The sequence below is a fragment of the Hyperoodon ampullatus genome (assembly GCF_949752795.1).
Source record: "Hyperoodon ampullatus genome assembly, chromosome: 3".
Lineage (NCBI taxonomy): Eukaryota > Metazoa > Chordata > Mammalia > Artiodactyla > Ziphiidae > Hyperoodon > Hyperoodon ampullatus.
In genome coordinates, this window is record NC_136916.1 from 147,220,624 (window position 1) to 147,364,802 (window position 144,179).

General features: G+C 41.1%; 1 protein-coding gene across 3 annotated transcripts; it reads right to left on the reverse strand.

Annotated features, from left to right (window-relative positions):
• Window positions 1-2,178: 2,178 nt before the first annotated feature.
• On the reverse strand, window positions 2,179-109,174 carry DCAF5 (DDB1 and CUL4 associated factor 5; the record flags this gene model as incomplete). Of its 3 annotated transcripts, none has more annotated exons than XM_079699675.1 (9): window positions 2,179-4,061; window positions 10,841-10,968; window positions 26,856-26,922; window positions 48,205-48,418; window positions 71,997-72,126; window positions 73,900-74,036; window positions 74,962-74,998; window positions 77,317-77,460; window positions 108,961-109,174. In XM_079699675.1, the coding sequence occupies 9 exons, from the start codon at window positions 109,172-109,174 to the stop codon at window positions 2,289-2,291; spliced, it is 2,844 nt and encodes a 947-aa protein (XP_079555801.1). The 3 variants fall into 3 exon arrangements, with proteins under 3 accessions (XP_079555801.1, XP_079555800.1, XP_079555802.1); XM_079699674.1 differs by having other exon boundaries at window positions 73,900-74,039; XM_079699676.1 differs by lacking the exons at window positions 2,179-4,061; window positions 10,841-10,968; window positions 26,856-26,922 and adding an exon at window positions 47,674-47,706 and having other exon boundaries at window positions 73,900-74,039.
• Between the last annotated feature and the right edge of the window lie 35,005 nt (window positions 109,175-144,179).

Below are 144,179 nucleotides of genomic sequence, written 5' to 3' on the forward strand. Positions count from 1 at the left end.
ACCTGGGATGTCTCCCAAGGATGGAAGCCATCCTTGCTAAAAATGTCTTTCTTGGATACTAAAGTTGAACCAGAATGAACTTGGACTTCTCTTTTGAGTACCCAAATGAGATAACGGCTCTTAACATGAAAAGACCAAGTTCTGCATTTGGGAACAGTAACTACCAAGTGGCTAGTTCCCAGCGGAACTTTACTTCTTCCTCTCCAGAAAGATATGCGGATTGTCCTTAGAGAAGTCAGAAGTGGCTAGCTACTGACTAGATTAAATAATACAAAACAAAGATTGGGAAGGGGAATGCTGACTAGGAAGGGGAAGAGAAACACACACTGAGTGATTATATCTTTTTTTTTTTTTGTATATAAAGGATTAAAAAATTCCAATTTAATAAATTTTGGAAAAGCAAATGTAAAATGACTTGGGCTTATAAAACCAGAATTTACAATTATCCGTGAATAGTCAAAGACAAATCATAGAACCGTTTTGATTACAGATTAAAGTAATTCTAATGGTTACACAATCACTTTCCCACTCCCCGGTGAGATTACAGTTGTTAACTTGTAAGCATCCCCACTGCTACTCACACTCCTTTGTCTCCTTCTCCTAAGACAATGTTTTTACACCCAAGTCACATCACACACACCAGGCACATCTTTCTTTTCACAAAGCTTAGCAAGGTGATATCTCCTTTTGGCTTAGATCAACAACCTTCCTTTATAAATAACCCCCCTTCCCCCGTGACTAAATTCACCCAAGTCGTCATCCTCCACAGGCTGTCTCCCCTTGGTCCCAGTTCCAGTAGGACAGGTCCTTCCTTAAAAAGAACGCTGGATCAGCGAGGCCACACCAGTCACATGCTAGGTCCTCTCTAAGCCAGTGCGGCTGGTCTCCTAAAGGTCTAGCACCTTTGTGCTCAAGAAAGTTGTAGTGTTCTCTCTCTCCCTCATTTCTTCCCAGTATTCTCCTGCCTTTTCATGACATCCACGCCAACAAGGTATCTGTCATCCTAGGTCTGTCTTCCCGTCTTGTACAGGCCTTCATTAATAACCAAGTGAGTGTGACCACCACTGCAATGCTGAAAAGCTCCTGGTCTTTCCCTCAATCTTTATCTACCTTAATGAAACAGAGCCAGTGACTCCTCTCTCCATACTCTCTGCCTCCTAAAAGACCTACTCAATAAGAATCTGTTACTTCGCGATGCCTCCTGCTCTGCAAGATCCAGTCAGAACACCACAGTCTCTGTGGACAGCAAGCCTGAGGGAAGATGCCAGTCCCACCAATTCTGACCATTTTGGGTTGAATTAAATGAAGGCAGTACCATACTCTGCTCCTTCCTATACTTCTTCATTAACACACCTATAACATTCACTTTAGTAGTCTGAGCACAAATCTCTTGAGAACCGTCTTTCCCCTCTTTCAATACGCCTAGATGCTACCACATGGGGCCAGGAAGAGCCTGCTGGCTTTCTGAGTGCCTCGTAGGAACTAGCACCTAACTTGTTAAAGTGTTACCCACAACTAGTTATATTTTATGGCCTCCCTACAGCATGGTATTGTGCCATTGCTCAATTTGCAACCAGTGAAATCAGGGATCTATCTATGTTCTCTCAAATCTGATCTTAAGTGCTAACCTCTCATTAGCATTAAAAACGCTCCACTTTTAGTACATCTACATTAAATGCTCAATGAAGAAGTGCTACTGAGAAAACATGGAAGATTTCTTTAAGAAAGGAACCATGCTTTCCTTTCCAGCACAGCCAGTGGGCTGAAGGCCTATTTCCATTCCCGTCTCCATTCTTTCAGCATAAATCCACTACTCACTGGCAACACAACCTGATTTAGCAGGCACTCATTATTAAGACCAGAACACCTATGGCATGTAAATGGGGTGAGATGGCAAAAAATACAGATCCATAGAGCCTTTCTGATGGAGAATAGAAAGAAAAGTCTGAGACAATGAGCTCACACGTGCCAGCACACACACACAAGAACAAGTCAAACATCTCAACAAGGATTTACTTTAACAGAATCTGCACAGGTACACTATGCTCAAGTCTTACTAGAAAGGAGTCACTTGGATTTTTTTCCCTTTCTTAACACAGCACAGCCAATGGCCAGCTAAACATCAGACCCATTGTTGAATAGAAGGGAGCAGCATCAGACACAAAACTTCAGGCCCTGGTTTTATGTGCCTTTAATACTATTTTTCCTTTCCTCTGTGTTCACTAAACAGGATTTAAACATTTTTATAAAGCTACTTTTCATAGCTTTTTGCTTTCCCTTTGTATTTATCATGTTTTTAGTTTCTTCTCTGAGGAGGAATTCTCCGAATCTGTGTCTTCCAATTCGATTCGGTGCCTTTTGAGGCCACTATGGCCATGAACAGCCCTGCTGCTGTCTGTGTCTGGGGGGTCAGTGGGGTCCTCTCTCGTTCCAGCACTGGGGGTCTCACAGGCCATTTCAGACCCACAACAATCTTTGTGTAGGAGCATCCCCGTCAGGGACAAGTTATCACGATCAGTGTCTGAACGTCCTGGGGACGAGCAGGCCACCGCCTCTAGCTCCCCAAAGCTCTGCCCGTTGCTGTGGGGATGAGGGGGCCGGGGGTGTAAGCGCCCATTGTTGTGGTTGGCACAGATGGTTTCGAGGCTCCTCTCCTCACTGTCATCAGACTGGGTCCTCAGACAGTTGCCAGACCCACTGCTGAGAGCGGAGCCAGATGCCTTGGGGACAGGAGGGGAGGGTGGCTCCTCAGCCCGGCTGCTCAGGGCCTTGCTTAGGGCCTTTCCATTGAGCTTCTTGGTCTCAAAAGAGTGTTCTACAGAGCCACCAGTGTTACTCGTGTCCTGAGAGGTGTCCTCTGGTGCCTCGGCCCAAGGGTGACCGCTGGGCTCATGGCCTGGGCCATTGCCGGGATTTATGGCAGAAGTCCCTTCTTTAAAAGCGTCCTTGCTGTGGCCTGCGGGGGGCAGGTCCTGGCTCCTCTGAGCCATGGTCGTGTTTAGACAGGCTTCCTTACTGGAAGAAGGGGCTGGGTTGTCCTTGTGGCTGGTTCCTGCTCTCCCTTCATCTGCCTCCCCAGACACAAGCGAGCTCTCTCCCTCTTTGTTATTTGAGTAGGAGATATAGGAGTAGCGGAGCCACTTGTAAGCTTTATAAATCTTGCGCTCAACTGACTCTATGTCGGAAGTTGGCGATGCTCGGCTTGGCTGAATCTCCAGAGTGGACGTGTTCCGCTCAGGAGAGGAGGTGGGGGTAGAAGAGAGGTCATCTACTTTGATCTGGGGGTAATCATAGTTGTCTTCTCCAATGCAGGTGTCGGTGGGCTTGGTCGGGGCACCAGGCCTCTCCTCTCGAGGCATCTTCTGCCGGCGCCGCATGGCGTTCCGCTGCCGGGTGGATGCTCGCCGTTCATTCAGCTCCTCCTCGTCCTCGGAGCTGCTGGGGCTGCCGGAGCTGCTGGACTCGTCTTCAGGGCTGGGAGACCGTGGCCGGGGGAAGAGATCTGTGTCCAGTTCAACCTCACAGGCGTTCTCTTCTGAATCGGACTCGTTGGAAAGGGCCAGGAGGCGTTTGTCCTGGTAGCGCCGCAGGGCAGACAGGCGCTGCTGGCGAGCGGTGGCATCCTCGCACGTGGGCGGTGGTGGAGTTGAAGCCACCACATTTGTGGCAGTGACCCGCAGGGGCCCCAGGTGGAAGGCGCTGTCAGCAGACTCATCCACTGTGGGCGGAGGGGAGCGGGGCAGCGAGGCTGAGGACTCAGAGTCGGTGTAGCCCGAACGCTCACTGACCCCTGCATGCAGCTGGAGGATGGTGCTTTCGCTGAGGTCGCTGTCTGAGTCGGAGCTCCAGCCCTCGATCTCGCGACGCACCAGGGAGTCAAAGAAGGCCATCATCCGGGGGTCTTCCTGCACAGACTGGTTGGCGTAGTCATGGGACAGGCCACTCCCACTGTTCAGCACAAGGCTGATGTACTCTTCGTGGGTATAGAGACAGCGAGAATCATCCTCAATCCGACCGTCCAGATCTCCGGTACATCCTGGCTGCTTGTATGGGCTCCAGATCTGCACAGAAGGCGAAAACAAAACCAGTGAGGGCTGATTAGAATGTATTCTAAAGCTGTCGGCCATAAAGAACACTAAGGCAGAGCTTCCCCAGACTCTCCCTGTCACTGAGCCAGGATTTGCTAACCAACTTTAAAAATTTAATCCAGACTGGATTATGTGGGCCACATATGAAAATGGAAGCTTCCAGATTCAAATGTGGGACAAAGCATGGTCTAGGACACAGCATTAGCCTAGTTTCAGGAGACCCAAGTCCTGTCTCTAGGCCCAGGATAAACACACACCCTGTCTGCCACTACCCCTCTTCCCTTTAGCTTCCTCTATTAGTAGCTTGGAAATTACAATAACCCCCTTCATAATCTCAGAGGTCAGAGGATGACTTGAAGATTGGTCAATGTGTTCAAAACTCTCAGAAGACTGGAGAGGTACCACTTTTCCAAAGTGAAAAGAGACCCAGCAGTCAGTCCTCTGAGACAGTTAATATTTCAGCCTATAACTCTACTTCTCCCCAACTGCAACATTTCTATTTTTAACTAATGGGAATTGCTTACTGGAGCTTGATAAGAATAGCCAGCTGCCTACACTGCAGTTCCCTCTTGGACGTGCAGGCATCAGTTACCCAGGAATCTGGGTTCTCTTAACCAGGGAACTGCTGGCTTGCTCCCCAACTCTTCTGTTAGCTGCAGGAATAGGTAGGACACACCTTCCAAGACCACAGACCCATCCCTTAATACCCTTCCACTCCATGGTCAGAGACATGGGCGCATAGCTGAAAGGTGGCAGAACTAGGATTCAAACGAAGGTCTGTCTGAACGCAAAAGCCCAACTTTACAAGTTGAATAAGTTATGCAAAAACGATGTTCAAGGTAATTAAGCTGTCACTGCAAATGAGAACGATGAGCTTCCCCTGACTGCCAGACTGGTCCAGAGAAGCACAGAGAAGCTCAGTTACATCAGCTGGTAGTCATGGCAACTCAGATGAAATTCCAGATGATTTTCTTGCCTTGACAGGCTGGTGTCTATATTTAGATGGCACCCAACCCAGAAAACAGTGGCTCCTCATTCCCTATCCTCTGTCAAGACAATGGCTTTGTTTCGGCAAAGTTGTCCAAGGACAAATTCGCCTTCTTGTAAGCCCTGTTCCTGAGGCCCTTTCCCTCCGTGATTTACTTTGATCTCCTGGGAGACAAGTGTTTCTCTGTTCAATCCCCAGTTCAAGAGGGACTGAAGAAATCTTCTAGGCTAAGTGTCTTCACCAGTTCCCAACTCAGATTCATTCCTCCTTCAACTTTGTTCCCTGCCCACAACTCCTCAGGTGTTCTCCCATCTCCAGCTTCATAATCTTACCCAGGGGAGTTTTAAGGCAGTGGCTCTCAAACTTTGGCTTGCACGTGAATTACCTCAAGAATAATTAAAATGATGACTCCTGGGACTTGCCTGGTGGCACAGTGGTTAAGAATCTGCCTGCCAGTGCAGGGGACATGGGTTTGATCTCTGGTCTGGGAAGATCCCACATACCATGGAGCAACTAAGCCCGTGTGCCACAAGTACTGAGCCTGTGCTCTAGAGCCTGCGATCCACAACTACTGAAGCCCGCGCGCCTAGAGCCCGTGCTCCACACAAAGAGAAGCTACCGCAATGAGAAGCCCGAGCACTACAACAAACAGTAGCTCTTGCTCGCCTCAACTAGAGAAAGCCTGCACGCAGCAATGAAGACCCAACGCAGCCAAAAACTAATTAATTAATTAATTAAAAAAAAAAATCAGGTGTTTGTCTTAAAAAAAAAATGCTGACTCCTGAGCCCCACCCTTAGAGATTCTGATTCAGTAAGTCATGGGTAGGTTACCAGGGCTCTGTACTTTTAATTAGCACTCAAGGGATGAGTAAGTGGGGGGACCAACTTTTAAGAAACACTGGAACATAGTTAGCATAAAATAAGTAGCAGAAAATAAAGGCTTAGTCTGAAGCAATTCTCAAATTCTTTGTGAGACTCAATTTTCGGGAAACATTTAGACCTGGCCTTCAGCAACGGCCCAAGCTGTAGATGACTATCTCTGCAAACAGGTGTCTCTGGGAATAAAAGTTTGGTGGCTTAGAAAAAAACCGAGGGGGGCGACTTCCCTGGTGGTCCAGTGGCTAAAACTCCATGCTCCCAATGCAGGGGGCCCGGGTTTGGTCCCTGGTCAGGGACCTAGATCCCACATGCTGCAACTAAGAGTTTGCATGGGGCTTCCCTGGTGGCGCAGTGGTTGAGAGTCCGCCTGCCGATGCAGGGGATACGGGTTCGTGCCCCGGTCTGGGAAGATCCCACATGCCGCGGAGCAGCTGGGCCCGTGAGCCATGGCCGCTGGGCCTGCGCGTCCGGAGCCTGTGCTCTGCAGCGGGAGTGGCCACAACAGTGAGAGGCCCGCGTACTGCAAAAAAAAAAAAAAAAAAAAAAAAAAAAAAAAAAAAAAAAGAGTTTGCATGCCACAACTAAAGATCCCGCATGTGGCAACAAAGATCCTGCCTGCTGCAACTAAGACTCAGCACAGCCAAATAAATAAATAAATAAATAAATAAATTAATAAATTAAAAAAGAGAGAGACTGAGGGGTCCAATAGGCAAAGCTTTTAGGGTGTTTTGGGGTCTTAGTCTATATTCTGGGCTAAGTTTCTCACTCCCCCAGTTTAAAAATGGAAAATGTTACTAACCATGTTGCATAATATGAAATCTATATGTACTTCCCGGAAACTCAGAATTTAACAGAATTACAAAATATTAATGGTGAGATGCTTGCTGGCCCAACTATCCAACAAGCCTAGATTTTAATCTACTACCCAGCCTCCTATATCTTCACTTCAGGAATGAAAGTGAATGAAAATCGAAATACTGAAAGTTGGCATTTATATGCGCTCTGGAATGTATTAAGCTGAGGTAGACTTTCATTCCTGAAGCTTGGAGTAATGGAACAAAACGCTGGATCAGGAGTCAAGAGTCTTGAATGTGGGTTCCCACACAGCTCTAGTTCGCTGGTGACCGTGGGTGAAGCTCAGCTTCCTTATCTAAACAGTGAAATTAGATGGGTCTCATGCAATCCTAAGATTCAGAGCAAAACAAAACCCCTATCCCAGACGGCCAGTCTTCAGTCCTCAAGGGACTTGCAGCACAGAGCTGTGGGAGCTAGCAGAACAGGTAGGAACCCGAGCCTCAACACTTCACATGGCCCAGAGCAAATGACTTCATCCTTGAAACCTCTTTTCTCAACTGCAGAAATGAGAATGATAAAATGATATAACGTATACCAAAGCACCAATAACTGTGGTGCTTCCTCCTTCGTTTGGCAACTGAATACCTCAACTAGAAGGTCTTAGACTCATCCTCAAAGAGACTTTTGTACAGCAGAAGCACTGACCATCCCGATTATGTTAGTCCTTCCTCATCCCTAAAATATCAATTTCAAACATTTGTGAAATTGTTTGTTATTTTTCTTACACTGAAAGTCAACAACTCAGAAGTGAAGCAATGAAAACACAACTTCCTGTTTCATGTTAAGTGTGGCTAGACGTTCCTCTTCATGGGGCAAAGTTCATGAGAAAAGTAGGAGGGATGAGCAGCCTTCTCTTCAAGCCCAGTGAAAAGTTTAGCACAAGAGGCTCCTGAGGAAAAGGATGCAGTTCAATTCTTATTCAAAACATCATCGAGGGCTTCCCTGGTGGCACAGTGGTTGAGAGTCCGCCTGCCGATGCAGGGGACACGGGTTCGTGCCCCGGTCCGGGAAGATCCCACATGCCGCGGAGCGGCTGGGCCCGTGAGCCATGGCCGCTGAGCCTGCACGTCCGGAGCCTGTGCTCCACAACGGGAGAGGCCACAGCAGTGAGGGGCCCGCGTACCGCAAAAAAAAAAAAAAAAAAAAAAAAAAAAATCATCGAAATGGAAAGCAATTTAAGTAACAAGTGTTCTGATCTACACAGGTGACCATGACATGCTTGATGTAGCATCTCTAAGCCCTCTTCTCTCTTTGCGCTATTACACTAAATTTAGACATTTGCCCACCTACCAAGAAAAACTACACAGATAGAGACTTAAGCTGTTATTCAGGGATGCTCCACACTCTCTAATCCAGATTCCAAGACTTCCTGGGCCCACCTCTGGCCTACCATCCCAGCCTTACATCTTAGCCCTCCCTTTCTGTGCTCTTTACTTTGGCCAAATGATCATTTTCTAAACTGGTCCTACACTTTGCTGCTTCTGAGCATTTATTCATGAACACACTGCCTGGAATGCAGTAGGTGATCAATAAATATTTATTGATTCAGTGAAATAATTAAATGTCCATTCTCTCTCCTTAGAATGGTCTTCCCACCTTACTCCTTTCTTTTCTTTTGCAGGCTTTTTCCTTCAAAATCTAGTTCAAATATTACCTACACTGAGATTACCCCAGATGGGGGAAAAAATTTCTCCCTCCCCACACAGCACTGTTTCTATCTCGTATGTACTTATTGCATTTTTCATTACCTTTATTTCTTGTCTTTTCTACTGGGTCACCAATTCCCATGGGGACCTGCATTACCTTTCTTTCTTTGTGTTCCTCACAGGGCCTAGCACAAACTGCACACAGTAGGTATGGTTCACAAACACAGGGCGGGTAAATGAATATTGGTTTTTGAGGGGAAAAATGCTAGCATTTGCTCCATCTTGCTCTCTCTTATGTTTAAGTACAAAATGAACCCCCTTTTTTGCTAAGTGTGAGCATTCAAGGGGATAGAAGACCTGTTATGGGTGAGAAGAGGCTGGCCCTGACAACAGGAACTCTTCTCCTCCAGGCCAGAAAGGCATCAGTAAAGGACAAGTCAGGGGGAAGGTGGAGTGAGTGAGTAGAGAGAGAGGTGGAGAGAGAAAAGGAGGCTGGACTAGAATATGGTGGAATGATGCGCTCGGAGCCATGGATCCTCTCAGAAACAGCAAATAAGAAAGCGACTTCTATTAAAATAGTCAGAAATTGTCAGGCACAGGTAACCTACAAGGCACTTAACTTAGGTGTCAAGTCACTGTTAGCGTCCTCACTTGACAGATGGGAGACAGACTCGAAGGGCTGCCCAAGGGTACTAACTGTACTGACTTAAGGTTTCGAATGGCTAAACATGCCTCCTGGTGAGGCGATGTTCAGACCTCACTGGAACCTGGAAACAGTGAGCTCCATAGTTTAGTCTGAATATTTTCACAGAGGAAATATTTTCTTCTCCTTCTTCTCTGAGAACTTGGCTAGTTTCCAACCTATGATCTTTCGGGTAAGGACTCCAGTTGACTAAACAATAATTGGGGAGACTTAGCACAGAAGCATCCCAGAGTGTACAGCCAAGCAGGAATCTCTGTTCTAAAGGAGATGCTCAAGCAGAGCTCCCTGAGAGAATGATGTCAACGGGCCTAGAGAGGACATGCTACTGTGCCAACTCATGAGTCACAGGCTAAAGGAGAAGGGAAAACAATGCAAGGGACAGGGGCAATTCAATGACTGCCCAAGTGAAGGACTACTGAGATGATCAAACCCAGCAGGGGCACCAGGCTGCCTGCTGCCTTCCCACTAGCATGGTAAATGTGGCAGTATACTAGGAAGAACAAAGAACAGGGCTCTATGCTAGCCTTACCACTAATTAGCTGTATAATTAACCCCAGACAGTAAATTTATAATTTAAACCTCATCATCTACAAAAGGAAAAGTCAGAAAAATGATCTAGAAGTCCTGTTCTAGCCCTGTTTATTTATGGGTACATAAATGTATGCAATCATGAAAGTCAGCCCTGATCCACAGGACCAATAAAACCTAAATAAAGGAAGTTGGAATAAGGACAAATAAACATATTGACCCCTACTCCAACATTACATTTTTGATAGCTTCCTCTGCCTCAGATACAAGTTGTATAGTTTTTTGGTTTTTTTTAAAGAATGAAAGAAAATGAAAACTATCAATGTGTTACAAATCAATTTTTACTTTTCCCCTGAAACCTCTCTCAGGTTTTCAATGTCATTTGGGGGGGAAAAAAAAAAGAGGAGTTTTATGTTTTGCTGGGGAGGGGGGGGATATCATCTATCCTTATTTAATAGTCAAGTTATCACAGGGTCCTCAAGAATTCATCATTTGCCCTGAACCCTCATTTTCTCAGATGTGGAAAAGGGTTACTAGCGACTGGAATGTGAGTGATGGGCAGCGGGCCATCCGTCCGTGGACACAGGCCAGGCTGGGTCTCTCAGTTGCAAGCTCTAAAAATATTCCTTGGCAGGGTTAAGTTCATTCAGTCAATGTGCAGTTGATGCAAGTGTTTAGCCTCAATCACAACCACATGCAGTGGTTGATATGCATGTGGTTGTGATATTTTGATATGTCCTGAGACAAGTTAGCTATGGTTCCGGTAGTCACTTAGTTATGAGGACAGCAGTTAAGGAAAAGTGCACACAGAGTAACTTTGGGGATGATAGCTTCTTTACCTCCAGATGGGGTTTGGAAAGCAGAATTCATCAGACTCCAGACCAGAGGCCATGGAAATGTAGTGGCATACAGGTAGTATCTAGTTTCAAAGCCTACTGATTATTTTTTAAAATGGCCCTGAAAGGAGGGTTTTAAAACCACCCTCTTTAACATCAATTTTTCCATATTTTATAATTAATATGTCAAAATAATTGAGAATTCTGATAGACCTTCGGTATGTTTAGCTATGAGGTCCTACATACATTGTTTTAGTTTCTTCCATTTACGAATTGCAATGATTTCTCTAAAAGGACAAGAGGGGAAGGTGCCTCACCTTGATGATCTTTTCTACACCAGAAGAGCAGATCATGTAGGTGTGGGGGTTAAATCGGACCTGGTTCACAATAGACCGATGCCCTTTCAGCACCATGAAGGCTCCGTTGACCACCCTACCAATGCCACCTGGGAAGACAGAAGGAAACAAAAATCAAATGACGAAACAGATGGAAGTCAATAGGTTCCAGTAATGGCAAACAAACAGCTCTGAACCAGAGATATTTTATTAACTATACCACCAGCAGAATGCTTAATCTTACAGATAAAGTTGCTATGGAAAGAAGGAAGATGAAATATCTCTCGGCATATGTGCTCTTACCAAGAGCCTTTATTTAGTCTTTAAGCATTGCCCACGCCCACCCACTGCAATTCCATTGTCAATGAAGCCACAGCCACTTAAAACATTTCTCAAGGTTTTGATCCCCAAGATAGAATCCAAGTGTTACCTTAAAAAAGGCCAGTCATAAGCAAAATGAGACTGAACTGCTTGAGAACAGTTGGCAGCTGAGCCAGGGACATGCAGAACCAGAAACATGTAATTACTTAAACGTGCAAAAAAATCTCTGATCCAGTTGCCCTCAATTTCTATAATGAAAATAGCAAACAAAACAAACAAACAAAAACCTCTGGGAAAATAATGGAGAAAATCCCTTATTCACTCTGATAGCAGGGAGAACTAAGGATTAGATTTAGCCCACCAAAAAAAAAAAGAAAGGAGATATGGGTCACTTTCATAATAAGCAGAGCCCAGGTATTGAGAATTAGAGAGTGTTGGCCTTAAATACACCATGTATAGAGGCCACTGATAGAAAGCTGTATCTTAAAGACCATCCTGTAGGCTTTCTTCTTCAATGATGGCGAAAAGTACCAGAGGCCTAGAACTTATAGATGAAAATGTCATCATTTATGAACTCGGGACAATCTCAAAGGTTCAACTTCACTGGTAAGGGCATCACACTCACACAGAACAGACGCACCCAAGTTCTGAATAAGGTCACTTCTGAGCAGCCATCAACAGCTCAGTACACATCAACTGGCAAAATGTGGTGCATACAGACACAAACAAAAGAGTGTTCATTTATTTAAGCAATGAGTGCCTTCTTAGACCCTACCAGAAGCATGGCACCACTAGGGCACAAAGTAGCACCACACACTATCTCAGCTTCACACGCCTCCATCCCAGTCCCAACTCCACCTTGTTCAAACATTTATTCCAAACGTTTCTCATCTCAGTATCTGGAGGGAAAATGGCCAGAACAACATCCCTTTACCAGAAATAATCTGGTGCTGCAGAAGGTGCCTTCTGCTTTTGGCCTCCTGACACAATTCCTCCTTCACCTCTTCTGCCTCATGAAAGATATCCCTCTTTATTGACATGTACATATCTGTTTTTAATGACAGCAAGAGGTTTCAGACTGTACTGATTTGCTCCTTGATGGTGCCAACTTGGCTAGCACCAGGTGCTTACTCTACTTTGTGAGTGACAAAAATATCCTTTGCCTAAATTTTCCCCCATGTTTGACATTATTAATATTTGAATTATTCAGGATGGATAATGTATTTAGAGCCGTTCATATTTCAGCCCAACATCATCATGTTTGCTAATAAACTGTAAAGGAGAAGAAAGTAACTAGGACATAGGTGTGTTTTTATGGAGACAAAGGATCAGGAAAGGTTTAAGCACCAAAGGTAGGCTGCCTTGATGGGAACCCCTAGGCAGCCTGAGTGCACTAGGTTCCTAGGGTGGAGTGGGAGGAGGGGAAGGTAACCTGAGCCTAGTCAAAGTAAAAAGAAACGTGAGAGAATTAAGGAAAAGGGATCCATGGGAATCTAAAACAGTTGTCTCAATACAGTGATCTCACCACCCCAAGGAGTTCCTTTGGGTGAGTTTCTTTTCTATATATGGTTGATTCAACAAGTAGCAGTCCTGCTCACGGATCTCTTCTGAATTCTACGTTTCCAACATCCTACTCCTATTCATACCCCCACTGGGAAAGAAATTTACGGTTGAACCTAGTACCAATCTCTTGTTTAATCCTTCTGCCTCTAAGAAAAAGAATTTAAGTGACTCAGAGAATTTCAGTGGCTTCTTCCAAGGAGCTAGTAAATGGCAGAGCCAGTATTTCAACCAGAGTCTGGTTATAACGCCTAATATTGTCCCCTCTGTAACAGTGGCGTTTAAGAGATGAAAAGGTTTGAATAGGGGTGGAGTCAAAAGGTCATAACTGATTTCTAAATCCTTCTGGCAGTCATTATACAAGTTCATTTTCTTTTTAAGTCCTAAATTTAAAAGAGGGGAAGAAGAAGATTCTATCCAATGGTATCGTGAATGCAAGCTCTACAGTATCAGCACAGGACATTTCATCACATTGCCAACACTGAATAGTCTATGAGAGTAGAACTGGATCTCTTGCACACCTAGAACCTGGGGTGCAATGCCTGAACTAAAGCAGGAACTTAGTAAAACTAAAGTGTCCACTGTTAAATGGATAGTGTTTCAGGAGAGGGCAGTTCTAGAATAAGTACCACCAAAGGAGGACAGATAGAAGGTCTCATGTCTTAAAGAATCGGCTACCAGAGAACTAAAGTTTATCAACTAAACCAATCTTTCTGTCAAAGATGACTTAGAATACAATTACGATAACTTTCAGATCCAAGGAATAACTGAATGGTATCAATGCTTCAAAATTCAAACCATGGAAAAACTGTTTCTATTGCTATTTCAAGCACTGTGACTTCATCTGGTTTCTCTCCTTGGCAGCAATTTTTTTTTTAAATAAATCTATTTATTTTATTTTATTTATTTTTGGCTGTGTTGGGTTTTCGTTGTTGCACGCGAGCTCCCTCTAGTTGCGGTGAGCGGGGGCTACTCTTCATTGCGGTGCGCGGGCTTCTCATTGTGGTGGCTTCTCTTGTTGCGGAGCACAGGCTCTAGGCACACAGGCTTTAGTAGTTGTGGCACGCGGGCTCAGTAGTTGTGGCTCGTGGGCTCTAGAGCACAGGGTCAGTAGTTGTGGCACACAGGCTTAGTTGCTCTGCGGCATGTGGGATCTTCCCAGACCAGGGCTCGAACCTGTGTCCCCTGCACTGGCAGGCGGATTCTTAACCACTGTGCCACCAGGAAGTCCCTTGGCAACAATTTTAATAAGAGATTATTTCTCCTTCTTCCTACCCAAATGTGTACCCAGAAAATCTGAAAATGAAGAGGAAGTCAATAGAGCCAAGAGACAGAAGGTGAAAACAGGTACAGGAAGAATTATTGCTGCCATCTGTATAAGGTAACCCAGACTGCGTACACAGAATCATAGCAATGAATGGGCTTCAGAGAGGTTCTCTATAGTCCCTCTCCTGGTTTCCAGGTTTCAAGTAATTGAATACAGCTGCTACTGTACAGTTTGCATACAATGATTTTTAGAGAATAGATTTTTTATCAGTTCTGGAGATTTGTATATATCAGATAAATTTCTTTAGTCTGAAATGGCTAATGTCAAGATGCCAATACCAGTAAGACCTTGGGGCCTCCTCTCCTCCATTATCTAACCAGAGCCTGCTCATCAATAGGAGAATCGAGTTGGAAAAATTTAGGTGGGGAATATTTTTGCCAAGAACTATATAACCTACATAATCTCCCTTCGGGGTCATTCCTCATCTGTGGGTGAGGGGCCTGGTGAGGATTAACCTCACCCATGGTTACTGAGCTGAGTCACGACCTAATCAGTAATAATGGTACCAGTGAATAAAATCGTACATATCCAAGAATAAGCACCTTACTCATCCTTGAGCTGTCATTTGTTTATAGAGTTCTGTACAAACCAATGGTCATTTCTCTGGACAACTGCTCTGGCTGGCTCAGCCAAAATGTTGGCACCACTTTGTAGGTTTCTTTTCTAAGTCGAGGTCAAAGTTCCCATATTTCCATCTTTCCTTTGATTCAGAAGGGATGCTAGGGAGGTGGGGAAATGTTATATCTTATCTGTTCTACTTATCTATTCTACTGCAAGACCTCAGAAAAGAAAATGAGTGGGTCATCACATAAGATTTCAGCATCAGTAACTCACTCACTATCTTGGGATCCCAGGAAACACAAGGGACCCAGAGAAAACACCTTGCTCAGAACCCTGATAAAGACCTTTCTAAAATGCCACAGCCAGGGGCTTCCCTGGTGGCGCAGTGGTTGAGAATCCGCCGGCCGATGCAGGGGACGCGGGTTCGTGCCTCGGCCCGTGAGCCATGGCCGCTGAGCCTGCGCGTCTGGAGCCTGTGCCTCGCGGCGGGAGAGGCCACAACAGTGAGAGGCCCGCGTACCGCAAAAAAAAAAAAAAAAAAAAAAAAAAAAGCCACAGTCAGATGTTCCCCCAGAGAAGACAAAGGGCTAAGCCTATAAGTCCTCATTCCCCTCTCTTCTTAACTATGTTCCTTTTCATAACATTCAGCCAGAGATCTGTCCGCTGAAGCCTCTCAAGAGGGTCAGGACACCACTCCCATTTCTTGCCAACTTCAGTTACTTCTGTTTCTTGTCAATTTCATTCATTTTTAACAAAGTCCTCCAAGAATGAGGATGTTTTCAACTCAAAAGCTAAAAGCAACCTGGGCAGGATTTCTAGATGCCTTGGTTTAACAGGCATCAATCATGCCTGGGAAGTGATCCTCAATGGCACTTGGGACTATAGAACAGGACACTTAAATACTTTTTTTCTGAAATGAACCCCAAATCAACCTGGATAAAATGGCAGTATTGATTTTCTTGTCAGAGTCTTTGGATTTCTACCCCTTCCCTAATAATCCATTAATTAACAGGTAGGACAAACAGCTTTGTGAGAATGCCAAGGAGAAACAATGAATGACACAGAGATTAAGGAGGGGGAAGTCTGAAAGCAGTAGTGAGGAACCAGGAACAGGGACTATATGACTGGAAGGGTCTGCTGGAAGATAAGAAATTCTGACGGCAGGAGATAAATTTGTGTTTCCAAGAAATAGAGCACTGGCCCTCATGAAGAGGGTAAATATCCCTGATCTTTCAAGATTTATATGCTGATACATCCAAGATAATATGAGTTGGGCATACAAGGACTTAACAAATGATTGTTAAATTGAAATCAGTGGAGAACACTGTTAAGAGTGGTATTTTAAAAAACTCAATACTCAGGTAAAAACACAGATATTGGTATAGGAAATGCTGGAAGCATGGGAAAACTTCATCTGGTAGCTCTAGACTCGAGTAGCAAACAAAAGTCTGCAGAACACACTGATAGGGCAAGATGAGAAGCAAGGACATAAAGGAGTGGTACTACTTTGCAGGGAAAGAAGTCAAAAAATCAGGTAACAACGGTTATTGCAAGGATGCCATGGACTTCAGATCTCTGTCATTACCTAGTCCTTCCCTAAGCAATAAGACTTGGGCTTGGTGATATTCATCAAAGAATCCAATGGTTAATTCAGTTCCCATCCTAACTCGTCGTATTTGACGTATTAGCAAGTTTCAACAGAATTGACTCCCCTTCGGCACACTTTTTTCACTGCCTTCCTAGGATCACCCTCTTTTGGTTTTCCTGCTGCCTCACTGGTGACTCCTTGTTGATTTCCTTTTTTGGCTCTTCTCCCTGGGTTTTTTTGGGGGGGCTACTCAGCACAGCATGCAGGATCTTAGTTCCCCGACCAGGGATCGAACCCATGTCCCCTGCAGTGGAAGTGCAGAGTCTCAACCACTGGACCACCAGGGAAGTCCCCTCCCTGGCTTCTTAACATGAGAATGCCTTAGGGCTCAGCTTTTGGTCCTCTTCTCTTAAACTAGCTATACTTACTTCACTCACTGCTGATCTCAGTCCCTGGTGTTCTCACACAGTCTGTGGCTTTAGATACTACCTATATATGATATCAAAAAATTTTTTATCTCTAGTCCAGGTCTTTCTTGAACTCTAGACCTCCATACCTCTACATCCAAACTGTTCATTCAACAACTCTACCTGGTTTTTTAAGAGATATCTCAAACTCTACCTGCTCTCCCTTTTTCCCCCAATCTAATCTATCAGGAAATCCTGATAGCTTTACTTTTTTAAAAAAAAATTTATTTATTTATTTAGGCTGTGCCAGGTTTTAGTTGCGGCACGTGGTACCTTCGCTGCAGCATGCGGGCTTCTTAGTTGCGGCATGCATGCGGCATCTAGTTCCCCAACCAGGGATCGAACCCGGGCCCCTTGCAGTGGGAGTGTGGAGCCTTAGCCACTGGACCATCAGGGAAGTACCCCCCACCCCGCCCTTTTTGGCTTTACTTTCAAAATGTATCTAGACTTCAACCCCTATTACCCTGGTTCAAGCCACCACCACAGCTCACCTGTATGAGAGAATCCTACTAGTTCTCCTCATTTCTACCCTTGGCAGCCCCACTCCCACTATGTACCCTCAACTCAGTAGTCAGAGTGATGCTGTTAAAATAAGTCAGATCATGTCACTCCTCTGCTCAAAATTCTCTAATGGCTCCCCACATCACTCACAATAGGAGCCTACATGATTGGACACCCCTATACCCCAGTTATCTCTATGACTAAGCCCTACTACTCTCCCCTCAGGCACATTCTCACTTCAAAACCTTCATACTGGTTCTACCTGAAATGCACTTATCCCAGATTTCTGCAAGGCTCTCTCACCACTTTGAGGTTTTGTTCAAATATGACCTTCTCAATGAGGACTATACTGAATATCCTATCTAAAATTACATTTCCCTGACTCTGTTCCCATACCACTTCCTATCCCCCTTATTCTGCTCTACTTTTTCTTTTTCCAAAGCACTTCTAACCTTTTAAACATACTATATAATTTACTGTATCTATTGTTAATTGTCTGTTTCCCCTGCTAGAATGTAAGCTCCATGATGGCAGGGCTCTTTTGTTCTTCTGCTGTATCCTAAGCCTCTAGAACAGTCTCTACCTAGCACATGGTAAATTTTCAACAAGTATCTGACGAATGAATGAAAAGGTGTGAGTGTATTAGACTGTGGAATATAAGCATGCAGGAAAGAACCCAATCTCCATTAGTGGGCTTCACCATCCAACATGTGAATTATCGAAGTGTCTCTCCATCTTCCTGCTGTCAATTCTGTATGTTTCTTTTATAGTGTTTTGACTACAGTTAAGAGCAGAGAAATAAAGTAGCTAAGATCCTACTTATCCTTCACAGTCCTCTGAAATGCTAATTCCATGAAAACTTTACTGATCCCCAAAATCTCTTCAAGCCCTCCTTAATTATCTTTTTTTATAGGCTTTGGAGTCCATTTTTAAATTTAGTGTGCACATACACACATACCCTTTTCTCATTCCTCTTAGATTGGGAGTTCTTGGAAGGCAAGAAAGTATTCATTTTTCAATCACCCATAGGATTTGCATAATGTTTTATCTAAGGATACTCAGTAAGTGAACAAATTAAAGTAAATCTCATTATTTCCTCTGGAACAAGGCTTGAAGCAGAAGGCTAAAGCTGTTATCTACCAAAATGAGGTTTGGTAAGTACCTGTCCAGGCAATTAATCTATTTCATTCCTGACTCCACTGGTAGAATTAATGAGGAGCCATGAGGGGCAAGGGACTCTTTCTTTTCCTCATGTATCTAAAAGAGTTGTCCAAACAACCTCTTAGTAATTCCAAAAGGCCCGAGTGAACACTCCCAGGGCTCCAAGTTTCAAACCATAAAGAGAAATACAATCAGGGTACTGACAATACAGAGAGAGCAGTGGCTGCCTCCTGGGGATCCTGTAACCACTTAAGAGTTAAGAAAAGCCAGATGGGGACAGCCAGTGCTGTCAGTAAAGCTCAAAGAGTTCCACAGACAGCAACGCTTAATTGTACAAAAAAAGTCAATTACACTAAGTTCTTCTTTCATCTGTACTTCACATGTGTTTGCAACCAACTACTTGTGGCCAATTAAAAACAGCTGTTCTTCCTATTATATGGGAGGAAAAAGCAGATGCCCAGGCCTAACGCACTGAGAGTAAATGCATGTCTAGAAAAAGGAGGAGAGACAGAGTAGGCACCCATATGCAGGCCCATGGAAATGCATTTACAGCTGTTTCCAGCCGACTTCATCAGCCTACTGGCAGTGGGGGGTGGCTGCAGTGACCTGGCAGTGAAGCTGCACGTTTTCCCCTCTATTCAGGGAAAAATCTGTCATATAACTTCCCCCCTCTTAAACTACCAATGAGTCAAGAGCAGCCTTCATGCAAGAAAAACTCAACTGACCATTCAGGAGGGCACCACATGAGCACCATGGCTTGGTCTCTAAGGAGTTTTTCAGAGGGAAGTTAAAAGGGAGAAAGCTTTTAAAATGAGGAATAGCAACATTTAGTAGCTACTGAGCACCCTCACAATATCCCTAAGAAAGCAGATAGTATTACTACTGTTGTTATTGTTTGCATTAATATTCTTATTTTATAGATGAAGAAAGTTTGGCAAGATTAAACAATTTTTCCAAAGCCTCCAACTAAGAGACGAATGCATCAGGAATTTAAGCCCAGGCCTACCAACTCTATTACATTATGCTTCTTTCCATAAATAGTAAGGTCTTAGTGTAGAGGCGTTATCTCAGGGGAAGCAACAGTGAAAATCCTAAAGTCCTTTCCAACAAGAATTAGGGAAAAGGGAAGGAGAAGGCCATATGAATATTTTCCAGAGACACCAACCTCTACCAAATGTAAATCCATTACTTCTATTACCTAGGTTACTAGGCAGCAATGCTCTGGAAATTACGGATCTACGGACATTGATCTTACACACAGCAATAACAATGTCTTTCATTTGAAAGCACCTAGTTTTCAGAAAGCCTCCAAGGCTGTTAAATCATCCACGATATGAGGTGGTAGGGCAGGGGGTGGAGGTAGCAATTTTACAGAAGAAACTGAGACTCAGACAACTGCTGTTATATAACCTGCCTAGAATCACTCAATCATTTGGTTACTGGAAGTACTGCGGACTTGAATCCAGGTATGATCTTAAGCCTAATGCTCCTTCCCATACACCATACTGGCTCTATACATAACGGCCAGCCTGTTTATTTTATCTTCAGAATTATCACATAGAAACAGATGCTCTTCCTACATACTTCATAGGTGTAAAACCTATTCTGATGGGCTTTTTCTTTGCTACAGCAAAATCCCCAGTTCCTTCCTCTGATTTTTAAAGAGGTTTTGAGAAATGAGTTATTATTTGACATCAACTAAAAAAATTGAGCCTAATCCTCCAGGTAGGAAGTTTGACAGTGGGTATTAGGTCTTACATCTTGAAATGATTTCCTCAGCCCACTAGGAAGCCCTATGTGAATTACTCAGCCAATTGGCTAATTCTGTGTTGTTTATATAATAAATAAACTTCATCTCTTTGGAGTTTGTGTAGCAAAAAAATTTCTCCAGTGATTGTCAGTCTTTCTGAACAGAAGAATGGAGAAGAAAAAGATGCTCTTGCTTTTGGCTCACACTGAGAAGCACACAGCAGGTATTCAATAAATGCAGATGGCGTGTCATCTGATTATGCCATTAAGGCATATAACAACAAGCCAGCTTCCTCCCATAGCCTGCCTCAGTATCTTACTTTCAACTGGCATGAACAGAGAGAGCGAGCGCAGCCTTATTCCAGATTTGTTTAAGTCAAAATGGCAGTAGATTAGATGAGGAATTTCCTGACAGACTTTTCGTTATCTAAGCATTCAGAGCTAGAACTCAAGGCCACATTTAGCACTTTTATGTTATGTTTGGCTTGCTGAACCTTCCTAAATGTTTTTAAAAACTATGAATTGCCAACGTTTAAAAATAGAGAGCTTACATATAAGAATTTTCTAATCACTGGAGTTGCCCTGGGGCAACAAGCACCCTATCATGGGGGGCAACCTAGCAGAGGGTTTAAGTTATTCCTAAATAAAAGTGTACTTTAATATATGTAAGTTATAACTCAAAAAAAATTATTGTGGGGATATGTATGTGAACAGAAAATTCTACAGACCACTGATCTGGGCTAAATACAGGCAGTATGTGAATGCCTCTGCTGGGATATCATGTTTTCATTTTTATTCATTTAAGAAAATTTTATTTCTTTTGTGATTTGTTCTTTGACCAATGTTTATTCACTCATTTTTTTCTTTTTCTTTTTTCATCAGGAGTATAAAAAGGATACAGAAAACAGCATAAAAAGTATAGCTTAATGAAGTTTTTTAAGGTGAACACCTCTATAACCAACACCTAGGTCTCAAGAAATGGAATTTTTCCTGGCCATTCAGAGGCCTCTATGTGCGCTTCATTCCTATTACAACCCCTTCTCTCCCCTAAAGAAATCATTATCCTGACTTGTACATTAATCGCTTCCCTGCTTTTAAAAATAATTTTGTTCATCCAAGTATGCATTCCTAAATACTTTATTTATTTATTCATCCTTGGGACACACCGTGCAGCTTGTGGGATCTTAGTTCCCTGACCAGGGATCGAACCTGGGCCTTCGGCAGTGAAAACTCGGAGTCCTAACCACTGGACTGCCAGGGAATTCCCTTCTAAATACTTTAGTTTTGCCTGTTTTTTGTTTTAATATATCTTTTGGGTTTCTTATACAATAGATTTTCTCCTGTCCATTCTTCCTTTTCTCATCAAAATGTAAATACTTGTTGAAGAACACAGATCATTTGACCTATAGTTCCCGACAGTCTGGACTTTATGGATTGTATCCTCACAACGTAGTACAGGACACTCCTCTGTCCTCTGTGCTACCTGCAAATTGAAAGCTGGATCCTGAGGTCTGATTAGATTCAGGGTTGTTTTATTTTGCAAGACCTTAGGCACCATTGTGTTTCTTCATCAGGAGACTCTTAATGTCTTGTTGCCTTTCTTTTTGTGATGTGAACGGCTGTACATGCTCAATGTTTAGAGGCGTTAACTCACTGAGGGCTGCTAAGTGATTATATTAAAATTCTATAATTTCTTTTTTCTAAAATGTCTTTTATTTTACCTATAATTTTGAAAGATATTTTCCCTGGATTCTAGGTTCCCTAGAATTCTAGGTTGGCAGGTTTTAATTCTTTAAGCACTTTAGAGATACCATTCTATTGTATTCTGGCTTCCATAATTTGACCATCCATCTTATTGTTGCTTATTTACAGGTAATTTGTCCATTTTCTCAGACTGCTTTTGGGCTTTTTCTCATTATCTTTCATTTTCAATAGTTTGACATGATATGCCTAGGTGTGTTGTATTTATTTATTCTGCTTGTGGTTACTGAGTTTCTTGAAGCTGAGAATTGGCATATTTCACTTGTTCTGGAAACTTTCAGCCGTTATCTCTTCATATATTGCTCTGCTTCACTTTCTCTCTCTTATCCTTCTGGGATTTCAATTGCATATGTTAGATCACCTGTGTCCCACTTGTCTCTTACACTCTCTGTTTTGCTTTTTCCATCCTCCATTCTCATCGTCCTTCAGTTTGAATGTCTTTTATTGACCTGTCTTCTATTCACCAAGCCTGTCCTCTCGAGGTTAAACAAATCCAAAAAATTCTTAGTTTTAGACATATTTTTCAGTTCTACATGATTTTTTTTCTAGGTAGATTCCAATTCTCTGTTGAAATTCTCCATCTTTTTATCCATTTTGTCCATCCATCATTTCTATTTTCTTTATCACATTTACAATATTTCAAGTTCCTGACTGTTTGACTTCAATATTTAGATAATATTGTGCGTTGGCTTCTTCTTTTTTGTTTTTTTTGCGGTACATGGGCCTGTCACTGTTGTGGCCTCTCCCATTGCGGAGCACGGGCTCCGGACGCGCAGGCTCAGTGGCCATGGCTCACGGGCCCAGCCGCTCCGCGGCATGTGGGATCTTCCCGGACCGGGGCACGAACCCGTGTCCCCTGCATCGGCAGGCGGACTCTCAACCACTGCGCCACCAGGGAAGCCCCCTCGTTGGCTTCTTTTGATTACTGACCACGTTTTCATGTCTCATAATTTTTTTACCGTATGCTGGACATTGAGGATAAAGAACCATGGAGATTGCTATGGACTGAACTGTGTCTCTTGCAAATTCATATGTTGAAACCCCAAACCCCAATGTGCCTATTTGGAGAGAGGGGCTTTAAGGAGATAATTAAGGTTAAACAAAGTCATAAGGGAAGGACTCTAATCCAATAAGACTGATGTCCTCATAAGAAGAGGAAGGGACACCAGTGATGTGTGTACACAGAGAAAAGGCCATGTGAGAACACATGAGGAGGCAATCATCTGCAAGCCAAAGGAGAGAGACCTCAGGAGAAATCAAACTTGTCAGAACCTTGATCTTGGACATCTAGCCTCCAGAACTGTGAGAAAATATGTCTCTGATATTTACAGTCTGTGGGATTTTGTTACGGCAGCCCTAGCAAACTAATACAGAGACGAAAGCGGTTTCCTCCATATGCATTTACCCATTCCACTCTTGAGAAAAGAAGGGGCTGATCACCCTCAATCCAATCAGAAGGAACCAGGTCAGCACTGGGTTGAATAAGTCTACTTCTTCTTTTTTAAAAAATATTTATTTGGCTGCATTGGTTCTTAGCTGTGGCATGCGTGATCATCGCTGCGGCATGAGGGATCTTTCGTTGTGGTGCGAGGGCTTCTCTCTAGTTGTGGCACGGTGGCTCTTTAGTTGTGGCGTGTGGGCTTAGTTGCCCCTTAGTTGCCCAGGGATCTTAGTTCCCTGACCAGGGACTGAACCCACGTCCCCTGCACTGGAAGGCAGATTCTCAGCCACTGGACCACAAGGGAAGTCCCAAGTCTATTTCTGGTTTCAAATGTCTCAAAGGCAAGACCTGTAGGGTGCTTGCTGCAGATCTCTTCCACTAATGGAAGTTCGTGTCCTACTTACGTACGAGGAGACTGTAGGATATTACACTCGGCCTTTCTGGCCCAGCTCCATCTTCAAGTGTAGCCCCTGAGGGCTTTTGATGGAGAGCCTATCAAACCTCTGTTCTTTGCTCTGAACATTCTGTTCTTTGGAGGTTTTAATCTTACCTCTTTATCATCCTTTCCCAAGTAGGTTCAAATTGCCCTGTGGGGCTTCCCTGGTGGCACAGTGGTTGAGAGTCTGCCTGCCGATGCAGGGGACACGGGTTCGTGCCCCGGTCTGGGAGGATCCCACATGCCGCGGAGCAACTAAGCCCGTGAGCCATGGCCGCTGAGCCTGCATGTCTGGAGCCTGTGCTCCGCAACGGGAGAGGCCACAACAGTGAGAGGCCCTCGTATCACAAAAAAAAAAAAAAAAAAAAAAATGCCCTGTTGGAGCAGGACCCTCCCACTAGGGGAACTTTGTCTCCTAAGCACTGTATACTGTGGGCATTTCATTCTGCTTTCCAGCCTAGCCCCCTAGCTCCCAGGGCAACCCCAGCACCCGGCAAATGTCCTATAGGGAAGACTGGTCATGTGTTTGGGGTTCCTCTAGAATCCAGTCTATCCTATCAACACATGTGGCCATCGAAAACTCTGATTTCTTTTGACCCTGGTAGAGTCTGTCCATGGCAGCCCAAACTATAGCCTGTGCACAGATGCCCTCAGGAAAGAACATGGCCAGCACCTTCTGCTCAGTTAGGAAGGGCTCTTCCTTCTTCTGAACTTTAGTTCTCCTCGCAGACTTTGTAACCACAGCTCTCTGACATCTTTAAAAATATGGCTTTTGTAATTTGATTTTTGTACTTATTACAATGGGAGCTACCTACTGCATCCTACGTGGAATCTGACGTCTAACAATTTATTTTTTAATAGAAATTTTACATCGTTCCCTTTTCCTCCTTGAAATAATATTTCTACTTTACCTACCTCCCCCCAAATTTCAACCTAATATATTTTAATGAAAATCTATCATAGTTTCACCAATAAAAATATAATTACAAATTAAAAATTTTCTTTATTTACTGTGACTGTAAGGCTCTAAGTGTTAACATTTCTGTATTGGATTTGAGTTACCATTACAATACTTACTGGAACACAATTGATCAAAACTGATATACTTTTAATGTTTTATAAAAACCAATTATTATAAAAAGGAGAAATTTATTGTAAGTGCATAAGAAGATAAGGTAGAAGATGGTGGAGGGTTGGGTTATAGCCCTATGATTAAAGGATACTTCAGCTTTTTTGGCACCTTAGAAGTTTTTACACCTTAAGGGCAATGCACCATGCCAAGGTTCAAGTGGCCAGAAATTTCTGGAGTACTTCCGATTTTCTGGTGTTTTTTGTTTGTCTGCTTGTTTGTTTGTTTTTCTGTAAAGTGGGGGAAGGACAAAGGGAAAAGGGGAGGTGGGAAAGGACAATACATATGGAATTTGAGAATCTAGAAATGGATTCCTTTAAACCAGCTGTGCCTATACAATCTTTGGAAGGTCCAGGCACCCATTTCCCAGTTTTGATATTGGAATCCTAAATCAGCTATAAGGGTCCCTGCCAACCCAGAGATTGCATACCCATCTACATATAAAGACAGCCTAAGAGTGGCCCGAACCCTAAGTCAGTACAGAAATCAGCAGGAGGTGAAAAAATCTACAATACTACTGTTAATTCTTCCCCCTTCTCTCAATACAAACATGAAAAAGATTCCAGAGAACAGTCCTGGGGGAGGGGATGATCCACTTTCTGTTTTAAAAGCCACACTGACTTAATAATGAAAAGCTTTTCAAGATCAGGTAAAAGATACAATTAAGCCCAAAGATTATTTCTCAGCTAATCAATCTAGGACTTACAGAGGTGGGAGACTTAACACAGAACTATCTCTAGTGCTGGAACATCACTTTTTGTTCAGATAGACTGTTGCTGTCCCATCTGGTTGTGCTTCAAAGGTAAGATGCTTCACTCGTGCTTTCCAAATTCCAGAAGGGGAAAAAGGTCTTTTGTAACTTGTTTGGTAACCAGACCACAGCAACAGGATAGTTTCCAGAAGTAAGCCTCAACAAGTTTTGAAAGGCAGATGTTTGGTAACAATATTGTTAATTCAGCAATAGGCAAGCCAACAACTTTCCTAAACTCTGAGCACTAGACACATTTTGTGTAATATAATCAGCACAGTCCTCTATTACTTTCCAATGGCCATTTTCCAGTTTGATGCCATGTATCACCTGGAGCAGATGGCTGTATTGAGCTGTCCTGAGAACAAAAAATAGACATTTTTCTACCAGTAGGAAGCAACCAGTGTAACACTCATCTGAGCACGTGAGGACACTATTATCAACAATGAAGAGGGCTTCCCTGGTGGTGCAGTGGTTGAGAGTTCGCCTGCCGATGCAGGGGACACGGGTTCGTGCCCCGGTCCGGGAAGATCCCACATGTCGCGGAGCGGCTAGGCCCGTGAGCCATGGCTGCTGAGCCTGCACGTCCAGAGCCTGTGCTCCGCAACAGGAGAGGCCACAACAGTGAGAGGCCCGCGTACAGCAAAAAAAAAAAAAAAGAATGAAGAATGGTCCGCGCTGCCTGATCCAAATTTATGGAAAGCAGCAGGCTCTTTTTCAGAGCAAAAGCAGAAATATTTCTTCCTAATTTCTCTCATGTCTGGGGTTAGCCAAACTCCAGGGAGTACATCTGTCCATCAACAAAGAAAGTTTCCCTTTACCTAACATCACCAGGGAGGCTAAAAGAAACGCAGAGGCCCTAATAACTGTTTGTAGAGTCATAAGCAGGAATGTGCACATGAATAATAAAGGAAAAGCATGTAAAAAGCAAGGTAATAATACTCCAAGTGTGAAATAGGAGAGAGGAAAATGGACATAAAGGAGATCTATGAAGTCTAAAGAAAAGTTCTTAGGAGGAAAAAAATCTGAGCATGATTATGTCAGATAAGGGTATGCATGAAGGTTATAGCTAAATCTGGCTTCTAATTTTTACTTTAAAATTTACTTTGGTCACTTTCCAAAAAATTTTTTGTATTAAAAGAGAAATATCTTCCTCTACTGCTAAAGGTCTGCCCTTTCAGGGCACAGCATGCAGGAGGTCAATAGAGCCAACATTAGCAGCAGGTTCATACTTGGGATACACTCACCTGCTTCTGGATCTGCAGGAATTCTCCACATGTACAGGTTGAAGTCATCAGAACCTGAAAGGATATACTGTTGGGACAAAAAAAAATCGATTTATTACTTATGTGTTGATTGATAATCTATCTACCTATCTATCTATACAGAAAAAGGTTTTTAAAAATAAACAAGATAAATGAACATATATTCATAAGGCACCACAGAGCAAACACTCTCTTAAAAGTATTTGCAAATCCAAAGGCTAATTGGCTAAAACTTGGCAACAACCAACCAACCTGATTTAAAAATGGGCAAAGGACTTGAACAGACATTTCTCCAAAGAAAATATACAAATGGCCAATAATGTGAAAAGATGCTTAACATCACTGATTATTATGGCAATGAAAATGAAAACCACAAAGAGGTACCACTTCACACCCATTAGGATGGCGATTACCAAAAGCAAACAAACAGAAAACAAGTGTTGGTGAGGAGGTGGAGAAGTTGGCACCCACTGCGCATTGCTGGTGGGACTATATAATGGTGCAGACACTGTGGAACACAGTATGGAGGTTCTTCAAAAAGTTAAACATAGAACTACCATATAACCCAGAAATTCTACTCCTAGGTATATATCAAAGAATTGAAAGCAGGGACTAGAGATATCTGTACACCAATGTTCAGAGCAGAAGGCTCACAACAGGCAAACAACCTAAACGTCCATCAATGGATGAACAGATAAACAAAATGTTGTATATATCCATACAATGGAATACTATTTAGCCTTAAAAAGGAAATTCAGACACATGCTACAACGTGGGTAAAACTTGAAGACATTATGCTAAGTGAAATAAGCCATATACAAAAAGACAAACGTTGTATGATTCAACTTACATGAGGAACCAAGAGTAGTCAAATTCATAGAGACAGAAAGCAGAATGGTAGTTGCCAAGGACTGGGGGGAAGGGAGAAATGGGCAGCTACTCTTCAACGAGTACAGAGTTTCACTTTGGGAAGATGAAAAAGTTCTGGAGATGGACAGTTGTGATAGTTACACAACAATGTGAATGTACTTAATGCCACAAAGTTGTACACTTTAAAATGGTTTTAGTGGTAAGTTCCATGCTATGTATATTTTACCACAATTTTTCAAAAAAAATTTTTTTGAAGTTTTGCATTTTATTTTATTTTTTTATACAGCAGGTTCTTATTATCCATTTTATACATATTAGTGTATATATGTCAATCCCAGTCTCCCAATTCATCACACCACCCCCCTCCCCCCAGCCCGCCACTTTCTCCCCTTGGTGTCCATACGTTTGTTCTCTACATCTGTGTCTCAATTTCTGCCCTGCAAACCGGTTCAACTGTATCATTTTTCTAGGTTCCACACATATGTGTTAATATACGATATCTTTCTGCCTTACTTCACTCTGTATGACAGTCTCTAGATCCATCCACGCCTCTACAAATGACCCAATTTCCTTCCTTTTTATGGCTGAGTAATATTCCACTGTATATATGTACCACATCTTCTTTATCCATTCATCTGTCGATGGACATTTAGGTTGCTCCCGTGACCTGGCTACTGTAAATAGTGCTGCAATGAACACTGGGGTGCATGTGTCTTTTTGAATTATGGTTTTCTCTGGGTATATGCCCAGTAGTGGGATTGCTGGGTCATATGGTAATTCTATTTTTAGTTCCTTAAGGAACCTCCATACTGTTCTCCATAGTGGCTGTAACAATTTACATTCCCACCAACAGTGGAAGACGGTTCCCTTTTCTCCACACCCTCTCCAGCATTTGTTGTTTGTAGCATTTCTAATGATGCCCATTCAAACTGATGTGAGGTGATACCTCATTGTAGTTTTGATTTCCATTTCTGTAATAATTAGTGATGTTGAGCAGCTTTTCATGTGCTTCTTGGCCATCTGTATGTCTTCTTTGGAGAAATGTCTATTTAGGTCTTCTGCCCATTTTTCGATTGGGTTGTTTGTTTTTTTAATATTGAGCTACACGAGCTGTTTATACATTTTGGAGATTAATCCTTTGTCCATTGATTCTTTTGCAAATATTTTCTCCCATTCTAAGGGTAGTCTTTTCATCTTGTTGTAGTTTCCTTCGCTGTACAAAAGCTTTGAAGTTTCATTAGGTCCCATTTGTTTACTTTTGTTTTTATTTCCATTACTCTAGGAGATGGATCAAAAAAAGATCTGGCTGTGATTTATGTCAAAGAGTGTTCTTCCTATGTTTTTCTCTAAGAGTTTTATTCCAGTCTTATATTTAGGTCTCTAATCCATTTTGAGTTTATTTTTGTGTACAGTGTTAGGGAGTGTTCTAATTTCATTCTTTTACATGTAGCTGTCCAGTTTTCCCAGCACCACTTATTGAAGGGACTGTCTTTTCTCCAGTGTATATCCTTGCCTCCTCTGTGATAGATTAGTTGACCACAGGTGCATGGGTTTATCTCTGGGCTTTCTATCCTGTTCCACTGATCTGTATTTCTGTTTTTGTGCCAGTACCATATTGTCTTGATTACTGTAGCTTTGTAGTATAGTCTGAAGTCAGGGAGTCCGATTCCTCCAGCTCCACTGTTTTCACTCAAGACTGCTTTGGCCATTCGGGGTCTTTTGTGTCTCCAAACAAATTTTAAGGTTTTTTTTTCTGTAAACAAATGCCATTTTCAAGTTCTGTAAAAAATGCCATTGGTAATTTGACAGGGATTGCATTGAATTTGTAGATTGCTATGGATAGCATAGTCATTTTCACAATACTGATTCTTCCAATCCAGTAACATAGTATATCTCCCCATCTGTTTGTATCATCTTTCATTTTTTTCATCAGTGTCTTACAGTTTTCTGCATACAGGTCTTTTGTCTCCCCAGGTAGGTTTATTCCTGGGTATTTTATTCTTTTTGTTGCAATGATAAATGGGACTGTTTCCTTAATTTCTCTTTCAGATTTTTCACCATTCGTGTATAGGAATGCAAGAGATTTCTGTGCATTAATTTTGTATCCTGCCACTTTACCAAATTCATTGATTAGCTCTAGTAGTTTCCTGGTGGCATCTTTAGGATTCTCTATGTATAGTATCATGTCATCTGCAAACAGTGACAGCTTTACTTCTTCTTTTCCAATTTGTATTCCTTTTATTTCTTTTTCTTCTCTGATTGCCGTGCCTAGGACTTCCAAAACTATGTTGAATAATACTGGTGAGAGTGGACATCCTTGTCTTGTTCCTGATCTTAGAGGAAATGCTTTCAGTTTTTCACCACTGAGAATGATGTTTGCTGTGGGTTTGTCATATATGGCCTTTATTATGTTGAGGTAGGTTCCCTCTACGCCCACTTTCTGGAGAGTTTTTTCCTAACTGGGTGTTGAATTTTGTCAAACGCTTTTTCTGCATCTATTGAGATGATCATATGGTTTTTCTTCTTCAATTTGTTAATATGGTGTATCACATCGATTGATTTGCTTATACAGAAGAATCCTTGTATCCCTGGGATAAATCCCACTTGACCATGGTATATGATCCTTTTAATGTGTTGTTGGATTCCGTTTCCTAGTATTTTGTTGAGGATTTTTGCATTTATATTCATCAGTGATATTGGTCTGTAATTGTCTTTTTTTGTAGTATCTTTTTCTGGTTTTGATATCAGGCTGTTGGTGGCCTCATAGAATGAGTTTGGGAGTGTTCCTTCCTCTGCAATGTTTTGGAAGAGTTTGAGAAGGATGGGTGTTAGCTCTTCTCTAAATGTTTGACAGAATTCACCTGTGAAGCCATCTGGTCCTGGACTTCTGTTTGTTCGAAGATTTTAAATCACAGTTTCAATTTCATTACTTGTGATTGGTCTGTTCATATTTTCTACTTCCTGGTTCAGTCTTAGAAGGTTATACCTTTCCAAGAATTTGTCCATTTCTTCCAGGTTGTCCATTTCATTGGCATAGAGTTGCCTGTAGTAGTCTCTTAGGATGCTTTGTATTTCTGTGGTGTCTGTTGTAACTTCTCCTTTTTCATTTCTAATTTTATTGATTTGAGTACTCTCCCTCTTTTTCTTGAGGAGTCTGGCTAATGGTTTATCAATTTTATCTTCTCTGAGAAACAGCTTTTAGTTTTATTGATCTTTGCCATTGTTTTCTTTGTTTCTATTTCATTTATTTCTGCTCTGATCTTTATGATTTCTTTCCTTCTACTAACTTTGGGTTTTGTTTGTTCTTCTTTCTCTAGTTCCTTTAGGTGTAAGGTTAGATTGTTTATTTGAGATTTTTCTTGTTTCTTTAGGTAGGTTTGTATTGCTATAAACTTCCCGCTTAGAACTGCTTTTGCTGCATCCCATAGGTTTCGGATCGTTTTTTTGTTTGTTTGTTTTGTTTTTTTTTGCGGTATGCAGGTCTCTCACTGTTGTGGCCTCTCCCGTTGCGGAGCACAGGTTCCAGACGTGCAGGCTCAGTGGCCATGGCTCACGGGCCTAGCTGCTCTGCGTCATGTGGGATCTTCCCGGACCGGAGCACGAACCCATGTCCCCTGCATCGGCAGGTGGACTCTCAACCACTGCACCACCAGGGAAGCCCCCTGTCTTGTTTTCTTTGTCATTTGTCCCTAGGCATTTTTTGATTTCCTCTTTGATTTCTTCAGTGATCTCTTGGTTATTTAGTAATGTGTTGTTTAGCCTCTATGTGTTTGTGTTATTTACATTATTTTTACCTGTAACTGATTTCTAATCTCATAGCGTTGTGGTCAGAAAAGATGCTTGATATGATTTCAATTTTGTTAAATTTACTGAGGCTTGATTTGTGACCCAAGATGTGATCTATCCTGGAGGATGTTCTGTGCGCACTCAAGAAGAAATGTAATCTGCTGTTTTTGGATGGAATGTACTATAAATATCAATGAAATCTATCTGGTCTATTGTGTCATTTAAAGCTTGTGTTTCCTTATTAATTTTCTGTATGGATGATCTGTCCGTTGGTGTAAGTGAGGTGTCAATCTCCCCCACTATTACTGTGTTACTGTCGATTTCCTCTTTTATAGCTGTTAGCAGTTGCCTTATGTATTGAGGTGCTCGTATGTTGGGTGCATATAGATTTATAATTGTTATATCTTCTTCTTGGATTGATCCCTTGATCATTATGTAGTGTCCTTCCTTGTCTCTTGTAACCAGGAAGTCTTTATTTTAAAGTCTGTTTTACCTGATATGAGTATTGCTACTCCAGCTTTCTTTTGATTTCCATTTGCATGGAATATCTTTTTCCATCTCCTCACTTTCAGTCTATATGTGTTCCTAGGTCTGAAGTGGGTCTCTTGTGGACAGCATACAGATGGGTCTTGTTTTTGTATCCATTCAGCGAGCCTGTGTCTTTTGGTTGGAGCATTTAATCCATTCACTTTTAAGGTAATTATCGATATTATGTTCCTATTACCGTTTTCTTAATTGTTATGGGTTGGTTTTTGTAGGTCCTTTTCTTCTCTTGTGTTTCCCACTTAGAGAAGTTCCTTTAGCATTTGTTGTAGAGCTGGTTTGGTGGTGCTGGACTCTCTTAGCTTTTGCTTGTCTGTGAAGCTTTTGATTTCTCTGTCATATCTGAATGAGATCCTTGCTGGGTAGAGTAATCTTGGTTGTAGGTTCTTTCCTTTCATCACTTTAAATATGTCATGCCTCTCCCTTCTGGCTTGTAGAGTTTCTGCTGAGAAATCACCTGTTAACCTTATGAGCATTCCCTTGTATGTTATTTGTCGTTTTTCCCTTGTTGCTTTCAATACTTTTTCTGTGCCTTTAATTTTTGCCAATTTGATTACTATGTGTCTCGGCATGTTTCTCCTTGGGTTTACCTTGCCTGGGACTCTCTGCACTTCCTGGACTTGGGTGGCTATTACCTTTCCTATGTTAGGGAAGTTTTCGACTATAATCTCTTCATATATTTTCTCAGGTACTTTCTCTCTCTCTTCTCCTTCTGGGACCCTATAATGCGAATGTTGTTGCGTTTAATGTTGTCCCAGAGGTCTCTTAAGGCTGTCTTCATTTCTTTTCAATCCGTTTTTCTTTATTCTGTTTCGTAGCAGTGAATTCCACCATTGTGTCTTCCAGGTCACTTATCCGGTCTTCTGCCTCAGTTATTCTGCTATTGATTCCTTCTAGTGTAGTTTTCATTTCAGTTATTGTATTGTTCATCTCTGTTTGTGTGTTCTTTAATTCTTCTAGGTCTTTGTTAAACATTTCTTGCATCTTCTCAATCTTTGCCTCCATTCTTCTTCTGAGGTCCTGGATTATCTTCACTATCATTATTCTGAATTCTTTTTCTGGAGGGTTGCCTACCTCCACTTCATTTAGTCATTTTCCTGGGGTTTTATCTTGTTCCTTCATCTGGTACATAGCCCTCTGCCTTTTCATCTTGTCTATCTTTCTGTGAATGTGATTTTTGTTCCACAGGCTGCAGGATTGTAGTTCTTCTTGCTTCTGCTGTCTGCCCTCTGGTGGATGAGGCTATCTAAGAGGCTTGTGCAAGTTCCCTGATGGGAGGGCCTGGTGGTGGGTAGAGCTGGGTGTTGCTCTGGTGGGCAGAGCTCAGTAAGACTTTAATCCGCTTGTCTGCTGATGGTGGGGCTGGATTCCCTCCTTGTTGATTGTTTGGCCTGAGGCGACCCAACTCTGGAGCCTACCCGGGCTTTTTGGTGAGGCTAATGGTGAACTCTGGGAGGGCTCACACCAAGGAGTACTTCCCAGAACTTCTGCTGTCAGTGTCCCTGTTCTCATGGTGAGACACAGCCACATTCTGCCTCTGCAGGAGACCCTCCAACACTAGCAGGTAGGTCTGGCTCAGTCTCCTATGGGGTCACTGCTCCTTTCCCTGGGTCCCAATGTGCACACTACTTTGTGTGTGCCCTCCAAGAGTGGTGTGTCTGTTTCCCCCAGTCCTGTCGAAGTCATGCAATCAAATCCCGCTAGCCTTCAAAGTATGATTCTCTAGGAATTCCTCCTGTTTCCGGACCCCCAGGTTGGGAAGCCTGACGTGGGGCTCAGAACCTTCACTCCAGTGGGTCGACTTCTGTGGTATAAGTGTTCTCAAGTTTGTGAGTCACCCATCCAGCAGTTATGGGATTTGAGTTTATTGTGATTGCGCCCCTCCTACCGTCTCATTGTGGCTTCTCCTTTGTCCTTGGATGTGGGGTATCTGTTTTGGTGAGTTCCAGTGTCTTCCTGTCAATGACTGTTCAGCAGTTCGTTGTGATTCTGTTGTTCTCGCAAGAGGGAGTGAGAGCACGTCTTTCTGCTCTGCCATCTTGAACCAATCTCTCAAAAAATTTTTTTAGATTTAGGAGCTTCCCAGAGATCTTTTATGCAAGCCCAAGCATCCTGAACTTCCCTGTTGTCATCTACATCTTTGAGCAGGAAGCCATTGCCAACCCAGCTATGAGTTAATGACAGAGACATAAGCAATCCCCTTTTATGAGGCAGCTTCAAACTGCCTGATCTCAGAAAGAGAGGACACTAAGCCAGATTAGGACTCATAAGAGCACTGTCTAATAGCAACCAGTGAGCAATTCTGAGAGTTCATTTATTTCCAAAGATTAACAAAAGCACTTTGCTTTAAGCTTAGGTCACCATTACTTCCTGCTTTTTGGTCCCATCTGCTTATTCCCCTAGAAAATTAAAGGCCTACAGTCTTCTAAAGAAAATTTCTGGGCTTCCCTGGTGGCGCAGTGGTTGAGAATCTGCCTGCTGATGCAGAGAACACGGGTTCGAGCCCTGGTCTGGGAAGATCCCACATGCCGCGGAGCAACTAGGCCCGTGATTCACAACTACTGAGCCTGCGCGTCTGAAGCCTGTGCTCTGCAACAAGAGATGCTGCGATAGTGAGAGGCCCGCGCACCGCGATGAAGAGTGGCCCCCGCTTGCCACAACTAGAGAAAGCCCTCGCACAGAAACGAAGACCCAACACAGCCAAAAGTAAGATAAATAAATAAATAAATAAATAAATAAATAAATAAATAAAAGAAATGCATTTCCATTTAGGAAAAGAAAAAGAAAATTTCTGACTTAAAAATGACACTGTGAACATCCAAAAAGTGTAAGTCCAACATATACACAACCTCATGCCTAATGAATACATTACTAAATACTTTGTAATCATTGAAAATCAATTTACCAGTCTTCAAAACACTAGTAATAACATGAGAAAGGATGGAAAGAAACTCATGTTCAAAGATGAAGAAAATGCTATCCACAGGGGCTAGGTGATTTGGCTCAGGGCACAGTGGAAAAAGAAGTAGGTTCAGTTTCCTCATCTGGTTGCTCATTGCTATGGTCTGAATGTTTGTGTTCCCCCAAATTCACATGTTCAAATCCTAATGCCTAATGTGATACGAGGAGGTGGGGCCTTTGGGAGGTGATTGGGCCTTAAGGGTGGAGCCCTCATAAATGGGATTAGCACTCTTGTAAAAGAGACCTGGCAGAGCTCCCTAGCCCCTTCCACCATGTGAGGAAACAGTGAGAAGTCAGCAGGCTGCAACCAGGAAGACAGCCTTCACCAGAACCCAATCAGGTTGGCACCCTGATCTTGGACTGCCAGCCTCCAGAACTGTGAGAAAGTAATAACTGAAACTATAAGCCACCCAGTCCATGGTATTTTGTTATGGCAGCCATAACAGTCTAAGATACCCTCTGAGGCTCATTTAGTTCTAAGATTCTATGATTACTCTGTGAAGGAACGGTGGAAGCCAGATCAGAGCTGAAAGTCCCTAAACTGCTGGCTCATGGTTGCTTGACAAGTCACTACATAAGTATGTTGAAAATAAGGAAACTCAAAGTCTAATCATGTTACACTTCAATTTAAAAGTTTCCTCAACAAGAGAAACCAAAGACCTCAGGATTTTAAAAATGGGCAAAGTACTTGAACAGACATTTTCCAAAGAAGAAATGTACAACGGCCATATACAAATGGCCAATAAGCACACAAAACGATGCTCAACATCACTAATCATGAGGGAAATGAATATCAAAACCACAAGGAGATACCACCTCACACTCATTAGGATGGTTACTATCAAAAAAACAGAAAATAGTTCCTCAAAAAATTAAAAATAAAATCACTATATGATTCATCAACTCCACCTCTGGGTATATAGCTAAAAGAACTGAATGCAGGATCTCTTAGAGATATTTATATAACAATGTTCACAGCAGCTTTATTCACAACAGCCAAAGAGGGAAGCAACCCAAGTGTCCATCAAGAGATGAATGTATAAACAAAATGTGGTGCATACACATGATGGAATATTATTCAGATTTTAAAAGGAAGGAAATTCTGACAGAAGCTACAACATGGATGAATCTTGAACATTATACGAAGTGAAATAAGCCAGTTACAAAAAGACAAATACTGTATGATTCCACTTATGAGGTTCCTAGAGTAAGTGAGTAGTCAAATGCATAAAGACAAAGTGGAATGGTGGTTACCAAGAGCTGGGGGCAGGGGAGGGAGGGGAGTTAGTGTTTAATGGGTACAGAGTTTCACTTGTGTAAGATGAAAAACTTTTGGAGATAGATGCTCATGATGGTTACACAACAATTTAATGTACTTATCACTACAATATACTTAAATATTTTCCCCTTAAAAATAGAAGAAAAAAAGAAAAGATGAACCCTCATTGTCTTGACTTAGGGTCCATCCAGTAACTCCCTGCAGTTTATGACACTATCTTGTTTGAAGTTAGGAAGTTGGAATTCAGGAGCCCAAAGGCTTTTCTGTCACAGCCTGTTTGGCAAAACTACCTACTGTCAATAGTTAGGGGGAAAAATTCATTAATTACACACGAACCAAGCACTTATATGCCAGGCACTCTGGTGTTTACAAAGATATATAAGGTAATACCTGGGTTCTCAAGGAGCTTAAACCAAGTAGAAAATATACATGTAGGTACACAGCTACCCTGCCATGAAGTCGAGATCACTAGGTGCCATTATGAGAAACAAGGTGCCTGCTGATTCACAAAAGTCAAGGCAAGATAGATTTGAGCCCTGAGCCACCTACAGGTAAAGATGTGGTAGAAAAAGGCAAAGGAAAGAGGAAAGTTAAAGCTATGGGGCTCATGTTGTCTACTGTTTTAATAGAAACAGGAAGCACGGGTAACTCACTCCTTCATACCCTGCTCATGTCCCTCAGGCCTTAGGGTACTCTAGGGAATGAACACTCCCTGAGAGCAGGCTCCAGCAATGACTCATATCCCAGCTGCCTAGATCCCAGGTAGAATCACCCTGAAGTGTGTGTTCTATACCCTTTCCCCTCAGAATCAAACTCCAATTGCCCACAGTTGTAGTTGGCTCACTAAATCATCCTTCTTTTCCCTATCTCACTTTTCCACTCCTCTGATATTTATTGCATTTCCAAATAAATTACTTGCACCTGAAACTTGAACCCAAATTAAGATACGTGGGGAAGGGAACACAAAAGAACTGTGCACTAATAATTTATATATAAAACATATTTATTACTCAACAGCTCATCATTTCATGCTCTGTGTTTAAAAGAGGCTATAATACTTCATATAGAGAATTCCTGTTACCCTGTGCACTCCCCTCCCCAATATCTTCCCCAAACTAAACAAACAAAAAATAAATATTAAAAAAAGAGTGAACCAAGGCTGGGCTTATCAGAGGTTTTACTATTTCATTGCAAAGGATCAGTGCTTTCCCATTAGCTCAACTATTCACCAGGGAAAGCCATGAAAAGGTAAAAGGGGACTCCCAGACAGAAAGCTGACGCGCAAGGCTGCCTTAGAAGGAAGAAAACTCCCACAGAGTTGAGGCCTGTTGGATTTAGTGTGACAGCTCCAGAAATAGGTGGAAAATGAGTACCATGTACAGGCTTCCTCTCAGGGACAAGGGCAACTCCTGACCCTTTCTTCCTCTTGCAGCCACCACAAGGGAACAGCTCAGGATAATTTCCAAGGAGGGGGTCTCGACCCACTGCTGGCTAGTCAGACTGTTTAACTGTTCACACACACCAGAATCACAAAACTGCCCTGAGGAATTCATTTATGGCATTTCTTGGTTGTCTGCTGGGCCCCTTCCAACATTAAAAGTTGGCTGCCTAGGATACCGCTGAGAGAGTGAAATAAAAATGAGTTCATCCATTTATTCATTTAGCAAGTATTTACTGAATGTCTACTATGTCTACAGTGTTGGGCACTGTCCCAGAGAAAGGACTGATCAGAAAGAACCTGTCCCTACCTTCATGTGACTTACATTTTATTGGGTGGGGAGAGGAAAAGAATTTTATGTGTATATACTGTGAGTGAAGAGTAAGTAGGGGAAAAAAAGTTAAAAAGAATATATGTATGTAATGTGTCCAGTGGCGGTGTTACAGAGAAAAATTAAACAGCAGGTTAGGGCATGTAGGGAGTGCTGGGGGTGGTTAGTTTCATTTGATACAGGGTAGTCACAGAAGGCCTCTCTGATAATATGGCATTTTGAGTACAGCCCTGAAGGAAATGAGGGAGCAAGTTACACGGCTATCTGGGAGAAGAACAGAAGAATATTCTAGGAGAAGGGACAGAGCTCTGGGCTATTTTAAAATACACGGCAGGGGCGGTCCATTGGCTAAGACTCCGTGCTTCCACTGCAGGGCGCATGGCTTTGATCCCTGGTTGGGGAACTGAGGATCCTGCATGTGCATGGCAGCAGCAAACAAACAAACAAATAACACCACCAACAAAAAAACCACAAGGTAGCCAAAGGAGCTCTTTTTCTTTTCTTTTTTCTTTTCTCTTTTCCCTCCCTCCATCCCTCCCTTCTTCTCTTTCCTTCTTCATCTCTTTATCTCTTTCTTTCTCTCCCTCCTCCCCTCCCTTTCCTTTCTCTCTTTTTAAACCTTTGCAGAAATAAACATCATTTCAAGTGGACTGAGTCCAGAGATACATTTTTTTTTTTTTGCGGTACGCGGGCCTCTCACTGTTGTGGCCTCTCCCGTTGTGGAGCACAGGCTCCGGACGCGCAAGATCAGCGGCCATGGCTCACCGGCCCAGCTGCTCCGCGGCATGTGGGATCTTCCCGGATCGGGGCACAAACCCGTGTCCCCTGCATCGGCAGGTGGACTCTCAACCACTGCGCCACCAGGGAAAAGTTGGTGCCACTTTTCCAACCAATGCACCACCAGGGAAGCCCACAGAGATACATTTAACATCATCAGAGCAGCTGGAAAGATTCCTCTGCTCCCAGGTTGAAGGAGGCTGAAGCCTCTGACTGAGGGGTGAGTGACAAATTAAAAACTCACTTCAGGGGGCTTCCCTGGTGGTGCAGTGGTTAAGAATCCGCCTGCCAATGTAGGGGACAAGGGTTCAAGTCCTGGTCCGGGAAGATCCCACATGCCACGGAGCAACGAAGCCCATGCGCCACAACTACTGAGCCTGCGCTCTAGAGCCCACGAGCCACAACTACTGAAGCCGGCACGACTAGAGCCTGTGCTCTGCAACAAGAGAAGCCACCGCAATGAGAAGCCCGCGCACCGCAACGAAGAGTAGCCCCCGCTCGCCGCAACCAGAGAAAGACCACGTGCAGCAACGAAGACTCAACGCAGCCAAAAGTAAAATATAAATAAATAAATTAAAAAAAAAACCAACTCACTTCACATGAGTGTTTCACCTTGTATCCTAACAGAGATAGATAGAGCAGGGCTCCGAATGAGAAAGAATGTTTTAGGGAGTCCATTATCTAGGCAATAGAAGCCCCATTTCCCCAAATACTTTGAGGTATGGGGGATAGGAGGAGGTAGGAGACCCACAGCCTACTTCAGATCAGAGAGTGGAAGACATACTTAATTTTAACTTCGCTTTGTGGGTAATATGGGTGATACCAATGCAAAAATGAGCATTAAGTTGTTGTGAGGAAATCCTTCCCAGCTGGCCACAAAGGTTAAAGGTTGGCTACATTCTAACCCCATCTCTCACTGTTCATTCATTCCGTAGCCCAAGAGGGCAGCCTGTTTACTGATCTTGATGCAGCCCAGTCATCTTAAGTAGAGCTAACCTGAGGCCAGTGCATTTTATCTAATCCACTGTCAGTATGGAGATATTAACTTGTTCAAGCACAGGGACAGAGCAACAACTGCCCCTCTTAATAGATTTCAAGGAACCACCACCATGATCACCACCAACAACAACCAAAAAGAAAAAAAAAAAAAAAACCCATATTAGCACCCTGTCACTATCTTATTTGCCCACATGTCCTCTGTCAATCTATTAACCTTTAGGGAAAACAGTCACTCCCATAATACTCCCTACTCTGGTAGACTGCTATAATGCCCAGCGTCCCCTCCAAGAACTCCTGAAACCAAAAAAGTGCCTCCCACTTCTCACCCACCCAAAATCCACGTTAAAAAGAGGAAAAAGTTCTAGCATGCAGGAGGAACAGGCCATCTACTGATATGCTCCAAAAATAACCCAGAATATGTCTTAGGTTCTTTGCTAACAGAGAAATCTCTTTCTGCTCAATTTCTCCACTCCACTTCTCTAAGTAAAATATATGTATATGATACGTGTGTGTAAGTATGAAGTGTGTGTATGTGTGTGTGCACAGCAGTTAATATTCCCCAGTATCTGCTGATGGAGAAAGAGGTATATCAATCAGCTATTATTCACTGAGTACCGATCAATTTACACAGTTCTCTCTAAGGTTCCTCCCATAGTAATTGATTAATTATTCTCCAGTAAATGGCACGCCTGTCTAATTAACTGTATTGAATAGGATAGAAAAACCAGATGGCTCTCTAGCCTGGATCAGCAACAGCAGAGAAACTGCTATTTAACATTTAAATCAAACACAGCTCTCATTTCTCCCTGACCTTTGTCAGAAGGGGGAAAAAAAAATGTGACTGAAACATTTTGTGATGTGACCTCTATAAGATTATTTTCAGTAAAAGGTTTGCCAATTGGTATATAATATACCTTTGATCATATCACTTATACCCAGAGCCTGTCACAAATACTATCCAAAGCAAACAGGAAAAGTTTTCTTTGGAAATGGCCAAAGCCATAGGTTTATTTGATTTTATTTGTGGTAAGAGAAAATACAATTCCATTGGCTACCAATAAAAGCACACAAATATGCATACCCATAAGATTAACGCTATTTTTTGCACATGAAGTTACATGCTTTTTGCTTCTTTGGATCATTTGCCATTTCAGCTCCACTAGGCCCCTGGATTCTTTGGTTTATTAAAATAGCTAACTTTTATGGGGTCTGAGTAGGAAAAATTCTATTAATAATAATAAAAAAGTTCCATAAAGACAGCCAATAACTGTTGAATAATCAGTAGGGAAGAAATTTAAAAATGCTCTAAATCTCTAACAGCTGCTTGTAACAAAGGAGGCTGCATTACTTAAAGATGAATCTCTGTTTGGCAAAACTCTTTTGGAAACCTGGGCAAGATGAGGGGTCATCAACCAAACGGTCTTCAACAATCAATTTCTCCTCTGTGGGCCTTAGTTTTTATACTTGGGGACTGGGAAGTGGGGAGACGGCACCACTCATTTCAGTCTGCAAATGTGTATTTATATTCTTTATTCAAGCAAAGGTCTCCAGTCTTTCAGAGGAAGGAATATTATTTCCCTTTTCCCTTTTCTTAAGATACCCAAAAAAGAGGTAAAGCTACTTAAACTCTACAAGGAGAATGGGGCAGGTAGAGCAGGTTATACTCTGTTCCCATCATTAATATCTACCAGGGATTTCCTAGTGGAGCCCAAACTCCTTGTCAGGAACTATATATTAAAGGAGCACTGCCATGTTGTATCACCAGATCACATCAATTCCATTTGTTCCTAAGAGGAAATCAGGTCACCTAGTGGTCCTTTTCAGCTTAACAATTAAAAACCAGACTATATCTAGCAGGTCTGCATATACTCCAAAACCTTGTAAGCTTTCTAAGTTCTACATCAGTAAATGAACTAAAAGATGGTTTAATCCTTGAGTAAAATCTTAATCCAGGATTGCTAATACCTGAAACCCCTAGTTTTCAGGAATTCCATAAACTCCTTAATATTACATGCAAAACGATGTGCATATGTACATTTTTCTGAAATGGTGTTCAAAGCTTTTAGACTTTCAAAGAGGTTCAGGAGTCAAAAAGATTTACAAATAGCTGATTTAATAAACAAGTTATCTTCATGCTACCTTCTCTTTATAAAGTAAAGAGTCTCCTAAAATATTCACCTAAAGGGCTTCCCTGGTGGCGCAGTGGTTGAGTCCGCCTGCCGATGCAGGGGACGCGGGTTCGTGCCCCGGTCCGGGAAGATCCCACATGCCGCAGAGCGGCTGGACCCGTGAGCCATGGCCGCTGAGCCTGCACGTCCAGAGCCTGTGCTCCGCAACGGGAGAGGCCACAACAGTGAGAGGCCCGTGTACCGCAAAAAAAAAAAAAAAAAAAAAAAAATTCACCTAAAAAATACATACAACAAGGAACTACTCTGCCATAACATTCTGTGTTCAGCTCTTCCTCATCAGACCATGGAAGAGGCTATCGCCACTTGATCTGAAAACACAGGTGACAGCAGGCCTATGAGGAAGAGGGTACAATCATAGGCAATGGACTGAGTCTAGTCCTGGTTCAGCTACTGATTAGATTTGCAGTTTCAAACTACTCTAGACCTTAGTTTCACATGGGGATGAAACCTGTTCAACTATACCCAAAGGTTGCTGGGAGGATTAGTATGACATGAAAGTGCTTTAGAAGCTAAAGGGAAAAAAATATATGATATAAAAGAAAGGCAAGGAGAAGAAGAAAAAGTTAGCTTAAAGACACAAAGCAAGTCAAAGGATAGAATCTGAGAGTTGAATCTCCCCTATTGAAGGTGTGTCTTTATTTCAGGAGAACATATGGCATGCCAGGCCCCCACGTGAGCTTACTCAGGGCTGCATGGAGTTATTAGGCAAAAAAAAAATCGGGGTTATAACTTTCTAGGTTCCTTTACTGGCCTGGAGTGCACTTCCTGGTGAATTCCTACACCTCTATTATACCCGTATAATGTCAACACAGAAAGGTTGAGTGGTGACGTAATGTCTGAGGCCAAGCCATGTATTCAAGGCCGTTTTGTTGGATTCACAGTGTACAAGTCAGCTCTTTTCTCCAGGGGATGAGATGTGATGATTTAATTATCATGATTTTAGGGGTCTGCCATCTGTCAAGTTCAAAAGAAAGACCTCTGTAAGTGATCCCCATGTTCAGACACTCCAGGGCTCAGCCCTTTCAAGAAAACTTTATTATTCTTTCTCCTTCCTTCCCTATCCCACTTTCGGCAAGATGTAGGGATTACCAGGCCAGGTGTTAGATGAGACTAACGAAAGAGAAGACTTAAATTACCACACTGTCCATTTCCAGGCCACAAAAACCAGTTAGCCTGAAAGACTTATTTCCCAGAAGCCTGAGGTGCTCTGCTGGACTCTCGCAATCTAGGGCAAGAGCCATTTAAGGAATTGTGAAAGAAAGGGAACAAAAGCTGGGTGCTGTCTTACAAGTGTGTTCCAGAAAAGCTAGCAGGTGGAAAATTGGCCTTCTTTTTTAACCCTGTTAAGAGATTGGCTCACTAAGTATACAGAGGGGAGTGTGAAGCTTGGGAGACAGAATGTACCTAGTCAGGCTTCAGGGAGAAAATGAAAAACAAAAAAATCCAAGTATGATACAAAAGCAAGGAGGAGAACCTTTGGGTTCAGGCAGCCTCCAGAGGAAGGAATGCTGTTTGCTGTTTTACTAAAAAATTCCTCATTATATTGCAAGATTAGAAGGTGGGCTGCCTTTAAAAAAAAAAAAGTTAAGGCTTTATTTGGGACTAATTGTTCCTGTTGATGCCCAACCAATCTGATGTCACTCATGTCACCTTATCTGATGATAGAAGTTATCGAACTTGAATAAGATTATACTAGCAATAAACAAACCATGTATTTTTAGCCAAAAGTGGGGATGACAGAGTGTATATACAGGGGTTTGAATGAAAATCTCAAAGAGGGTACGAACTGGCAGTCACGCGAATGTGTCTACCACAGCATCTGGCACACAGTAGATGCTCAGTAAATATCTGCTTTCTTATTTTATAAGATGGAGGGGATGAAAATGCATGAAGTTAGGAAAGGTTCAGTAGGAAACAGCAAAAAGGAATGTGTCTCCACTCACCCATGAATTAGTGACAGACCATGAAACTAAACATGATAGAAAAACATCCTGCTGAAGCACAGAGGTTTGAAACTGGTGGCTCTAGAAAAGAATAGGTGTTATGGTACACAGGTTTGTTTAATTCATACAATGAAGTATGAATTTGCTGCAATACTTAAAAATCAGGAAACTTCACGTAACAAATCTTTACTTTTGGCTTCCCTTGAAAAACCCAAAGGCCCTTCTGGCAACAATGGGCTGAAGCTGAGTCAAAGCTTCATTTATATGGCATTCACTTAGATTTAGGATGGGGTGGGCTCTCCAGCTGGCCACAGTCCCCACTACTCACTACTGTTTACTTCTAGCCCAACTCACTCATTTTTGCTGCTTGCCTTGCTGAAAGCATTATGTTGTGACCTTTTGTATAGTGAAAAGGAGTCTCTACTGAGAGCTCAAAAATCTGGGTTCTAGTCCTACTCAAACTTGTACATGTCTTAACTTGTATACCTACCCTCTCTAAGCCTGCTTTCTCATCTGTAAAAGGAGGGATTGTACAAAATGATCTCTAATAGCTCTACAATTAGAATTGATATACAATCGTGGCAGCGAGCATGGGGAAGATACAAAGTAGGCTCAGTTGGTTTTATGCTTTATTCTGATCTTGAAATGTTAGTTTCATTTTGGGGCTAATGAATTACCTAGTGAACCTAGGACAGTCTTATAAGAAGTACAGGCTCTCTGGCATAATGGTTTGATTTGTGTGGACTGAGTAATACTGTAAAAGCCAGAAGACTGTCTCAGATAGATAGGTCGCTTACTGCCTTTCTTGACCATGTTCATTCCTATTATGGAAATTTTCAGATTCCTCTCTGGGATGGTTACTTACCCAGCCTATGACTAAATGAAGAGTTCCAGAGCACAGAGCCTCGGGCTGTGGGCGTACTCAAAGCATACAAGAAAAAGACCAAATATAAAGACCAATATAAGGAAAGGGTAGGCTTTGGAATTTGAAAGCAGCTAAAAAGATCCTGTCTGAACCAGTCAAAGAATATATATATCAGTCCTGCAGATCATACTATAACTGTGGCAGCTGTTGCTTTAGCCCTGAGTGTGGAAAGTCAGAGCCCATAAATCACCTTTGAGAGACATGTTTCAGGAATGAGACAATAATTTTGGCCTCCTGTGCTACACTTAGAAAGTACAAGCTCAGTAGATTAGTTTCACTGAAAATCCATTATTTAATTCATCCTCCTAAAGCTCCTGGAAGTTGAGCAGGAAAACAGGTACTTATCAATCCTGACTTACAGTTATACAAGGCTTAGGCCTGGAAAGCTAAAAACCACACATTGATCACTTCAACAAATATTTATTGTGCTCTCAGTGTGCCAGGCATTGGAGACAAGATAATGATGAATTAGCTACATTTCTTAGTCCCTAAGGAGTGAAGAAAACAGCCAAACATAAATCTCTGTACTTCCTATTCCCTAGGTTATATACTTCTGATAATCTATATAGGGAATATAAACAGACTTTAACTCTGAAATGGATTTGAAGTTAGACTCAATGACTTCCCATACTCCTCTATCCATGGCAAACCACTTATCCCAACCAAAAAGCAGTCTAGTTTGTCAGAAAGGATATATTACCCACAAACTCTTCCCATAGGACAAAAATCATACATAATAGTCAAATCTGAATAGAGAAAATCAGAAGCCATTCAATGTTTTTATCATTATATATAACCTGAAAGGCCAAAACAACTACATCTTGTCAATGTACATAACCAGGACCACCACAAAACACCTTGTGTGGCTCTGCCTATGGCAGTATCTGTACCTGTCCCCCTGTATCTCAAAGTGGGTAATTATAACCTAGGTCAAAAGTTCTCAATCAGGGGCAATGTCTGGGGACATTTTTGGTTGTCTGGGTGACAGCTGGGGGAGATGATACTGGCATCTAGTGGGGAGAGGCCAGGGATGCTGCTAATTATCCTACAATGCAGAGGAAAGCCCCACAAAATAAAGAATTATCTGACCAAAATGTTGACAGTGCCAAGGTGGAGAAACCATGGCCTATGTGCTCTTACATATTGGTTAGAGGCCTTTGTTCTGGGTCTTTTAAGGACTCTATGCAGGCAGGTTCTGGCTGCTAACATAGGAACTAAGAGAAAACACAACATCCATTCTCCTTCACCTCTTTCTCCTTTCTCTCAGAGCCTGTGTCTCCGGTAATAAAACCTAATAAACCACTACATTTCTACATTTAGTGCCTGCTCTTTATTGTTCAATGAAATAAAACCACATGCATAAGAGGTTGACAGAAGATGGAAAATCAACAAAATCAAGGAAGAAAGGTAGAGAGGGAGGCAGGGGCTTGGCTGTAATTTCCATAGCTAAATGAAACTAAATCAACCATTCTGCAGAGCAAAAAACTACCTATTGTATTGTGAGTCAGATCATCTCTAGAAACTGCGTCTTTCCACCCAAGAAACAAATTGTCTATAAAAAACTAAGTCTGGGGCTTCCCTGGTGGCACAGTGGTTAAGAGTCCGCCTGCCGATGCAGGGGACACGGGTTCGTGCCCCAGTCCAGGAAGATCCCACATGCCGCGGAGCGGCTGGGCCTGTGAGCCATGGCCGCTGAGCCTGCGCAGCCTGTGCTCCACAACGGGAGAGGCCACAACAGTGAGAGGCCCGCATACCGCAAAAAAAAAGAAACAAAAAACAAAACTAAGTCTGTCAGACATTGTGGCCTCTCCAAGGAGATATCGCTTATATAACTGAGGCCACCTAGTGGTTTTAAGTGTAGGTTGCAGCTAAGTAGGCCCTAGGACTCTGACAAATATAAATTCTGAATTTAGACATATATTCTCTATTTATAAAAGGGGAAATTCCTAGCCTGGACAACTTAAAATATTTTCTCAGTTTCTTTAACATGCAACTCAATTAAAAAAGCATTTATTGGGCTTCCCTGGTGGCGCAGTGGTTAAGAGTCCGCCTGCCGATGCAGGGGACACGGGTTCATGCCCCGGTCCGGGAAGATCCCACATGCCGCGGAGCGGCTGGGCCCGTGAGCCATGGCCGCTGAGCCTGCACATCCGGAGCCTGTGCTCCGCAACGGGAAAGGGCCCACGTACCGCAAAAAAAAAAAAAAAAAAAAAAAGGCATTTATTGTGCTCCTACTACATATGCTAATCTTTAAGCTATGATGTCGGTCGGGGAGCCTCTACCTCAGCTAAGGAGAAAAACCCTAGCTACAGCCTTCAAAAAGCAGGGTCTTCACAAGTTCTCAAAGAACTGTTTCTTTTATGCCCCTTGCCCACAAATAACTTTAAAGCAGTGGAGTACAGCATGTGAGAATTATATGTCAAAGTTTAACACAGCTGATGGATCCAAAGAGAACAGTAAGAATTAGCAAGACTAAGGTTTCTATTTTTCCAATCTAGATGTGAAACGGCAATAAGATTTGTTGTGTTTGAGAAGAAAAAAAATCTATCCATTTATCTGATCAATCTTTCTTTATATTTGTCTTTACTCAGCTTGATTACTCAGACCAGTCCAACTGATCCATTCACTGACATCCACTTCAGAACTTCTATGGCCAAGAGAGACAGGTATAGCAAAGGTATAGGTACGTTTCTAAACTGCCAGCTCTAAGTCAACATCAGTATCTCGATTCCCAGTAAGACTGTGAAAAGGCTGGAAACTCACAGCTTGGGTTCTCCTTCCCAGTTGTGATACTGGCAATAAAAAGGAAAAAACGTCAGCATCTGGCTTCCTCTCAAACAAAGCTGCTCAGCCCATTTCATCCAAGAAAAAGGTGCCATTCAAAGGGGCTATTCAGGACGTATGTCTCTTGGAGGGTACTTACAGTGTTTCATACATCATTGTGTTTCACTGATACAAAAAAATAGGTGTCTTTTTTTGGCAGGCTAATTTTCCATGGACTTCCTCCTTTCTTTTGAAATGACACACTCTTAGAATCTTAAAATCTGTTCACAAACTTGGCAGAGCTAGGTTGTTCAGAACCATATTGTGGTTTATGGTGTGTGCTTCATATTACCCAAAGGCAGCTCTGATGGTAAAATTCATTATTAAGCCAGAATGTCTCGAGACACTTACTGTTTCCCCTCAACTGTTTCTACCTGACATGGCTAAAGAGAAATAAAGACCAGTACAGAAAGAACGACCTGAGAGGAAAGCATGAGTGTGGGACGCAGGCGGCAGAAGGCACTTACTTGGTCACGATCTCCTGCAAAACAGCAGCTTTTCATGGTACATGAGTTGAAGTAACCCTGATTGTCAAACTGGAACACAGGCAGGCGGGAGTGGATGTCATAGAGCACTGGGGGCAGGCGACGTCTCAGGGCCAGGAGCTGGGTCCCGTTGCTGTTGAATCGCACACTCATGGCACTTTGGAGGGATAGGTTGCCCCCATAGCGCAGGAGAGAACTGGAAGGCAGAAAGCACAGGGATCAGGCATGAGGCAGGCTGGACAAGAGTCTGCAAAACACACTGCATTCTGTACCAGGACCTCCTGTCAGGCTTGCACATCTGAATTTTGGCAGAAAGTTATTTTTATGCAGTGGGCTAGAAGGTAATAAAGAGGACAGGGATGACTCCTTGATTACATTAAAGCAAGTTATTTAAACTGGTGGTTCCCCTCTTCAATCTCTGAAAGGCAAATTACCAGTAAATTTATAGGAAAAGGATAATACAAGCATCTTGAAAGAAGAGACATATTAAAATGATTAGTTCTTTTATTTACCTGAGCTACATAAGCAAATAGATACTTGTCAAGACCCTGGGAAGTCAGTGGTGTCCACACTAACTGGCTAATCATGGATGGTATTTAAGGAATATATTTGTCCTTTGAATTAGAGATACAAGAACCATCAGCCAAAAAAAGATACTCTAGTTTATTCTGGATTTTTTAAAAATAATAATCACTTTATTGCTTACACATTTGTTTTTGAATTTTCAATCTGTTTACAGAGAATTTTTATATTCCATATGGCACGACTCAAGGATAAATATTAAAGAAAAATTTTAAATTAAACACAGAGCAAGCAGTTACAACAATTAGAAAAGCAAGATGACTTGTTTCCCTTTACATTTCCCAAAGAGTTTATATTTAGCTTTAAAATATACTTTGGCTAATATATATAATTCCATTTATCCACCTTCTACTAGAGAGTGGTATGATCTGGTTTACCCAGTATTCTTCTGTAGTTTCATAATGTTCGTAACATTTTTTAAAAGTCACACAGTATGGTTCCAAATAATTTATTTTGATGACTCAGAAGATACTTACAATGTGTTAACTAGGATGGCAGTGAACATTAACAATTATACAGTACTAAGTAACAAAGGGTGTGTGTTTTAACTTTCTAGTAGTCAGTCTCCTTGATTATGATTACCCGGACACTATTTTATTATAGAGGGATGACTATTCATTGTCCATGTCAACCAACTTTTCTTTCTTTAATTCTTGGAACACCAAATTACTGGTAAGAAAGTGAGATTAAGTATATGCACTGGAGGGACTTCCCTGGTGGCGCTAGTGGTTAAGAATCCACCTGCCAATGCAGGGGACATGGGTTCGAGCCCTGGTTCGGAAAGATCCCACATGTCGCGGAGCAACTAGGCCCATGTGCCACAACTACTGAGCCTGCGTGTCTGGAGCCTGCAAGCCACAACTACTGAGCCCGCGTGCCACAACTACTGAAGCCTGTGTGCCTAGAGCCCATGCCCTTCAACAAGAGAAGCCATTGCAATGAGAAGCTCATGCACCACAATGAAGAGTAGCTCCTGCTCACCACAACTAGAGAAAGCCCACGGGCATCAGCGAAGACCCAACGCAGCCAAAAATAAATAAATTTATTTTTTTTAAAAAGTATATGCATTGGAGAATGCTATAGAAATGAGGGCCACATCAGTGCTGTTAACTCACTCTGCTTCACAAGACACTGTGGTCATGTAAAGAGATTCTAGTAGTTTAAGAAAAAAAAGTTTATAAATTTAGGGAATCAGAGCTGGAAAGGGCCTTGAGATACATAAATTAGAGCCTGCCAGACTTATTTGAAACATTTTTAAGGAAGAAGTTTTAATAGCATTTTACCAGGTGAAAACTTAAAGAGCTATATGTTACCAGAAGAGATTTAACACTGAATGAATATAACACATTTTCTTTTATTTCTTTTCTGGCAAGAGAGTAATGGAGAAGTTTAAGGGGACAAGAAAGGAGATATCTCAAAAACAAAACTAAACTGAACTAAAAAAAAACCTGCAAACAACCAAAAGAGAAAAAAAAAAGTTTATAAATGTGAAAAAAAGGAATTAAAAGTAATTTACAATTATAATAGTGTCTATAGGTTTTATAGAGAATAAATTACTCCTGCTATTAGTGTTAGCATGTTTGACCATTTGACATAATTGAATTCACAACTTTAGTTTTTTCAACATGCTGTTGTATTAACCATAAATCCAAGAAGTCATCTTTTCTCTGAAACTCTGATATTAATTTTGGTTCTGAAGACTCTTTAATATATTCTTTATATACAGTTAAATTTATATCATTATACAGATATAATGAAATGGTATGTGGTGTAAATCTTTGTAACTGGCAAAGCGCTATACAAATTAAAGAGATTATTACTATAATGTTTTTTAAATAAGAAAGCAGATATCCCATGGGAAAAGGAGGCCCTGGACCACAGTGCAAAGGAAGCTGCCAACCTGGCCTAACCATAAAAACATTCTGCACCACCACTAGCCACAGTGAGTCCTGTGTCCCCCAAAGCAGTCTTCTCACCAGAGGGAAGAACACTCTAGTACCACAGGTATGTGTGGAAACAAGGCTTAGGCAAAACAGACTTTAATCCTCTTATGTTTGGAAGTGAAGTAAAGAGACAAGTGACTTAGAAAACGGTCCCTAGACCTCTAAACATCAAGGAGAAGCCTGGTACTCCTGCAGTCCCCAAGTAATAATCCCTGCAGAGCAATGTTCTTATAATGTCCTAAACACGGGCCACAGTCATTCACATACAGGGAATGAATGATGGGGCTGTTAGAGTCCAGGCATTTCCCTTACAGGGTGTCCTAGCTGCCACAGGCATGTGGTGTTATCTAAACACTGATCTCAAAAACAATGAAAGCCTTTCAATTCAAGATCAGCATGGAGCGTGCAAATAAACCAGTATCTGTAGGACTGAAGAGGAGCTGGGGGTGGGAACAAGACTCAACAAAAAGAAACTTGGTCAGCCACAGCAGCAGGGGATTGCATCAGCTCAGGCATCCTTGACAGGAAAGCTGGGGCCTCTGGCAACACCCTTTCCATTTGTTAACAGGAACTTCCTCTGCAGATTCTAGTCAGGCCTGCAGGAGTCTTCCCAGGACAAGCATCTGGGCCCATCCCATTCCCACCCAAGCTCCTATGTCTGCAATCTGGCCACTCTACAGGGGTCTGTTTGTGGGCTCCACAAGAGTCACTAACTTTTCTCTTAGTTTCTGGGCAGGGAACTCCTATCTCTCACACAGGGAGCGTAGGTACATAGGAATCTCGCTCCTAGAGTGTTTAGGGGTGCAGCTACCAAAAAACTGTAGCAGCAGCTACTGAAACTGAATACTTCATGTTTGGGTGCAAAAATCCTTTCAGAGGGATAGACTGACACCTGAAATTCAGAAAGTGAGCTACATTAACTGTAATTTCTCAGCAGGGGTTCTGCAGCTGGCTCCTCCTGTTGAGAATGGTAAGAATGATCTAGTTCATCAGGAAGAAAAGGCTTAGAAGAGGTTTCCCCTCACAGTCAAGATATGAAGATAATGTCAAAGATCCTGTTGTTTATGATTCCATGGGTAAGATGCATGATAAATCATCTGGGACTTTAAAAAAATGCAGACTGGGACTTCCCCGGAGGTCCAATCCTTAAGTCTCCGCACTTCCACGGTAGGGGGCATGGTTCAATCCCTGGTCGGGGAAACTAAGACCCCACAAGCCACATGGGCAAAAAAAAAAAACAAACCAAAAAACAAGGCAGGGTCTCAGGATCCATCCCCAGATATTCTAATTCAGTCTGAGAAGTGGGCCCAGGAATCTGACTTTAACAAGCAACCTTAATTAATTATGATGCATGTGACTTTCAAACCACACTTTGAAAAATATGGTTCCATTTTGGAACGTGGGGCGGCGGGTGTAGAGGGGAAGATAAGGTGGAGAGAAAGCAGATTACTAGAGGCTCAGCGAAAAGTCAACTACACAATATGGCACTTTTTACAGCCCCATGTCTAACAGAAGAAAGGACTCTAATTCCTTTTAAGATCAGACTTCCACTCTACCAACAATGCCTGAAATGTTTTTTTTCCTGCCCTCAACACATTCCCTGAAGCAGAAGTTTCTTACTTCCTCTTGGAGAACTGATGGTACCTGTACATAAGAATGCCTCAATCTTAACAGCGGAGGTGCCACCATCTCCACTCCTCCAGAGAAATGGTCACTATTACACACCCAAATGAGATGAGCAGTATCTTGAAAGGACTAGCAACAAGTTAAAATAAGTTCAAATCAAAATATCCCTAGTGGGAAGCAGCTGCATAGCACAGGGAGATCAGCTTGGTGCTTTGTGACCACCTAGAGGGGTGGGATAGGGAGGGTGGGAGGGAGACACAAGAGGGAGGAGATACGGGGATATATGTATATGTATAGCTGATTCACTTTGTTATAAAGCAGAAACTAACACACCATTGTAAAGTAATTATACTCCAATAAAGATGTTAAAAAAATTAAAAAATAAATAAGATAAAAGCAAGTAAAATAAAGTGATTGTTAATAGATTAAAAAAACAAACAAAATATCCTTATAAGAAAAATAAAAGCAATAAATCTATTCCCAGCCCATCTTCAACCAAGAATTTGTCATAAAATGCAACAAGAATGGGGTAGGAGGTGATCCAAGGGTCAGCATGCAAAAGACACAAGAGAACCTCAGAACATCAGGAAAATATTCCTCACTAGCGTGTTCCCCTGGTTTTTTGCTTTTTGGTTTTTGGCCCCTCAAAAATATTCAATTGGACTTCTTTATTGCTTTGGTGGGATAAAAAGAAAAATTTAAAAAGTCTTTGGCCAAGGCTAAAGTTTTGGAACAGAAGAGAAACAAGCCAAGGCTGTTTCCAGAAAAAGTGACTAGGAGTATCAAGTCCTGCACAAGACAGAGCATCGGTAAACGTTCCAAGATCTGGCTTCATGAACCTAGATTTACGTAAATCGATGATTAAGTAATTCATCGACGGTGCCAACAAGATTTTCCAAAGCCCACTGGCATGAATTTCCTCAGAGTTTCTATGTGAAAGTTTCCTAACACCTGTGAAACACTTGGAGTCAAGGCACTGCTACTCCAAATCACAGGCATCAGAGCTGGTATCAGACAACCACAGAGGCAAATTCAATGTCCCACGGGTAGGGGAAAATCTCTCCCCTCCAGTTTCTGCTTTAGGACAGGATGACCTATACGGAATACAGGGGCATTTTGTACTTCCTATAACACAACCCAGAAAACATGACAAATTCTAGAAGATACTAGAATTAAGTAAAAAGTGAAAAAGTTCAAAAAGTCACAGCCCACATCAGTTCCGTTCAAGGGTGTTCAAGATCTTGGTGATCACTTAAGCTTTTCCTTCCTTTTTTTTTTTTTAATTGAAATATAGTTGATTTACAACATTGTGTAAGTTTCTGGTGTACAGCAAAGTGATTCAGTTTTATATATATATATATATATATATTTTTTTTTTTTTTCATATTCTTTTCCATTATGGTTTATGACAGGATATTGAATATAGTCCCCTGTGCTATACAGTAGGACCTTGTTGTTTATCTATTTTATATAAAATAGTTTGTATCTGCTAATCCCAAACTCCTAATTTATCCCTCCTCCACCCCCTTTCTCCTTTGGTAACCATAAGTTTGTTTTCTATGTCTGTGAGTGTGTTTCTGTTTTGTAAATAAGTTCATTTGTATCCTATTTTAGATTCCACGTATAAGTGATATCATAGGGTATGTCTTTCTCTTTCTGACTTACTTCACTTAGTATGACAATCTCTAGGTCTATCCATGTTGCTGCAAATGGCATTATTTCATTCTTTCTTATGGCTATGTAGTATTCCATTGCATATATATACCACATCTTCCTTTGTTTTCAAATGGTTGTGCTGTGCGTGCACTTGTGGGATTTTACTTCCTCGACCAGGGATTGAACCGATGGCCACGGCAGGGAAAGCACCGAGTCCTAACCATGGGACCACCAGGGAAGTCCCTACCACATTTTCCTTAACCATTTCTTTTATGTGAGTTGGAAGGAGAAGAACCTGGGTTTTCTCTTTTGTTTTTTCTAACACAGTCCTCAGTTCCAAGATTGAGACTTCTTTAGAGGAAACCAGAACTATTGGACAATAAGCCCGAGAAAGACACACTGTCATTTGTGACTAAACAAACTTATCTTCTTCAGAACATGATCCACTGCCAAGCCTCTCTGGGTTGAAATATAGATACAGGTTCAGTGTCCATGGTAAAATTTCCTTCCCTTTTTGAACATCCAGAAATTTAAGTTTGAATGAGGTCAGCAGAAGTGCTAGACTAAATTTCTGATAAAAAGATCTTCAGGTAATCAAACGGCCTATCTAGTCCCTCCATGAAGCAAACATGGATGGTAGGTATTGCAGTGCCTCTAATCTTCACCTTCCAGAACAGGGACATACCCAGAGTTGAAGTGACATACAGTCCACATTTTTGCCTTTGGCTCAGAGGATCCCAAAAGCCACATAAAACCAACCAAGATCTCAACCCTATGCAAGATCTCAAAATGAATTAAGAGGCAGTGCCATAACAGTTTTGTTCTAGGACACTCATGACTTTTCTACAGAATTAGGGACTCAGCATTTAGTCATCTCGGTTCATCAGATGACCTGCTTATTCAAAACCCCCCTTTATTCTAAGCTGTGGAAAACAGAGAGGGGTTTTGTAAGCAGCCATTTAATCTTTATCTTAAGCTATTCTTGGCCCTACCGTCTGACAGATGTTACATAGCATCAGCCCTGACCTCACAGTGTAGAAAACTGGAGAGGAAGAGTTTAATGAATAGTGGTTGGCAGGAGGAAGAAAAAAGCCAGGGGAAGGGGGAGACTGAGATGGCAGTTGCTACAGCAACAGTAACAGTGCAGAAGGAGTGGGTGGGAATACAGGCAGACAAACAGGCAGTCCCTGACGGCAGGAGGAGGAACTGGGCGCGTGTGCTGACTGTCAGGGTACAAGGCCACAAAGCTAGAGGAATGCTAAAGGGGAAAGAGGCAAAGTCTAGAAAAAATCCTAAGCAGAAGAGGACCTGAAAACAAAAATTACAATTTGGTATCTTCTACAAGAACACTTATGCAAACAGTTGAAAACAAGAGAAGAGAGGAATGCAAAGGAAAGGGGAGAGAAGGCCAAAGTTCTGACCGATGAGACACGATTATAGGAAGATGGCTTATTTCATACAGGAGCCACTTACTGAGAATGTGTCCAAAAACCAAAGTCACCTCTAGTTGGCAATAATATAAATGTCTTAGGATAATGGCTTTCAAACTTGTTTACAGTAAACCTTTGTAGTAAGTACATCTTATACTGCATTCCAGTACACTCACATTTATTTAGCATAAATTCATTAAACAACTTACTGTCTGCTGTGTGCAATGCACTGATTTTCTATTTTCCATTTTCTATCTAATAAATACTGTGACCATCTAAATTAATTTCATGGCCCAATGGATTACTGAAAGAGCTTCCTATCTTACCTCCTTGCTTCAACTCTTGGCCCATGCTTCATTTCATCCTGACCAAGACAGCCAGAGGCATGCTGATCCATGAGTCAAGATCACATCATTCCTTTGCTGAAAATCTGCCAGTGGCTTCTCAGTTCAACCAGGTTAAAACCCAAATTCTTTTTTTTCTTTTTAAGGTTTTAAATTTTATTTATTTATTTATTTACTCACTTACTTACTCATTTAACTTTCTGGCCACGCCACATGGCATGTGGCTTCTTAGTTCCCTGACCAGGGATGGAACCCGCACCCCCTGCATTGGAAGCGCGGAGTCTTAACCACTGGACCGCCAGGAAGTCCCCCAAACCCAAATTCTTTATAATGCCAACAATGCCCTCGACAGCCCCTCAATCCCTATGTCTCTGACTCTGCCCCCTAGCACTCTTCTTACCTTACTCTGCTTCAACCACATGATGCCTCCTTCCTGCTCCTAGAATGTCAGACATGTTTCTGCTTTAGGGCTTTTGAGCTTGCAAATCCTGAGGGAACGTTCCTCCCCAGATATGAGCATGGTTCGTTCACTTACCTCTTTATTCAAATATCCTTCTCAATTAGCCTTTCCTGATATACCCTATGCAAAAATGCAACTTCCCCAATGCTCCCTCTCTCCCTTGCCTGCTTACTTTTCTCTACTACATGAATCACCATCTTAAGTACCATATATTTTTACCTACTTATTTTCTTATTTATCTTTTTCCACTAGACTATTACCTTTTATATCTTTTCCTGTGCATCCCAAGTGCTTAAACAGTGCTAGACACATAATAGGCATTCAATAAGTAGATGCTGCATGATCTAATGGATCATGAGTAGCAATCTGGAAAACCTGACTTAGAATATTAAACAAAACAGGCTCCACAAAGGTTCAGCTGGCTCCTGACATTTGTCTGCCCACAAAGTCTAATCTTGAGAGGCAAGCAGAAGAGCAATGTAAAAATCAGAGAAATAGCAGGAGGCTTGGAGATCATCTGAGTCAAAGTTTTCTTTCACAGGCAAAGGACTGTGGCCCAGAAAGTAAAATGATTTGCCAATGACCACTTAGGTCTTCTCCTCCTCACTGACACCACCACATGTCCTTCAAATGAGTTAAATTTATCTACCTGCTAATAAGCAGCCAACAAGAAGAAAGACTTTAACAGGTAAACAGGTATCATAATTTTATCTTGTATTTTAAAGCAAGTTTCTGATATTTGTAAAATAAAAGTTCAAAAGGAAAATTAATAGTTAAACTTTAGGAAGTCAATTACAAGCTAAAAAAAGAAAATTTATCTATCAGGTTTCAGAAAGTGGACAGTGAATTCTATAGGCTTTGAATACATGCCCTATCCAATTATATCTAAGAATAGATAGTGATAAACATTTGGACTGATGGATGTACAGAGACCAACAAGATATGTTAATTAGACTATAGCATTTAGGTAATTTTTTTTATACCTTTTTTTTCTTTTTTTTTTTTGCGGTATGCGGGCCTCTCACTGTTATGGCCTCTCCCGTTGCGGAGCAAGGCTCTGGACGCGCAGGCTCAGGGGCCATGGCTCACGGGCCCAGCCGCTCCGTGGCACGTGTGATCTTCCCGGACCGGGGCACGAACCCATGTCCCCTGCATTGGCAGGCGGACTCTCAACCACTGCGCCACCAGGGAAGCCCTATACCTTTCATTATATTTTCCAAGTTTTCCTACAATGAACATGAACTTCTGTAATCAGAAGAAAATACATCATTCTAAAATGTCATCTCAAACATACTCCCTCTTTAATTAAGGGTCCACAGAAGATAGTTTTGAGAAAAGTATGACAGTGGGGAATTTAAAGAGCTTCTTAACTGAAACTTCAAATAATATGCTGCCCCACAGGATTCTGGTGTAGATGCAAATCTGAAATTAAATCATTGTTTTAAATTCATATAATGATAGTTAAACAAAAATTTTCAAAGGACTCTGAAAATTTCAGTGTCCCTCACCATCTTTCTCAATGAAGGCAAATAATATCCCTCCTTTGAAAGGTTTTTAAGTACTAACAGGCCTCCCTTGGTTAGCACTGGACATAGTACCAGGCTAGATCTGAAACTACACCTAGTTTGATTTCCTTCTGCAGATCCACCATTCCACTTCCCAAGTACCCATACATAAATGGCAAAGTTGTATTACTGGAATAAAAAACTGATTCAAAACACAAAGTTTTTAATGTAGAATTCAGAAACATTAGCAATGTTCTTGGAAAGTGTTCCATACGTGGGCAAATTCATGGATAAATGAAGCCAAGATTATTAAGAGTGTATGAAGACATCCCCATCTAAAACACGTGACTCGGGGCTTCCCTGGTGGCGCAGTGGTGGAGAGTCCGCCTGCCGATGCAGGGGACACGGGCTCGTGCCCCCATCCGGGAGGATCCCACATGCCGCGGAGCGGCTGGGCCCGTGAGCCATGGCCGCTGAGCCTGCGTGTCCGGAGCCTGTGCTCCGCAACGGGAGAGGCCACAACAGTGAGAGGCCCGCATACAGCAAAAAAATAAATAAATAAAAAAATAAAATAAAATAAAAATAAAACACGTGACTCACACCAGATAAAATACAAGGGGTCAAACCTAAGGTCACAAAATAAAAAGTTCATACTATGAAGAATTCACTGAAGGAATCAAATCACAATAGATATCCCTGAAGAAGCAACAAGTTCTTCATTAAATTTAATTTCCAAGTATTACTCAGCCATAAAATGGAACAAAATTGAGTTACTTGCAGTGAGGTGGATGGACCTAGATTCTGTCATACAGAGTGAAGTCAGAAACAGAAAAACAAATACAGTATGCTAAATGCATATATATGGAATCTAGAAAAATGGTACTGATGAACCTAGTGGTAAGGCAGGAATAAAGATGCAGACATTGAGAACATACTTGAGGGGGATGGGGAGGCTGGGACGTAGTGAGAAAGTAGCATTGACATATATACACTGCCAAATGTAAAACAGATAGCTAGTGGGAAGCTGCTGTATAGCACAGGGAGATCAGCCCAGTGCTTTGTGACCACCTAGAGGGGTGAGATAGGGAGGGTGGGAGGGAGACGCAAGAGGGAGGGGATATGGGGATATATGTATACATATAGCTGATTTACTTTGTTATACAGCAGAAACGAACACAACATTGTAAAGCAATTCTACTTCAATAAAGATGTATAGGGACTTCCCTGGTGGCGCAGTGGATAAGAATCTGCCTGCCAATGCAAGGGACGTGGGTTCGAGCCCTGGTCCGGGAAGATCCCACATGCCACAGAACAACTAAGCCTGTGTGCCACAACTATTGAGCCTGCACTCTAGAGCCCACAAGCCACAAGTACTGAAGCCCACATGCCTAGAGCCTGTGCTCCACAACAAGAGAAGCCACTGCAATGAGAAGCCCGCACACCACAACGAAGAGTAGCCCATGCTCGCTGCAACTAGAGAAAGCCTGTGCGCAGCAATGAAGACCCAATGCAGCCAAAAATAAATATATTAATAAATAAAAAATTAAAAATAAAGATGTATAAAAAAATTAATTTCCAAGATGTTTGTGTGTAAATTGTATCATCTAATCCTTACATTAATCCTATAAGGTGGACAGTGAAGGTAACATTATTCTCATCTCAGATTGGAGGAGACCTAGGTCCTGAATGCTTATGTGACTTGGCTTTAACCATACAACAAATAAGCAGCAGAAATAGGGCCAACAAGTTGTATTCTGCTTCTTGGTTCAACAAGATTTCACAGAATACATTGTGGAGATGTATTATTCCACCCAGCAAAAAAAAAATAGCATCATATAACAATGCATCAGGGCCAGAAGGATTCATCTAAGTAATTCACTTCATACCCTTCCCTGTAGTTCAGTAACTCATATATTCAGGCATGCCTTTACTAAATAAACATTTATTGAATACCTGCTAACTATTCTAGACAATATGCTAGGCACATGAATTTAAAGATGAAACAAGATGAAAAGACACTTTCAAGAACTAATCAGGGACAAGAAAACCAACAGTTTCCTTCTATAACATGAATAGTGTTCTAATAAGGGGAATATGTGCTGTGAGAGACATAGGAAGAATATCTACCCTCCACTGGGTACACAGGAGGGGAAGCACTCACAAAAGACTTCCTAGAAGAAAAATCTAAGCTGACTCTTAACAGAGACAGTCAGAGAGTTGACTCAAGTTCTTAACTGGCAAAAGAAACGAGATAAATCTGGGTATGTTAATATATAGATAAATCCCCAACATACACTGATGGGTGAAATAGTCAAGTTGTAGAATAACTGCATAGTAGTACATCATTTGTGTGAAAAGCATACATGCATATAGAAACAGAAATCATATATTTTCTATGGGGACACGTATAAGCATATAAAAGCAAAGAAAAAGTCCTGGAAGCATATACTACAAACTCCTAACACTCATTACCCCCAGAGGACGGGGCAGGGGACCGGGACTGGAAGAGGTAGTCAGAAGGAACTTTAGCCTTACTGACAGTTTTAAAAGGAGAATGTTACTGTGTGTTACTTGCATTTAACTTTTTATTTTGAAATAATTATAGATTCAGAGAAATTTGCAAATAAATTTTCTTGTAAAAAGAATTTGCAAAGAATAAAAATCATATGATCATCTCAATAGAGATGCAGAAAAAGCTTTTGACAAAATTCAACATCCATTTATGATAAAAACTCTCCAGAAAGTGGGCATAGAGGGAACGTATCTCAACATAAAAATATGATAAAGCCCCAGCTAACATCATACTCAACAGTGAAAAGCTGAAAGTGTTTCCTCTAAGATCAGGGACAAGACAAGGATGCCCGCTCTTGCCACTTTTATTCAACATAGTTTTGAAGTCCTAGCCATAGCAATCAGAGAAGAAAAAGAAATAAAAGGAACCCAAATTGGAAAGGAAAAAGTAAAACAGTCACTGTTTGCTGATGGCGTGATACTATACATAGAAAATCAAGAAGGTTCTTTGAACCTTTACCCAGACTCTCCCAATGTTACCACCTTGCATAACTACAGTATGATATCAAAACAAGGAAATTTACATTGGTACAATCTATAGAGCTTACTCAGATTTTGTCAGTTATACATGCACTCATTTGTGTGTGTATGTAGCTCTGTGCAATTCTATCACTTGTATAACTTCATGTAACCACAATACTTATCTGTACCATCACCACAAGACTTCCTTGTGCTACCCTTTTATAGTCACATCCACCCCCTCTACCTCTAACCCTAACACCTGGCAATGACTAATTTGTTCTCCATCTCTATAATTATATTATCCCATGAATGTTATATAAATGGAATCATGCAGTATGTTTCCTTTTGAGATTGGCTTTTTCATGTAGTGTAATTCACTTAAGGTTTATCCAAATTGTTGCATGTATCAATAGTTCACTGTTTTTTATTGCTGAGTAGTATTCTATGGTATAAATGTACGACAGTTTTTTCTGTTTTTAAACTATTCACCCATTGAAAAACATATGGGTAGTTTCCAGCTTTTGGCTATTATGAATAAAGCAGCTATGAATGTTCATGTTCAAGTTTCTGTATGAAAGTAAGTTTTCCTCTTTCTTGGATAAATGCCCAAGATTACAACTGCTGGGTAAGATAATAAGTTCATTTTTAATTTATAAAGGAACTACCAAAATATTTTCTAAAGTGGTTGTACTATTTTACATTCCCACCAGCAACGTATGAGTGATCCAGTTTCTCCACATCTTCAGCAGCGTTACTTGTATTTAATTAATTAATTAATTTTTATTTATTTTTGGCTGCACTGGGTCTTTGTTGCTGTGTGCGGGCTTTCTCTAGTTGTGGCGAGTGGGGGCTACTCTTCTTTGTGGTGTGCAGGCTTCTCATTGCGGTGTCTTCTCTTGTTGCAGAGCACGGGCTCTAGGCACGCGGGCTTCAGTAGTTGCAGCACGCAAGCTCAGTAGTTGTGGCTCACAGGCTCTAGAGTGCAGGCTCAGTAGTTGTGGCGCACGGGCTTAGTTGCTCTGCGGCATGTGGGATCTTCCTGGACTGAACCTGTGTCCCCTGCGTTGGCAGGTGGATTCTTTAACCACTGCACCACCAGGGAAGTCCCATTACTGGTATTTTAAAAAGCTAAGCTAAGAAGTCAGTCAATGGGGACTTCCCTGGTGGTTCAGTGGCTAAGACTCCACGCTCCCAAAGCAGGAGGGCTGAGTTCGATCCCTAGAGAACTAGATCGCACATGCCCCAACTAAGAGTTTGCATGCCGCAACTAAAGATCCCGTGTGCTGCCAACTAAAAGATCCTGCATGGCACAACTAAAAGATCCCTCATGCCACAACTAAAGATCCCACACTCCACAACTAAGACCTGGCACAGCCAAATAAATAAATAAATAAGTCAATCAATGTATTTTATTTTGTTTATTTTTTGGCTGCGTTGGGTCTTTGTTGCTGCACGTGGGCTTTCTCCAGATGCGGTGAGCAGTGGCTATTCTTTGTTGCAGTGCCTGGGCTTCTCACTGCAGTGGCTTCTCTTTGTTGCGGAGCACATGCTGTAGGCGTGCGGGCTTCAGTAGTTGCAGCACACAGGCTCAGTAGTTGCGGCACATTGGCCCTAGAATGCTCGGGCTTCAGTAGTTACAGCGTGTGGGCTCTAGGGCGTGCAGGCTTCAGGTAGTTGTGGCATGCGGGCTCAGTAGTTGTGGCTCATGGGCTCTAGAGCCCAGGCTCAGTAGTTGTGGTGCATGGGCTTAATTAGTTGCTCTGCGGCATGTGGGATCTTCCCGGACCAGGGATCAAACCTGTGTACCCTACAATGGCAGGCGGATCCTTAACCACTGCACCACCAGAGAAGTCCAGTCAATGTATTTTAAAACAAAAGACAAAACCAGATATTTTTGGCTTCCTTATGGATATACACAACACCATCTATGAAACATTTTTGTAACCAAAAAAAACAAAAACAAAAAAATCGAACCTGAATCTGTTTGAGCCCCTAGATCTAATACCAATTTATGGAAAAAACTGGGATAAGAGGCAACATGCTAAATGATAGTATAAAAATGCAATCAGTACAGTTGTCCCTTGGTATCCATGGGGGATTGGTTCCAGGACCCCCCATAGGTACGAAAATCCGTAGATACAGATCCTGAGGATGCAAAGGGCCGACTGTATAACCTAAAATGTGAGAAATTCCATAAAGTAAATAATCCAGTTTCTTTAACAAGTAAATTACAAGAGAAAAAATGAAAGGTAAGAGTATCTATAGATTAAAAAAGACTTATAAGCCATGTCAACTAATTGCTTTGTACAGACCTTATTTAAATCCTGATTCATAAAAACCAATTGTAACATTCATGAGGCAGTTAAGGAAATGTAAACACTAAATATGCAATGGTATTAAGGAATTATTGTTAATTTTTTAGGTATGATAATATTGATTATGGTTTTTTGTTTTTTGTTGTTTTTTTTTTTGCGGTATGCGGGCCTCTCACTGTTGTGGCCTCTCCCATCGCGGAGCACAGGCTCCGGACGCACAGGCCCAGCGGCCATGGCTCACGGGCCCAGCCGCTCCGCGGCATGCAGGATCCTCCCAGACCGGGGCACGAACCCGTGTCTCCTGCATCGGAAGGCGGACTCTCAACCACTGCGCCACCAGGGAAGCCCGATTATGTTTTTTAAAAGAATTATCTTCTTTAAAATGAATTTATTTTTTATTTATTTATTTATTTTTATTTTTGGCTGCTTTGGGATTTCGTTGCTGTGCACAGGCTTTCTCTAGCTGTGGCGAGCCCGGGCTACTCTTTGTTGCGGTGTACGGGCTTCTCACTGCGGTGGCTTCTCTTGTTGCGGAGCACAGGCTCTAGGCACGCGGGCTTCAGTAGCTGTGGCACATGGGCTTAGTAGTTGTGGCTCGCAGGCTCTAGAGCGCAGGCTCAGTAGTTGTGGCACACGGGCTTAGTTTCTCCAAGGCATGTGGGATCTTCCCGGACCAGGGCTCAAACCCATGTCCCCTGCATTGGCAGGCGGATTCTTAACCACTGCGCCACCAGGGAAGCCCAAGAATTATCTTTTCATGGAAAGTAATCTGGCAGTTCCTCAAAAAGTTTAACACAGGATTACCCTATGATCCAGCAATTCCACTCTTAGGTATAGACCCAAAAGAACCGAAAACAGGTACTCAAACAAATACTTATTCTTGAATCTTAAAAGCAGCACTATTCATAATAGCCAAAAGGTGGAAACAACTCAAATGTCCATCAATGCGTGGATAAACAAAATGTGGTATATGTATCCATACAATAGAAAATTATTCAGCCATAAAAAGGAATGAAGTACTGCACTGATACATGCTACAATGTGGATGAATCTCAAAAACATTATTCTAAGTAAAAGGCCAGACAAAAGGTTATATGATATATGAAATATCCGTAATAGGTAAATCCATAGATACAGAAAGCAGATTGGTGGTAGCCAGAAACTAGGGGAGAAGTATTCTGGGGAGTAACTGCTTAATGGGTATAGGTTTTATTTTGGAATGATAAAAATGCTTTGGAACTAGACAGAGGTGGTAGTTGCATGACACTGTGAATGTATTAAATGCCATTGAAGTTTTCACTTTAAAATAGTTAATTTTATGTTATGTAAATTTTATCTCAATTTTTAAAAAAGAATATCTTTCAGAGATACATACTAAAGTATTTACAGAGGAAATGATATAATGTTACATGGAAATGGATCCAAAATAATTGGGAAGGGAGGTCACAGAGGAAGAATAAATGAAATAAGATTGTCAATGGGTTAATTGAAGCTGGGTGCTAGGTATAATGGAGTTTATTTTACAATTCTACATATATATATATATATATATATATATATATGTGCATGTGAATTTTTTAATGTAAAAAGCTTTTTAAAAAGAAGAAAAAGTCAAGATTTGATTTTAAAGTAAAGTGTACTTGATTTAGGAATATGATATCACCTCCTCCTGAATAACAAGAGTTGGGGAGAATTAAAGGGAGAATATGAACTGGAACATGCTTCCACAACTCCCATCCATTCACCAGGCATTCCCCAGATGCTCTGGTCTGAAGCTAAGTCTCTTGCTATAAAAAGGCACACTGGTGAGAATGAATGGACACAGGGAAGCTCTGGCCTAAAGCCCAAAGACCCTGGGTCCAAATGAACACAGCAGCAAATTCAACAGACCTCTGAATAATCAGTTTCCACCTTGAAGGATAAGCAAAGTTGCCAGATCACCTGGGGTATGTATTAAAAAATGGCAGATTCACAGGTTCTGCCCCAGATCAACAGTTCAATCTTTGGGTCTGCGCTTCAGGAAGCAGCACGTTAACAACCTCCCCAGGTGATTCTGATGCGCTCTAAAGTTTGAGAATCACTGGGTTAGGATACTGGGGCCCTGGTTATCTTCTAGTGAACAAAGCTGATTCTAGAGCTCCACCTTGTGGCCCAAAAGCCAGAAAGCAATTTTGCCAGAATCCTTGACTTCCATATATCACTAGTTGACAGGTGTCCAAAGCCCCAGAAGAACCCTTACAACCTCCTCTAAGGATTTATTCCCTACAGATGACATTTTGATCCATGCCATTACACTCAGGGAGTTAATGAAAACATTACAGAAAGCTAGCTTTGAGAACACATACTATTTTGGGATGAGTGTAACACTGTATTCATTCAATATTTACTGAGGGTCCATAACATTCTAAGCACTGTGCTAGGCAATAGAGATTAAAAATAAATAAAACATGGCTCTGTCCTTAAAAATCCACAGAGAAGGGGTTTCGCTGGTGGCACAGGGGCTTCCCTGGTGGCGCAGTGGTTGAGAGTCCGCCTGCCGATGTAGGGGACACGGGTTCGTGCCCCAGTCCGGGAGGATCCCACGTGCCGCGGAGCGGCTGGGCCCGTGAGCCATGGCCCCTGAGCCTGCGTGTCCGGAGCCTGTGCTCTGCAACGGGAGAGGCCACAACAGTGAGAGGCCCACGTACCGCAAAAAAAAAAAAAAAAAAAAAAAATCCACAGAAAAACATGAGCATTAATAGTACAGATTAGGACAAGTGTTTCCTTCCTGATTAATTCCTGAGCACTGGAAGGAAATAACAGACATAATACTGGTCTGTCTGGAGATAAAACATAGTCACAGTAAAGATAATCAATGATGGCAAAAGCAGTGACTGAGACATGCAACATGAATGCCACAGGCCATAAGCATTATACTTTACAGAGGCTCTAGATAGAGAGATCCCTTCTGCTAGAAGTGAGGGCAAGCTTCATTCATTCAGCATGTACTCTGGGCCAAAACTGGGCTAGATGCTGGGGACACAGCAAGTAAAGTAAGCTTTAAGAGTATGTAACAGGGAGACACGGCAAGGACGTCTGCACTGATGGGCTTCCATTTGATTTTGGACCTTGAAGGGTAAATAGGATTTGAATAGGAAAAGAAAAATCAAGAAAAAAGGAGAAATTCTCCTCTATGTGTGTTTGTATGCAGAGGAGGAGTTACAAGGGGAGAAGGGACACTGGTACCAGCGAAGGGGCTGACTGCTTGCGTAACAAGTCGTTATCTCATCCAGTGAACTAGGTCATACATTCATTCCCCCAAAAAACATTTTCTTGGAGCATCCCGCATAATTGGTTCTGGGGATATGGCCATGAACAAAGATAAAAAGCAGCCACTAAAGCTCCTGGGTAGGGGAATGGCAAAAGTGATGTTTAAGGACATGTGCTATGTGCCAGAAGCAAGAGACAGGTTAAGAAGCCAGTGTAGTCAACACCTTATGGAAACAGTGATATGGACCTGAAATAGGGCAGGGGCTTTAAGAACTGAAAATAGTGGCCAGGCACTAACACAGAGCAAGGCTGGTCATGGCAGAGGGAGGGAGAAACAGAAGAGTCAAATGGGACTCTAGGATTTTAGCCAGGATGAGTACAAGAGTGATGGCGACATTAATAAAAATACAGAACTTAAAGGTTTACAGTTTTAGGGGAAAAAAACAAGCTTTTATTACAGTCTTCAATAGATGGGACATTTGCCTGAGTATTGGATATATACATATAAACAGTAAAGATGGGTGAGTGGGAGAGGAGAGAGAGAAAGCAGAGCATAAATGCCTTTTCGGGCCTTTGAAGTTGAACACTTGGGCTCTATTTTCCCATAATAGTATGAGCAGCCCTCAAATGCAATGTGGCAGAGATTGCCTAGCTGTTCAGAAGGCAAGGAGTTACACTTAATCTGGTCTCTACAGAAGTAGGATTGGCACAGGCTGAGAGAACATTTAGGCCCCAAAGCCAGGTGAGTTACTAAGAGCAATTCCTTTCTGAGAGCAGGAATTTGCACTCATTACCCATTATCAAATGTGTTATTTACACAACACATAAAAGCACCAGCTTATAAGGTAAGTCTTTATAGGAATTCCTGGCTTGCACTAGTTTTATTATTGAGTGGGAAAGAACCACTCTCTTTATTATCCTTGTCAAAGCAAGACATTGTTACCTGTCACAGAACTAACGGTTCCTGACAAAAACTGACAAACTAAAGATACGAGAAGGGAGAGAGGTGGTGAGTGAACAGACAGCTAAAACAGGCAATGAAAACGGTGAGACAAGGAGAGTAACAGCAGGGAAAACTTCAGTTTTCCTGAACGCTTTGGATGTTCAAGGAGTTCAGTTTTGAAAACTGTTCAGAGGCCACTGCAATAGTCCAAGCAAGACATCATAACTGGGATGTTGGCAGTGATAAAGGAGAGGATGGTTGTGAAAAGACATCAGCAGAAATAATCTAAATGAAATAAACCAAACCTCGCCCAAACTTGCAATGTATACTTGTATATGTGAAGTTTTCTCTTATCCAGTCACTTATACTCAAGTTCCCCAGCTATGGCCCCCTCATTTCCACTAAAATTCCCAAAGCAGACCCTCAAACTCCAATGACTACATGACCAGGGAAGTAACATAAACGAGAGAAGCACACCTGGATTAAGACATCAAGGAGTGGTGGAACCTGTAACACATCCCAAAGGTTTAAAGAGGAACCCATGATTCAACTTCGGCTGACTGTTGCCATGTGAGAATAAAGGTCCAATGATATCAGATCTTTTGACTTTTTCAACAGATGTTAGAAACTGTGATTTTTTTCTGTGTAATCTTCTAAACACGATTACATCATGTAGGCTAAGCAAAATATCTCCGTGGGTTGAATATGGCCTATGGGCAACTAGTTTACAACCTCTGTTCTAAAGCTTTACAAAAGAAAAATTAAGAGCATGTGTGGGTTTCCAGGGTTAGGAGAGCAAGAAACATGGGAAGTCAGCATGAAGACTGGGGCTGGGCCAGAAGACAGTGAAAAGGGAGGCAGAAAGTCTAAAGGCCTCAGACTCTGGAGTTGGATAGGCCTGTATGAAAAAAATTTGAGAGGAATTCTGACCAATTTTATTTCAAGGAGGCATAGATGAAAGGAAACTAGAACATACAGGGGAGGATATAATACACATATATGTATGTTATTTCACCTCTCTGTACCTTGACTTCCTTATCATTAAAATAGGAATAATAGAATCTATTTCATAAGGTTGTCATAGGATTAAATAAGGAATGATTCATATAACTGTCATTATCCCCAGCATGTAATGCTTAATAAATATCAGCTATTGTTTATTATTATGAGGCACCGAGAGGTGAAGTAACATGCTCAAGATCACACAGCTATTAAGGTACACTGCCTGGCTCTGCACCCAGGATGTACTTCAGATCCTACACTCTAAACCATCAAACTCTCTGCCTTCCTTTACAATCCGTACAACAGGAAGTCAGATCAGATGATAACTGAAGTCCCTTCTAGAGCTGACACTTTATTCTACCAGCCAGCCCTCTAGTCAGCTTATTTCAGGGCAGTAGTAGGACAAACATGAACTTGTTCACACTCCTACGGGCTAACTGCTAAAGTGGAGAGACACAGCTTAGGCTTGGGGTAGGGCAGGGAAACCATTCCAGCATGGAACCACCCATAAGGTAAGCTAGGAAGGAAAAGATATTCAATGTGAGCCCCCCTTATTGTTCCACGGAGATATATTTGTTTCTACGGCGCCAGTGGGCCATTTGAATAGGCCCAGAATTCACATGTGCCCAAGCTACTACAAGCTGGAAGTTACTTAGAAGCCTGCTAAGGAACCACAACAGGCTCTAAATCAAATCTTTAGAACACTGAGCGACTCATCCTCTTGGGGTTCAAGGGTCTCTATGAGAACCTGGTTAAAGCTCTCCTTGTCCCTAGAAAAAAATGCCACGTGTGCTCACTCAGATACACAAGCACACATGATTTTACCTGCAATTACAAGGGGTTCACAAATTCCCTAAAATCTTTCCCTAGACTTTAAGTATCCCTGAAATAGATCATCTCTCCTGTTCCAGGCTTGTCCTCCCAGGCAATTCAGAATTGTCCCAAGATCTGGGTTGGGGTTTCTAGGCAGCTGTGTTTAGGAGACAAATCATCCACTGCAACTCAGCATAATTAATCCTGCACGGAAAAGACAAAGGGCCTTCTCTTTCTCCTCACACCAACTTGCACTGAGAAAATTCAAACAGAAAAGATCTGCAGTTTAATCCCCAAACACTAGTGGATGTGAAGAACAGGAGGACCTCAAGAATATTTCATACCCTTTTTCTGCCTCATATCCATAAAACCTTAGAAAAGTTGAAAGAAACAGGTAAAAACATCCTAGTCTCCACAGCACTGTGCTCCTCCTTTTATTCCAAAAAAGGAGTCAGTCAAGATTGCCAATTAGCTTTACTAGATGACTTTTCTCCCACATGGGCTTTGAAAACTATAGGTTACCAAAGAAACCACATAACCTCACTCATAAATGAAGAAGTAATCAAAACAAGAAGATATTTTTCCCCCATAAGACCTGCAACAGTTTAAGTGTTCATGACGGTCTGGAGATGCATGTAGTCTCATGCACAGTTGGTAGGTTTGTAAATCAGTGCAGCCTTTTGTGGTCGTGGGAAAATTTGACAATTTTTATAAAAAATGTAAAAACGTACACTCTTTGTTTGATGCAGCAATTACCTAGATATTTTTGCAAAGGTAGGCCAAGATAGATGTGTGACCAGGGTCAGTGAAGCATAGTTTATAATGGCCCAAACAGGAAACAAGAAGTGTGGTTGTTGGGTACATCATATGAATGGAATACCATGTAGCCAATTAACAGAATGTGCTAGATTTGCAAGTGCTTATATGAAAAAAGCTCCAAGGCATATTATTAATTGAAAAAAGAAGCTGAGCACAGTGGTATTATTATGTGGTTCCTTTAGTCTAAATTCTTTTAAGGATATATATTCTTTATGTGAGTTACATGCATTAAGTTATGTTCTGGACAGATACATAAGAAACTGTTCACTGTAGTTACCTTTGGACATAGTGACTAGAGACCAGGAAAGAGAAGTACTGTATTGATGTAAAACATTTAAAAAACATACAAGCAACAGAGATAATCTTGAGATGGGATTTTCTTTTTCTATCTTTTTTTTCTTTTCATTACACTTCTCTGGATATAGACCTTAAATCTAATACATGTTACTATAAAAGTAAAGCAGAAATCTCACTTAGAATTTTTTAAAAAGAAAGAAGCCATGTTTAGTGAGGAGACAAGTAGAAAGGGGAGGAGGGCCCAAATATAATGCACAGTAAGAAGCTGGTAGAGGAAAATCGGGAGAAGCATTAACGTTCAACCCCCCTCTTCTCTCAAGACACTGCTGACATCATGAACTACTCAAGCTTTCCACTGGGGATGAATTGAATTGCTCAGGGCTCACTCCCATTGCCAGCTATTCATTCTCAGTGTGGGAGATAGCAGGTTGGGAGAAAGCTGGCATCTTTAGTCCAAATTCTGCCTTTTGTGATAAGGACAAGGCAGAACAGTTGTTCCTGAAGAGCCCGAAGTGGCAGAGGAGGCTAGAGCCGAACACAGGAGATTGTCTCAATGGCAGAGAACAAGCCTCCCTCAGCACACAGCATAAAAGGCACAATAGGGGTCCTGCTACTACCCGCATTTCAGCCACATGGAAAAGGAAGAGCCAGGTGCATAGGCTACAGAGAGCAGGAGAAATCTCTGCTGCCCTATGGAGCCTCAGGGAGCCCTGCTCAACACCAGGGATCCCCTTCTGGGCTACACAGATCTGCCATAGATCCAACCTCATCACACTACCCCATGGAGAGAAGTAGCTAGAACTAAAAATCACCAAGGAAGATAATCCTCTGTACTCAATTGCCCCTTTCATCCAAGGCCCATGAAAGAAGTCATAACCTCGCTTACTTTCCATGATACTCTTCTGCAATAGTACCTTAAAGTGGGAAGTTACCTCCATGTAGAATTTTCAGAGGAGCTAGCAATGCATGCAAATCTTTCATAAAGCAAGGTTTGGCTTCATGCACAGATGCCATAAAAGGTCATCTCTCGCCCATGGGATTTAAGGAACATGAAAGAGGCTCTACTTGCCCCATCCACATATTTCTCTTAATGATGTCTGAAATTCCCCCATTAGTGATTCGCACCATCAGCTTAGAATTGTCCTAAGTGTACTCTTTAATAATGCAAACAGAAGGGGAACATTAGGTCCCTAACACTGTAGTGCAGTGGCTCTTAACCTTATTGTTGTAGTCACCGGTCCTTTTGTGAAACTGAAAAAAACTAAACTCCCTTCTCAGAAAAACAGACTTAGATGAATACACAATATAATTTCCATGCAGTTTGGGGGTTCACAGTCTTCCTGAAGCTCATATCCCCTTCAGCCCGGGGTTAAGAATCCCCAGTTCAGGGGCAATGCATTTAACAAATCACCATCACTCCTCCAGAAGACCTCCCATGCATCTGGGGAACCCTGGGCCTAAAGACAGAAGGTAGTGCTGAAGAGAGCTCTGCCATTGCAAAGTTTGCCTAGAACTGATCCTGTCTAGAGTCCAGATTACAATTTATGATTCCTCCTTAGCAAGGAGTGTGGATATCTCACACTGCCTGCCCCCTGGAAATAGGGTACCCCTGGCTTCAGAGACACTGGGATATGTTAGGAGATGTCCAACTGAGATCAACTGCCAACCAGGTTCTCAAGACCATCGCTGACTGATGACATTACCTGAGAGTTGAGTCAGGGGAAAGTTTTAACAACTTCTGAGTAAAGGGGGCTCACCTCTGAGGTTTTCGAATATCCCAGAGTCCCACTCCTTCCTTTGAATTGGCTGTGGCCAATAACCTGGGCTCCACAGGGTTGAACATGACACTGTGAAAGGCTGATGGGTAGTTGGCCAGGCAGAAGGGCTCTGTGAAGAGAGAAATTCTGATCAGTCCACTTCAGGCACTGCTGGGCCTGTGGCAGGCAGACAAGCAGGGATGTGAAAGCAAGAGGAGCACAGCCGTTAACAATCACCCCAGTGGGCTGGAAGCCAGTGTAGGACATCATTCCAGTAGCCACGCTTGTTCACAAGGTCCCCACAAGTCCTGGCACACACCCTTCTGCACCAGAAAGTCTGCAAACAGCAACTTAAATACACAAACACAAATTTTAAGCTATAATGCTGAGAAATAAACATAGTACCTATTCAGATCCTGTAACATAACAGAAATGGTCACTGTAAATGGGAAGTTAAGCTGTTTTACAGTAAGTAAAACTGAATTCCTCATGAGCTAAAAAAATTCACAGTCAATTACTGGTAGGATTATTATACCTTAATCCAAATTTACTAGCTTTAGAAATTGAAGGTTTTAAAACTACACAAAGATTTAATGAAGACAAAATAAAACAATAGTGCAGTTTTTCCTTCTGGTAATATTGCTCCCTAAGTTGAAAAGAAAATAGCCTCAGTCTAGAATTTTAAGATTTCATTTCATCTAGTACTTGAACTTCTCTTGCATCCAGCCAGTTTCTAATCAACTTCACCTAGAAACCCTGCAGCCTCTTGCATATACTAGCTGGCTCCAGGTGAGGAAGGAATCACTTTGCTGCCTGGGGGGACATACTCCTATGGAAGTTGTTTAGAAGCAACAGACAGAAAGCACTCCTCAGCCTATGATTTCCATATGTGATTACTTCACAGGCCTCTGGGCACAGGGAGTGCTCAATAATCTCAGCCACGAGGCAGTTCAGACAAAGGAGAAGTTCACGTACCAAGCAAACCATTTCACTCAACCATAGCTGCTGCTTTTGGCTACCATACCTGCCTGACTCTGAGAACAAACTTCTCTTATAGCCTGAACCTCAATAATGAGCACAGACGAGCATGTTAAACGCTCAGAATATAGAAGAATAAAAAGACTCAGAGCCTGCCAGACAAGGTAGGCAAGATAGTAACTCTATGTACATAGGTATGGTCATGACAAAGCTGCACCAAGAGTGGGGCTGGGGGTGGCACTGAGGGTATGCTGGAGGAAAGAGCCTTTGAAGATAGAGTGACAGAAGTCTCTGTGCAGGAAATAAGCTGAAAAGATGCATTTCCTGAAGAACTTCAGAGAAATTCAACAAGACAAATTCTTCATTTTACATTTCAGAGATCCAAAGAACACATTTGGAAGAGGAACTCACCCAGACAATCCCCCTTAAACAGAGGGTATCTGCTATCATTTTAAGTTCCTATGCACAGTGAAGGTGAGGTTCTGTGGTTCTTTCAGCAAAATAACAACCCTGGATCTAGGATGTAACCAAGTGCACAACACCCCCATTCTCTGTAAATAACCAAGAATATGTGCATGTCAGCACCATGCACAAAGCTGGCCCTTGGTGGCTACTCTCCACAAATGAGGCACCACATGTTCTGCTCCTTGGGGCTACTACACAGCAAGATACTGTGGTGTTTACTCCAGGGGCAAAGGTCTGTGGAGATTCACAAGTGATTGGAGGAGGACTGGCAGAGGTGCCTCACTTCTGAGTACTCAGGGGTAAGGTGGGACCTCCAGAGACACATTTATGTCCCTATGTGAGTTTCCTCTCCCTTTATAGCACTTCTACCCAGTCTACTCAAGTCACAGACTGGATCTGCTATGAACCTGACATTAAACTCTTCAACACAATCCAACCACCTTTTGCACAGTGACCCTACCTCCATGGGGAGATTCCCGGATGTCCCAGATGAGAACCCGGCCATCATCTGAGGAGCTGGCAAAAATGTTGTCATTCACTGGGCTCACTGACAAGCCATACACCGCATCTTCATGAGCAAACACATCTAAGGTCTCACTGCTGAGAGACAGAGAGCAGAGAGAGGCACACAGGCACACACATACACACAAAAGTAGTGCAGAGTTAAAGCCCTCTAGTTCCTAGAATGGAGTTCTCTTTCATTTCCAGGAGAAAGTCAACCTAGCTAAACCCAAAGGATATTACATTTACAAAAAAGTAGGTATTCAACTTCCAGGTTAAAAAAAAAGTATTACTAAAGAGATAAGACTTCACGACGTTTGTTTTTTGCACTAAATAAGCATATTTAAAGGTGACTCAAGGGAATTCCCTGAAAGTCCAGTGGTTAGGACTCAGTGCTTTTCACTGCTGGAGCCTGGGTTCAATCCCTGTTTGGGGAACTAACATCCCCACCCCCAAAAAAGTGACTCAACTGATGAGTTTCATGTTTTCACTTACTATAGAATGCATCTGCTTGTGTACAATCTTGGGGGTGGTGCTGGATTTCCAAAAAGCGAGGGAAAGCTTTAAAGCAGCCCTGATGCCAGCAGGGGTAGAAGAGGGATTCCTGGCAGTCTGGCATGGTGAGTAAAAGCATGGCTCCAAAGCCAGGCTGCCTACATTCAGATCCTAACATCACTTGACCTTAAGTTACCTAATATCTCTATACCTCAGTTTCCTAATTGAGATCATCATAGTACTGCCTCATAAAATTATTGTGAGGGTTAAATATTATGTCTCCTTCCCTTCCAACCTCTCCCTTTAAATTTTTACCTGAAAGCTATAATTTTATATCAACTTTGTAAATCTTTTTTAAATCAAAATTTTATTTCAAAACTATTACAGAAATCTTTTTCAGCAAAGGACAGTTGATTTCATGTTATTTTCTTCAAAAAACAAGAACTATTTCGGTCTAAAGAGATACCTGCCTTTCTTCATACGAAAGATAGAGTTAATTACCTTCACATACCAACAATCTATTTACCTTTCAACATCATGGAGGATAACTTGCTCATCATTTCCTGCAAGGGAAAAAGCAGACATTTGGTAACTCCTGCAAAGTGATCCTGTTCATATTACAATTCAGTATTTTAAAGATTTCAGGAAAAACAAATGAACAAAGTCAATGTTAATATTTACAAATTAGGAGTGTTAATTAGAAAAAGGTTAATAAAAATAATGAAGAAGGTAAGATATTCTTATAGAGAATTTGAAAAAGCATAATAGCATGTAGATATAACATAATAACAGTTTCCAAAATGCATTATCCAGTGGATGATTAAAAAAACAAAAAACTGTGGCTATTCAGGAAAAGAATAAATGATCATGGGTAAATCAATCCATTCATCCAAGCTAGCTTTTTTTTTTTTTTAAACAAAACATTCATTAACTGTGAGACCTGGAAAAATATCTGTAACTTTTCTATGTCTCAGCAAAATAGGAATAACAATTGTATCTACTTCATAGAGTTATCGTGAAGACAAGAATATAAAAGCATTTGGAGTAGGACTAAGCCCCTAACAAACGTTTGCTACTATTCATACCCTCATCATCTTTTATAGCATTAAAATCTAATGGTAGTGTGATCCTAAATAATGGGAAAGTTTTTATCCACAACTTTTTTCTCTTGCATTTCTCAAGGAATCTAAAAATACTGCATCCATGATATGTGTAGTCCTGCCTTCAAATGGTTTATATAGCCAAAAAATAAAAATCCCAAAATGAAGACAGTAAAAAAATTTCCCACTCTATGCTAAAAGCATAAGCAGTAGAGATGTGGCCAGGTCACCTTAAAGTCCTCACTGTAACTCTATTGTGGGTTCATACCAAGTAAATCAAACCCATACTAATGCCTTTTAGGTAACAGGCACAGTGTGAGGTGCTGAGGATACGAGAGGAATGAATAAGATTGAGGAATTCACAGTCCACCTGCACAAACAACTAATAGTGACAAGACGGGTTATCTTACTGTAGCGATATGCTCTACAATGGGGACACAGATAAAGGAGCAATTGTGTCCTTTATGAGCAGGGTGAAAGTACATGGCACAAAGGGGGAATATTTTTATGGGGAAGGAGACACTTGAATAGAAACTCAAATAACTCAAAACTCTTACCGATGGAAGACTTATGGGAATTGGTGGGGTCTGGACAATTAATCATGGCCTATGGAGGAACAGTATGGGCAAAAGGCACAGGGCACTTAAGATGACAAGTGATTTAGTGAACTAGAACACAAGGTGCAGGGGAGGAAGATGAGGCCAGATAGGTAGACTAGATTTAGGCTTTATCCTGTGGATGGACATGTAGAGTCAAAGGTCCACATGGTTGAAGAAAACTCGTATAAGCAATGAATAAGGAGATTTAGATACCGGTAGCAGAAATCACAGCAGGACACTGCAGTAGTCCAGGCCAAAGATGAGGACCTGAATCAGAGCAGTTGGTATAGCAAGAGAGCAGAAATTAAAGGATGGATATGAGGCTTCCAAAATAGATCTGACAGTGTAGTTGGTGACTTACAAGATGTGAAAATGAAAGAAAGGCAGGTCTGAGGCTGACTTTGAGATTTCTATTAGACTGAACCACATGAAATTGTCATTTTTGTAAGCTGAAAATGCTCCAATGTCAGCAGTTTCTTAAAAGTTAAGCCTAACAACTTACATAATTAGTTGAATGGTGATAATAACCGAGAAAGGGAAACCAGGAAACAAGAGGAAATATTTGTGCAGGGGAGAAGGACTAATAATCTTAGTTTTAGATCTGCTGGATTTAAATTACTTTTGGAAAACAAAGGTAGATATTCAGTGGGGAAATCTGCAGTGCAGAAGAGAGGTCAGGGCTAGAAATGTAGTGGTCAGAAAGGAGTGTGACTGATGGATGCCATCATCAAGAGGCTGGCTTGAGCAAAAGCCATTCCAATTACACCCCAACACGACGTTTTTTCAAACAGGAGCCACCCATGGGTCATAACACCAATTTGAGTCACAACCTTTAAAATCTTTAAAAACAAAACAGAATAGAATAGAAAAAAAAAATCAGAGTGTACCACACATATTGAGGTTAAGTACTCTTCTAACATGTTTCTGTGTACCAGACTGCAATGTGAAAAGTTTTCTACCAAAAAAGAAAGAGAGAAAGAACAAGAGCAAAGGAGAGAAAGGACAGACAGACATTAGTCTAATACATGTGTCTAAACTGCTGTAATGCAGAGAAGACAAGCTATGGGAAACCAGTAATTCCACAACTCAATGAGATAAAGGAAGGAAAATTAAGGAATAATTTTAGCACTCCTTTATCTGAAATCCCAGCCACCATTTCCCAAGCGGAAGTCTCCTTCTCACCTCCAGAGAATACTTTGGTGTTCCCACTGTTGAAAGCCAGGCAAAAAATGTTGGAATGATGCTCTCCTTTCAGCTGTATGGGCTTAACTCTGGAGTGGATAGCTTGTTCCATGTGCCATAGTAGAACCCGGCGATCATCTCCTCCTTGAGAGGCGAGTAAGAATCTAGAGTTAAAAGCGCTGACATTTCAAGGCTGACATTTGGTCTTGCCAGCCTGAATCCCATACTTTCCAAAACTGCATCTCCCCAACTCTGTGAGATTCTGATGGGACACATAAACCCAGAACTCTACCCCCTTAACCATCAGTAGACACATGGCCTCTAAGCCACTCACTTTTCCCCAGAAATTACATCTTGAACATCTACAGAGAAATTTCTGAATTTCCAGAGAACCAGTTGTTTAAATATTTCTTCATTTGCTACCTAAAATCCTTCCACTAATGTCCCCCCACCTTTTTTTTTTTGTCTAACAGAACCTGAATTGGTTTCTACTGCTTGCAACCAAAGAACTCTAAATATGCTAGTATTTATAGCATAATAGTTTCCAAAGCACTCTCCTTGATGTGATCTCACTGACTATGGGACACCAGACAAATGACAACTGAGGAGGAATTGCCTGTCACAGTAGCAGGATTAAGACAGAACTTGGCTCTCATGAAGCTCAGTCCAGCTCTTTCCTCTGCATAATTCTCAATAGTCTGAGTTGAATGAGCAATATTATACTGCATGAGCCAGCTCCTGGAGAATGAGAAGATACATGTTCTACATATTCTTTATATTTGCAAATGCATTATACACATCATGGACTGTAAACAGTGGTTACTACTGCCAGGGAATAGGATTAAAAGAGAGGTAGAGGACAGATTAAGAGGGTTTTTACTTTTACTTTATAGATTTGGCACTGCTTGACTTTTTTTTTTTTTTAATTTATTTATTTTGGGCTGTGTTGGGTCTTTGTTGCTGCACGCGGGCTTTCTCTAGTTGCGGCGAGCAGGGGTTACTCTTCGTTGCGGTGCGTGGGCTTCTCATTGCAGTGGCTTCTCTCATTGTGGAGCACGGGCTCTAGGCGCGTGGGCTTCAGTAGTTGCGGCACGCGGGCTCAGTAGTTGTGGCTCACGGGCTCTAGAGCACAGGCTCAGTAGTTGTGGCACATGAGCTTAGTTGATCCGCAGCATGTGGGATCTTCCCGGGCCAGGGATCAAACCTGTGTCCCCTACATTGGCAGGCGGATTCTCAACCACTGAGCCACTGGGGAAGCCCTGCTTGACTCTTTACAACAAACCTATATTGTATTCCGAATAAAAATTTAACTTACAACAGGAGTAAACATGGGCAGCAAGCCATAGTAAGCTCTATACCTCCGCCTCCCCTCCTCCATTCAATATAATAGCCACAAATTATATCACATCCATAACAAGGGCATACCATGCAACCACTCAATCAGTAGATCTGTAAGAACTAACTCAGAAAGATGACCAAAGGTCTTTGTTAGGGGAAAAAATGACGTGTAAAACAGTATGCATACCAACATCCATTTGTGTAAAGCAAATTTTTAAAAAGCTCCAATACAGCAGGAACCTTGTCAGTTTTGTTCACTGCAGAATTCCCAGCACCTAAATGAATGTCCCAAAGAGTAGACATTGAATGAATATGCTTATGCTTGCATATCTATGCTTGTATTTGCATATCTAGATGGCTACAAAAGAAGTTTTTAGTGGACACCACCTCTAGGCTAGAATTGTTTGGACACTTTACATTGTGGTAAAATATATATAGCAGAAAATGCACCATTTTAACCACTTACAAGCATACAATTCAGTGGCGTTAAGTATATTTGCAGTGTTGTACAACCATTACCATTACCCATCTCCCGAACTTTTACATCATCCCAAACTGAAACTCTGTACCCAATAAACAGTAACTCTCCCCAGTGCTCAGTAACCACCATTCTACTTTCTGCCTCCATGAATTTGATTACTCTAGGTACTCCCATATAAGTGGAATCATACATTTGTCCTTTTGTGTCTGGCTTATTCACTTAGCATAATGTCTTCAAGGTTCATCCATATTGTAGCATGTATCAGAATTTCATTCTTTGTAAGGCTGAGTAATATTTCATTACACACATACCATTATTTTTTTTAGTCCATTCATCCATCTATGGACATTTAGGTTGTTTCCATCTTTTGGCTATTGTGAATAACGTTGCTAAGAGCATATGGATGTACAAATATCTGTTCAAGTCCCTACTTTCAGTTCCTTTGGGTATATACCATTGGAAAATTTTATGTTTTAATTTTTACTTTATACCTTCCTTTACTACTTGACATTTTTGCCATAAACATATTTCCTCTTTTAGTAGAAAAAAAATCAGTAGAAAACATAGTAGCCAAATCATACTTCTTCTCCCTGCCCTAGAAAGAAGTTGCCTTCATTTCTTGAGTTCCTTTGTTTCTTGAGATCCTTCTTCCTTCCATTGTCCGTCAAAATCAAGTTCTGTGTCCTCCCCCAAAGTATTTCACTGTCTACCCTTAATGGAATGATCCCTTAAGTATGGCCCACAATGTTCTGTGTTTATGATCTGCCTAATTCAACTATGAGTTCTCTGGCCTGGGACAGTTATTTAAATTCTATGTCTCTTATAAGTTAAGGTCATGAAAATAAGCTTTGGGTTTTTGTTGTTTTATTTTAATGAAAAATGGCATAAAGGGGTTTTCCTCCCTATTAATAGATTTAAACAGGCTATGGGCACTTTAGTTCTACATAGTCTCTACTCGTACTGTTTTTCCCCAATACTTGAGGCCACAGGTCAGGGACTTGGCACTGTTTTTGTTACTTTATATCTTATATTTAGAGAAATATTTCTCTGTGCCCATGTCTCTAGCAAAAGTGAAAAATTAAAAGATAAAGAGGCCCACATGTTTCTTCAACTTACTCATGTTTCTAATCTAATCTCCCTGAGCCTGAGTTTCATCAAATACAAAACTGGGATCATAACAGCTCTACTCTCGTGGGTTTTATAGATTATAAAGTCAAGTACAAGAGGGTTAAGTAATCTGCCAAGGTCACAACAGTAAGTAAAGTGGTTGAGCCAAGATTCAAAAGCAAGCAGTTAAGACTCCCCACTCTCTTAACCACTACTCTGGATTGCTTGCCTTATAGAATGAAAAATAAACCATAACTGACAAAGCAAATTCAGCTGATGGACAACTGAAGGGATTTTCTGACTTGGTAGCACAACTCAAAAATGAGTAGGTAAGAATAAAACAAAGGACCACAGGAATAAGAACAGAAACCAACTTAACTGGAGTAAACGGAGGGAGCAGGGACAGGGACCAGGAAAGGCTTTCCTGAAATTATAAAGATTCTAGCAATGCACAAAACCGATAATGGCTTATTATAAAGAACATACAAAGAATTCCTACAAATCAACTTTGAAAACAACTAGGAAAAAAGGCAAATATGACAACTCACAGAAGAGGAAAACCAAATGGCCAACAGAGATTATAGAGGATCTCAACCTCTGTAGTAATCAGGGAAATGTAAATTATAATTTAGATACCTTCTTACAAAATGGCACAAAGAAATGTACAAAAGAATGTTCACTGCCGCATTGTTCATAATAGCAAAAAAAAGGTAGATAACATAAATATCCATCAATATATAAACTGATAAAACCGATTGGAATACAAACACGAATGAAATCTAAGCACAATGGAACACTATACAGCATTTAAAATGAGCTACAGATACGTGTACTGAAATGAATACATCTTGAAAACCTAGTATTAAGTAATAAAAACAAGTTTCAGAAGGACATGTAAAGGAAAACATTAAGTATATAGTTTTAAATATGCAAAATAATACCATATTTTTTTAATGTTCATGATAGAAAAAGAAAATAAGACTCTCCAGGATGTGCTGGGATACCCATAGCAAAAAAATATAACTGAGGGCACCTCTGTGTTTGTTCATTAAGACCTATGCAGGCAGTACAACCTCTCTTGAACTGCAGCAGCTTAAAAAAAAAAAAAAAGTTCAATAAAAAAGAAAACAGAATATCTATACCTATGCACTCAAAGTCATAAACATTCTCAGCCAAAGGATCTTCCCCTATCACCCAGACAGCATTATCTTTAATGCTCATTCTAGATTTAATTTTGCCAAATAAATTCTTTCTGATTTTAAATGAATGGTTATTTGTAGAGTGCCTTGGGATCATTTAAAACGATGTGTCCTGGGTCTTCCCTGGTGGCGCAGTGGTTAAGAATCCGCCTGCCAATGCAGGGAACACAGGTTCGAGCCCTAGTCTGGGAAGATCCCACATGCTGCAGAGAAACTAAGCCCGTGTGCCACAACTACTGAGCCTGTGCTCTAGAGCCCGCGAGCCACAACTACTGAAGCCTGTGTGCCACAACTACTGAAGCCCGTGCACCTAGAGCCTGTGCTCCACAAGAGAAGCCACCACAATGAGAAGCCCGCGCACCACAACAAAAGAGTAGCCCCTGCTCTCAGCAGCTAGAGAAAACCTCGTGTGCAGGAGCGAAGACCCAATGCAGCCAAAAATTAAATAAATTAATAAATTAATTTTAAAAATAAAATAAAATAAAATAAAATGATGTGTCCTTAGTACCTAAAATGATGATGACAGCCCAAGTCCACAGAAGATTGGAATCACTGAGGCAGAAACTATCACTATGGCAGGGCCTGCTTCCTCTGCTTTGCCCTCAAGGTCAGTGTCAGAAGATGTAAGGTGTACATGCCCCTCCCACCCCCATTTCCTTAGGCAAGGTATTAAGAGCCCTGTGTAAAGATGACACTTTTCAACCATGTGTTGGCAAAAAACACCAACGGTGCAAACTGAGACATAATGTGAAATTGCTGGGCTGCTTTTAAGCCAGTAGAGAGCGCAGAACAGCTGTGCCCAAAACTCTGACCCCACAAAGCAAAGGAGGGCTGGTGAAGCAAGGATAAATCAGTTTAGAACATGAAAAAAGCTCTACAGTTCTGTCTCTGTGAGTCACCTGGTCAGTTCAAAAAACCAAAGATGTATTGTAGAGTCCCACAGAGAGAGACTGACCTGCAAACAATCGAAATGAAGAGTATGATCCTTTAAGCCAGCTCCGTGAGTCTGGCAGCAGTTGGGTGCTTGTGGGGTTGGCCCCAGCCTCTCAAACACTTCAGGGGGAGCACCAGGACCTCTTAGGAAGGCAAGGCCTTTCTGCTTAGTGCCAGTGCCAGGCAAGGGACAAGGAGAGGCCAGGCCTTCTAAGCCTGGTTTCCTCACAAACCACTGCTTAGCTTCAACCCAGTTGAGAATCCCAAGAGAATACAGCTACTTATGCTGGTCATTTTGGCTTGATTTAATTCTGTATCAAACTCACCAATTCATCCTAAAATGTACTATAATCACATTGTGGCAGCAGCTCTGTAGTTACAGAAAGACTTTATATTTAAATATTACTCTTTTCCAGTGGGTTGCGAGCTATACGCAGAAAGTCTGCAAGCTCTCACACCGTGCCGTTAACAAAAGAAATTATTTAACATTCTTCGTAAAATAAGAAAAGTCCAGAAAAGCTGAGGCACAGAAGGAAAGAATTTGCTTTGGGTTTCCTCAAAGTCAGCCAAGCACAGGACAGATCTGAGAGAGCACTCTGAAACTCGGGATCAAATGCTCCTGCAGCACAACATTGTTTGTGGAGCAAAAGACATTTTACATGTCCATCAAACTAAGTCTCATTAAATAGTGTTCAGTGAAATAAGCCAAACACAAAAGGACAAAAACTGTATGATTCCACTTACATGAAGCACCTAGAGTAGTCAAATCATAGAGACATAAAGTAGAAATGGTGGTGGCCAGGGGCTGGGGAAGGAACAATGGGGAGCTGTTGTTTGATGGGTACAGAGTTTCAGTTCTGCAAAATGAAAAAGTTCTGGAGATGGATGGTGGTGATGGTTGTACAACAATGTCAATGTACTTAATGCTACTGAACAGTACACTTAAAAATGGTTAAAATGGTAAATTTAAAAAAAAAAAAAAAGGAGTTCCGTGGTGGCCTAGTGGTGAAGATTCAGGGCTATCACTGAGGTGGCCCGGGTTCAATCCCTGGTCGGGGAACTGAGATCACACAAGCTGTGTGGCAGGGCCAAAAAATAAAAAATAAAATGGTAAATTTTGTATTATGTATATTGTACCACAATTTTAAAAATGCAAAAAGTTTACTGTTCATATATATACTATGTATTATGCAGGCAAAAGAAAAAGCACGAGGCAGCTCTGTCTCTTCTGATATGGCATAATCACTAAGATGCAGTGTTAGTGACTGTGTTAACTATTGAAAACATTTTCTTTTAAAAAATGACACAGTGGGATTAGATTCAGGGTTTAGGGTTCCATCTTTGCAGGCAGCAAAGGTGGTACAGGAAGTGCAAGCTTTTGAATAAAAGTGTCTGGATTCAAATCCTGGTTTCACCGCCCATGTGTCCTGGGTGAGTTATTCTACTACTCTAGCTTCAATTTTATGACTGTAAAATGAAGAAAATGCCAACTATCTCCCAGGGTTCTTAGGTGTTTGGGTGAGATAATAAATATAAAAGCACTTAGCCCAGTGTGTCATTTATTAGGTATATACACTCCTTAAAACATCCTAGTTTCTCTTAAGTATCCTCCCTGAATTTGTCCCAATCTTCCAAACTCTTGTTTTAGGTGGCATTACAGTATGAACAGCATGATGTATTTTAATAAAACAAAATACACAAATTTGTACATGGAAGGGCAAATGTAAAATGGTTAACAGAAGTTACTCTTGGGGATAGCAATTTTACTTAATGCCCTTTTATATTGCTGCAGTTTTGTTTATTTTTTTAACCTGCAAAGATTTAAAGGAAATCACGCAGCCTGGCTTTCTTCTCAGCCTATTTATTTCTTCTTCTCCATGTGTGTAATCGCCACTCTGTGGAGCCAAACCTCTTTTTGTGACAACCATACCTCTCCTTGAGCTCTAAGAGGAAGCATGGAGATATAGAGGTGCAGCCTATGTGCCATACAGCCCAGCTACATCAGTGTATGAGAAATAAATCTGTTTTGTTATTTCCCCAAAGTTGAAAATAATTAACTTTTGTATAAAAGTTTATTCACATATATCTTCACTTGCGAGGTAAGGATTATATAACCCTTTTCCCAGATGAGGATCAGAGAGACAAAATGACTTGCTAACAATCTAAGAAGCTAGGCCTGGAGCCTAAAACCAAGGTGTATCCTTTCTACCAAAGTGCAAGAGGCCAGAACACTACTTACAATTCCAAGTGAGGATGTTTCACAGCTTTACGCAGGGAAGAAAAGCACCATCCATCCAGAACTTTTCATCTTCCCAAACTGAAATTCCATATCCATAAAATATCAGCTGTTCATTCCTGCCTCCCCCCTCCCCTGGCAACCACCATTCAACCTCTAGAGACACCATTTCTGTCTCTATGAATTTGACTACTCTAGGTACCTCATATGAATGGACTCATACAATATTTGTTCTTTTATGACTGGCTTATTTCATTTAGCATAATGTCTTCAAGGTTTATCCATGTTGTTGCATGTACCAGAATTTCATTCCTTTTTTTTTTTAAAAGACTGGATTTTTTTAAAAAAAGTTAATTAGTTTATTTGGCTGCATAAGGTCTTAGTTGCAGCATGCGGGATCTTTGTTGTGGTGCGTGGGCTTCTCTCTAGTTGTGGCGCGTGGGCTCTAGAGTGCGCTGCTTAGCTGCCCCGCGGCATGTGGGATCTTAGTTCCTTGACCAGGGATCAAACCCACGTCCCCTGCATTGGAAGGCAGATTCTTAACCATTGGACCACCAGGGAAGTCCCGAATTTCATTCCTTTTTAAGGCTGAATAATATTCTTTTGGATGCATATTCCACATTTTATCAATTAATCTGTTGACAGACATTTAGATTGCTCCCACTTTTTTGGCAATTGTGAGTACTGCTATTATGGTTTACATCACCGAAGCAGTTTTTTTTTTAATGTATTTATTTGTTTTATTTTATTTATTTTTGGCTGCATTGGGGTTTTTTTTGTTGCCGTGTGGGCGTTTTCTCTAGTTGCGCTGAGAGGGGGCTACTCTTTTTTTTTTTTTTTTTTTTTTTTTTTTTTTTTTTTGTGGTACGCGGGCCTCTCACTGTTGTGGCCTCTCCCGTTGCGGAGCACAGGCTCCGGATGCGCAGGCTCAGCAGCCATGGCTCACGGGCCCAGCCGCTCCGCGGCATATGGGATCCTCCCAGACCGGGGCACGAACCCGTATCCCCTGCATCGGCAGGCGGACTCTCAACCACTGCGCCACCAGGGAGGCCCGGGGCTACTCTTCATTGCAGTGTTCAGGCCTCTCATTGCAGTGGCTCCTCTTGTTGCAGAGCATGGACTTTAAGCATGCGGGCTTCAGTAGTTGTGGCGCAAGGGCTTAGTTGCTCCACGGCATGTGGGATTTTCCCGGACCAGGGCTCGAACCCATGTCCCCTGCATTGGCAGGTGGAGTCTTAACCACTGCACCACCAGGGAAGCCCTCAGTACTGCTATTATGAGCATGGCTGTACAGATACCTCTTCAAGTTCCTGCTTTCAATTCTTTTGGGTATACACCCAAAAATGAAATTCCTGGATCATATGGTAATATTCTATGTTTAATTTTCTGAGGAACTGCCATACTGTTTTCCACAGCAGCTGTATCATTTTACATTCCCACCAGCAATGCACAGGGTTCCAATTTTCCACGTCTCATCAACACTTGTTATTTTCTGTTTTTGATTTTTTGGTTTTTTGATAATAGCTATCCTAATGGGTATGAAATATTTGTTGGCCATTTCTACCTTCAAATAATAGACTAAAATGATTCTCAACTCCTTACTGAGTATCTTGGAGCACATCATTCTACAAGCAGTCTGTTAGTTTTCTTTATGTATTGTTTTATACTTACCTACCCTGAAATTCAGTTACCACTCTTCTGCTCACTCTTTCCACCCAAAGAGTTGCCTGCAGTTTATTTCCATTGGTTTGGCATTCCACTACTTTAAGGAACTAATGTCATATATAAATTGGGGCTATTTATATGCATTCTCTCCTCAAATCACTTACAAAAACATTAAGAGCACTAATCTCTGTTTACCCAAGCATGCCAATTCTGCAATTAAACCTACTTTAGAGATGGGTGTAGTGTGAGGCAGCACAGTATAGCATTCAAAACCACAGGCTTAGCTTTGCTCTATAGTAGAAACTAACACAACATTGTAAAGCAAGTATACTCCAATAAAAATTAATTTAAAGTAAATGAATTAAAAAAAAACAAAGGTTCAACTGTCGGTGTTGCTACCCACTTACTAGCTATGTACCTTTAGACAGGTTACTTAACCTCTCTAAATTGTACCCTCTCATCTGCAAAACTGAAAAAATAACTCTCTATTCTATAGTGTTATGTTAGGATTAATGATAGATCTGTGTGAAAGGCTTGGCCCACTGACTGATACACAATACAAGCTAGATAAATGTTAGCTAATTATTATGCTATTTGAACTCCAACAATAGCTAATATCAGCTAAATTTACTCTGCGTCAGGGACTATCCTAAGGGTTTTACATGTAGTGGCTCTTCAAATCCTCTTAACAGCCCTATGAAGCAGGTAGTGTTATCCTTATTATACAGATGAAACTACAGAAAAACTAAATAACCTGAAGGTACACAGCTACCAAGAATGGAAGTTGGGATCTGAATCCAGGTAATCTGTCTCCAGAGACGGTGCTCCTTACCACAATACAATCCAGCCTCTCAAGTACAACAGGGGCCAGGTAGCAAAGCAAATGAGTGAAACCTGCCAGATTAAATAGCAGACTAGAGATTACACAACCCTTTTTAAAGGAAAGCCACTACTCAGCTCCAGCCAGTTACTGCCACAGCAGAGTACAGGCTTAAGTCAGCCAGATCTTCCAATTTTTTAAGAGAAGATAGCAACCTGACTTTTGCAGGCTGAATGCAGGCCTCAGTGCAGGCTGCAATTAGCCCATGGATAAGTTAAAATGGGGTGATTTGCCCAAGGTCACAAAACTGGGGTCCAATGGTACTTCCTAAATCAGGAAGAAAAAAAAAATCAAATGGCAAGTGCAGGCAGGTATGGAGAGATAAGGAGAGGTGGTATCACACAAGTTTGCTCTTCACTACAGCCACAGGAGTGATACTTCTGCTAATAAGCTGCTCTTACCTAGTAGCTTTTTCCTGAAAACTGATTCTACTCATCTACCTATTATTTCATTTTCCCACATGTCCAATTAGGCAAGTAAGGCAAAAACATTATCCCCATTTTAAGGATGTGAAGAGTGAGGCACTGGTGTGCCTCAATGATGGAAGCCTTGACTCCTAGCTTGAATCACCTGACATTAAATGAGAAGCAGAAATTAAAGTAGCAGCAACACCCTAAAGAGATAGCTAGAACCCTAGGAAATAAAAACAGTTTCTCTAAAATTAGATGACTAGTAGCAGTGGGGTTTAACAGAGCTAGGGTTTTTAAATCCTAAGCCAGCACACCAATCCCTAGACAATGTCTCAAATTCCTGAGCAGAAATAGAGAAAGGAATACACATCAGAATCACAGAGTAGAGTTGGAAGACACCTAACAGATCATCTTCTCCAACATCCCCTTTCTGTCAATGAAGAAACTAAGGCACAAAGAGGTAAACTCGCCTATCCAAGAGCACACCATCAGTTAGAGGCAAAGTGAGATTCAAATCCAAGATGCCTGATTCCAAAGCACCTGTTCTTCCTAAAGTGTAGTAAGCAGAGGCCACTGGATGATTTCAGAAAGTAGAGAAATGATTTTAACAATTATGTATTTTAATGTGTATTAGGAAAAAGAAACCTAGCCCATTAAACCCATGATTTCATAGACATTATAATAATATAAAGTTTCCTTTCAAATATTGTTTTAAGGAGTCAATTTAGAAAAAAATGTTAAATAGCACAGATGATACCCCTTAAATGTGACAAAAGTCAAAAGGGTGGGGCTCAAACTTCTGAAATTTAGAGAATAGTTTACCAGGCACCTCTACTACCTACCTCCTTAAGAGGGGGACTCTAAACCTGAGGTTGTGATTTGATACACACTCAAACACAAACAGAGTGACTAGGGATTAATCTCTAAAGGTATTAGGAGAATGTGACCATTTTAACAAAGAAAGCTGCAATCTTATCAGTTACACTGTTATTAGCCTAAAGGAAGACTACAAAATGGCCAAAACTTAAGACAAAAATATTCAGCCTCACTAATAATCAAGTCCAGTTATATGAGAACTTCAGTAATAATAAAAATTTTTAAGTAATACCATCTTCACATATTGACTGAATTGCAAAGATTAAATGATGCCCAACAATAGCCATGATGCAGTCTAATAATACAGTGGTACAAGTATAAATAAATTAATTCAACCATCTCAGAGGACAAATATATATCAAATGTATTTTATAAATTATAAAAAAAACTTTGATCCAGAATCCCATTTCTAAGATTTTATTCTCAGGGGAAAAAAAAGTTTTTGCAAAGGTTTAGTTATAAGAAATTGTGATAAAAGCAAAAAATAAATAGAATAAGAGGGAACTGGTTAAATTCTGATGTAGGCCCTTGACAGGATACAGTGCTGCCATAATATATCATACATTAGAACAGTTCTCAAAGTATGTTCCACGAACCCCAGGAGGCCTGCTATATCAAAACTACTTTCACAATAACACTAAAATGTTATTTGTCTTTTTCACTGAAGCCAAAGAGTTTGAGAATTTTTGCTTTAGAATTGTGGTTCTCAACCAGGTGATATTGCCCCCCCCCCACCCCAGGGAGCATTCAGCAATACCTGGAGACATTTTTGGTTGTCACAACTGGGGAGCTGCCACTGGCATACACATATAGTCTTAGGCCAGGGATGCTGCAAATGTCCTACAGTGCCCAGAACAGCCCCTACAACAAAGAACTATCCGGCCCAAAACATCAATAGCGTTGAGGCTGAGAAACTCTGCTTTTGAAAATACTCAATGACATATGAAAAAAAAAAGTCAATATTAAGGAAAAAACATAAAACAGCAGAGATGGCCTAATTCCAATTTTATTTTTAAAATATGTACATTTAAATACAAAAAAGTCTAAATAAAATATGTCCCAGGTGTCTAAAATGGTCATCCTGAGTAGGTGGGATACTTCTTTCTTTAAATATCTATTTTCCAAATTTCCCATAATCAATACATGACATTTAAAAAACTTATGAATAAGTGGGAAGTCTGTCTTATAAGTGCCATATTCTGATAACTTGTATGATTCAGCAGGAAATTCTCAATAGTAAAGTATGGAATTCGTAAAATATCAAAGAACAAAAGATCCTCAAATAGAGCTAGGGCTAAAAACAGATCCTCAACAACAGTAAGGATTTACAGGGAAGTTATGACAGTGGATGAAGCATTTATTTTGAGGTACTCCCAGACCACAGACTGTCTTCATGTCCAGTCTCACTTCTTCTGCCATAGAGAACTAACCTGCACAATACACTCTCCTCATTAAAGCACAGATGCTCTTCATTCAATCTGAGAAGTTTCTGATTTTTAAGTTTTTCTTTTTTTATTTTTTTTTATTTTATTTTTTAAAAATTATTTATTTATTTATTTATTTATTCATTTATTTATGGCTGTGTTGGCTCTTCGTTTCTGTGTGAGGGCTTTCTCTAGTTGCGGCAAGTGGGGGCCACTCCTCATCGCGGTGCACGGGCCTCTCACTATCACGGCCTCTCGTTGCAGAGCACAGGCTCCAGACGCGCAGGCTCAGTATTTGTGGCTCACGGGGCTAGTTGCTCCGTGGCATGTGGGATCTTCCCAGACCAGGGCCCGAACCCCTGTCCCCTGCATTGGCAGGCAGATTCTCAACCACTGCGCCACCAGGGAAGCCCCAGTTTTTCTTTTTTTAAATAAGAAGATTGCCTGCATAACTTCTGCAAAATTCCTTGCATAAGCAACAGTAACAACATAATAAAGCTTTCTTTTCTCTTCTTGGGCAATTTCTAAAAATTGAACCAAAGCAGGCACCAATGCTTAGTCCTTCCAGGAAGGTACACAATATCTACCCAAGAGTAGGTATAAACAGAGAGGTCAACTCTGAGACTAAAATCAAGGGCTGCTTGAACCCGGTTGCGAAACATGCCAATTTCAGTTGTTTCTTGCCAGTATGTCTAAGGCAAAACATGCTTCAGCCACCTATGGCAGCAAGCGATAAGATATCTGTACTAGGCCATCAAACATGGTTAAGACACCTATAAAGAAAGAAACAACAATCCCAGAGACTCCAGTTAGTCACTTGGCTTTAAGGAGTAACATGAAAGATACAACTGGAATTTAGACACAAGACTTGAATGGAAATTCAGAATGAGGAAAGTTGTGTAATAAGATTCTGACGGGTATCTGGATTTGCAAAAAATTCCTTCTTCTGAGTCATGTTCTTGGAAAACTTTTTAAAGTAAGGAAGTATAGGCAGGCTAAGAATTAAAACTGGAGAGTGAGCCACAGTGACAGTCTGCCTCCACCCTGGAAAATCTCTACTACTCACCTGCAAAATAATGAGGCACCACCAACTTAAAATAATCATGTTCAGAGACAATAAAACTGCAGACAGAATGTACTGGTGAAGTAAGCCACTTACTTGAGTAAGTCCTTTATAAAGGCAGAACCTCATAATTCTCCCTACTGAGGGACCAGGTCAGAAGACCCAGATTTTAATCTTGCTTGTACTACTTACTAGTTGTGAGCTACTGGGCTAATCACTTTACCTCTTTGCTCCTTTATGCCCTTATATGTAAAATTAAAGGCTTCAATTAGATGATCATTAGTCCCTTCCAGCAATAAAACTGTACGATTCCACAGAGGGAGAACATCAGCAGCCTAAGATCACAAGAAGGGTGCAATCAGCACTCTAGTCCAGATCTCTTAAACTTCTTTAATGATGACATTACACAACACCAAAGATATTCTACAGCCAACTGCCCACATATCTGAAAAACTACAATCCCTGAAAACTCTTCGCAAGGCCAACCTATACACTTGAGGGAGCCAACTTTTATTCCAAATGTATATGGTGCTAGATAGATACTCCACAAAACTAAGCCTTTAGCATGGTTTTAATATTGTATCACTTCGGGTTAAAAACACCTTAGGAAAAAAACTCCAGCTCAGTGGAGAATCATTCGTCAAAATATCTTTCCTCAAAATCAACTCTGCAAAAAACATCAACCCACAGGAAGACTTAAAAAGAAAAAAAAAAGAAAAAAGAATGTACAGCAAGTGAACAGTAGAACAAGAACTATAAGAGGAAGTATATAGAAAGGAAGGGGTAACTTACTAGCCTCTGGATCTAGCATTTTCTTAATGGTTTTAGCATTTTTTTTCCTTTCTAATAAGAGGACAAGGAGGAGACAAATGACTAACCAACCACTCTGCCTCTCAGATTCAACTTAATACCTTAAAAGTGGCAGTTGAAAGACCTGACGTGGGGAGAAAGGGGGCTTGGAAGCTTTTCCAGCAGAGGCATTCAACAGTGAATGGGAGGAGTTAAGAGACTAGGGCTTTGGTTCTACCTGAGTGCCAGACAACTCGGACGATCATGAGCAGGTGGCCATATGACTTATAATCCAAACTAGGACCTCTTTAAGAATGAAAGGAGCACTAATAATTGTACTAGGATGTTGGGACGGTCCCAAGTAAACCAGGACATATGGTCATCCTAGTTATAAAGGACCCCAGCAAAGGCAGGGGACCTAAGGAGTTACTTGATCAACCATTTAAGGTAATCTTACCTCACTTTATCAACCGCAGGAGCCCCAGGAGAGGCAAAAGGGAAGATGGAAATCAGCCTTGCTGCCAATATCATCTCTGCTACTTGGATATATTATAAGCTTGTCAGTTACCTCAGATGCCATTTTCTCATTGATTTCTACATGCCCCAGCCCTCTGGAATATAACTCCCTTAAGATGGGCCCTAATAGGAAAATAGTACTCAAAGCACATAGACCTGATCTCCATTGCATATCAACTCTGTATCCTGAGAGGTACATGATAGAATCTAGGGCATCTAACACTACAAAGTGCAAGGAGTGAGCAAGGTGGCAAAGGAAGTGCGAACACGCAGGCATGGGAAGAGCAGACAACTAAAGTGACGAACTACTGTTGTCAATTCTTTCCCTAAATCCCTGACCTAGAAAAACTGAGGTGAAGAGCAAGTGGAATCCAAGACCAGTCAGTGTGCAAGCTTGGAAAGAAAACACCTTTTTCACAGAAGCAGAGTGAAGCTGCTGGTGACAAAAGTAAACTTAACCTGCAATAACACTATGCTTCATTTTACTGTCAAAAGTGCTTCCAAATGACTTACAGTGCTCTCTGGGCAATCTAAGATTGCCCATGTTACATTGTTTAAACCTTCTTCCAAAAGGCACTTTATTCGGAAGCACATTATTTATCTGTGCCCCAGGCATAGATATTCTCTCCCCAGGTATAATTATAAGGAAAGATACCTATTTCTGATGGCTGAAATTCAGCCATACTCAAGCAGCATACGTTCAGCAGAAATCAAACTCAAAACCACAGGCTCAGTAAACACGTATATATTATTTGTACTTTTAGTTAGATTAATGGAGAAGAGGAACCAACTTGGTAACCAGAGTCTGTATGCCCACTCGTAATTAGACTAAAGGAGGTGTGAAGTTAGCCACATGGTTGACGTAACACTCAGTGTTACGGAAGAAGGAGACTTTAGAGACAGCCAAGATCCACCAGAGGGCAGACAGCAGAAGCAAGAAGAACTACAATCCTGCAGCCTGTGGAACAAAAACCACATTCACAGAAAGATAGACAAGATGAAAAGGCAGAGGGTTATGTACCAGATGAAGGAACGAGATAAAACCCCAGAAAAAGAACTAAATGAAGTGGAGATAGGCAACCTTCCAGAAGAAGAATTCAGAATAATGACAGTGAAGATGATCCAGGACATCAGAAAAAGAATGGAGGCAAAGATCGAGAAGATGCAAGAAATGTTTAACAAAGACCTAGAAGAACTAAAGAACAAACAAACAGAGATGAACAATACAATAACTGAAATGAAAACTACACTAGAAGGAATCAATAGCAGAAGAACTGAGGGAGAAGAATGGATAAGTGACCTGGAAGACAGAATGGTGGAATTTACTGCTACAGAACAGAATAAAGAAAAAAGAATGAAAAGAAAAGAATACAGCCTAAGAGACCTCTGGGACAATATTAAACACAACAACATTCACATTATAGGGGTCCCAGAAGGAGAAGAGAGAGAGAAAGGACCCGAGAAAATATTTCAAGAGATTATAGTAGAAAACTTCCCTAACATGGGAAAGGAAATAGCCACACAAGTCCAGGAAGCGCAGAGTCCCAGGCAGGATACACCCACAGAGAAACATGCTGAGACACATAGTAATCAAATTGACAAAAATTAAACACAAAGAAAAACTATTGAAAGCAACATGGGAAAAATGACAAATAACATACAAGGGAACTCCCATAAGGTTAACAGCTGATTTCTCAGCAGAAACTCTACAAGCCAGAAGGGAGTGGCATGATATATTTAAAGTGATGAAAGGGAAGAACCTATAACCAAGATTACTCTAGCCAGCAAGGATCTCATTCAGATTCGACAGAGAAATCAAAAGCTTTACAGATAAGAAAAAGCTAAGAGAATTCAGGACCACCAAACCAGCTCTACAACAAATGCTAAAGGAACCTCTCTAAGTGGGAAACACAAGAGAAAAAATGGACCTAAGAAACAAACCCATAACAATTAAGAAAATGGTAATAGGAACATACATATCGATAATTACCTTAAATGTGAATGGATTAAATGCTCCAACCAAAAGACACAGGCTTGCTGAATGGATACAAAAACAAGACCCGTATATATGTTGTCTACAAGAGACCCATTTCAGACCGAGGGACACATATACATAGAAAGTGAGGGGATGGGAAAAGATATTCCATGCAAATGGAAATCAAAAGAAAGCTGGAGTAGCAATACTCATATCAGATAAAATAGACTTTAAAATAAAGAATGTTAAAAGAGACAAGGAAGGACACTACATAATGATCAAGGGATTAATCCAAGAAGAATATATAACAATTATAAATCTATATGCACCCAACATAGGAGCACCTCAATACATAAGGCAACTGCTAACAGCTATAAAAGAGGAAATCGACAGTAACACAATAATAGCAGGGGACTTTTAACACCTCACTTACACCAATGGACAGATCATCCAAACAGAAAATTAATAAGGAAACACAAGCGTTAAATGACATAATAGACCAGATAGATTTCATTGATATTTATAGCACATTCCATCGAAAAAGAGCAGATTACACTTTCTTCTCAAATGCACACGGAACATTCTCCAGGATAGATCACATCTTGGGTCACACATCAAGCCTCAGTAAATTTAACAAAATTGAAATCATATCAAGCATCTTTTCTGACCACAATGCTATGAGATTAGAAATCAATTACAGGGAAAAATAACATAAAAAAACACAAACACATGGAGGCTAAACAATACGTTACTAAATAACCAAAAGATTACTGAAGAAATCAAAGAGGAAATTAAAAAATACCTAGAGACAAATGACAATGAAAACACGACGATCCAAAACCTATGGGATGCAGCAAAAGCAGTTCTAAGAGGGAAGTTTATATCAATACAAGCCTACCTCAAGAAACAAGAAAAATCTAAAATAAACAATCTAAACTTACACCTAAAGGAACTAGAAAAAGAAGAACAAACAAACCCAAAGTTAGCATAAGGAAAGAAATCATAAAGATCAGAGCAGAAATAAATGAAATAGAAGCAAAGAAAACGGCAGGGGCTTCCCTGGTGGTGCAGTGGTTGAGAGTCAGCCTGACGATGCAGGGGACACGGGTTCGTGCCCTGGTCCGGGAAGATCCCATATGCCACAGAGCGGCTAGGCCCACGAGCCATGGCCACTGAGCCTGAGCGTCCGGAGCCTGTGCTCCACAATGGGAGAGGCCACAACAGAGAGAGGCCCAAGTACCACACAAAAAAAAAAAGGCAAAGATCAATAAAACCGAAGCTGGTTCTCTGAGAAGATAAAATTGATAAACCATTAGCCAGACTCATCAAGGAAAAGAGGGAGAGGACTCAAATCAATAAAATTAGAAATGAAATAGGAGAAGTTACGACACCACAGAAATACAAAGCATCCTAAGAGACTACTACAAGCAACTCAATGCCAATAAAGTGGACAACCTGGAAGATATGGACAAATTCTTAGAAAGGTATAACCTTCCAAGACTGAACCAGGAAGGAATACAAAACATGAACAGACCAATCACAAGTAATGAAATTGAAACTGTGATTAAAAATCTTCCAACAAACAAAAGTCCAGGACCAGATGGCTTCACAGATGAATTCTATCAAACGTTCAGGGAAGAGCTAACACCCAGCCTTCTCAAACTATTCCAAAAAATTGCAGAGGAAGGAACACTCCCAAACTCATTCTATGAGGCCACCATCACCCTGATACCAAAACCAGACAACGATACTACAGGAAAAGATAATTACAGACCAATATCACTCATGAATATAGACGCAAAAATCCTCAGCAAACAGAATCCAACAATACATTAAAAGGATCATACACCATGATCAAGTAGGATTTATCCCAGGGATGCAAGGATTCTTCAATATATGAAAATCAATCAAAGTGATACACCATATTAACAAATTGAAGAAAAAAAACCTTATGATCATCTCAATAGATGCAGAAAAAGCTTTTGACAAAATTCAACACCCAGTTATGATAAAAACTCTCCAGAAAGTGGGCACAGAGGGAACCTACCTCAACATAATAAAGGCCATATACGAAAAACCCACAGCAAACATCATTCTCAATGGTGAAAAACTGAAAGCAATTCCTCTAAGATCAGGAACAAGACAAGGATGTCCACTCTCACCACTATTATTCAACATAGTTTTGGAAGTCCTAGCCACGGCAATCAGAGAAGAAAAAGAAATAAATGGAATACAGATTGGAAAGGAAGAAGTAAAACTGTCACTGTTTGCAGATGACATGATACTATATGCAGAGGATCCTAAAGATGCCACCAGAAAAGTACTAGAGGTAATCAATGAACCTGGTAAAGTTGCAGGATACAAAATTAATGCACAGAAATCTTTTGCATTCCTATACACTAACAACGAAAAATCAGAAAGAGAAATTAAGGAAACAATCCCATTCACCAGTGCAATAAAAAAATAAAATACCTAGGAATAAACATACATAAGGAGGTAAAAGACCTGTACTCAGAAAACTATAAGACACTGATCAAAGAAATTAAAGATGATACAGACAGATGGAGAGATATACCATGCTCTTGGACTGGAAGAATCAATATTGTGAAAATGACTATACTACCCAAAGCAATCTACAGATTCAATGTAATCCCTATCAAATTACCAATGGCATTTTTTACAGAACTAGAACAAAAAATCTTAAAATTTGTATGGGGAAACAAAACACCCCAAATAACCAAAGCAGTCTTGAGGGAAAAAAACGGAGCTGGAGGAATCAGACTCCCTGACTTCAGACTATACTACAAAGCTACATTAATGAAGACAGTATGGTACTGGCGCAAAAGTAGAAATATAGGTCAATGGAACAGTATAGAAAGCCCAGAGATAAACCCACGCACCTATGGTCAACGAGTCTATGACAAAGGAGACAAGGATATACACTGGAGAAAAGACAGTCTCTTCAATAAGTGGTGCTGGGAAAACTGGACAGCTATATGTAAAAGAATGAAATTAGAACACTCTGTAACACCATACACAAAAATAAAGTCAAAATGGATTAGAGACCTAAATGTAAGACTGGACACTATAAAACTCTTAGAGAAAAACACAGGAAGAACACTCTGACATAAATCACAGCAAGATCTTTTTTGATCCACCTCCTAGAGTAATGGAAATAAAAACAAAAATAAACAAATGGGACCTAATGAAACTTAAAAGCTTTTGCAAAGCAAAGGAAACTACAAACAAGACAAAAAGACAATGCTCAGAATGGGAGAAAATATTTGCAAACGACTCAACGGACAAAGGATTAATCTCCAAAATATATAAACAGCTCATGCAGCTCAATATTAAAAAAACAAACAACCCAATCCAAAAATGGGCAGAAGACCTAAATAGACATTTCTCCAATGAAGACATACAGATGGCCAAGAAGCACATGAAAAGCTGCTCAACATCACTGATTATTAGAGAAATGCAAATCAAAAGTACAATGAGGTATCACCTCACACCAGTTAGAAGGGGCATCATCAGAAAATCTACAAACTACAAATGCTGGAGAGGGTTTGGAGAAAGGGAACCCTCTTGCACTGTTGGTGGGAATGTAAACTGATAACAGCCACTATGGAGAACAGTATGGAGGTTCCTTAAAAAAACTAAAAAGAGAACTACCATACAACCCAGCAATCCCATTACTGGGCATATACCCAGAGAAAACCATAATTCAAAAAGACACATGCACCCCCAATATTGACTGCAGCACTATTTACAGTAGCCAGGTCATGGAAGCAACCTAAGTGTCCATCAACAGATGAATGGATAAAGAAGATGTGGTACATATATACAGTGGGATATTACTCAGCCATAAAAAGGAACGAAATTGGGTCATTTGTTGAGATGTGGGTCGATCTAGAGACTGTCATGCAGAGTGAAGTAAGTCAGAAAGAGAAAAACAAACATCGTATATTAACTCATATATGTATGTGGAACCTAGAAAAATGGTACAGATGAACCGGTTTGCAGGGCAGAAATAGAGTCACAGATGTAGAGAACAAACGTATGGACACCAAGGGGGGAATGTGGCAGGGGTGGGGGTTGGTGGTGTGATGAATTGGGAGATTGGGATTGACATATATACACTAATATGTATAAAATGGATAACATAAGAACCTGCTGTATAAAAAATAAATAAAATTAAATTCAAAAAAAAAGGGGCTTCCCTGGTGGCGCAGTGGTTGAGAATCTGCCTGCCAATGCAGGGGACACGGGTTCGTGCCCCAGTGTGGGAAGATCCCACATGCGGCGGAGCGGCTGGGCCTGTGAGCCACAACTACAGAGCCTACGCATCTGGAGCCTGTGCTCCGCAACAAGAGAGGCCGCGACAGTGAGAGGCCCGCGCACCGCGATGAAGAGTGGCCCCTGCTCGCCTCAACTAGAGAAAGCTCTCGCACAGAAACGAAGACCCTACACAGCCAAAAAATTAATTAATTAATTAATTAAAAAAAAAAAAAGAAGAAGAAGACAGCCAAGACCAAAATCCAGTTGAAGTGACTTTTTGTCCTGAGAGAGACCTGCTTGAGTGGTGAGTTCTGCAGCTGTGACCAGAACTGTGCTTACTGGCTCCAAGCCCATGATTCATCTCCCTCAACCGCACCCCCTTCCTCTGTTTCCACATAACGGGAGCAAAAAACAATTAGCAAATCAGAGTGATAACACAGGGAGATGAGAATATAAGGAAAAGGTCATATCCTTTTAAAATGTATGTAACATTCTAAAAATTTCAGAGCAGTTAGCAGCATGTCTCAGAGCTCATGCAGACTGAGGCTGGAAATGCAGCTCCACCACAAACTACAGGTTTCACAAATTAACTTCTCTAAGCCTCAGTTTCCTCATATGTACAATAAGGATAACAGTACTATCTGTACCTTAGGAAAGATTCTTTTATAAGTATTAGATATGATCATGTATGTAAATGTGCCTGACACATATTAAACACCCCCCAAATAATATTTGATATATGAATGACATGCTCAAATATTAGCTATTTTTATTGTTAAACATTTATTTTTATAAACAGTAATGCCTCGAACATCAGGAGAGCCATACCTAGTTAATTTGGTAGGCACTGGGGAGCACTGTAGATTTTTGAGGGATCAGCAGGGCGTATGAGATAATGAGTTAAGCTTTAGGGAGCTTATATTATGTTGGCAGTGGTGACCAATAAGCATTAAAGCTGAAAAGAACAAAAACTTGGGAAGCAGCTATTGGAACCAAATTTTCTACAAAGACCAAGGTAATAGACAAGATAATAAAAAATCTTTTTTCCTTCCTAGAGTTCTATTTCACTTCCTTTTAACTAGAAATGAATTCCAATTCTATTGGAATTCCAATTTCTATTGAATTCCAATTTCTATTTTTCCACTAATGCCCTACCTGTTCTCATTACAGAATCCTCAGCAGTCATTTATCAATGCCCTTTCTTGATTCTTTAGCACTTAATTAATGCAATTAATACAAAACCTTCAAATCCCCTTATCTTTCTAGATAATAGGTAACACTGGCTATTTTCCAAGTGGCAAATAAGACATATGAAGTGCTTAGCAGAGGGCCTGGCACACATTATCTGCTAAATAAGTGTTAAAAAAAAATAACCCTTAGAGTTATTATTGAGATTAAAGAGGCAGACATAGTGTGTTCTCATTAAATATTTTTGTTTGTTTGTTTTGTTTTTTTTGCGGTACGCGGGCCTCTCACCGCCCCGGCCTCTCCTGCCACGGAGCGACGCGCAGGCTCAGCGGCCACAGCTCACGGGCCCAGCCGCTCCGCGGCACGCGGGATCCTCCCGGACCGGGGCACGAACCTGTGTCCCCTGCATCGGCAGGTGGACCCTCAACCACGGCGCTACCAGGGAAGCCCTCATTAAGTATTTTTAACAAATAAACATAAGATACCTATGTAAAGCAAGTTATTCACAGCAAAACAGAGAAATACAATTCATCATCTAAGAGGAGCAACTAGAGTTGCACATGTGCTCAGGAATTGCTAACAGTCAGTTTTCAGTTCTTCAGAAGAGCTCCAGAAAAGGCTGCCTATCCTATAAGAAAAGGGACAGAAAAACATAAAAAGGCAACCTGGAAACAGCACTTGCCTAGAAGCAATGAGTCCTACTTAACAGTCCTCACTGCCAAAGATTAATCAAGCAGCTCTGAACAAGTCACCTTTCTACTTCTCCACTCCCTTTTCCCTAAAATGAAGACCTTTCCATCTCTCTGATTCCATGAGAAAGAAGAAATAAAAAAGGGTTACCTAATGTACTATTTCCCAAGCTACAGTTAATCGTGATCACCTTTTGATTTTTGCCATATCCACACAACACAGTCACCATTATTTTACTTTAAACTGACTTTTTAAAATTTACCCTTGGGGCTTCCCTGGTGGTGCAGTGGTTGAGAGTCCACCTACCGATGTGGGGGACATGGGTTCGTGCCCCGGTCCGGGAGGATCCCACATGCCGCGGAGCGGCTGGGCCCGTGAGCCATGGCCGCTGAGCCTGCACGTCCAGAGCCTGTGCTCCGCAGCGGGAGAGGCCACAACAGTGAGAGGCCCGCGTAACGCAAAAAAAATAAAAAATAAAAAAATAAAATAAAATTTACCCTTGCCTTAAGCAATAAATCCATGAAAGCTATTTTATATATGCTAGTTAACTTTTCTAACATGTATAAAATAAATGTACTATTAAAATGTAAATATTCATTCAAAGATCACCTAAAATCAGCTTATGTACGCACACTTTGGCAAACAGTAACCTAATCCCCATAACTTAAAATCAAAAATTTTAGAGAACACAGAATTCAGTAGAAAAGAAATGTAATTTCACATCGCCACAATAATCTAAGAGTTAATCCAGTAGATCAATATTCAGTTCTTAAATTATAAGAGATAATACTTTTAATATAATGTAGGGCACCAAAAACTGAAAACAAAATCAATTCCTTCTTAACTACATAATCTTTATTTGAATTAGGATTTTGGTTCCTTTAAGGTTGTCTTTAATTCCACCCTTGAGTATTTAAATTCAGACTAAAACAATAGGAAAAGCAATTCTTTCTTGAAACCATGAAAAAGAAAAAAGAAAAATCAAAATTAAGCACTGTTTATAAGCAATGAAAGTGTTCTTCACCTTGCTCAATGCATGAGAAAATAAATGCACCCACTTCTTAACTCAGCATTCAGAAAGCAGTACCCCTTTGTCTCAAGTTTTACTGGTGAATAAAGTTTCCCTGATCTAAATGATTCCAACTGTACTTTACAACCAAATCTATCAATAATCAGTGAATGAGCACACACTTGTACCTGGACTGACACCTCCCTCAATGTGTGGCCAGGATGCATAACTGAGAGCTACTGCTCTTCTTCAGAACTCTTAGTATATCATAAATGTAAGTCAAGTCAGTGGTGATCCTTTGAACAATACTGAACACAAAGACAAGTTTTTGAGGTACTTATAATGTCTAATGAGACTGGTGGTCATCGGTTAAACCTCGCTAGGTATTTTCTAAAGTGGAAGTGACAAACCCAGGCATAATTCTAAATTCGCCAATTTTTGACAGATATCAATTAGTTGACTGAAGAACAAGTGGGAAAAATAATGTGTATCTGTAAATATCCATGTTATCTTATCCTTATGACATGATCTCTATAATTTATCACACCAATGTCCTCCAAGGCCATCTCTAAGCGATCTTTCTTTCCCACTAAAAATCAAAGACAAGGGGACTTTTGCTATATTAAGTACTACAAACCAAACAGAAATCCAGTATCTATTAAAGTATCATAAAACAGAAGAGAAAATTTTTAAAGGATCATGCACTGTTAGAATTGAGAAGTAAATGTTCCGAAAATACAAGCTTAAGAGTATGATTTATATCTGATTCATCATCTCTGTACTTCGCATAGCTCCTGTCTTATAAACAGTATGTGCTCAAAAACTATTTGTTGAACTAATAAATAGACCAAAGAATAAAATTTAACACCTTCACAGCAATGCATTATCAGTAAACAGAAAAGCCCAGAAGAAAATCCAAGAATTGATTCCCTAATCACCATGTCAAAATGTATGTACTACAAAAGCTTTTTTTTTTTTTTTTTTGCGGTACGCAGGCCTCCGCAGCATATGGGATCTTCCCGGACCAGGGCACGAACCCCTGTCCCCTGCATCAGCAGGTGGACTCTCAACCACTGCACCACAAGGGAAGCCCTACAAAAGCTTTTTAAAGTCAGAAATCTACCTTGCCACTGGCCATGTTTCTCCTGATAAACTAACCCCTGGACGAAGAAATTCATTCTAATTAAACACGTAGAAGTTTTAATAGTCAGACTTCATTTAACTGGTTAAAGTCAAACACTTTACCTGTAGATAATACGCTTTTACATGAGTTTACTTACTAAAAACTGATTCCATAAAATGCAATATAACTAGTGATTGGGTGACAAGAAATGATCATTAATTAATGGGTTCCAATTAAGCATATAGTTATTATCATAGCTATTATGTGATGCTTAAAATTATGCTCTGATGACAGTATTAGGGTTAAGTTTATTCACAAAGCATTTCTAACAGTTCCTCTCATTGAGATCATTCTCAATTTTTCACATTGTACTGTGCCACGTGCAATGAATGTTAGATACTGAAGTGTCAATCTCCCATAAGCTTTTTTTTTTTTTTGTGGTACGCGGGCCTCCGCGGCATGTAGGATCTTCCCGGACCAGGGCACGAACCCGTGTCCCCTGCAACGGCAGGCGGACTCTCAACCACTGCGCCACCAGGGAAGCCCACCTATAAGCTTTTTATGAGGTTCAAGTTAAACAACAACAGTAATAACAGTTGCAGCAGCAGTAGCAACCAGAGCAACAGCATGGTCTAGGCCCTTGTGCTAAAAACTTCACAAGTGTTATTTCATTCAATCCTCACCACAACCCTGTGAGATGTATCACTGTCCTTATTATATGACTCTTAATCTCTCTATATAACTGTGGATACTTATATCCCATAAGAATATGGGAGAAATAGAACTAAATAGTGAGTCCAATTATAAATATTATGCCCAAGTAATTGAATGCCTCTCCCCATTCACAACTCCTACTTAATTAACACTTTGAAATAGTATAGTTGCTGATGCTATCTGAAAAGCTTCTGAGGGTGCTTTTTCTACATTTAGTCATAAGCATTAAAAAAGAAATCATAATCTCTCACTGTAACTCAAAACTTCACACTATGGGCTATTAATCTGCTAGTGCTACAAGTTCCAATGCCTTAAACATCAATTCAGGGTAAATAATATTACAGCAACTCTTATCCCAAAGAGCTAAATATTTTTATTTACTGCTAAGATTCTATTTACCAAAACCATTTATAAGATATAAGAAAGCAGAGAGTTACATATACAGAGCTACACTCTTTTTTTTTGGCTGTGCCTCACAGCTTGTGGGATCTTAGTTCCCAACCAGGGACTGAACCTGACCCCCGCAGTGAAAGCGCTGAGTCCTAACCACTAGACTGCCAGGGAATTCCCCCAGAGCTACATTCTGATTGGTCTAGCAGGCAGAATGCAAGAAGATGTTCATCTTCTTCCCCAAGAGAAAATAAAAAGACTTTTAAGCAAACATATTTCCATTCTGGGGAAAAGGAGAAACCTAAGAGGAGGCAATGGAGGCAATTTAAAGAAAGAATCAGATGCAACCAAAGACTTAAAAGGTAAACCCAGGCTATCCCCTAAATATGTATACTAGCATAAACTCCTTGATGGTGTTAGGATCTCTTGTAAGTAGTACTTAATGTTGTTCCTTATCTCTCAAAGAACTAACACCCATAAATATTCTAAGATAAGACTGCATCAGGCATAAGCTGTCTTTTATAGAGTAATGTTCACTCAAACCCATATAGTTCACAAAGTACCTTCACATATGACATTTCATTGAATAGACCTCCTTGTTAGGTAGTGAGGGCAATTTGTTAATCCCGTTTACTGATGAGGAATGAAGGAACTTGCCTAAATTCGTACAATCTGTGACTGGTGGAGCCTCCAACATATCACGTGACACCAAATCCCAGGCTCTTTCCCCACCATATTGTGCCTCCTCATTCCACATCAAAAAAATCACAAAACTATCCTGTCTGCCCCATTTGCACATGTCCATTACCAGCATTGTAAGAACAAGTGTCAGCTAATAATGAAACCACAAGTTATAAGTACAAAGGGGAAAGAAAACAAACTCAGCATTTTTTCTGAGAGGCTGGGAACTCTGTTCAGTACCCAATCTAAACTTTGCCTAATGTAGCTGTCACAACAGCCCTTCAGGTGGGTGCTGGTATTCCCATTGCTTAAATCAGGAAAGAGAGGCTTAGCAACTTGACTAAAGTTACACATTAAATGACACAGCAGTGATTTTAACCATGTGTATGCTATACCACACTGCCTTACATGATATCACAGTAATGTCCCTTTCGGCAATAAAGAAAAATACTTTTTAGGTTAAAATACTTTTGTATTTCAAAATGTCAAAAAAAACATCCTCCCACTTGTTGCTGTCACACACTCACTTCCCAGCTGAGCACCTTTTCTCCTTCCTGGTTTTCTCTGCTTTACTCTTAATATCTGCTGGCCTCATTGTGCCCTGGAAAAGGGCTAGCTGTTAGAACAAAAAAGCAATGATGTATCCTTAACAAACAGCATTTTATAAGGCCATAGGAATCATGCAAATATTATTTTTGGCCTAGGTCTAAGTTATTTCTATCAAATAGTGTGTGTCAGGGAATTCCCTGGCAGTCCAGTGGTTAGGACTCGGCACTTTCACTGCTATGGCCCCGGGTTCAATCCCTGATCGGAGAACTAAGATCCCATAGGCCGAGCTGTGCGACTAAATAAATAAATTAAATTAAAAGAACAAAAAAAGACAAAAACAAACCAAAAAAACCCCAAATAGTGTGTCAGTTACAAGAAACGTGAGCCTGCCCAAACAATTAGAAAATGAAAACAGTGGGCAAACTATGGACAATCTATCATTTTAAAAAACTTTTTCTTCCAGTTTTGATATATAATTGACATACAGCACTGTATAAGTTTAAGGCATACAGCGTAATGATTTGGCTTACATACATCATGAAATGATAATCACAATAAGTTTAGTGAATTCACTCTCTCATATGGATATAAAATTACAGAAATAGAAAAAAAAATTTCTTGTGATGAGAACTCGAAGGATTACTCTCTTAACTTTCATATATAACATACAGCAGTGCTAATGATATTTATCATGTTGTACATTATACATTCATCCCTAGTACCTGTTTGTCTTATAACTGGAAGTTTCTACCTTCTGACTGCCTTCATCCAATTCCCCTGCCACCGGCCCAACCCCCGCTCCCTCCTCTGGTAACCACAAGTCTGATCTCCTTTTCTGTGGAACAAACTATCACTTTAATCACCACTTTCAAGAGCTTTAAGCAATCCAGACAAGATACAAGCACTACAACAAAATGCATAAAAGTAATCTCATTACCATCCTAGAGTCTGGCCTTCCACCACATTTTTGGTGAAGCATTAGGGATTGATAGCATTAGCCTCAAAATACCATGTGCTCCTCCCCTCAGGTGTTAACTGCTAAAGAAGGACAATGATAGATAAGATGTAAACACCTTAAATAGTTTTAAATTTGGGAAGATTATTGAAGGACTTCCCAGAACAAAATTTAATTAGCTTTAACAAGTGTATTTAGGACTCCCAGAGGGGGCTTCCTTATCTGAAGCGAACAGGAGGAACTTTCTGTTGCATAAGTTGTACTCATACTAGACGGTGAATAAGCTAGTAAGGCTTTTAACCAAAACTCTACCTTTCAGGGAACAAGTAAGAAAGCTAACACTAGCTGAGCTAAACTGGAGGGGCAGGTGAAAAAGCCTACTGGAAGACTAGGAACAAGGACAGGAGTAGATAAAAAGGAAACAGGACGAACTAAGCTAGAGGAAGCGTGCAGGGAAGGAGGAGGAGGAGTAAGGGGCAAAGAAAGTTGGAACCCAGTAAGTACTGATGGAGATGGGCAACTCAGGCCTAGAAAAGAGGAAATGAATGCCTAGAACCAGAAGGTTTACCAGAGCCTGCCTGTGCAAAGGACCCTGCTCCTCTATGGACGAAAATTAAGATAAAGGAAATGAACCGGTCAAGTCTAGAGAAAATTGGGTTCATTTAAGACATCGGGGAAGGTACTACACAAGGATAACTGGTAGAGAATGGAGGCAACTTTTTAGCACCTTTAAAAAAGTGTTAATGGGGACTTCCCTGGTGGTCCAGTGGGTAAGACTCCACCCTCCCAATGCGGGGGGCCGGGTTCATCCTTGGTCGGGGAACTAGAGGCAGCAACTGGGACTTGGCGCAGCTCAAATAAATAAATATATATATTTTTAAAGTGTTAATGAACTTTAAATGGATGAAATGTATGGCATGTGAATTATATCTTAGTAAATCTGTTATTTTTAAAATGGTTATGCAGAACCTAGGGACAGGACAGGAATAAAGACGCAGACGTAGAGAATGGACTTGAGGACACGGGGAAGGGGAAGGGTAAGCTGGGACAAAGTGAGAGAGTGGCATGGACATATATACACTACCAAGTGTGAAATAGCTAGTGGTAAGCAGCCGAATAGCACAGGGAGATCAGCATAGCACAGGGAGATCAGCTCGGTGCTTTGTGACTACCTAGAGGGGTGGGATAGGGAGGGTGTGAGGGAGATGCAAGAGGGAGGAGATATAGGGATATATGTATAGTTGATTCACTTCGTTATAAAGCAGAAACTAACACACCACTGTAAAGCAATTAAACTCCAATAAAGATGTTTAAAATAAATAAATAAAAAGCGTGTTAAATTGAGCAATGTATGACCGCATTTATGATTTAACACGATTAGCTCAGTCTGTAACAGCACCCCCCAAATTCCCTCACCCTGTAGGGTGCATTTACTTGTGTCTGGGAACATGTCTGTTGGAATACATCAGTCTGGGAAGGAGACAGGAGTATGATGAATACAGAAGTAGCAGCAGGGGAGAAAACTGGGAGCTCTGTAAAGAGCTCTTCCCCCGTCTTTGCCCCTGGAATTTTTGGCCCTGTGGGGGAAGGAAGCTTTTGTTTGGGGTATGTCTCGAAGTGGAATATCAGATTTCTTCAGGAGATGATCTAGGACCAAAATCTACCTAGTCAAAGAGAAAACGATCTGAAGTGGAAAAGTCAAGTCAGTTCTGGAGAAACCCCAGAAGGTTTATCATGAAATGATCACAAGTCTTATCTCTGTTACCCCCAAATTGGACTGCACACCCCGTGTCACTTCCGAATGTTACTCGCGAAGAAGACGGATGCTTTGCCATGATCCCAGAAGTTTCTGGCGAGCTGCCCACTGACGTAAATTAGAAAACCATTCGGGGACCGGCCTGGGTGAAGCGAAGCGCCACGTCCAGCGCTGGGCTCCCCCTTCCTCCCTCTCGATATAGGAAAAGGGACGGGGTAGGGAGGGCAGAAGGCGAGCGGGAACGCCAGATCAGCCGTCTTCGCCCTCCTCCCCTGAGCCGGATTTCGGGGAGCCGCCCCCAGCGTAATCCATCCCCACTCGCCAGCCTTGGGCCTGCGACCCCCGTGATGAGGGCGGCGGTGAGCGCCCCCACGGGCGGCAGGCGCACCTCCCCCGGAGCAGCTATAGCCGCCACCCGCCCGGCCCCGGCCTCCCCGGGAGCAATAGGCTATCGATTCAACTGCCTGTCGCTAGGAGCCCCGAGAGAGCGAGGCCTACACCGCCCGGCCGGAGCGCCGGCCTCGATTTCGCCACTTACCCAACACCGGAGGGGGAGCCGGGGGGCAACCAAGCCCAGCTGGGCGGGAGGAGGAGGCGCGGAGACCACCTGCAACGGCAGGCGCAGGGAAAGGGGGTGCGGGCTCGGGGCTCCAGCCAACAAGTCTCCCGGGGTCGTCCACCCCCCCACCCCCTGCCTCGCAAGTTGCGCATTCAAGTTCAGGCCGGTGCCCCTTGGCCTCCAGAGCCCTCGGCACTCCCAAAGCCATAAGAAAAACAAGATACGGAAGAGGCCACCCCAGGACCCGAGGAGATGGCGCTGGGCCCCTGAGGGCGACGAGGGGGCGGCCCAAGGGGACCCGCTCGTCACCTCCCCTCCGTTCACCCGGAGTCGCAGCCCCGACCCCTCCGGCGGCCGGCCCTGTCACAGCCCGGCCCCCGGCCCCAAGGCCCCTTCCCGGGACGACGGAGACAGGGGCTCGAGCTCCCCCCCGCCGCCCCCGGCATCCGGCGTGCCTCGGCCTCCTCCCCCACCAAATCGCTCAAATGCCCCCAGCACCTTTTAAAGTACGCGGAGGAAGAGTTTCCCATCAAACTTTGTCAAGCGGTAACCTCGCCCCCCTCCCCGACCCACACTTCCACCGCAGTCATCAGGAGAGATCACTTTACACTTGGGATAAAGCGAAATAAGGACCTGTCAACCATTTTAGGTCTTTTTTATAGAAGACATCCTCTCCTACCCCTCTCTCCCTCCCTCCCCCGCCAGGGTTTTAATTTGACACCCACCTTCCCACCGCCGAAGGGGGGGTTGAGGAGGGAGGGGGTGGGGACGGAGGGCAGGAGGAGGGTGGCGAGGGAAAGCGGAAAGGGGAGGTTGGAAGGGGGCCGGGAGGCGCGGGGAGGGGAAGGGGGTTGATTTACCTGAGACCAGCCACTGGCCTCCATTGTTGGAGAATTCAATGGCATTGACACAGCCGAAGTGGCCCAGGAGGTCCTTCTTGTAGAGGTTTCTGCAGCCTCGCAGGCGTCTCCTCTGAAAGTCCTGAGTGAGCAGGGGGTCCCCATGCAAGCCCCGCTGGGACAAGAAGCCCACCACTGACCTCATGCTGCCCCCCAGGCCAGCTCTCCTCTTCATGCTGGAACCACTGCCGCCGCCGCTCACGCCGCCGCCCCTCCCTCGGCCTCACGCGCGGCCGGCGCTCTCCCCCCACCCGACCCTCCCCCCGCGCTGCTATCCGGATGGTTCTTTAACCAGCCATAGCAGACGGAGCGAGGTGTGCAGACACTCGGTGGCGTTCGCGGCTTCCTGACGGTCCCCTCCCTCCCCTTCCCCCTCCCCTAGGCTCCTCCCTCTCCTTCTCCGCCTCCTCCAGCAGCTGATCCTCAGCTGCGGCCGCGCTTCCGCGAAGCGCGCGGCCCTTCCGCCGCCGGCGGCGGGGGCCAGGGAACGCGGGTGGCGGCGGCTCCTCCCCCGCCGCGGGCCGAGGGCCGAGGGCCGGAAGAACTCGGACGGCTGGCCTCTAGACCGCGGGCGGCGGCTCGGCTTTCCCGCCTCAGCTCCTCCCCGCGCGAGGACCGGGGTCGCTCTGGGCGGAGGCCGGGCTGCACCCCCTGAGCGGTGCACTCTGTGAAGTTGGAGGTGCGCAACGATCAAAGTGGCCGCGGGGCTGCGGACTCGCCTTCCTCCCCCAGAGGCCGGCGGTCCATCGCCGCGGCGAGTGTGCTCCCGGCTCTTTTTTTTCCGGTCCGGAAAATGCAGCCCGAGGTGGCAAAGAGGTGGAGGGAGGACTGCGGGCAGAGGCTCCGGTTGTTCTCCCTCAGTTCGCCTCATCCTTGGGCCGCCCGAGCCCTGTCCAAGGGAAAGGAACCAGGAGTTAGGACTGGACACTCGGGGTAAGGTTGCTTGGGGCCCCCCAAAGAAAGTTTTGACACTACCCCCGCCCCATCCAGTTTCCTAATTTTCCCTTCTTCCAGCCATTCAGTGAAAAAGGCTAAACTGGGTTCCATCGGTTAGATGATGAAGTGGTATATGGGGGAAAAAAGAGGGGGGGGAGGAATTTTTAACTGAAAAGAAAATTGCCAAAACCGAGTTGAGAAAGCTCAGGTAAGCAGAAAGTACCTCTGTTCATTAGTTCCAGGTAAATCTGCAAGACACAAGATGCATTATTCGAAAATAGAAATATATGTTATTTAATTGGGTGCGGTGAGCCCCTCTTCAAGGCCTTGAGTGTGGAGCTCTGAGGCTGTACAGCTGTTAACCAGCAGCTGCGTTCCAGGCCAGAAGTAGCTGCACTACAGTCGTCTGGGAGCCTCCACGGTGACCCCAGTGAGGAGACAGGTGTTAAGTGCCTTGGAATATTAATGGAATATTATTTCCCTAAACAGGAAAATGTGTAATACTTTCTTTTAAAAAGTTTAATTCTCAGGATGCTTCATAGTGTTTCTTCATTATAATAGCACCGTAAAGATCAGTAGTGGTATACCATCTTGATTATAACCAGCATCTTTTGTTCATAGCAACCAACATCTTTTCTTCATAGCAATGTCTTAATGTGTAATTAAACATGTATTTTTGTGATTATATCAGCATGTTCCCCCTATAAGTTCTCTGAGAGCAGGGACCGTGCCTATTCTGCTCATGGGTATATGACCAGAACTAGCACATGCTGGAACTGAGTAGCCACTCAAATATTGAATACATGAATGAAGTCAGGGAAAGGGGAAGAATTAGGAGGGGAAGGTAATGCATCAGTGTCGGATTCATTGGGTTTGAGGTATCTGTGCTTCATTCCAGTGGAGATGATTTCAAAGCCAGTCTCCCATCTCACTGTTCGTTTGCTTGACCTACTCAGTCCACACATTCAAAAACAGGGAGCCCTCTGGCTCCTTCCAATTAATAGCACATCATTTATACCTACTTTGTTTTGCCTGGGGTGGGGTGGATGTGCACAGTAATGATGTGGTTGAAGTGGCCTTTACTGTGGCAATATATGACACCCTCCTCTCCCCTCTCAAGCACATACTTCTCCACAATTTTAAATATGACTCGCTTTTCCCCAATCCCTGGAATAACTGTCCCATTTATCTCAGCCTAAAAATAGACCAGGATCCGATCACAAGCCAGCCCAATTCTAGGACCTTGCTGGATACTTCCTTAACTGTTCAGTGACCAGCCAGGACAGAAATGTAGGGACCTCTCAGTCTGTTTATATCCTACTGCTAGTATGCGCAGCTTTTTGTAAGCAGAGTGCAGAAAATCTCTCTTATTCATGTAATTAGAGTTGCCAGATAAAATGCAGGATGCCCAGTTCTGTATGAATTTCAGATAAAGAATGAATAATTTTTTAGCATAAGTATGTCTCATGTAGTGTTTGAGATGTACTGAAATTATTATTCATTGTTTATCTGAAATTCAGATTTAATTGGGCATCATGTATTTTTGTTTGCTAAATCTGGCAACCCTAACTATAATATAACCCAACTTCAGAAGATCAAGCCCCACCATAGCTGTTTGCTTTTATTATGAATTTGACATAGTCCCTTGTGTCATTTATTGCAAACTAATAATGTTGTACATAACTATATAACACAAACATTTAATTAACTTCAATGACCATATGAGCTTGGCCTTTTTGATATAGGCATTTATTGTAAAAAAAAGCCAGTGTACTTAGCTTAAAAATAGCAAATGAGGGACTTCCCTGGTGGTCCAGTGGTTAAGACTCTGTGCTCCCAATGCAGGAGACCCAGGTTCGTTCCCTGGTCAGGGAACTAGATCCTACATGCTGCAACTAAAAAGATCCCGCACACCGCAACTAAGACCCAGTGCAGCCAAATAAACAAATAAATATTAAAAAAAATAGCAAATGAAATTGGACTCCTGAGTAATCTCTCCAGTACATAGACTATGTGGAGGAAGAGGGAGAAAAAGTAAAAAATTCATATTTTTCTTACCTAGGCCAAGAAACTTCTGTATATTAACATTCACATTCAGAAAGCCTGGAAACACTGTTTTGAAAATTCATTCTGGAACAGCCAAGATATGGAAATTACTGAACATGGGAAGTCTTGCTTAATTGCTCCACCATGAGTTGAATACCGATTAAACATAGAATTGCCAGAAATTCATTTACTCTTTGACTTCTATTTTGCTTGGCCCTGATATCACTAAAGAAAAAGTAAAGAATCTTTAAAAGCACTAGATGCTAAGGAAACGTTCAAACATTAGAAATTGTTTGTTTAAAAAAAAAATCTAAGAAAATGCTAAGCCCTTTCTCACACATTTACTAAATTTTAGCATATTAAGGGCTATGTATAGATACTAGCATCTCAGAAATTTTTCACTTCAAAATATTTTCAACTTTAAAATAAAATAAACTGCTACTCATAGATAAGAGATATTAATTTAGACAACGATCAATGCATCAAATATATGTATAATTTAACTGTAATGTCATTTAAATTTTAAAGGATAAGTTATTGGTCATTTCAAACAGTCAACAGTCAATTTTAATTTGGGGAAAAAAAAGAAATATCTATTTAAATGCAAATTCCTCCAACAAGATCTATAGGACATACATCCATTCTTTTTAAATGATAATTTAAGGGCTTCCCTGGTGGCGCAGTGGTTAAGAATCCGCCTGCCAATGCAGGGGACAAGGGTTTGAGCCCTGGTCCGGGAAGGTCCCACATGCAGTGGAGCAACTAAGCCTGTGCACCACAACTACTGAGCCTGCGCTCTAGAACCCGGGAGCCACAAGTACTGAGCCCGCATGCTGCAACTACTGAAGCCCGCGCATCTGGAACCGGTGCTCTACAACAAGAGAAGCCACTGCAATGAGAAGCCCGTGCACCGCAACAAAGAGTTGCCACAACTTGCCACAACTAGAGAAAGCCTGCATGCAGCAACGAAGACCCAACGCAGCCTAAAGTAAATAAATTTTTTAAAATGATAATAATAATTTTATTAGATACAATTGATATACCATAAAATTCACGTTTTTAAAGTTCACAATTCAGTGGCTTTTAGTATATTCACAAAGTGGTGCAACCATTACCACTATCTAATTTCAGAACATTTTCCTTACCCCAAAGAGAAACGCCATTCACATTAGCAGTCACTCCCCATTCCTCCCTCCTCTTAGCTCCTGGCAGCCACTAATCTATTTACTATCTCTGGGTTTGCCTATTCTGGACATTTCATATGGGTGGAATCATATAATATGTGGTCTTTGTGTCTGGCTTCATTCATTTAACAGTGTTTTCAAGGTTTATATTTGTTGTAGCATGTGTCAGTACTCTATATTTGTTTCTTAGACCAAATTATACTCAGTTGTATGGACAATACCATGTTTTGTTTCTCCATTCTTCAGTTGATAGGCATTTGGGCTGGTTCAGTTGATAGGCATTTGGGCTGGTTCCACTTTTTCGCTGTTATGAATAATGCTGCTATTAACATTTGTGTACAAATTTTTGTGTGGACATGTTTTCACTTCTCTTGGGTATATATACCTAATAGTGGAATTGCTGGGTTATATGGTAACTCTATGTTTAACTTTGTGAGGAACGTCCACACTGTTTTCCAAAGCAACTGACCATTTTACGTTTCCACCAGCAACGTAACCTGGTTCCAGTATTTTCATATCCTTGCCAATGCCTGTTATTGCCTATCTATTTTTTTTAAATTATAGCCATACAAGTGGGTGAAATGGTTTCCCATTATGGTTTTGATTTGCAATTCTGTGATGGCCTTTGATGTTGAGCATATTTTCATGTGCTTATTGGCCAGTTGTGTATCTTCTTTGGAGAAATGTCTGTTCAGATCCTTTGCCCATTTAAAAATTATTTGTCCTTTTATTGCTGAGTTGTAAGAGTTCTTTACATACTTTAGACACAAGTCCCTTATCAGATTATAATTTTTATATATGTTTTCTCATATTGTGAGTTGTCTTTTCATTTTCTTGATTGTATCCTTTGAATCACAAAAGTTTAAAAATTTTGTTAAGGTCTAATTACATATTTTTTCTTTTGTTACTTGTACTTTTGGTGCCATATCTGAGAAACCCACCTAATCCAAAGTTACAAATATTTACTCCTATACTACTTCTAAGAGCTTTATAGTCTTAACTCTTACATTTAGATCCATTTATGATCCATTTAGATCCATTTATGATCCATTTTGAGTTAATTTTTGTATATAGTGTGAGCTAAGGGTCCAACTTTATTCCTTTCCATGTGGACATCTAATCATCCCAACACCATTTTTAAAAAAGACTGTTCTGGGCTTCCCTGGTGGCGCAGTGGTTGAGAGTCCGCCTGCCGATGCAGGGGACATGGGTTCGTGCCCCGGTCCGGGAAGATCCCACATGCCGTGGAGAGGCTGGGTCCGTGAGCCATGGCCACTGGGCCTGCGTGTCTGGAGCCTGTGCTCCGCAACGGGAGAGGCCACAACAGTGAGAAGCCCGTGTACCGCAAAAAAAAAAAAAAGACTGTTCTTTCCTTCATTGAATTGCTAGTGTATGGGCTTCCCTGGTGGCACATTGGTTAAGAATCTGCCTGTCAATGCAAGGGACACGGGTTAGAGCCCTGGTCTGGGAAGATACCACATGCCGCGGAACAACTAAGCCAATGCGCCACAATACAGAGCCTGCATACCACAACTACTGAAGCCCGCGTGCCTAGATCCCATGCTCTGCAACAAGGGAAGCCACCGCAATGAGAAGCCCATGCACCACAACAAAGAGTAGCCCATGCTCGCTGCAACTAGAGAAAGCCCATGCGTAGCAACAAAGACCCAATGCAGCCAAAAATAAATTAATTAATTAATTTTTTAAAAACTGCTAGTGTATAGATACATAATAGATTTTTGTATATTGACCTTGTATCCTGCAAATTTACTTAACTCATTTATTAGCTCTAATTGGTAGGTAGGTTTCTTAAAACTTTTATGTACAAAATCATGTCACAGGCTAATAGAAATACTTTTACATCTTCCTTTTCAATCCACGTTCCATTTCTTTCTTTTTTTTTTTAATCTAATTGCCTTGGCTAGAACCTTTAGTACAATGTTGAACAGAAGTAGTAAGAGCAGACATCTTGTCTTGTTCCTAATATTAGTCACCATTAAGTATTATGTTAACTGTGGATTTTATGTGATTCTGGTATCAGGTTGCAGAACTTCCTTTTTATTCCTAGTCGTAGAATGTTTTTATCATGAAAGGATGTTGGATTTTGTCAAATGCTTTTTCTTTGTATGCTGAGATGATCATATGGTTTTTGTCCTTTATTAATATGATTCTCATATGTTAAACCAATCTTACATTCCTGAGATAAATTCTACTTGGTCATGGTGTTTAATGGTTTTTATATTTTGCTGGATTCACTTTGCTAGTATTTTGTTGAGGATTTTTGTGACTATATTCATAGAAATGTTTGTTTTCAGTTTTCTTGTGATGTCTTTGGTTTTGGTATCAGGGTAATACTGGCCTTATAAAATGAGATGGAAGTCCATCAGCTATTTTTTGGAAAAGTTTGTGAAGGATTAGTGCTAATTCTTCTTTAAACATTTGGTAGGATTCACTAGGGAAGTTGCCTGGCCTGGGCTTTTCTTTGTGGGAAGGTTTTGATTACTGATTCAATCTCTTGTTATAGTTCTATTCAGATTTTCTATTTCTTCTTGATTCAGTTTTGGTAGTTTGGGTGTTTCTAGGAATTCGTGTTGCTTATCTAATTTGTTGGCATGTTGATAGTATTCCCTTATAATTCTTTTTATTTCTGTAAAGTTGTAATAGCACCTCTTTCATTCCTGATTTTAGTAATTTGAGTCTTCTCTTTTTTTCTTGGTCAGTCCAGCTGTCTTGTCAATTTTGTTGATATTTTCAAAGAACAAACTTTTGGTTTTTGTTTATTCTCTCTATTGTTTTTTGCTTCTCTATTTTATTTATTTCTGCTCTAATCTTTATTTCCTTCCCTCTGCTTGCTTTGGGTTTAGTCTTCTTTTTCTAATTTCTTAAATTGGAAGGTTATGTTACTGATTTGAGATCTTTCTTTTTAATATAGATATTCACAGCTATTAATTTCTTTCTAAGCACTGTGTTAGCTGCGTCCTATAAGTTTTTGTATGTTGTGTGTTTTCATTCATCTGAGGGTATTTTCTGATTTCCCTTGTGATTTCTCCCATTAGTTAAGAATATATTGTTTAATTTCCACATATTGTGAACTTCCTAAAATTCCTTCTGTTATTAATTTCTAATATCTTTTTTTTTTTTTTTGTCCACACCATGCGGCTTGCGGGATTTTAGTTCCCCAACCAGGGATGGAAGCTGTGCCCCCTGTAACCACTGGACCGCCAGGGAATTCCCTCTAATACATTTTTTAAAAGGAGCATTTTTCACAGGTCTTGAAGTGAGTTTCCAGTCTGTGAAGTAATTGAATTCAGTAAAGTCAGAGTATCATTTGTTACTAGAATTTTCAAATCACAATCCAACTTACTTTCCAGACATTTCGTTCAAGTTTTCCATGCATAATTCTTAAAAAAAATTTTTTTAACATCTTTATTGGAGTATAATTGCTTTACAATGGTGTGTTAGTTTCTGCTTTATAACAAAGTGAATCAGCTATACATATACATATATCCCCATATCTCCTCCCACCTGCATCTCCCTCCCACCTTCCCTATCCCACACAAAGCACCAAGCTGATCTCCCTGTGCTATGCAGCTGCTTCCCACTAGCTATCTATTTTACATTTGGTAGTATATATAAGTCTATGCCACTCTCTCACGTCGTCCCAGCTTACCCTTCCCCCTCCCCGTGTCCTCAAGTCCATTCTCTACGTCTGCGTCTTTATTCCTGTCCTATCCCTAGGTTCTGCATAACCCTTTTTTTTTTAGATTCCATATATATGTATTAACATACGGTATTTGTTTTTCTCTTTCTGACTTACTTCACTCTGTATGACAGACTCTAGGTCCATCCACCTCACTACAAATAACTCAATTTTGTTTCTTTTTATGGCTGAGTAATATTCCATTGTATATATATGCCACATCTTCTTTATCCATTCGTCTGTCGATGGACACTTAGGTTGCTTCTGTGTCCTGGCTATTGTAAATAGAGCTGCAGTGAACATTGTGGTACATGACTGGTTTTGAATTATGGTTTTCTCAGGGTATATGCCCAGTAGTGGGATTGCTGGGTCATATTGTAGTTCTATTTTTAGTTTTTTAAGTAACCCCCATACTGTTCTCCATAGTGGCTGTATCAATTTACATTCCCACCAAGAGTGTAAGAGGGTTCCCTTTTCTCCACACCCTCTCCAGCATTTACTCTTTGTAGATTTTTTGACGATGGCCATTCTGACTGGTGTGAGGTAATACCTCATTGTAGTTTTGATTTGCATTTCTCTAATGATTAATGATGTTGAGCATTCTTTCGTGTGTTTGTTGCCATTCTGTATATCTTCTTTGGAGAAATGTCTATTTAGGTCTTCTGCCCATTTTTGGATTGGGTTGTTTGTTTTTTTGATATTAAGCTGCATGAGCTGCTTGTAAATATTGGAGATTAATCCTTTGTCAGTTTCCATGCATAATTCTTCGTGATGAATAAAGAAATCCAGTTTGAAATAACCTTTATGGAGTGAAAGTGAACAGAAATTCTCAATGGCCAGGATTATTCATTTTGATATTTACTCAGTGGTATCTTCTGTGCTGTTCTATGCCAACCATCTGGGTTTTGTATATTTGAAGTTTTCTTGACAAAATCATCATGAGGCAGCTGTTTTCACTTATTTTTAATTTTAGGTTTCCACATGAATTACCCCTGGTGAGTGGGTTAAAACAGTTATTGTTTATTGCACTGGGTATGTAGTCACATAGCCAAGATTTCTTTTCCAGAGATGGTTCCATGGATATATAATGTTTATGGAGCATCCTCAGTCTGCTAAACACCATTTAGAAAATAAAATTGGGCAATGCCCCTTCCCCAAAGTAAAATATACCGAAGGAGAAGCAAGAAGATTCTTCAATAAAGATGTCAAATATAAATTGTCGTTGTGGGTTCAGTGGTAATCGAGGACAGGCTCCTGGAAAATGAACTGATCACAGCATGTGTTTATAAACTTGTTTCCCCTCCCTTCTGAACAAACCACATGAACTCAAGATGTAAATGGTATCATCAGTATTCTTGACTATAGTATAGATCCCACTTAATTTGGAGCTGGAAGTATGAGCTTGCTGAAAGATAATCATTATTCAAATCACAAAAGATAAAGCCCATGGGATCTCAGAAATCACCTGGTCAAATCCCTTCACCATTCTTTTTTTTTTTTTTTTAATTGGTGTATAGTTGTTTTACAATGTTGGGTTAGTTTCTACTGTAGAGTGAAGTGAAGTAGAGTTCCCTGTGCTATACAGCAGGTTCTCATTAGTTATCTATTTTATACATATTAGTGTATATATGTCAATCCCAATCTCCCAATTCGTCCCCCCACCTTTCCCCCCTTGGTGTCCATACATTTGTTCTCTACATCTGTGTCTCTATTTCATGGGTTTTTTTTTTTTTTTTTTTTTTTTTTTTTTTTTTGAGGTATGTGGGCCTCTCACTGTTGTGGCCTCTCCCATTGCGGAGCACAGGCTCCGGACGCGCAGGCCCAACGGCCATGGCTCACGGGCCCAGCCGCTCCGCGGCACGTGGGATCCTCCCGGACCGGAGCACGAACCCGCGTCCCCTGCATCGGCAGGCGGACTCCCAACCACTGCGCCACCAGGGAAGCCCGATTCCTGATTTTAGTAATTTGAGTCTTCTCTTTTTTTCTTGGTCAGTCCAGCTGTCTTGTCAATTTTGTTGATATTTTCAAAGAACAAACTTTTGGTTTTTGTTTATTCTCTCTATTGTTTTTTGCTTCTCTATTTTATTTATTTCTGCTCTAATCTTTATTTCCTTCCCTCTGCTTGCTTTGGGTTTAGTCTTCTTTTTCTAATTTCTTAAATTGGAAGGTTATGTTACTGATTTGAGATCTTTCTTTTTAATATAGATATTCACAGCTATTAATTTCTTTCTAAGCACTGTGTTAGCTGCGTCCTATAAGTTTTTGTATGTTGTGTGTTTTCATTCATCTGAGGGTATTTTCTGATTTCCCTTGTGATTTCTCCCATTAGTTAAGAATATATTGTTTAATTTCCACATATTGTGAACTTCCTAAAATTCCTTCTGTTATTAATTTCTAATATCTTTTTTTTTTTTTTTGTCCACACCATGCGGCTTGCGGGATTTTAGTTCCCCAACCAGGGATGGAAGCTGTGCCCCCTGTAACCACTGGACCGCCAGGGAATTCCCTCTAATACATTTTTTAAAAGGAGCATTTTTCACAGGTCTTGAAGTGAGTTTCCAGTCTGTGAAGTAATTGAATTCAGTAAAGTCAGAGTATCATTTGTTACTAGAATTTTCAAATCACAATCCAACTTACTTTCCAGACATTTCGTTCAAGTTTTCCATGCATAATTCTTAAAAAAAATTTTTTTAACATCTTTATTGGAGTATAATTGCTTTACAATGGTGTGTTAGTTTCTGCTTTATAACAAAGTGAATCAGCTATACATATACATATATCCCCATATCTCCTCCCACCTGCATCTCCCTCCCACCTTCCCTATCCCACACAAAGCACCAAGCTGATCTCCCTGTGCTATGCAGCTGCTTCCCACTAGCTATCTATTTTACATTTGGTAGTATATATAAGTCTATGCCACTCTCTCACGTCGTCCCAGCTTACCCTTCCCCCTCCCCGTGTCCTCAAGTCCATTCTCTACGTCTGCGTCTTTATTCCTGTCCTATCCCTAGGTTCTGCATAACCCTTTTTTTTTTAGATTCCATATATATGTATTAACATACGGTATTTGTTTTTCTCTTTCTGACTTACTTCACTCTGTATGACAGACTCTAGGTCCATCCACCTCACTACAAATAACTCAATTTTGTTTCTTTTTATGGCTGAGTAATATTCCATTGTATATATATGCCACATCTTCTTTATCCATTCGTCTGTCGATGGACACTTAGGTTGCTTCTGTGTCCTGGCTATTGTAAATAGAGCTGCAGTGAACATTGTGGTACATGACTGGTTTTGAATTATGGTTTTCTCAGGGTATATGCCCAGTAGTGGGATTGCTGGGTCATATTGTAGTTCTATTTTTAGTTTTTTAAGTAACCCCCATACTGTTCTCCATAGTGGCTGTATCAATTTACATTCCCACCAAGAGTGTAAGAGGGTTCCCTTTTCTCCACACCCTCTCCAGCATTTACTCTTTGTAGATTTTTTGACGATGGCCATTCTGACTGGTGTGAGGTAATACCTCATTGTAGTTTTGATTTGCATTTCTCTAATGATTAATGATGTTGAGCATTCTTTCGTGTGTTTGTTGCCATTCTGTATATCTTCTTTGGAGAAATGTCTATTTAGGTCTTCTGCCCATTTTTGGATTGGGTTGTTTGTTTTTTTGATATTAAGCTGCATGAGCTGCTTGTAAATATTGGAGATTAATCCTTTGTCAGTTTCCATGCATAATTCTTCGTGATGAATAAAGAAATCCAGTTTGAAATAACCTTTATGGAGTGAAAGTGAACAGAAATTCTCAATGGCCAGGATTATTCATTTTGATATTTACTCAGTGGTATCTTCTGTGCTGTTCTATGCCAACCATCTGGGTTTTGTATATTTGAAGTTTTCTTGACAAAATCATCATGAGGCAGCTGTTTTCACTTATTTTTAATTTTAGGTTTCCACATGAATTACCCCTGGTGAGTGGGTTAAAACAGTTATTGTTTATTGCACTGGGTATGTAGTCACATAGCCAAGATTTCTTTTCCAGAGATGGTTCCATGGATATATAATGTTTATGGAGCATCCTCAGTCTGCTAAACACCATTTAGAAAATAAAATTGGGCAATGCCCCTTCCCCAAAGTAAAATATACCGAAGGAGAAGCAAGAAGATTCTTCAATAAAGATGTCAAATATAAATTGTCGTTGTGGGTTCAGTGGTAATCGAGGACAGGCTCCTGGAAAATGAACTGATCACAGCATGTGTTTATAAACTTGTTTCCCCTCCCTTCTGAACAAACCACATGAACTCAAGATGTAAATGGTATCATCAGTATTCTTGACTATAGTATAGATCCCACTTAATTTGGAGCTGGAAGTATGAGCTTGCTGAAAGATAATCATTATTCAAATCACAAAAGATAAAGCCCATGGGATCTCAGAAATCACCTGGTCAAATCCCTTCACCATTCTTTTTTTTTTTTTTTTAATTGGTGTATAGTTGTTTTACAATGTTGGGTTAGTTTCTACTGTAGAGTGAAGTGAAGTAGAGTTCCCTGTGCTATACAGCAGGTTCTCATTAGTTATCTATTTTATACATATTAGTGTATATATGTCAATCCCAATCTCCCAATTCGTCCCCCCACCTTTCCCCCCTTGGTGTCCATACATTTGTTCTCTACATCTGTGTCTCTATTTCATGGGGTTTTATTTTTACATTAATTTATTTATATTTTACTTTGGGCTGTGTTGGGTCTTCGTTGCTGTGCACGGGCTTTCTCTAGTTGCCGCGAGTGGGGGCTTCTCTTTGTTTCAGTGCAGAGACTTCTCATTGTGGTGGCTTCTCTTGTTGCAGGGCACAGGCTCTAAGCACGCGGGCTTCAGTAGTTGTGGCATGCGGGCTTAGTAGTTGTGGCTCGCGGGCTCTAGAGCGCAGGCTCAGCAGTTGTGGTGCACAGGCTTAGTTGCTCCGCGGCATGTGGGATCTTCCCGGACCAGGGCTCGAACCTATGTCCCCTGCATTGGCAGGCGGATTCTTAACCACTGTGCCACCAGGGAAGTCCCTCACAGTTTGTTTTGATTACCATTGAATCTACAGTATCAAGAAGAGGTCCTGGTCACTAGTTGTTAGGTGAATGAATCTTCCTGAAATGTCCCTGGTCAATACTCTCTTCTCTGTCATATCAGGTCCAGCCTCCTTTATCTGCCTATCAAGTTCCTCCATGATTTGTCTCCACCATATCTATAATTATATTTCCTGTTACTCCTCATCACACATCCACCAAGTAGGCTGGTAGCCCATTCTTCCCTGTATACCTATATGCTCACGCTACTCTACCAAATCCTATACATATTTTGAGGTCCACTTCATCCATTCAAATCCTATATATACTTTGAGGTCCTCTTCTTCCACAAGCCTCTTTTCTAACAATTTTAGGCCACATTAGTTTTCCTTTCCTAAGATTCCTGTTACGGTTACTGTTAGCATCACAGTTTACCATTTAAATGTTTAATATTTCTATATGCCTGTGTAGTTTTAAAAAGTACTTCACATACTTTTTTTAGCTTTGTAACAATCCTGCGTGGTTGGACACAAATTATTATTCATTAACTCCAGAAATGTTTTTGAGCATTTACAATGTGCCAATGCCCTAGGAAGACACAAGGAATATAATAGTGGGTAAAAAAAAGAAGACCCTGACCAATGTTCATAGTACTTATGAGACAGAGACAGACTTTAATCAAATAATCATGCAGTAAATGTAAGATTACAATACTAACAATTGCTAACATTTACATTTATTGAGCATTTATTATGTGGCTGGCACTGTTCCAAGTCCTTTAGAGATATTAACTCATTTTTTATTCTCAACCACCCTATGAAGAAAGTATTATTATTCTATGTTACACATGAGGAAAATTACAGTTATGGTACATAAAAATGTGTGGTAACTCAGTTTCCATATATAACAAATTCTTATTGGTAGAGCCCTTAGATCAGTGACTGATGTGTAGTAAACATGTCTGAGTATTAGCTGTTATGATGATGATGGTGAGAGATTAAAATGGGAGAATCCTATTAGAGGCATTAAGGGGAGCTATGATCTGAAGGAAAGGCAGGTGTCAATGTGGCCAAGTGGACAGTTGGGTGGCCGTGTTCCAAGCGAAGGCAACAGCACATGCAAAGGCTCTGGGGGCAGAGGGGGTGGAGGGAGACCTAGAAGGCACTCATTGTGGCTGAAGCACAGCTGGAATGGAACATGATATCAGATGAGGATGCAGCCTAGATTCTGCAGGGACCTGGCCCTGTTGAAGGTTTTAGTCTTTAAGAGTCACCGAAGGGTTTTTAACAGGGGCTTATCTGATCAGATATGCATTTTATAAGATTATTTTGGCTCCTATGAGGAGAAAGGATGGAGGGGGCTGAGAGCGGATTAGAGTAGATGATTAGGAAAATTTTCCAGGAGTACACAGGGAGAGAAGATGGTAGCTTGGACAAATCCAGTGAAAGTAGAGTTAGAAGTAAATGGATCTAATCTAAAAAGATAGAATTTGGTGATGGATTGGAGAGATTAGGGGTTGAGGGACAAGACATCAGGGCCTAGGTTTTTGTATAACTGTTCATTGAAATAAAACTCCTGGAAAAGGCTAAGTCATGAGTTCAGTTATATATACATTGAATTTGAGATGCCTCTGAGACTTCCAAGAAGAATTGATAAGTAACCTGAGTTCAGATGCATGGTCAAGGCAGAGGTCATCGATAAAGAGGTGGTGGTAAAGTCCGAGGCATGGACAAGAATATTCAGAAGTATTAACTGGAAGCAAAAGAAAAGAAGGCCTAGAACCGAGCTTTGAGAGATGCTTGGGGTTAATGCATGGATAGAGGAGGATATACTTACAAGGAGTCAGAAAGAGTGGTCAGAAGGGTAAGAAAAACACTGGGAGAGTACTGTCATGGAAGCTGGAAAAGAGAGCATTTCAAGAAGGGAGAGAGGTCAAATTGTGTCAGTTGTTGTTGGAAACTCAATAAGATGACTGAAAAATGTTGGATTTGTTGACACTAAGATTTTATCAGTGAGACATAAGTGATCTCAATCAGAAGTCCTTCATGGGTGTGATAACACAGGGCCCCAGAGGAGAACTGGCTGAACAGTGAGTGGAAGGAAAGGAAATGAAGGCAGAGGAGTAGCTAGAAGGGAAGCTAAGATCCAGGAAGGGTTTTGTTTTCTTTAACAGAAAAAAAAAAGAGAGAGAATGTTTAAAACCATTGAGAAGGATCCTATAGAGAGGAAAAAAAATTGAAAAAGATATATAGATGAAACCAGACTGTATAGTCCACAGGGAAGGGTTCTGAGAAGGCAGGGTTGAGGGAATCCAAAACACAGGAAAAGAATTTGGCCCTAATTAGGAGGAAAGACAGCTCCTCCATTAAAACAGGAGGGAAGGAAAACAGGATGGGTACTGGTGAAAGTAGGATTATATGTTTAGTACTAAGAAGATAAAGAATGGGATAGTTTCTATTTTTTCAGGAAAGTCAATTGAGCTTCCACTGGACAGAATTTATTTTGCCTTGTTACCAGTTAAATACAGTTTACATAAGTTGTAAAATACCTCAAAAGCAATAAAAAGCTAGAATCAGATAACGTGGAAAGGTCTGCTCTAAAGAATGCATAGTTTTCTATTGGAAACACCAGTTATATTTTTTGCTTCTTCCAAATTTCAGTACACCTCTCATCCCAGAGGTATGTGGAACCTGAGAGTATAGACAGCACCATTTGGGTGGGGCAACAGGAAAATAGTGTCCTCAAGGGAGAGTCAGATTTTAATAAAGGTAAGAAATTGAAGAGAAAGCTTGACAATGCAGGGGCTTTTGCAGGCTGTGGATAATAAGTTCTAGAGGGCACACTGGAAGAGTTTGGAAGGTAGGGTGAGGCTGAGAGAAAGGCAAGGTTGTAGAGAGTAATATAGGCATAATAATACATTAGCACTTTGGTTCTCAGCGGAGGAGGGAGTTGCCCTCCCTCCCTAAGGTTGTCAGATAAAACACCAGAAGCCAGTTATTTTTTTTTCTTTTTCCTCTTTTTTTTTTTTTTTTTTTGGCTGCGTTGGGTCTTCGTTGCTGCGTGCGGGCTTTCTCTAGTTGCGGTGGACGGGCTTCTCACTGTGGTGGATTCTCTTGTTGCGGAGCACGGGCTCTAGGCACCTGGGCTTCAGTAGTTGTGGGTCGCAGGCTCTAGAGCGCAGGCTCAGTAGTTGTGGCGCACGGGCTTCGTTGCTCCGTGGCATGTGGGATCTTCCCGGACCAGGGCTCCAACCCATGTCCCCTGCATTGGCAGAAAGTTTTTTAGCCACTGAGCCATCAGGGAAGCCCGAAGCCAGTTAATTTTTGAATTTCAGATAAATAAAGAATAGAGGATGAAAAATATATGTCCTGTTGTTTTTGTTTTTATTTTGCTTTTTTGTTTTGCTAAATCTAGTAACTCTACCCTAAGGGCACATTTGTCATGTCTGGAGAAGTTTTTTGATTGTCACAACTGTGGGGGGAAGGGTGCTATTGGGATCTGGTGGGTTGAAGCCAGGGATGCTGCCAAATATCTTACAATGCACAGGACAGCCCCCACAGAAAGCATTTTCCAGCCCCAAATGTCTATAGTGCTCAAGTTGAGAAACCATGTATTTGCACAATGATCTGTAAATTTTTTATCACAAACTCTCCTTTCAACATTTAACATGCACCCATGTTATATGTATATAATGTAATACTGTCCTAATACATTTGTACATTTTTAAATCACAAAAAAGGTTTAAAAATTTAAAAACTAGGGCTTCCCTGGTGGTGCAGTGGTTGAGAGTCTGCCTGCCGATGCAGGGGACACGGGTTCGTGCCCCGGTCCGGGAAGATCCCACATGCCACGGAGCGGCTGGGCCCGTGAGCCATGGCCGCTGAGCCTGCTCATCCGGAGCCTGTGCTCCGCAATGGCAGAGGCCACAACAGTGAGAGGCCTGCGTACCGCAAAAAAAAAAAAAAAAAAAAAAAAAAAATTTAAAAACTAAAGGATGAGATGAAGCTGAAATAAACACACTATTTTAAAATATAAATTTTATTTATTTTCTATACGAAAGGCGCTTTTTGCTCCCATGAACTTTTTTTTTTTAAGCAAGAGCAATCTAATTGACTTTGCTTTATTTTTGAAATGGTGGTTTAACACACTATGATCTTATGATTTCAGAAATTTGCCTCTATGATCTGTTTACTTTATTACTTCGTTTTAATGGAAATGAAACTCACAAAAATACAAAGGATCCAAACGGAAAACAGCTGGCTGGGCTTACTCAAACATGAAATTAATTTTTCAGTCCCATTGAATTTTACTGAAATTCATCTAGTTAATTTTTATCTTCTATGATATCAATCAGTTACACTTGCAAATTAATCAGAAGATGTTATATTTTTAGCAAATATATTTAAAATTCACTGAATCTCTTTTATTCAGAAGATTCTTAAACACAGTAGAAAACTATTTCCAAGGTTTTATGCATGCAAATATGAACATTTTATAAGTGACATACTTCTATGTTTTTTGGCAAAAAAACACCCCTACCAAAATAGAAAGACTTCTAAATATCATTTTTTAAAATATTCATTTACAGTAGCTTTCAAAAAGCAGTTGTTTGTCACTCATTGCACTATCAACTTTATCTTGAAGGAAAAGAGTTTAAAACATTGTTTTTTAGTACCTGTAGAGTTGCCTACTACTGACAGCCACCTTATCATCATTAACATCATCCACATTTGAAAAAGTTAGCAAATTCGAATGCTTATTTTTTTGTAAAAGAAAAGTATACATTATCCCTCACCACTGTCTTCCCCAGCAGAAAAAAAGAAAAGTGTAAGTTATTTGTAGGTTCTGACAACTATTTTAATACTCTGACAAGAAACACTTAGCAAATCTCTGAGCGAAGCCAAATATCTTTGTCAGCAATCCCCTTTTCACCATAGACCACTGTATTATGAAGACTCTGCTACATAAAAGTCTTGGTTCTATAAAAATGAACATACTGATGTCATCGCTTAAGCACAAAAAGTATAATATGGGTGAGCACTATCAATCCATTTGCACTGTGGAGCTCCTATGTCTCCCTGAAGATACCAAAATGACTCATAGCCAGCTGGCATCCAGACCAAATAAGGATGCCAGTGTCCAGCTGTATATTAAATAGTAGCAAAGCTGAATTTCTTTATTATTGTTTTAGACTTAAAAAGTATAAATAGAAATCTAAACTTTTTTGTTAATATCCCAGTATACCATCACGCACACCCAGGATGTGCCCATCCTACTCCACTGTGGGGACCATTACATTAGAGGATGGTGTAGCTTGAGACCATTTCCACTTCTTTGCTGAGGTATGTGAGGCTAAGACAGATTGAAGTCAGAGAGACCTGAGTTAGAGCTTCCTAAAATGGCTCCATTATTCATCAGCTGTGCAGTCTTCTGCAAATTACATAATTTCTGTGCTTCTGTTTCTGTATTTGTAAAATGGAATAATATTGTAAAGTGGAGATAATAATACCTAATGGGACTGATATGAGGATTAAATAAAATAATGTTAACATAACCATGCCACCTCTCCTAAACACTCACAAATTGAGCCTATTCCCCAAGCCCTTGCCCTAAGCCTTGGCCTACCTATCTGTTTCACAAGGATCATGGAGACCATCAGTTGAGAACTCCCTCAATTTCAGGCCTCCTCATGGAGGCCTCTTATCACTCCTCTTATCCAAGCACAGTGCTTTCACTGTGCAGTAGAACCATCTCATGTTACCTCCTCACATACTTTGTTCAATTAATTATCCTTTCTCCTATATATTAACCAAACCATCCAATTCTATTGGCTTTTCCCCCTAAGTTGACAAATACGTTTGTGCCTCCCAACATTGAAAAAAAATTTTAAACTTAGGTAATAAGTTAAAATCCATATTTATGCTCTCCCCAAATGTCTGAGAGGAAACCATGAATAACAGTTTTGTTTAGTATTTGTAACTACCTCATTGTTTAAAATTCCTGCATAACATAATGTTGCATAGTTGACAAATATCTCTTGCATGTCTACATTGTTCTATGTACTGAGGGTATAGCAGTGAACAAGCTGGATAATATTCCCTGCCCTTCAAGAGCTTACTTTCTAAAGGGAGTGGAACACAGAAAGTCAATAAGGTAAACAAGTAAATATATATAATATGTTAAATGATGATAACTACTTTGAGGTTTAAATAGGGTGGAAAGAGAAAGCATCGCTGAGAAAAGTGATATTTGAATAAAGATTAAAAGGTCAAGGAGAAGCCCTCAGGGATATCTGGGGAAAGAGCCTTCTAAGCAGAGAAAATAGCAAATGCAAATGTCCTGAGGCAGGAAGAATGCTTGCCATGGAGTTACAGTTACAGTGTCTATATATAGGCAATGTTATTTACTTCTCATATTCAGTCCAAGGTCCTATCTGCATATATTGAAGCCAAAAGACTAAATTGTAGGGAATTCCCTGGCAGTCCGGTGGTTAGGACTGTGCTTTCACTGCCAAGGGCAATGCGGTGCGGCCCAAAAAAAAAAAGACTAAATCGTAAAGTTAACAACCATCAGCAGTCCTTATGTAAAATAAGGGAAAATCAGGAGAGAGATTCTTTTTATGTACACACATAAAAAGCTGGAAGAAAATATGCATAGCTATTACTGTGCTCATTTCTGTAAGTGGTCACAAGGCCATAACTGACATTTATAAATGTTGTCTTCCACTATCCATTCATTATTTACTTTCCCTTACCTAGAACCTCTTTTTCTGGCCTGAGTTCTTTAGCTGCTGGGATGAACCAAACTTTCATTCCTGAAGAATCTAAATGCCCTTCAGGGTCCTGCTTTTTTCTGGTTGCTCTAATTTTCTATTAATCTTTTCTATTAGATGTGGAAGTGCTGAAAGGCTTTCCAGAGAATCTCTTGGGTTCCAGAGAAACTGTTGGGTACCTGTGTAACAGAGACCCAATTCCCCCTTGTAATTAGGATCAATCACCTCACCCAGCTGATCAATGCTTTTATTTTTTTGGCTGCGCCCCTTTCAGAATATTAGTTCCCCGACTGAGGATTGAACCTGGGACCCAGCAGTGAAAGCACTGAGTCCTAACTGCTGGACCGCCAGGGAATTCCCTTGAGTAATCCTTTCTTGGCTGTTGGTTCTGTGACATGAGGAGCCCCAAATGGCTAGGGGGGGCATCTAACTTCCCATTCAAAAGAACTGTTATTGTGTTTCATGGTAGAAGCATTACTCTGTTGGGTACTAAGACCTCCAAACCAACAGAACTCAAAGTTGCAGACATGGGAAGTAAAACTTCTGGAAGGGGATTATTAGGTGTAAGAATGAGAAAAGCCATTTCTACTTCCAACCCTTGATTTGTGGATACATGCATTCTGGCTGTAGAAGAAATAGCACTATATATTAAAGAATATATTGAATTTTATAAGATGATCCCAGTCTTTCAAGATGCTATCTCCCCACTGGCAAGGGTGCTGAAATCAAGCCATTAGTAGGCTATTCCAGCACTCCATCAGGCCACATGCTTTTGGATAATAAGGTATATGGAAAGATCAATGAATTTCATAGACATGAGCCCATTGTCCCACTTCTTTTACAGTGAAATATGCTTCCCATTAGAAGCAACCCTGTATGAAACACCATTACAGTAAATAAGGCATCCTGTTCAAGTCTTGGATAGTGATGCCGACAGAAGCACCATATGAGCAGGGAAGACAAATCCATACCCATAATATATGTCTATTCTGGGAAGGACAATTGCTGTTATATAAGGGGTCCAGTGTAATCAACTTGCTACCAGTTGGCTGACTGCTTCCCCTAGGAGTGTGGTATTGAGGGTCCAATCTAAGTCTTTATCACAGGTGTGTTAGACTTGCCGAGGAGATTACTTAGGTCAGATTTATTGAGGGGAAGTTGATGTTGCTGAGTCCCCACGACTTGGCCACATTGTACTTGAGCTCATTGAGCAAACACTGTTGTGTCTGGAGAAAGAAATGAAGTGATATTCATACTAAGTGTCATCTCGTCCACCTGACTGAGAGCCTCCTCTACAGTGGATGCCCTTTTGTGAGCATTTTTATGAGACACGTATTACATTCTGCTCATCTGAGAGGTCCATTCACATACCTCTTCCCCATACCTTCTTTCTACTTATCTTCCAATGCTGCTGTTCTTTCCAATTCCCTAAGCATATTGTGAAGCTGTAAGCAACTTCCCATTAGTCAGGGTAGGTGTGTTCTGGCCATTCTTCAGTTCAGGTAAAGTGGACAATCAAGTGTATTTCTTGAAGATCTGCCCACTGGGAGGATTTACTTCACCACTGTCTTTTTTTTTTTTTTTTTTTTTTTTTTTTGCGGTACGTGGGCCTCTCACTGTTGTGGCCTCTCCCGTTGCGGAGCACAGGCTCCGGACGCACAGGCTCAGCGGCCATGGCTCACGGGCCCAGCCGCTCCGCGGCATATGGGATCCTCCCAGACCGGGGCACGAACCCGTATCCCCTGCATCAGCAGGCGGACTCTCAACCACTGCGCCACCAGGGAGGCCCTTCACCACTGTCTTTTAAGGATACTCCTATTGGGGGCTGTAATGCTACAGCTGTGTCTTCTGTTTGGCGCAGAATTATCTGTAAATCAGGCATGATTCGGGTAAATTACGTGGGTTGATTTTCAAATGTTAAGCCAACTTTAAACTCCTGAGAGAATTTTTGCCCTCTCCCTTGTTTCTTTTCTTTTTTCTCTTTTTTTCTTGATCAATCTGGCTAGAGGCTTGTGGTTCCTATTGATCAATTTTTAAAAATAGCCTTTGTTTTCATGGATTATATGCCCATTTTCTGTTTTGTTGATTTCTACTCTTATCTTGATTATTTCCTTCTATTTTCCTTGGGCTTAATTTGCTCTTGTTTTTCTAATTCCTCCTGGTGGAAACTTAGATTGTTGATTTTTGCTCTTTCTTCATTTTGTGTGTGTGTGTGTGTGTGTGTGTGTGTGTGTGTTTTAATATTTATTTATTTTGGCTACGCCAGGTCTTATTTGCGACACATGGCTTCTTAGTTGTGGCATGCACGCAGTATCTAGTTCCCTGACCAGGGATCGAACCAGGCCCCTTGCATTGGGAGCATGGAGTCTTACCCACTGGACCACCAGGGAAGTCTCTCTTTCTTCTTTTTGAATGTAAAATATTTAAAACCATAAATTTCCCTCTAAAAACTCCTTTATCTGTATCCCACAAATATCAAATGTTTTATTTTCATTATCTTCTAATTTATCTTGATTTTTTTGACTTGTGGATTATTTAGAAGTGTGTAGATTGATTTCCAAATATTTTAAGTTTTCTTAGAATGTTATTATTTATTTGTAATTTAATTCCATTGTTAGAGAAATACTCTTTAAAATTTCAATGTTTAAAATTTGTTTTATGGCTTAACATGCGGTCTCTCCTGGTAAACATATCATTTGCACTTGAAAAGAGTGTGTATTTTGCAGTTGTTGGATGTAGCATTCTATAAATATCAATTATGACAAAATAGGTGATAGTGTTGTTCAGTTCGTATATGTCTTTGAAGATTTTCTACCTGGTTGGACTATCAGTTGCCTAGAGAGATATGTTAAAATCTTCAATTAAGACTATGGAATTGTCCATTTCCCTTTTAAAATTTATTTTATTTATTTATTTTTGGCTGCATTGGGTCTTTGTTGCTGTGCACGGGCTTTCTCTAGTTGTGGTGAGTGAGAGCTACTCTTTGTTGTGGTGCACAGGCTTCTCACTGCAGTGGCTTCTCTTGTTGTGGAGCACAGGCTCTACGCGCGAGGGCTTCAGTAGTTGTGGCACAAGGGCTCAGTAGTTGTGGCTCGCGGGCTCTAGAGTGCAGGCTCAGTAGTTGTGGTGCATGGGTTAGTTGCTCTGCGGCATGTGGGATCTTCCCGGACCAGGGATCAAACCCATATCCCCCGCGTTGGCAGGTGGATCCTTAACCACTGCACCACCAGGGAAGTCCCCTCCATTTTAATTCTGTTAATTTTTGTTTCATATATTTGGAAGCTCTGTTATTAGGAATATACACATTTATAATTGTTATGACTTCCAATATATTGACCCTTTTGTTATTACAAAATGCCCCCTTTCATCTCCTGTAGTACTTTTTATCTTAAAATCTGTTTTATCTGATATTAATACAGCCACTCCACTTTCTTACACTTACTGTTTGCATGTCTTTTTCTATCTATTTACTTTCAAACTATCTGTCTTTATATTTTTAAGTGTATATTTTATAGGTAGTAAATAGTGTAGTTTGCCTTTTTATGAAGCAATTCTGCCTGTCAGTTGAAGTGTTTAATATATCAACATTTAACGTAATTATTAACATGTTTGGATTTTGGCCTTCTATTTTATCATTTGTTTTCTATTTGTCTCCTCTGATTTTTTGTGCCTCTTTTTTTCCTTTTTGTCTTCTTTTCAACTATTTAAATATTTTAAAATTTAATTTTAATTTATCTATTGACTTTTTAGCTATACCTCTTTACATTACATTTTAAATAGTTGTTCTAGGGACTTCCCTGGTGGTCCAGTGGGTAAGACTCTGTGCTCCCAATGCAGGGGGCCCAGGTTCGATCCCTGGTCAGGGAACTAGATCCCACATTGCCTTAACTAAAAGATCCCGCATGCCACAACGAAGATCCCTTGTGCCACAACTAAGACCTGGCACAGCCAAATAAATAAATGAATAAAATAAACATTTTTAAAAAGTTGTTCTAGGTATTTCTTTTTTTTAGAAATTTTTAATTTTTATTTATTTATTTTTTAAATATTTATTTTGTTGTGCAGTGTCTTAGTTGTGGCAGACAGGCTCCTTAGTTGTGGTATGCAAACTCTTAGTTGCAGCATGCATGTGGGATCTGGTTACCTGAGCAGGGATCAAACCCAGGCCCCCTGCCTTGGGAGCGTGGAGACTTAACTCTGCCAGTCTTAACACTGCACCACCAGGGAAGTCTCTGTTCTAGGTATTTCTCTTTACATCCTTAAGTTTTTTTTTAAATTAATTAATTAATTAATTTTTATTTATTTTTAGTTTTGACTGTGTTGGGTCTTCATTGCTGTGTGTGGGCTTTCCCTAGTTGCGGCGAGTAGGGACTACTCTTCGTTGCAGTGCACGGGCTCCTCATTGCGGTGGCTTCTCTTGTTGTGGAGCACGGGCTCTAGGCATGTGGGCTTCAGTAGTTGTGGCATGCTGGCTCAGTAGTTGTGGCTCACAGACTCTAGAACGCAGGCTCAGTAGTTGTGGCGCACGGGCTTCGTTGCTCCACAGCATGTGGGATCTTCCTGGACCAGGGCTCGAACCCGTGTCCCCTGCATTGGCAGGCAGATTCTTAACCACTGCACCACCAGGGAAGCCCTACATCCTTAACTTTTCCCAGTCTACTTAGTTAATATTTTACCACTTTACATAGAATGTAGAAGACTTGCAAGTCTACAGATCAATTTTCTATTCCCCATCCTTTATGCTATAGTTATCTTATGTATTACAGCTACAAATGTTATAAACCCAACAAGACAATTTTTGCTTTAAACAGTCATACGATTTTGTTTTTGTTTTTGTTTTTTAATTATGAGTGGGAAAAAATCTCTTGTCTGTTTACCCAGATATATACCATTTCTGATGCCCCTCATTCCTCCTAAAGAGCTGATTTTATGCCAGGTATCATTTCTTTTTAGTCCAAAGAACTTCCTTTAGTATTTCTTGTAGGACAGTCTTGCTGGTGATAGATTCTTAAAACTTTTTTTTTAATCTTAAAGTTTTTATTTTGCCTTCATTCTTAAGGATGTTCTCCCTAGGTATAGAATTATGGGTCGTCAGTGTCTTCTTTTAGCACTGAAAAAATGTCAGTCCACTGTCTTCTGTCCTCCATTGTTTCTTGTAAAAATTAGTAGTTTTTTGATTCATCATTCTCTTGTATGTAATGAGTCATTTTTCTCTTGCTGTTTTCAGGACATGCTCTTTTTCTGGTTTTCAGCAGTTTGAATATACTATGCCTAGGCATGGTTTTCTTTGAATTTACACAGCTTGGGATTTACTGAAATCTTTGGGCCTGTAAATGTATGTCCATCCACAAATTTGGGAAATTTTTGATCATTTGATCATTGTACCTTCAAATATTGTTTTCTGTCTCTTTTTCTCTCCCTCCTCTCCTTCTGAGACTTCAGTTTAATATACATTCGATTTTTTTTTATGTTTTCTGTGACCTCTGAAGCTCTGTTCATTTTCTTTCCAATGATTTTTCATTTCTGTTTTTCATATTGGATCATTCCTATTAACCTGTCTTCAAGTTAAACTGACTCTTTGGTCAACTCTACTCTGCTGTTAGTTTTATCCAGTGAATTTTTTTTTAATACATTTATTTATTTATTTTTGGCTGTGGTGGGTCTTTGTTGCTGTGCATGGGCTTTCTCTAGTTGCAGTGAGCGGGGGCTACTCTTCGTTGTGGTGCGCGGGCTTCTCATTACAGTGGCTTCTCTTGTTCCAGAGCATGGGCTCTAGGTGCACAGGCTTCAGTAGTTGTGGCACGTGGGCTCAGTAGTTGTGGCTCGTGGGTTCTAGAGCACAGGCTCAGTAGCTGTGGCACACGGACTTAGTTGCTCCACAGCATTACAGTGAATTTTTTATTTCAGAAATTTTTTTTTTAGTTCTGAAATTTCCATTTGGTTCTTTTCTATCATTTCAATTTGTCTGCTGAGATGTCCTATCCTTCTGTACATTATGGACATTTTTCCTTTTTATCATTTAAAATGGTTATAATATCTGGCTTAAAATCTTTGCTAGGGCTTCCCTGGTGGCACAGTGGTTGAGAGTCCACCTGCCGATGCAGGGGACATGGGTTCGTGCCCCGGTCCGGGAAGATCCCACATGCCGCGGAGCGGCTAGGCCCATGAGCCATGGCCTCTGAGCCTGCGCGTCTGGAGCCTGTGCTCCGCGATGGGAGAGGTCACAACAGTGAGAGGCCCGCATACCACAAAAAAAAAAACAAAAAACCTTGCTAATTGCAGCAACTGTCTCATGTTGGTATCCCTCTCTGTTGATTGTCTTTTCTCTTGAGAAGAAAATGTAATACATCATCTTATTTCCTCATATGTCAAGTAATTTTGAATTGTTGTGGAGACTAAATTCTATCTAGTCTCTATTAGATGTCTGATAGTTATTTTTCTTTAAAGAGTGTCAGTTTTGTTGTGGTGGTGGTTGTTTTAGCATGCTATTAGGGATGATTCAAACTGCAAACTGTTTTTGGGCTGCAGCACAAATTTCAGTTCAGTTGTTTTATCTTTGGTTGGGCTGCTTGCAGTCTGCCCTGAAAATATGCAATTCAGCGGTTTACCAGAAGTTGAACAGTGTTTAAACACAAATTATGTGGCTCCCTCTGTCTAGTTCACTCCTTTCTTGGATTCTCCTCTCACTGTCCAGCAGATGTGGGTCCCTCCAACTCTCTCCTCTGGTTTTTTAGAAAGACTGTGAATTTTCTATCAGTGTTTTAGCACTCTAAGTAACTCTGGATGAAGCCTGCCTTCAGGTTAAAGACTATTATAAAAGATAGAAAATTCATCCCATGCTATTGCTATCTCGTAGGTGTTGACCTCCTGTCAGAATCTATCTGCTTTTTTTTTTCACTCCCAGTGCCTTCAGAGAGTTGGCTTGTGGTGTATTTTGTCTAGAGTCCATGTCTAGTCCAGTACAGGAGCTTACTAGGACATACCATAAGTGGAACTCCAGTAACATTTCAGATTACAGAAAACTTGTGAAGGTAGATTAAAGAGTTCCTATACACCCCATACCCAATTTCCTCTATTATTAACATCTTATCTCAGTACAGTACATTTGTCATAATTAATGAACCAATATCATTACATTATTATTAAAATCCATACATCAGATTACGTTTGTGTTCCAGGATCTCATCAGGGGATCCACTTTACATTCAGTTGACATGTCTTCTTACGTTCCTCTTGGTTGTGACAGTTTCTCAGTCTTTTCGTTGTTTTTGATGACCTTGGCAGTTTCGAAGAGTACTGGTTAAATATTCTGTAGAACGTCACTCAACTGGGATTTGTTTGATGTTTATCTCATGATTAGACTGGGGTTATGTGTTTTGGGGAGAAAGGCCACAGAGGTAAAGTGCATTTTCATCAAATTATATCAAGGGTATTATATGGACTGAATTGTGTCATCCCCTGTCCCCTCTCCCCAAATTCATATATTGAAGCCCTAAGCCCCAATTTGACTGTTTTTGGAGATAGGGCCTATAGGAGGTAATTAAGGTTAAAAGAAGTAATAATGGAGGGGCCCTGATCCAATAGGATTAGTGCCCTTATAAGAAGAGATACCAGAGAGCTCTCTCTCTCCATCATGTGAGGACACAGTGAGAAGGTGGCCATATACAAGTCAGGAAAAGAGGTCTCAGCAGAAACAGAATTGGCTGGCACAGCCTTCAGAACTGTGAGAAAATAGATTTCTATTCTTTAAACCACCCAGTCTAAGCTGTCTTGTTATGGCAGCCCTAGTTTATTTAGGCAAGTATGTACTGTCAGCATGACTTACTGCCCTGATAACCTGGCTGAGGTAGCATTTGTCAAGTTTCAACACTGTAAAGTGACTCTTTTTTCCTCCACGTTCCTTGCTGTACTCTTTGGAAGGAAGTCCACACGTTGTCTCGTCACTCACAGTCTTTGACCTCTGCTACTTCAGGATCCCAACATCTCCACTGCAATCAGGGAACCCATCTCAACTATAACTTCTCCCTTCATGAAACCTGTCTACAGAAAAGTCACCAAATAGTTTACAAGGACACTGGTGCCCATTCACTAATGTATTTCTCAGTGCTTTAGAGAAGGGAGTGTCCTCTGGGATTTCTCAGATGAGAGAGTGAGGGGGTGGCAGTTCATACCTGATAGATCCACTCCAACATTTCTATCTCCTTAAGCCTTTGGATTCCTTCTAAGTATGCCAGGAAGGTTTTGCATCTCAACTTTATTGAATATAGGCCACTACTAAAATACAGTTTCAGTCAACCAACTGTTAGAGTCATTTCCAGCTGCACAGATAAGATTAAATCTAGAATTGTGACGAGTGCCCACATCAACAATTCAACCACATCTAATATTACATTCTGTCTTCTTTGTTTATTTCCTTCTTGGAAAGGAAGAATCCATTCTTCCACATATTCTCCAAGTTTCTGCAAATATAAATCAGCAAAGTATTGCAATATTAAGTACAAGTCGTTTCTTCCCAGTCAGACCGTGGAAAATGTTGCGATCTGACCCTGGTTATGGATCTAGAGCAGTGGTCCTCAACTGGGGATGATTTTTTCCTCCAAGGGTACATTTGGAAATGTCTGGAAATATTTTTGGTTGTCACAGCTCAGGCTGGGGAAGCTGCTACTGGATCTAGTGGATAGAGGTCAAGAATGCTGCTAAATATCTTACAATGCACAGGACATCTCACAACAAAGAATTATCCACAGCCATTGAGAAACCCTGATCTACAGCTCACAATGAGTGGTTGGAGTGAAACTTGGGGAAAATAGACATCCTGCAGATGATATAATTACAGGACTTTTAAGCAAGGGATGAAGGGCTGTTTCTACTGGAGAGATTTGGGCATTCTAGAATCTTAACTTTGTTTGTGTTCCTAATGTCCCCATTCCAAGTTCCAGTGTCATACCCTTCCCAAACAATGCTCCATCTTTCACTAGAGTTTTGGCAAGGCTATGAAATCAACTTCTGTTGTAATTCTGAAACCTGCACAATTAAATTTTTTGTTTGATTTAGCCTTCAGGTACAAAAACTAAGGGGTTCTTTTAGGGCTGCCATAGAAGCTTTTGTCGTGCCTTGAACTGAATGTTTAATGACTTGAACTTTTCATTTCTTTATGTAAGTTCTTCAATGAGTGCAAATAAAGTCACTCCCAACCTCCAGTTGTTATAGTCACCATTACCATCAGTCAAATACGGCTCCAAAGCATTTGCGTTAGTGGGCACTTCAACACAAATGACTAAAGGTGATAAATTGATTACCTATGATGTCATTACATCTCATTTCCCATTGATGAGTTGCTCAACATTGAGTTTGAATTTAAGGATATGACCAAATCAACCCGAAATCGTATATCTGAAAGTCTGTTTCTTAGAACCACTCTTAGATTATTTTCTGTATTAGTTAGGATTCAGTAAAGAAACAGAAACTGCAGCAGTTAGCTGAGGAAATTTACACAAAGAGTTATTAGAGCTATCACAGATGTTGGAGACTTGAAAAGGGAAATTGAAACAGAGAAAGTAGAAACTGAAAGCAGTAGATGGAGAAATAAAAGGTCAAGGTTGGGGTTGTTGGGACCAAGCATTTGAAGGAAGGGTCTTAGAGAGGTGGAATCCAGACCCTGAGGAGAACATGCTGCCTTGTACTGACCTTATACTGCTACCTCAGTGTCTCAGAGGAGGGACCTGAGTCCCGAGGTCTGTCAGGACTCAGACCGCTGAGGAGGGTGGCTGGCTGGCTGGTACTGGTATCTCTGAGGAATGTGATAAGCCTCCTTCTGGGAATATGGAAAGAAGTCCAAAGCTGGAACCAACCGCTGCTGCTGGCATGAAGAACTGTTGCCTGGGTGACACTGATAGAAACAGGCAGTGAACAGGAAGGAGCAAGTCCTTTCTCCCTTATTTCTGTCTCTGATCTCCCACTATTGGCAGAACCTAACGGAGAGCCAGGCTGGCAAAGGAAATATGTGAATTGCAGAGACCTAGCCCAGCACCAAAAGAGAGAGCAGAGGTGGGAGGGTTTGAAGCTGAGGAACAATTTCTTTACAATCAGCATAGTTAGACAACCATTATTAGATGACATACAAAAAGATGAGGGAGAGGAAGGAGCCTAGAACATTTCACAGGTTTCTAGTATTAGTAACCAAATGAATAGTGGAGAAAGAGGTAGAATATATGTGGAGTGGGGAGTAGAGAGGATTAGCGCCCTTAGTAGCTTGTAGTGAGTGAAAAAATCTGTTGGGATTGATAAATTTAGCTTGAGAAACCTGGAGTCTAATATAGTATAATTCAAAGTGTAGTCTCTGGATTAGCTAGTATGCAATTTTAAAAAATTGTGGCAAAATACACAAGATAAAATTTATCATTTTAATCATGTTTTAAATTGTGGCAGGTAAATAAATATATAAAATATGTTAAAATTGACCATTTTAACCATTTTTAAGTGTACAGTTCTGTGGCATTAGTTATATTACATTCATATTGCTTTGTGACTGTCATCACTATCTATCTCCAGAACTTTTTCATCATCCTAAACTGAAACTCTGTACCATTAAACAATGACTCCCCATTCCTCCTTCCCCCAGCCCCTGGCCACCACCATGAATCTGACTGTTCTAGCTATTTCGTATAAGTGAACTCATACATTATTTGTCCTTTTGTGTTAGGCTTATTCACTTAGCATGCTGTATTCAAGGTTCATCCATGTTGTAGCATGTATTATAATTTAATTCCTTTCTAAGGCTGAATAATATTCCATTTTTGGTACATACCACCCTTTTGTGCAGTCTGTTTTTATCAGTTCTCAACAAGATAAAAGCTTGTGCCAGAGTGTAAACTACCTATGTCAGCAAGCACCATGTTAAGTTCCCTTCACATTTTTGTTGGAAGATTTTTCAGTGAAGGAAGAAGAATGCTGATTTACATTCCATAGCAAGGTCATTTGCTCATTTCAGCCCAGTATTTTGAGTAGCATTGGTATAAGTATTTAGAGACACAGCTTTGGACTGGAGATTTGGGAATCATCATCTGTAAAAGAAAAAAGTCCAAACTAGGACCAAGATGCAATTTTTGCGTAATGTAATTTACAACCTCTTTCCAGGAAGAAATTAGAATTTCTGATTAAATGCTCACAACTAATGGGATTATAACTTCTGAGAAACCAGTTATGCACTCACTCACCCTTCAGTTAAGAGTATAGTGACTGTTACCAAATATACTTTTCTTTTTTGTATCTACTCTAAAATGATTTTCTAACCAATCTCTTCCTCTCAGATATCCCTACCAAAAGTAAATCTTTGAATTTAACTTCTTAAATTATAATAGTTTTTAAAAAATCATGAGAGGTGCAGATATGAAATGAATGTGTCCAAGATTTAATTTAACTCATTAATTAATGAGGGAATTGGAAAAGATGTTACAATCAGTTCAAAGGAAAATCCAAAGACCAGACAAGTATCTAAGCCCATGGGAAATGTTGAAACCAATTTTCTTAATAGATGCAAAGCTCGCTTATTGGAGGGTGTGGGGGACAGGGACGTCAATAGGAGCTTCACCTAACAGAATTTATTCTCAAATATAAAGACAGTAATTATTTGCATTACTATTAGTTTTTTTTACACATTAGCTTATATCTCTTCAGTTTTGTAAAACAGTTCAAAGTCAGTAAAAGGCATAAATCCCATAGAATCTGATAAGTGGCAAGAGTATATTTAAAACAATGCATAGTTTCCAATTTCCCAGTAATCTTTTGGTCCATTTAAAAGTATTTCACACTTTCTCCCATATCCTACTGCAGAGCTTCTTCCTTATTGCAAGATGATAATGAAATTTTGATACATGCTCATATCAAAATTATCTGAAAAATTTTCTTCAACACTTGGCTTCTAACATTGGTTGCTGATGTGAGAGAGTAATGCAGGAGTCTCGAAAGAAGTGCTTTTCACTGAATTCTCATATTATTAGCATGGCACCCCTATCCTTAACTAGATACGGTAACCTCTACCCTCTCCAGGGAATCAATCCTAAACCTTCTGCAGGGACCCGTAGGGGAGTGACTTGGGAGCTAGGCAGGAGCTTGTGGTCTGCTTCCGAAGTAGACTTTTAACCAATTATTGTGCTTTTAGTCCTAACTTTTACCTGCTTCTTGAGGTACCTGGTGCTGCCAATTCTAGAGTCTTTTGGTGGTTCTTTGGGACAAAGCAGGTTTGCTCTTAGCCTGTCCTTTGACAGATGATGAGTCTGCTAAGTCAGTTCCCACCATCCTTCTGCTTTCCAGCTTCCAAAATGTTAGTGATTTTATGTCCTGTTCCGTGAGAGACTGACTATACAAATGGACAAATAGCCATACCACGTATGACAATAGAACATTGACCCCTAACCTCCACGGCAGCCAACCAGCCTCTGGGGCAGTCAGCCCAGAAGTGTCAGTGAGTCAGCTTCCTTATATCTTGCCCCCACTTCCAACACAGGACCAAACAGAGAAAGCCAAAACAATCACAGAAGAAGCCTGGCTTCCATTTAGCCTATCCCTGGCTTCCCCATGACAATGAACTCCATTCAGAGAATATCTAAAGCCTTCCCTTGTTTTCACTATAAAGATTTCCCACTTCTCTGCCTGCCTTTGAGTCTTTGCCAAACACAAGTGATGGTGGCTGACTCCCTGCCACAGCAAGTTCTGAGTAAATAGCTTCTGTTTTTTCTCATTTGGGTGGCCTTCATCTTTTTCTATATCCTTTTACCTTGAAGCTTTGTGTTTTCCCATTTTTTAAGAGGGATTTCAGGAGGAAGTGGACTTATATGTGGCTCAGTCTGTCACCTTTAACTGGAGTTCTCCTTCTGTGCTCTTTTCTCTGTGATCTAGAGGCTAGAGTCTACACTTTTCCCCCAGCTCCAGAAAACCCAAAATAACCTTTGTCTTTTCCTCTTGCAAACCTGGATGCAAAATTCAACACCTATTCAAATTCCTCCAAAGAATCTACTGGAACAAAAGCATTAGAGAACAATATAGACTTAATGGAAACCTACCTAGGAGGGAGAGAAGATGAAGTTGCATAACACGCACCCCCAGACCCCGCATAAAGAACTTAAACTCACATCCCCAAACACTTTAAACACTCTTTCTCTCCCAAAGTGTCTCCTCCGAGGTATCTTTCTCCCAGGAAGATTCAGCCTTTCAGCCTTTCAACCCCTATTGTTAGATGAACTTGTCTCACTGGGGGATGTATGTGTCTCACCCTCACTCTAAGGAGGCTTCATGAATTTCTTCTAAATGAATTGAGGCATCTTTCCCAAGAGGTAGTCTCATTCCAGCTCCTTAAGAGAAAAAAAAAGTTCTGATTCTCTAAACCACCAAAAAAGGATACCTTTTCTCACTTGCTGACAAATAGTCTTTTTGTGTTTCCAACTAGCTGTAAGCTTCTTGAGTGCATAGCTACATATTTTTATAATCTGTATAGTACCTAATAATATTACAAAAGTTTACAGATGTGACCAGCAGGCAGAAAGGAGCAATAGAATTTCAATGGAAGGAAATAGGATATTCAGAAAGAGCCTATTTAGTGGTTCCTCTAAGTTTTGACCTTTATCTTCAAGACACTAAACAAATCCAGTAAGGGTATCCACCTTTATGGTACATCTACTGGGCACTGTATTCAGCAGGTTTAAGTTGACCTGGGTGGCATGCATTCATTATTAGTATCTTTCATGTCCTGTATCACTTAGGGATTAGGTTCTATTGCTAGTAACAAAGACTTGACTGCATGGCTTTAAAAATTTAATTTATTTTCTCATGTAAAAGAAGTCCAGAGGTAGGTAGTTCAGGGTTAGTACAGGCTACAGAGGGAATCAGGGGTCCAGGCTTCTTCCTCCTTTCCACTCCACCTTTCTAGGTACCTGGCTTCCATCTTCAAGGTGCCACTGCAGTGGCAGAGGGCTGTGGAGTGCCAGCCATCAGGTCCTAGTCTCAGCAAGAAAGAAGTAGAAGGGGCTTCCCTGGTGGCGCAGTGGTTGAGAGTCCGCCTGCCGATGCAGGGGACACGGGTTCGTGCCCCGGTCCGGGAAGATCCCACATGCCGCAGAGTGGCTGGGCCCGTGAGCCATGGCCGCTGAGCCTGCGCGTCCAGAGCCTGTGCTCCGCAACGGGAGAGGCCACAACAGTGAGAGGCCCGCGTACCGCAAAAAAAAAAAAAAGAAGTAGAAGGGTAATGACAAAAAGGCAAAAAAAAAAAAACGCAAAACCACCAAAAAACTCCTTTTTAGTAACTTTACCCAAAGTCCAATGCAAAAACTTGTTTATACCTCATTGGCCAGAACATAGTCACGTGGCCACCATAATTATTCACAATGGAGACAGAAAAATGTGTTTTTTAGTGCATTTAATACCCTGACTTCTGCTGCTAAGTAGAGAGGAGAATGGATATTGGGTAGGCCACTAGCACTTCTGCCACAGTTCCCCTTAAATTTTCTGTACATGATGTCCTAATGCTTGGCATTAATTTGTCCTTGGAATCAATAAATAAATGAAAAAATAAATAAATAAATAAATAAGTGAATAAACCATTTTTAGATAAATCAAGCAATTCACAGCATGATCTCTCTTTTTTTTTTTTTTTGTAGTTAATTGACTTTATTTCTAGAGCAGATTTAGGTTCAGAGAAAATTCTAACATAAAGCACGAGTTCCCATATGCCTTCCCCCCAACTCCCCCCGCCATGCCACACATGCACAGTTTCTCTATTAACATCTTCCACTGGTGTGGTATGTTTGTTACAATTGATGAACCAATATTGATACATTATTACTAACTAAAGTCCGTAGTTTAGGATTTTCTCCTTGTGTTACACAGTTCTATGGGTTTTAATACATGTATAATGTCATGTATCCACCATTACAGTATCATACAGAATAGATTCACTGGCCTAAAAACCCTCTGTGCTCCACGTATACACCCCTCTCTTCCTCCCCAGGAACCTCTGGCAACCACTTATCTTTTTACTGTCATCATATTTTTGCCTTTTCCAGAATATCATGTAGTTGGAATCGCACAGTATGTACCCTTCCCAGACTGGCTTCTTTCACTTAGCAATATGCATTTAAGGTTCCTCCACGTCTTCTTATGGGTTGATAGCTAATTTCTTTTTATCATTGAATAATGTTCCATTGTATGAATGTAATACAGTTTTGTTATCTATTCACCTATTGAAGAACATCTTGGTTCCTTTCAATTTATGACTAAAGCTGCTATAAACATTTGTGTGCAAGTTTTTGTGTGGATTAAGTTTTCAACTCATTTGTGTAAATACCTAGGAGCATGATTGCTGGATTGTATGGCAAAACTATGTTTAGCTTTGTTAAGAAACTGACAAAGTATCTTCAGAAGTGGCTGTACCATTTTGCATTCCAGCCAGCAATGAATGAGAGTTCCCGTTGCTCCATAGCCTTGTCAGCATTTGGCA